Raw genomic sequence first — 144,179 nt, forward strand, 5'->3', positions numbered from 1 at the left:
CACCGTGATTTTCACCTAATTGTCCTAAGGAGTCTGGTTGTCTGCATTTTACAAGGTCGCCTGCTAAGCTTTCTTATCACTGTAAGCATATTTCAGTACCACGTTCCCTCCTTCTAAACAATATAACTCTGCAAAAACAACATTTATATTCCCACACTGGACTCTTTCCAGGAGATCCTTGTCTTTTTTGTACCAGGGAGCCCAGAACTGGACACAGTACTCCAGGGGAGGCCTGACCAGGGCAGAGTAGAGGGGGAGGATCACCTCCCTTGACCTGCTGGCCACACTCCTTTTAATACACGCCAGGATCCCATTGGCCTTCATGGACACCAGGGTACACTGCTAGCTCATGACCAACGTGTTGTCCACCAGGATCCCCAGGTCCTCCTCCACAGAGCTCCTCTCCAGCAGGTCATCCCCCAGCCTGTATCTGATGCATGCGGTTGTTCCTTCCCAGGTGCAGGACTCTCCACTTGATTTTGTTAAACTTCATTTGGTTTCTTCCTGCCCAGCTCTCCAGCCTATCCAGGTCTTGTTGAACGGCAACATGGCCTTCTGGCATGTTGGCCACTCCTCCCAACTTTGTATCGTCGTCATACTTGCTTAGGATTCCCTCATCAAGGTCGTCGATGAAGATGTTGAACAAGACCAGACCCAGCACCGACCCTTGGGGAACACCGCTTGTCACAGGTCTCCAGCTGGACTCTGTGCCACCGATCACCACCCTCTGGGCTTGGCCAGTCAGCCAGTTCTCAACCCACCTTACTGTCTACTCCTCTATCCCACACTTTATCAGCTTTGCTATCAGGATGTCATGGGAGACAGTATCAAAAGCCTTGCTAAAGTCACAGTAGATGACATACACTGCTTTCCCCTAATCTACCCAGCTGGTGATGCCATCATAGAAGGCAACGAGGTTGGTTGAGCAGGACTTCCCCTTGGTGAATCCATGCTGACTACTCATAACATTCTTCTCTTCCAATTGCTTGGAGATGGCTTCCAGAACAAGCTGTTCCAACACTTTTCCAGCGACAGAGGTGAGACTGACTGGCCTGTAGTTTTCCAGATCCTCCTTCTTGCCCCTTTTGAAGACCAGAGTGACATTGGTTATCTCCAGTCTTCAGGCACCTCTCCTGTTCTCCACGACCTGTCAAAGATGATAAGAGAGTGGTTTGGCAATCACCTCTTGCAGCTCCCTCAGCACACATGAATACATCCCATCAGGGCCCATGGATTTGTGTGCATTAATCCCACTCAGACACTCCCAAACCATTCCCTCCTCAACCAGAGGAGAGCTCTCCATTTCCCAGACTCTTTCTCCTCACTCCAGAGTCCAGGAGTCCTGCGGGGGGAGTGTTTGAAGCAAAGACTGAAGCAAAGAAGATATTCAGTATCTCCGCCTTCTCAGAGTTCCCTGTTACCAGGACACCCCCCTTATTCATCAGGGGACCCGCATTATCCCTAGTCTTCCTTTTACTGTTTGCATCCTTAAATAAACCTTTCTTATTATTCTTTAACTACTTTGCAAGGTTCATCTCCCAGAGGGCTTTAGCCTTTCTTGTCACATCCCTGCAGGCCCTGACAACACTCCTATACTCCTCCCAAGGACACAAGCCCTTTTTCCACATTTTATAGACCTTCTCCCTTTTGATCTTGTCGATGAGCTCTTTGTTCATCCATGCAGGTCTCCTGCCCCCTTCCCTGATTTCCTCCTCTTAGGGATTCACTGATCCTGAGCTTGGAAGAAGTGCTATTTAAATGTTGCCCAGCTCTCAGAAGCACCTTTGCTTTCTAGCAAATTAGCCCATGAGATACCCCCAAGTAGATCCCAGAAGAGATCGAAGTTGGGGGGGTAGCAATCCTTCTTGCCTTACTTCTACCAAATTCCATCTTGAACTCCACCATCTCATGGTCGCTGCATCCCAAGCTCATCCCAACTTTCACATCCCTAACAAGACCATCCCTGTTGGTAAGGACAAGGTCCAGAAGCACCCCCCACCTCGTCAGCTCCTCTACCACTTGCGTCAGAAAATTATCTTCAGTCATTGTAGGAACCGTTTGGACTCTGTGTGCCTGGCCGAGTTGCTTACCCAACAGATGTCTGGATGATTAAAATCCCTCATGAGAACCAGCATCCAGGATCCTGAGGCAACTTCCAGCTGCTTGTAGAAGGCCTCATCCACCTCCTCCATGTGATCTGGTGACCTGTAGTACAACCCCACAACAGTGTCACCCATACCAGCCTGCCCCTTAAGTCTCACCCATAAGCTCTCCACTCATTCTTCTTCCTCCCCCAGGTGGAGCTGGGTACACTTTAAGAGCTCTCTCACATAGACGGCAACTCCCCCCCTTCATTTCCCGAGCCTGCATTTCCTAAAGAGGACATAGCCCTCCATGACAACATTCCAGTTATGTGAGATCATGGCCCCGTGACCATACACAGATCTCCAGCTCATCCTGTTTATTTCACATGCTTCACACATTGGTATACAGGCACTTTAGGGAAGCAGCAGGCACAGTTACCTCTAGAAGGATGCAAGAAAATTCCCGAAGGGCTATCAGGAGCATTGCCTTCTTTGTGGAACACTCAGATGATCCTATGGGACAACTCAGAGGTTTTTCCCTGCTGTCTTCAACAGTGACAGCAGAGACAACATCCCCCAGCCCTCTTCAGTCACATCTAACTCCCCTCTCTTCCCCCACTGAACCTAGTTTAGAGCCCTGCTAATCAGTCCAGAGAGCTTGCTCCCCAATACACTTGTGCCCCACCTGCTGAGTCGGAGTCTGTCAGCAGCCCACATACCCTGCTTCTCAAAGGCCTGCCCAAGATCAAAATACCCAAGCCTTGGTCTAGACACCACCCTCTCAGCCATTTACCTGTCTCATTCTCTTCCTTCTTTCAGGGTCCCGGTCACCCATCGGAAGGATAGAGGAGAACACTACCTGCACCCCCGATCCCTTCAACATCCTTCACAGGGATGCAAAGTCTTTTTTAATATTACTCATTTTCCTTGTTGCAGCTTCCCGGGACCCTGCCTGAATGACTGTTGTGGTTTAACCTGGCTGGCAGTTAAACACCACACAGCCATTCTCTTACCCTCCCCACTCCCTCTCTGGGATGAGGGAGAGAAATGGGAAAGTGAAGCCTGTGAGTTGAGATAAAGACAGTTTATTAAAACAGGAAAATAACAACAACAACAACAATAATAATAGTACTACTACTAATAATAATGTGTATGAAACAAGTGATGCACAATGCAATTGCTCACCACCCAATGACTGATGCCCAGCCTATCCCTGAGCAGCCAGCCATCCCACACCAGCTAGCCACCCCTATATACTGTTTATCATGACCCCAGATGGTATGCAATACCCCTTTGGCAGTTTGGGTCAGCTGTCCTGGGTCTGTCCCCTCCCAGCTCTTGCTGCACCCCCAGCCTGCCCACTGGCAGGACAGCGAGAAGCCGAGACGTCCTTGGCTTGGTGTAAGCACTGCTCTGCAACAATTAAAACATCAGGGTGTAGAAGCTGAGAGGTCCTTGGCTTGGTGTAAGCACTGCTCTGCAACAATTAAAACATCAGGGTGTTATCAACACTCTTCTTATCCTAATCCAAAATGTAGCACCCTACCAGCTACTAGGAGGAAAATTAACCCTATCCTAACTGAAACCAGGACAATGACGGTAAGAGGATAGTAGCCCTCTGGTTTAATGAGTTGCGACAGAGCCTTCCTAATGTCTGACACACACTCCAGGAAGACAACACACCTCCCTGGAGAGGTTATCTGAATGGCAAATGGGAATTTGCTCTCTTAGAATCTTAGTTATGTGCAAGTGTGTAAGCGCTGAACTCATTGTACATGTGTTTGAGAGACCTTGATGATACACACACATACACACACACACTTTATCTCACAACCATTATGTGTTATCACAACAGCTGTGCCTTGTCTGACAAAAAGCAACTGACCTGATTATGATGGCATACATACATGTACAGCTTTCAGCAGTTTTCTCTAACACTGCCATTGCTAGATGGAAAGAACTAGATTTGAACCAAAAAAAAAAACAACACTTTTTTTTTTTTTTATTTTATTTTCAGAAAATACAATCCAATCTATGCCCCTGTTGGAACACAGATACAAATAGTACAGAGCTTTCATGTACAACAATGAATTTTATTCAAATTTTACTTTTCTTTCTAATGTTTAGTGTTAATTTTTTTTTTTGTTAGTTTCTGACATTTTTTCCTCTGCTATTTTTATTCTTCTAGCTTGTTCTGCTTTCCCATCTACCTTTCTGATATTTGTAGTGGCTTATGTTCTGTAGGTAAACTTTCTCAGTGAAAAATCCTTCAGCAGGTTTTTAGTCCTGGGATTGTCCATTTCCTGAAACAATTACAAACTTCAGCTTTTCAGGACTTTACATCTACTAGTAGACAGGTCCAAATGTAAACACTACCTTCATACATATTTTACCTTCTCTTTCGAAGTCTGTTACTACAATTTCACTTTGGTTGTGTACAAACATCAGACCTGACGACAGAAAGGCTTTGTACATAACAGAGTCACTATAAATCACTTTCAGTCACTCAAAGTATATTTCTTGAACAGGTCCCCAAAGCAATCCTCATTTCACTGTTCAGATAATGACGTGGTCAGATTTTCTTTAGATATGCCTGGTCCTACTTCTCAACTTGAAGAATGGCTTTACTTGCACAGAGAGCTGCTCTCTCACCAAAGGCTTATACAAATGTTTGCTTCTGCATCATGTCTTCTCTTTATTGTAAAGGATATTATTGTGGAAATGACTTTTTCATTATAAGAAAGAGGATTTCTGGTCATAGAAATCATTTTCATATAGCATAAGATATGAGAACCAGAGACACTGGTTGGAAGATAAAGAAGCCATCTTAGAAGTATGAATGTTTGCAACAGCAATGGTACAGAGCATTGGAATGAATTGTTCAGCTTTTAGTTTCAGTCTTTTTTTCTATCATCTGTTCCAGCTCACCTAAAGCATCTTGTTGGGATGCAGGTATTCTCTGGCTAGTACTCAGCAGGTTTGACTGATGCTCAGAACAATCCCTCTGGCTGTAAGATCACTACAGATTTACTTCCTAAGCCATCAAAACTGTTATATTCTGTCATCTGATCTGGGAGAGTATTCCAATTAGCAGTGAAAAGCCCATTCTAGAATTAGTGTCACATGAACATATTCTGTATTAAAACTAGATGAATCTCAACTTGAGAGGACATTTTTCTCTGTCTGCTGCCAAAAAGTCTAGGATGAAGACCTTAGTCTTAGATATCAAACTTTTAAACAAACCTTAGTGTCACTAAAATGTTGCCTGTGAATGGGAAAAAGCTAACTTCATATAATGCTGCAGAGAACCTCAATTATAGTCATCTAGTCAGAGATGAATTAATCCTTCTTGGCTTGATTTTACAGATTGTATCTGGAGCTTAAAGTGACACCACTAAAGCCCTGTACAGATGTGGAGATTCCCTGAAGAGGGGCCTAAGAACATTATAGGAGTAATCGAAAGTCCACATCTGACAGCAGTAGAAACAGCATGGTCCATATTTAGTGCAACACCTAACAATCTCTTTAGCCCATGGCAAAAAAAAAATAATAAAATAAATAAATAAAAAAAAAAGATAGTGCAGATCTCCAAAAGAGGAGCTAGCATAGGTGCATGGGAGAGCTTTTTTTAGTTATGACAGACTGCTGTAGGTTCACTTGAAAAATTGATTGGCCACACCTATTTGCAAGACACAGAAACACCAGATATCATGAGGCCAAGAATTAGCCAAGAAACAGACTAAAAAGAAACCACATGTAGTAGTAGATCTTTAAATGATCTTTGCAGTCTAACTGCCTAGAATAAATTAGTTCTGTTGTTGGAGAGGAAATCTTAATGGCGCAGGAACAGTCTGTCCCCACGTGCCCAAAGACGAGCTGGCGGGGAAGAAGACCAGCCTGGCTCAACAGAGAATTGTGGCTTGATCTTAGGAGAAAAAAGAGGGTTTATAATCTTTGGAAAAGTGGGCAGGCCACTAGGAGGACTATAAGGATGTAGCGAGGCTGTGCAGGGACAAAATTAGGAAGGCCAAAGCTCATCTGGAGCTCAATCTGGCTACTGCCATTAAAGATAACAAAAAACATTTTTATAAATACATTAACACAAAAAGGAGGACTAAGGAGAATCTCCACCCTTTACTGGATGCGGGGGGAAACTTAGTTACAAGAGATGAGGAAAAGGCGGAGGTGCTTAATGCCTTCTTTGCCTCAGTCTTTAGCGGCAATACCGGTTGTTCTCTGGATACCCAGTACCCTGAGCTGGTGGAAGGGGATGGGGAGCAGGATGTGGCCCTCACTATCCACGAAGAAATGGTTGGCGACCTGCTACGGCACTTGGATGTGTGCAAGTCGATGGGGCCAGATGGGATCCACCCAAGGGTACTGAGAGAACTGGCAGAGGAGCTGGCCAAGCCACTGTCCATCATTTATCAGCAGTCTTGGCTATCGGGGGAGGTCCCAGTTGACTGGCGGCTAGCAAACGTGACGCCCATCTACAAGAAGGGCCGGAGGGCAGACCCGGGAAACTACAGGCCTGTCAGTTTGACCTCAGCACCAGGGAAGCTCATGGAGCAGATCCTCTTGAGAGTCATCACGCAGCACTTGCAGGGCAAGCAGGCGATCAGGCCCAGTCAGCATGGGTTTATGAAAGGCAGGTCCTGCTTGATGAACCTGATCTTCTATGACAGAGTGACGCGCTGGGTGGATGAGGGAAAGGCTGTGGATGTGGTCTACCTTGACTTCAGCAAGGCTTTTGACACCGTCTCCCACAGCATTCTCCTCAAGAAAATGGCTGCTCTTAGCTTGGACTGGCGCACACTTCATTGGGTTAGAAACTGGCTGGATAGCCGGGCCCAAAGAGTTGTGGTGAATGGAGTCAAGTCCAGTTGGAGGCCAGTCACTAGTGGCGTCCCCCAGGGCTCGGTGCTGGGGCCGGTCCTCTTTAATATCTTCATCGATGATCTGGACGAGGGCATTGAGTGCACCCTCAGTAAGTTTGCAGATGACACCAAGCTATGCGCGTTTGTTGATCTGCTTGAGGGTAGGAAGGCTCTGCAGGAGGATCTGGATAGGCTGCACCGATGGGCTGAGGTCAACTGCATGAAGTTCAACAAAGCCAAGTGCCGGGTCCTGCACCTGGGGCGCAATAACCCCAAGCAGAGCTACAGGCTGGGAGATGAGTGGTTGGAGAGCTGCCAGGCAGAGAAGGACCTGGGACTGATGGTTGATAGTCGGCTGAATATGAGCCAGCAGTGTGCTCAGGTGGCCAAGAAGGCCAACGGCAACCTGGCTTGCATAAGAAACAGTGTGACCAGCAGGGCTAGGGAAGTGATTGTCCCCCTGTACTCGGCTCTGGTGAGGCCGCACCTCGAGTACTGTGTTCAGTTTTGGGCCCCTCGCTACAAGAAGGACATTGAGGTGCTTGAGCGGGTGCAGAGAAGGGCGACGAAGCTGGTGAGGGGCCTGGAGAACAAGTCCTACGAGGAGTGGCTGAGGGAGCTGGGCTTGTTCAGCCTGGAGAAAAGGAGGCTCAGGGGTGACTTTATTGCTCTTTACATGAACATAGATGAACATAGTTTTTGTATAACGTTTATATTCATTAAAACCTTAAAGGAGGCTGTAGCGAGGTGGGGGTTGGTCTATTCTCCCACGTGCCTGGTGACAGGACGAGGGGGAATGGGCTTAAGTTGCGCCAGGGGAGTTTTAGGCTGGATGTTAGGAAGAACTTCTTTACCGAAAGGGTTGTTAGACATTGGAACAGGCTGCCCAGGGAAGTGGTGGAGTCACCATCCCTGGAAGTCTTCAAAAGACGTTTAGATGTAGAGCTTAGGGATATGGTTTAGTGGGGACTGTTAGCGTTAGGTCAGAGGTTGGACTCGATGATCTTGAGGTCTCTTCCAACCTAGAAATTCTGTGATTCTGTGATTCTGTGATATTCCAAGCCTGTACATAAAAGAAATTACCAGTTTTTAAAATGTTTAAATGCTATAGTTTTTGATGGGAAAGGACTATTTCCAATGCTTTGAACAGCCAAAACATAAGAACAGATACAGAAGCTCAGAACAAAACTTAATCTAGACTACAGCAACTCAAAGAGAATGCATGGGGTAGAGTGAAAGAACAAGAAAACATATAGAAGTTTTTCCCTTGAATATTATCCCATCATCAATCAAGGACTCAGAATTATGACTCATGTTCATATGACCAAATATGTGTTTCAAGCACAATACAAAAATGCATTTGATGATGGAGAACAGATTTACCTTTGATTTCTGCCTGTTTCAGAGCCCTGTTCAGGTGGCTCTGCTGACATTGGAACTCTCCTTGTACAAGATCCATTATGAAAATAAGATCAGATCAGATGTTCAGTTCATTGCCTGACTGTGGCCACTGTAAAACTTAGTGATGTTCTAGGGCAGGTTTAGTCATCTGTACCTGTGTCATCTGCCAATGTCCAGAATTGTACCTACTATTTTAGAGCCAGACTTAAACAAACACAGTCTCTGTCTATAAAGGGACAGTGATATGACATGAACGAACAGCTTATGGTGATTCACCTGAGACTAAACTGGATTTGCCTGCCAGGATAATTCACCTGTAGAGCTTACTGCTTCCATTCACCCCCTTTCTTGGAAACAAGCTGAGAATAACAAACTGTTCTGATAACATCATCCTCCTTACAGTCAACATACTCTCTGTGGAGAGGCAGGGCAGGTCACACCCTATTACATGACAGGCACATATATGGTCATATAAATGTGATTCATAACTCTGACTCTTCAGCTTAAGAGTTAGGTGTCACCAACACCCTGTGGTCACAAACCACCTTGATTGAAATGTTGATGCCATGACTTCTCTACAGCAGTTCAGTGTTCAGTTCTCTCTGCCTGGGAGTCAGGAAAGTCTAAGTCACAAAAACGTACTCTAATCAGCTGGCTACAGACTTCCAGGAGAGAAGTGCTATCAGTCCATCTTGCTGCGGCTCCTGTTGGTGCAAGCTAAATATGCTTTGGGTAAGAGACCAGGGCATTCAATAGTGACAAGAACATTCACAAATGAGGGCACACCTCTAGATCAACTCAATGACTCCCAAGCGTTTATATTCATTAAAACAAATACCATAACCTTGTCTTATCTTCTCCCAGGTGAATTCTATAGCCAGAACTTAAAGCATCTAACACAATTTTAAGCATTTCTTTATTGAAAGTTTAGCTATTTCATGCAAAAGAGAAAAATCCTTAGGAGAAAGATAGGCGTTATCTATAAATCATGTTGTCTCAGTATCAGTAACCAACAAGCTGTGGACATTTGTTTTTCAGTTTCTAGAGCTATACAAGAACATAAGACAAATAGCTCTGGGTTAGAACACAGGTCTGTCTCGTTTATTAGCCTCTTGCCAGCAATGTTTAACAGCAGAAGTCTAGGAAAAAGGACAGGTGCAGAGACTTATTTCTGAAGAATATCCTCTGGATTTCCTGCTAATGATAGCTCGGATCCTCCCCAGTGAGAAATGGTATCTTGTATTTAGAAGAGCTCATTTCCATTATTTTGGGCAGTTATTTTTTGAGCCCATGAAAACTTTTGGTATCCATAAGATCCTGTAGCCAGGTTTTCCAGTTCAGGCACTGTATTTTGGAACTTGCCTCTTGCCTGTTTTGTCTGAGGCAATGTTGGCCCACTGTCATAAGCACAATTCACCTACACTGACCTTTATGTTATAGCTGCACTGATGCCCAAACTTGAATGGTTGAACTGAAAGTTACCTGCATGTAAAGACATGGACATGCACATACATGAATCACCTACTTTAAGCATCGTAAGGACTTTGTCCAAGATCAAATGAAGAGGCATCGGAAAAGCAGGAAAACATCCCAAGATGTCTCTGACAAAAGCCCATAAACCTTCCTTCAAATATCTTTCTCTCTGGTTTAGCATCAGTCTCAGTGGTGTGATTTGGTCTTGCTAGATCATCTACAACAGGTTGCTGGGTCCCAGAGCATCTGAACTTTTGATCCCAGAGAGAATTAGACTTTTAGCCAGCTAAAAAGAGCAATCCAGCTAGGTAGTCCTCCAGCCAAACTTCCCCTGGGTGTGCTCATTTGGACATTAATATTTCACTGATACTAAACTTTGCTCTTCATCATGAACTGCTCATTACTTGAATGCCATCAGGGATTTCTTATGTCACGAAAGAGCAGAGATTCTGCATGAGCACACTGAGCAGGACTGACTGTCTGCTTTCTGTGGATAAAGTCATTGATCTGTGTATATGTGTGTGCCTGTATCTGCAGAACATAGATGTCTTAGTGTTTTCCTCTCAATGGTGTCTCTGTTCTGCAACCATCTGTGTATAAAGCTGCTATTATCTCATGAACAATGAGTCATACAGGAAAGTCTCTAAGAATTAGGCAAAAACTATGTTCATCTCTATTACTGAAGATGAGGATTCAGTCCCACAAGCTCTCTGGAAACTCAGCATTAGTTTTCCCTTGACAGTTTTAATCTTTAAAATCTGCTATTGCTGGCACAAACTTACAAACAACAGGTTGGCAGTAAGCTGTCTGCAAACTGGCATTTCAAGTCCACTGCTTGTCCTCCTCTTGGAACTTTCTAACAAAGACCCAGTACAGCATTGCTTACTGTGACCAGCCTTTTCCTCATTCCATTTTCCAGTGGGGATCTACTAAAAATAATTCCCCAACTCTTTCTCAGCCCTCGCAGATGACTCTCTCCGGCTCTTTCATTTCCAAACTACTCTGCAGCTCTGCAAATTGCAGTGGGAGAGTTGGAAAAAGTTAGGGTCACTGCTCCTTGTGTCCAACAAGCTATACTTAGACCTGGAGCTGACCAAAAGATTGCGAAGTTGGCCATATGAACGGAGACAGTTATCCATACTGGTATCAAATAATAAGATCAAGAGCAAAGGTCTTGCACCTGAGTCAGGGCAATCCCAAACATGAATATAGGCTTGATAATGAGTGGACAGAAAACAGTCCTGCAGAGAGGGACCTGGGGGTAGTGGTGGATGAAAAACTCAACATGAGTTAGCAATGTGCACTTCCAGCCCACAAAGTCAACTGTATCCTGGGCTGCATCAAAAGAAGTGTGACCAGCAAAGCAAGGAAAGTGATTATCTCCTTCTACTCTGCTCTTGTAAGACCCCCCCCCCCCCCGGAGCACTGCATTCAGCTCTGGAGCCCCCAACACAAGTAGGACATGGACATTTTACAATGAGTCCAGAGGAGGGCTGGAGCACCAGTTCTGTGAAGAAAGGCTGAGAAAACTGAATTTATTTAGCTTAGAGAAGAGAAGGCTCTAGTGAGAACTTATAGTGGGCCTACAAAGAAAGATGGGGAGAGACTTTTTATCAGGAAATGTAGTGATAGGACAAGGTTTAACAATTTAAAACTAAAAAAGGGTATGTCTAGATTAGATATAAGGAAGAAATTCTTCATAATGAAGGTGGCGAGGCACTGGACCAGGTTGCCCAGATACACTGTGGATGCTTGATCCCTAGAAGTGTTGAAGGCCAGGTTGGATGGAGCTTTGGGCAACCTGGTCTAGTGGAAATGTCGTGGTTTAACTCGGCTGGCAGCTAAACACCACACAGCCGTTAGCTCACCCTCCCCCCTCCCTCTCTGGGACAGGGGAGAGAAATGGAAAGTGAAGCCTGTGAGTTGAGATAAAGACAGATTAATAAGACAGGAAAATAATAATAACAATAATAATAGTAACAATAATAATAATAGTACAATAATGATAATAGTACTACTAATAATAATGTGTACAAACAAGTGATGCACAATGCAATTGCTCACCACCCGCTGACTGATGCCCAGCCTAACCCCGAGCAGTCCAGCCCCCTCCCCCCGGCTAGCCACCCCTATATATTGTTTAGCATGACGTCAGATGGGATGGAATACCCCTTTGGCTAGTTTGGATCAGCTGTCCTGGGTCTGTCCCCTCCCAGCTCTTGCTGCACCTCCAGCCTGCCCGTTGGCAGGACAGAGCAAGAAGCTGAAACGTCCTTGGCTCAGTATAAGCACTGCTCTGCAACAATTAAAACATCAGGGTGTTATCAGCACTCTTCTCATCCTAAGCCAAAACATAGCATTCTCCCAGCTACTAGGAAGAAAATTAACTCTGTTCTAACTGAAACCAGGACAGGAAAGTATCCCTGTCCATGGTAGGGGGCTGGAACTAGATGATCTTCAATATCTCTTCCAACCCAAACTATTCTATGATTCTAATAACAACAGCCTTAATTTCACATATCCAATGAGATTTGGGTACTTAGGAAATAATTGAAAGAAAGAAAATACCCAGAAGATTTTCTTAGAAAGTCTCCCGTGGCCAGAAAGGGTACAGAAAGAAGAATATCTGAAAATCAAGTGAGCTTCTCTGGCTAGTGGGGAAGTTTCTGTTTTGGGTCATGTTGTCAGACACAGTGGATAGAAAAGGTTACAGGGTTTTCATGGTCTCCATTGCCCCAGAGAGGTAACTAAGATGATTAAGAAGGTTTGAAATAAACAGTCACATATCCTAATAATGTAATGTACTCTAAATAAGTAGATCATACCCAGGAAACATGCACATGATAAATTCAGATTTACAGTTAGTTTAGATTTTTAATTGGAAATTTTAATCTTAGATTTTAAAAGTTCTCTAATATTTTGTGTGATAAATAAGGGTTAGAGATACTGATACATGAAAGGAAACATGCTCCTGTGGGCATGAGTGAAACTGGGTGGCTGGAGTTAGACCAGATGTTAAGATCAACATATTAAATGACAATAACTGAATCACAGAATGTTTGAAGCTGGAAGTGATCTCTGGAGGTGATCTAGTCCACAAGCAGGGCCACCTAGGTCTGCTTTCCCAGGACTATGTCCAGATGGCTTTTAAATATCTTCAAGGATGGAGATTAAAATCCTATGCTATATAATGGGAAAAAGATATTGCACTTTATACCTGGAGTCATCACTTTGGGCACCTAAGGAAGTGATTGGGTAGCTCACTTGGATGGTGTCTGAGAGACCATCCATGCTATCCTTCCTCAGCCACCACCCTTCCTGTTAGCTGCATCCTTCTGACTCTCCTGTGGCTGGTATTAGTTTTGTGTTCTCCAGCCTTTTCACTGAACTGATCAGTCTTCAACCAGAAGAAAGCCACTGCTAGGTGGGTTCACTGAATCATTGAAAAATGTGTCTTGGAAGGGCTATTGGAGGTCTTCAGTACAATTTTCTACTCCAAGCAGACCTAACTTAAAAGGTAGATAAAGTTGCTCAGGGCCTTGCTCATGGGAATTCTGTAAATCCCTAAGGACACAGATTCTCTGCAGAGTCTCTGGTCAGCATGTCACAGGGCATCACCACTCTCATGGCAAACAATGTATTTGTCAAAAAACATCTTTCTGGTTTGCAACATGAGACCATTGCCTTTTGGGCTTCCACTTTGCACTTGCAGGAAAAGCCTGGATGCATCTAATTTGCATACCCCCCTTTTCAGCTGTGTTAGTTTTAGTTACATAGTCCCTAAGCCTCCTCTTCTCCAGGCCAAACAAATCTAATTCTCTTTGCATCGTCATATGGCATGTTACAGCTGACCAGTCATAGTAGGGGCTTTTGCTGGATTCTCTCCAGTATGTCGACACCTCTAATATAATCGGGGGGCGGGGTGTGTGGGGCATGGCAGAGAACTGTACAAAGTATTACAGAAGCAGTCTCATCAGTGTCAAATAAAGTGAATAATTACATCCCCTTACCTGCTGGGTCCATTACTAGCTACTTACTAATGCAATGCAATCCAATGACTGGTTAGTATTATCACTACAGGAGTGCATTGCTGACCTATGTTTAGCTTGTTTTCCATGGGGATCCCTAAGTCTTTTCTGCAGAGCTGCACCCTAACCAGTCAATTCCTAGTCTGCACTGATGCAGGGAGTTGTTCTATCCCAGGTAGAAAATATAAAAGGATTTATTATTTCATAGAATTAGAACAAACATATGAGGTCAATTAGACCAAAATTTACCAGTTGAAAAGGTACCTCAGTCTTCTTGTGCTTTGTCTGGTAATACATGTGATGAGCAATGGTGACATATAGGAGCAAGGTTTCATCCCTGAAAAATCCTAATTTTCTGCAAAATATTTTTAGAGCCGCATAAGGTCCAATGTTGGTCACAGACGTACGCAAATGGCCTGTAATTCTCAGCACAATTTACTCTTTTTCTCACAAAAGGCCCTGCAGGCTTGAAAGCGAATCCTGTAGGCCCCTGGAATGAATCCCACTTCCATCTCTTTCCCCAGGACCTCAAAGGAGCAGCAGGCACCATGCCTAGAAAGGATAAATTTTGTGTGTGCATGGTATGTTTTTAAATCAGCATTTTAATCCTCCTTCTGACTTCACAGATAGACAAACTACTAGGAGTTCTTAGTACACCGTGACGTATACTAACATTCCACTACATTCTTAGTACACCTTGAGGTATGACAAAGCTCCAGCTCTCCTATTAAGCTTATTTGTTACTGTCATAAAATAAAGAGTATGTCCTTTTTATTTCCCCAGTATAACTTAAACTACTCATAGGTCAACTAAATGAACAGTAGTATGTTTCTTGGTCTTAAAGAAATAAACAAAATTTATTTAGAAACCCTAGCAGCTGTCCTATTTCAATTTTCTTCCAGCTTTCTGTTTGGTTGGTTTTGTCCACTTTACTCCCTGTCCTGTTTTCTAGAAACTGTCTGCTTCTGTTCAGAATGCTAATGCTAATACACCTGCAGTTCTTATACATTCAGAAGCAAAAGCTAAGTACAGGGATACAGAAATAAAGAAATACAAAAAACTCCGAAGCTGGGCAGAGCTTAGAGCTGCTTCCTGGAATTGCTAGGCACAGACCTGTGTTCACATTCTTCCCAGTCTATGGAGGCTCAGTGCCACTGTCCTGTCTTCTCAGATCCTCTCTGTGTAAAGATACTTAGTTGAACAGTGTGCAGTTTCTGAAGAACAGATAACACGAATTTTTGCTTTTATTTTGACATTTATAGCTAATTTAAAGGTGTGGCCTGTTATTTATTTATTTGTTTGTTTGTTTGTTTATTTATTTTTCCCTCAACTTAAGAGAAGTTCAAGCCTTTGGCCTGAGCTCTGTGCCCACCATCAGCTTGGACAGTGCACTCTGCCTCTGTACAGTGGTGACAAGTAGTAGTATAGAGTTGGACTAAGTCTTTAACATTTACCTTGTCCATTCTATGTCTCTCCCAAAACTGTCTTAAATGAGCATGGTGACATGATCAGAGGTCACGAAAGGAAGCCACTGAAGCTCTTTTAACTGCTGATGCTAATGTATGACCTGAACACCTAACAGGCTGATTTACTGAAATACAGCTGCAGAGAAACAGCTGATCACACAGAATGATCCTTCTTACTGCTGACTGGCATGCCCAGAATAAGCCAGTGCTGGCTCATCGGTAATACATGTGTCTGGTCATTCCATTACCTCTACTTTCCTGGCATACTGCGACAAAGCAAAGGACACAGAGGGTTCTACATGACATCTCACCTTATGACAGCTATCGTGCACATCTAGAAACTTCTGGGAGTTCAAAGAAATTTTCAGACGAAGGCTCTGCTTTCAGCTTTATAAATGTGCTTTTAGTTTTCATCATGTTAAAGAAAAATGGTGTTAAAAAACACACCTGCAGAACAAAACTTCAATGCAGATGTTATTTCTTCTCTTTGCATATTTCTTCCTTTATATACAAATAAAATTATAAGAACTGGTTTGTACTTAACAAAAGGATAAACCCTGCTAATCTACTTTATGTGCTAGCATTGTGCTTACCACAGCACCGTTTGTTGGCTGAGGCAGACCACTGTGGTCCTAATGTGCACAGCTGTCCAATGAAAACCGTATCATGTCATGTGAGTGTGGGCAGGACTTGCCAGTTTAGAGGGGGTTGGACACAATGACAATTCAAGTCAGACTGCTGTGTTTGTGACGTTGCTAACCATACATATCTCTAACAATTGAAAATGCCATGCTGAGGAACGTACAAGCTAGAGCCAATCACAGCAGGTAGCCATGGAGCAAAAGAAGAGAAACAATAAGATGATTTTGACCAGCTTGACAGGCAGTGATCACAGACCATCATGTGATGGGGCATTAGTAGACAAAACACCAGAGAGCTATGACTGGCACAAAGAACCCTGAATACAAGTAGGATGATGACCAGTCAGGAGGCAAATGGGTTACAGCCAGCAGTGATGACAGGGTACAAAACACGGAAGGATGACAGAAGCCCAAACTGAACACAACATACAAGAACAACTGCCACAATTGTTTCCCAAAACAATTTTTGAATTCTCCAAATGAGAAAGGAATGAGATGGAAGGAATAAGGAATGAGATAAAGGAGATAAGAATAGTGTGCCACTAAGTACTGAATGTAAATGAGGGGAGGCAGGAAACCTGACAGGTGTGACCAGCTGATGTACATTGATGGCACCTGTGTCCAAATACAAAAATGAAACAAAATAATGATCAGAGCCACTGACACTCAGAACCACCTGGCTGAACATGATTACCCCACATGGCTCCTATTGACATGAAACACAGAGACGTTTTAAAATGAAAAATTTGAAGCTACAGCCAATTAATTGGCCCCTTATCTTTGCTTTTGAGAAATTATATAATTCTATTAAATGATCCTTTTTTTTTTTTTTTTTTTAATTTTAATTTTTATTTTTCACTTAGGTCTGATCCTTAGAAAATGACAAGCAGCTTGATAAAGACCTGGGCAATGGAGGCCTGGAACGGCCCTTTCTTTTTCAATGTGTGGACCGTACTCACCACAGAGGGTGCCAAAACACAGTGTATCAGAGTGGCACTTTGAGGTGAGAGTACAATCCCACCATGTTACAGAAGCCTGAAATTGGTGGAGGGAAACCAAGACCGTGGCAAGGGACGGGGCTACTTCGGAAGGCTCCTAGGTCAGGCTGAGAACTCAGATGTGGCCCTGCTCCAGCACCACCCTGGGAAGAGGTTTCTGGCTGATGTTTCTAAACCTTGAACATGGAGACTCCGACTAGAGTTCAGTGGGTGACGCCCCTCAGGCTCTGGGCCTGCACCTCGGGACACACGAGCTTGCTCGTCTTTGGAAGAGAAACCAGGGCTGAGGAGCTGCGACACTGCGTACGGTGAAAGCACTTCTCCCCCTAAGGGCGGAAAGAGAAGGAACGTTCCCTGCCGCAAGGCCTCCGTCAGCAGCGAACAGGGTGGGACGGCCCCCACCCGCCACCGGCCCCGGCGCGGCGAGGAAGCGCCCTCTGCAGGCGCCGCCAGCCCCCGCAGGCTGGGTTTCCGCGACCGGGCGGCGGCACGGCCCCCCCGACCCTGGCCTCCTGGGAGCTCCTGCTGCGGCCCCACGGCGCGCCGGGGCTTCCCAGCGCTGCGGGAGAGCGCTGGCGCCGGGCTACCCCGCTCCGCGGTCTGGGTGGGTGGGCTCGGCGGGGTTCTCGTGGAAGCTGCGCCAGCCATGCGGCTTCCTACCCCCACGGCGCTCCGTGCGGCGTAGCCCCCCTTCCCTCCCTCCTTGGACGCTCACGGCACGGCCTTCCTGCCCCACGCAGGCAGCATGGAGCAGACCGCCTTATTTTCCCTTTCTTCCCACAAGTAGGTCTCTACACCACAGGAAACAGCGTATGCAGCAAATCGCCACACATCCCTTAGACACCGCAGATCCTCACACATGCACTGTAATGGAGCAGAGGCTCTACCCTTTCCTACAGGACTGTGTCAGGGACTGCTAAGGCAGACAGAAGAATGGAGCAGTTCATAAGTGCTTGTGATATATGGAGTTATAATTTGTGCCAAGAAGATAGTTGATATTAATAAAGAAGGGGGAGATGTAGGAGTGTTGCCATGGGGGTCAACAAGCCCCATGGTTGATGATAACATCAGACTCTTAACGATGAGGCCATCAGGAATGTAGAGTTTAGAGGGAACAAAGAAGGATGATTCAGGAGACTCCATGCAGTCTCAGGTTGCTGTTCTCCAGCTGTTAAGGCATGGAAGTTGCTGGGTGTTTGCTAGTTGCTGGGCAAAGTTGTTTGACCAATGAGAAGTTGCTTTGAAAAGGACTGCTGCGGGGCAAAAGGTATGAGAGGGGAACCTGTCCTCAAGATGAAAAGGCAACACAATATAATGAAGTTATGTCATCAATAAAGAAGTAGAAAAAAAAGGAACGAATTGAGATGGGGAAGATGCTAAAACTTATCTGAATTAATATTTAGCTACATATATGGTAAAATATCCTAATTATCTGGGATGTAGATGAGAACCTTATGAGAAGCATATGTAAAAAGGAAGATATCGTTCAAGACCAATGGATTAGGGAAGGACGAACAACTCATTAGGGAAGAATGAACAACTTGTTGGCAGGAAACAAGGCAAAGATAAACAAAAAACTTCTAAATACTGTCCAACAGAAGGTCAACGTCCAGAAAGGTAAAAAGTTTAACCTCCTCTTCCTTGTTGCCTTCATCCTGAAAGACCCCTGCCCACAACCACCAGGCTACATTGCGCAGGCGCAACCAGGAGGAGCTAAGGGCGGGGAGTATAGAAATGAGTACTTGGAAGAGGTCTGCCTTTTCGGGGGAAATAATGAATATGCATTACAGCTCATGTAATATGTAACAGTATTCATGTATAAAGTTGTGAGAGATGACCAGGCAGGCGTGCACCTTTTTGAGGGAAGCTATTCCCAGTGTGCCCGGTGCACCACAATAAAGTATACCTACTTTACAACCCTATGGTTGTGGAGTTTTCCGCACGTCAGGATAGGGACAGGCTAATAGGACAGGGACCAGGACAGGAACATTGATCCCCTAAATAAGATAAGTTCAGCCAAACTCAGCAAACCACTCAAAGAAGCTTGTATAGAAAGTCGCTGGAAATAGGCGTGTGGAGGAATGGTTAAGTGAAGTAGGTCATGTGAATGTTGAGCAACTAGGAGGTCGCGAGCTAACAAAGTATCGAACGCAGCTCATATGAGTCTGAGAAAGTACGTAAAATCTGGGAGGTTTCTGGGAGGTTTTAGGGAGGTTTCAGGGAGGTTTCAGGTACAAGAACATGATATCTGTTGGTATGCTGGGAAAGTACTGTGTTATTTTGGTGGGAAACTAGCTGATAGAATAGAGAAATGCACTAACCAATCATGAGCTTAGCTTTTGCAATATGTATGAGCTAATTATATTGAATTAGATAAAAGACGACTGAGCTATCCAATAAATCGAAGTTCACTGATCACTCATATTGAGCGTCTGTGTCTTCCTTCCGTCGACAACAAATGTCCTCGCAACAAATGGCGCCCGAACAGGGACTAATCTGAACGGGAACAGGGACATGCAATACAGGAACAGGGACTTCGCTGGAGTTGAACCTGCGCTGGAATTGTACCTGCGAGCCACGGTTGGACGGAATACGAGGACCGGTCCTGCAACGCAGCTCAGGAGGTGAAAAGGATTATAAATTGCTGAATCCCTGCATCCGAGGTCTGAAAGGTGAATGGACAAGAAACCTGGAATCCCCACACCCGCAGCTCGGAAAGGGAGTCCTCGCACCCGGGATGAGCCTATAGAGGGTCCCGCCGGAAAGCGTCGCCGAGGTCTTTGCAAAGGCTGCAACGGTACCGACGTATATAAAGGTATGGAGAGACAAGCGGCGTATGATTTGCTCAAATGCTTTTTAGAAAAGCAGAGCATGCAGCTTATAGACTGCAAAAAGAATTTACCAGGATTATTAGCATATGGGGTAGCTAAGGGTTGTTTTATCAATCCTGATACAGTTTTTGAACAAACAGAGTGGCGTAAATTTGGGGACAAATTGTTTGATGAAAATAAGACTGCTAAAAAATTATTGAAGCCTTGGAGAGCAGTCACTAACGCCTTAGTTATACATCAGGCTGAGCAGAGAGTTGCTGCTACCGCTACAGAGCGACTGGGATTGCCGGGAAGTGCTGGAGCCCACTGCCGCCTTCAGTGAGAACGATAACGCTGCCTCAGGGGGCTACGGGGCAATGGGAGCCTCCCCCCCCCTCAGTCACCGCCACGAGCAGCGCTGCACTCGGAGTTCCGCGGAATCGAACGGCAGCCGACCCTCACCGTGTGGCGAGTCGGCACAGAGCAGAGGGACGGACATCAGGACCCTGCAGCCTGTCTGACGTAACCATGGAAGCAGCGGCGGCTGTGCTGCTTCTCTCTGGCATTCTTTTTATAAGAGGTTTACCTTGCAATGAAAAAGGGATACTAACTGGAGTGTTAATAATTGTATGTGTTATTCTTAAATGTCCAGGTATTTTGTGTTGAAAGTATTTGTGTAAGGGTAAGGTTTTAAAACAAAGTGTTGCAAGTCACTTCAGGAGGAACACAATGAGAGGCAATACTTGTTTGTTTGCTTATCATTCTAAATTATATTCTTGTGGTATGATTGAGGTTGTGGTATGATTGAGAGTGAGATGTGCAAGAGGCCTCTGAGTGTGCAAGTGTGCTCTGGGTGTGCAAGTGTGCTCTGGGTGTGAGTGTGCTGTGTACTGTGTTAGTGAGAGCTCATTTATTGCCATAGTACAGGCTGAAATCATAGGACATTACTGTGGATGGAACAACACCGGGAATATTAGTGTACCATTTGGGGCGTATGGAATAGGTGATACCAATTCAATCTGGTTTCAAAGTCAGGCCAAAGCTTTGCCACCTGGCATGTTTTTAATCTGTGGGGACCGTGCATGGCAAGGAATACCAGCTAGTGCTTTTGGGGGTCCGTGTTACCTAGGACGACTTACACTTTTCGCTCCAGATTTGCACTCGTGGCAGAACTCGACAGGGAGCAGAAGAATTAAACGAGAATTAAAAACTTTGGGTTCTGACTGTAATGATGGTGTAGAATTGTGGGGTCCAGCAGAAAGGTTCTTTGCTTCTTTGGTACCTGGTGTGGGAACTGCACATGCTTTGACTAACATTAATAAGCTTGCTTGTTGGGCTGTTAAACAATCAAATGTAACAACACAAGTTCTTTCTGAAATGTCGCAAGATATGGAGAGCATAAGACATGCTGTATTACAAAATAGGGCCGCTATTGATTTCTTGTTATTAGCTCAAGGACATGGGTGTGAAGATGTAGAAGGAATGTGTTGCTTTAATCTCTCTGATCATGGGCAATCAATTCACAATCAATTAAAATGGTTAATGGATCATACACAAAAAATTACGATACAGAATAATTGGTTTGATGATTGGCTTAAATCTGTCTTTGGAAACGTAGGGGGATGGGTTTTTAACTTAATCAAAGAGGGACTTCGCTTTTTGCTTATAATTGTATTGATTATAATTGCTGCGCGGGTAGTCTTTAGCTGCTTATCTAGGAAACTAGAACAACTCACAGAGAAGGTGTTTATAGCCCAAAATAAAAACGGGGGAATTGTGGAGGAATGGTTAAGTGAAGTAGGTCATGTGAATGTTGAGCAACTAGGAGGTCGCGAGCTAACAAAGTATCGAACGCAGCTCATATGAGTCTGAGAAAGTACGTAAAATCTGGGAGGTTTCTGGGAGGTTTTAGGGAGGTTTCAGGGAGGTTTCAGGTACAAGAACATGATATCTGTTGGTATGCTGGGAAAGTACTAACTGTGTTATTTTGGTGGGAAACTAGCTGATAGAATAGAGAAATGCACTAACCAATCATGAGCTTAGCTTTTGCAATATGTATGAGCTAATTATATTGAATTAGATAAAAGACGACTGAGCTATCCAATAAATCGAAGTTCACTGATCACTCATATTGAGCGTCTGTGTCTTCCTTCCGTCGACAACAAATGTCCTCGCAACATAGGCGCACCGGAGCTGGAAAGAAGCTCAAGCTGAGAGAAGCGAACCTGCGCACACAACTGCCCCTTGGTGGTAAGCAGTTACGCATTATGGAGAATCATATGTCCTTAGAAACAAAGACTGTCATGGTAACCTTACAGCTTATTCCCTTTATTAACTGTGATAAATTAGTAGGGGTTTGTTCATTGTCCTTGAGAATTTAAAGAATCTACTGAGGAGATAAGGTTTCACAAAACACGGCATTGAAACATGGGGACAAAGCAAGACATCCTGTTTTGCCCCCACCTGAACACAAGCACAACGCATGATCACCGGAGGAAGAATAACGACCCCCAACAACAGACTGTGCAATCTCAGGACAGGTCTCGACAAGCCAACAGGTCTCGACAAGTCTCGACAAGCCGGAACTTCAATGCTATAAAACAGCGACACTGGAAAGGGGAAGTTGCGTGCCATGGTGGAGCGGAGACTCCCCAGCCTCCCAGAGCTGTTTTGCTTGTGTCTGCTTACTTGATTAATAAAATAATTTCAATAGACCAGTAAATTGTGTGGTCTAACTTATAACATTAACAATCAGACAGTTTATGATTGTGAAACATGGGACCAAATTGAGGTCAAGGTGTGGGACTCTGCTACTAAAAATGACAAGGTTGCAGTGGGATTGCTCGGCACCTGGCGAGCAGTCTCTGAGGCCTTACAGAGCCATGTGGGACCACAGTCAGATACGTGGGGTTTGCCGGATAGTGAGGGAGCTGCGGGCTCATCCACCCATCCTTCTACACCATTGCCCCCCCCCCCCGCCACTACTGCCATCACAGGCCTTTGCTGTTATGCCCCCTGGTGACCTGGATGTGCCTTTTTACCCAGGCCGTATTGGCCTTGAAAAGGAGATGGATATGTTTCCCTTCAATCCGGAAAGAATGGGATACATAAGACTTGAAGGCTGAGTTGCTTAACAACTTGAAGCGAGACATATTGTTCCCATGACTAGCCCTGGAATTCTCCAGTGTTTGTAATCAAGAAAAGGAATGGAAAATTGAGACTGCTATATGATCTGAGAGAAATTAATGAAGTCATGGAAGACATGGGAGCACTTCAACCAGGATTACCAACTCCAACTATGCTCCCCCAGTCATAGACATTAATAGTAATAGAATTAAAGGATTGTTTGTTAAACACTTGCCTTTTAAAACTTTGCCATGTTTATGTTTCAATTGATACCTTTTCTGATTGTACATATGTATAGGCGTACTTGGGTTTAATATGTAAAAGCAATGATATGTATATTTAGAAAGTTCGATGTTAGTGTATGCGTGTTGGTAGAGTGTAGACTCCCTGCGCACCCAGCACCCCAGCACTGTTTACTTGCCCTTTAAATATTACTAAATTCAGATTGATAACATGCTGATATTGTTCCAACCTTATGGAGAGATGTTTGCTGACTTCCCTCCCTCCTTCCTCCCCCCTCCCCCCCTTCTTTTTTCTTCTGTTCTTCTGTTTAATTGTTATCTAAGCATGAAAGTTGAAAACATGGAGGACAAATGAGGTTTCTGTGCCCATTACCTTGGGAATCCTTTTCCCTGCATCGGATGTAATCCATACTTGGGTAACTGCTGCCCTACTTGCTGTAAGCGTTTACACTCAATCTCATTACAAATGAGATAGCCCTTACAGTCACCAGTGTGCCATGCAGGTTTGTTTTTATTTCTCACATCTACTTAGGGTTGACTAAGAATGTAGAGGCCAAACAGCAGTTACATGCATACCTACTGATTAGAAGCAGGTAATGAATATTTGTTATATGCATAGAAGTCTCTAGTGTCAGGAAGCCTGCAGCAGCTCTGGTCATGGACCTCATTCTTCTGATTTCTAAATGTTAAATAAATAAATAAATATGCAGGTTATTGGGGGTAATTGAATTATTTGTGGGGTTGTTACAGGTCTGTGGCTATTGCACATGTTATGCCATATTACTGGCAAAGAAATATTATCTCCCAATTCTGCTGAAAGACCTGGGTTCTTACAGTAGATTATATGTGATATATACATGTATCTTGGGAGGCACCAACAGGATTTTCAAAAAACACTGATTTTGAATAAGTGCCAACTCTGTCCTTCCTTCATGATGACAATCCAGTGCAAAAGTGTGAAAAAGACCGCTGCCAGGTGTTTGAGCAGAGATCTTTGTGGCACTTAGTGAATAAAAAGGGTCCTTCTCTGCAGCCCTTGAACTTACCTGTCTTCCAATATCACAGCTTTTGGCTCGCAGTTTGTTAACTAGAATTTCAGCAATATCAGCTTGTTCTTCAGCCTCTTCCAACTTGTGCTGGGTCTTGCGGCATTGACAGAGATTAGCGTTTGCCTGTGCTTCCTGAAATCATGGTGCCATCAGTGACATGCACACAATCTGTCATCACCCTGTTCCACTTAACACCCTGCACCTGCTCCATAGTAATGTAACCTAGTACAGTTAGCCTCACAGCTCTATCCTTGCAGTGCCAGAACTCAGTGCATTTGTACTACTTACAGGAACATGAGTACTGGGAAAACTGGCTGGTGTGACTCCAAAAGTGTAACAACTCCACGATAATTACAGCTGTGCCTGCTCTGTTGTAAGCCAAAACTCTTTAAAATATAGGGAATATTCAAAGGTAATGGCCACCACTGTCCCATCAAACTGAGTATTCACTTATTTTAATGAACCTGGGAGACCAGACTTTTCAGAAATATCCACCCAGAACCCACAAAGATTTAAAGAGTCCTGCACTCACAGCTTCCTCAGCCTGTTTCTTGTATACTTTCACTTTTAACTGCAGCTTGTCCACCAGTTCCTGAAGCTGGGAAATATTTTTCTTATCCTCTTCAGACTGTGAGAAGTGAAAATAAAGTCATCCTGGAAAGATGGACCAACGTGATGCACTTAGAATACAAGAAAGATACAGAATAGAGCAGAGGATTTGAAATACCTGGTAAGTGAGCTCCTTCAGTCTTCGTTCATACTTGCGAGCAACTTTCACTGACTCTATTCCTCGTTTCTGCTCAATATCAAGCTCATTTTCTAGCTCATGAATCTGAAACAGAGTATCATGATAAAGACAGCAAGCTGTCAAGAAGGGCTGCTGACATCATTGTAGGATCCAGGGTTTTGCAGACTAAGGGCTGCAGAGCAAGTGGCAGTGCAGAGCAGCTTCCTGCAGCTCCTTCTTGGACTAGCTAAAACCCATTCACCATGCTACATTAGTAGTGACATGGTGTGTGACGCCACAGTTACTTATACAAAGAACTTTGCTGTGTGTAGCTGGGGCAACTTTAACAAAAATCAGGCTTAAATCTGTCAGGGAGGAGGAAACTGAAACAGTGAAGGGAGGGTTGTTCTGCAGTGTATGCAAGTCAAATTTGGACACCAATTGTTTTATTTTTTCAGTGGATATTTCCTTCCATGACCAAAAGCACCTAACTCCCAGTCAATTGTGCTATATCTTGTAACAGGAATAGATTGAGTGCAGTAAGTGGATCAGGCAAATGTTCCATCTAGCCTAGTGCTCTGTCTCTGGGAGTGGCAATAGCAGATGCTATCTAGGGATGGCATGGAAACCTGGCCACTGTCTACTTCCCTCACACTTGTCTAGCTTTCACTGTCATTAGATTAGGAGTTTCAGTTGACATATCTGTGCCTGTTCCCTTAAGTGTCTGTTTATAAACAGCTGATTCCTAATCCCTTTTTGAACCTTCCACCACTGCCTCTACAGTCTTCTGTGACAGCAGTTTCCAGAATTTCACTGCCCAGTCTGTATAGTACTTTCTTGTATCTGCTTTAATGTGACCTCCAGGCAAAGATCTCTGTATGATTTGTCCTTCTAATATTGTGCATTTTGATGACTAACCATCACGAATGCATCTAGTTTACTACTTTCATGATTCTGTAAACTTTGATCACATCCTTCTCATCCATCTCTACTCCAAACTGAAGAGTCCTAGCCTGGTTTGTCCCTCATCATAAGGCTTCACCCCCTCATCTGCCATTTCCTGGAAGGTTCTCTAACTGGTGGGTTCTTCTTGAGATGCAGAGACCAAACTACCTGTAGTACATATAATATAGTGGCAAGTAATGCTCTCTCTCTATCTCTGGTCTCAGTGCCCTTCCTAATAAAGGCTAACTATTTTTTTTTTTTTTTGGCTTTTTGCTTCTACTGCACATTGAGCAGTTTCTGAGACCTGTCATGGATTGAGATCTCTTCTTACTGTAACTGCCAGTTCCAAACTTGTCCCCATGTAAGTATGTTTTAAATTATTTTTCCCTAGGAGTATGCCTACACTGGTGTTCATCTGCCACCATCTTTGCCCACTTATTCAGGTTTTATGAGATTGTTCTCAAGTTCCTTACATGCAGTGCAGCATTTGACTATTCAATGTCAAATTCATCAAACCTGCTGGAAATCCCTACTGTAACATTCCCAAGGGATTCCAGCAGCCAAAGATCAACTCAGGACCCTGAAACTGTGTACCCCAGTTTCTCCCATACCTTTGCCTCTAGTTTCTGAAGTTGCTTCTTTCCACCCTTCAGTGCCAGCTGCTCAGCCTCATCCAGACGGTGCTGCAGGTCCTTCACCATTTGTTCCAGATTCTTCTTCATCCTCTCCAGGTGAGCGCTGGTGTCCTGCTCCTTCTTCAGCTCTTCTGCCATCATGGCTGCCTGGTTATAGTACAGAGTTATATCTTCACATCACTAGCAGTTCCGTGCTCCCGTTGGGAGCAATGAACAATGACCAGCTTCATATTGGTGTTTGGATCTCTACATTCTCAGTCAGTGTCTATGGCTGTGCTAAGGGTCTGTCATATAAGAATGATCACCATTTGTTGGTATTTCTACAGGTACTCTGCCTTGGAGTATGGGCAGGGTTGATGACAACAACAACAACAACATCCAAATGACTCAGGATCCAAAGTTTAAAAGCATCTCTGCTAAACTAAATGATTTTAAATATCTGGTTGTTTGGTGCTTAAGTTTCAGAGTCAGACTCCTTAGCAGTGTTTATCAATTAAATGGCTCTGAATGTCTCCTAGTAACAATGAAAAGCTTGTGCCTGTTGAACTCTTCAGAATCCTGAATAGCTATCACCACGGTTTCATAAAAAGGACAGAGAAGCTATAGGGGAACCTGCAGCATGGCTGCTGAGGGGGAACCAGAACTAAACACAGTACTTCAGACCCAAGCGTGTCATGATGTGTTGCAATAGTGTAACAATTTTCTGTTTCATCTTCATACACCATTTCTGGATAGTTCTAACATTTGTTTCTTCTGATACTGTGGAACAATTTCCTTGTTTAAATAAAGCATTTCTATTCTCCCTTTTTATTTTCTGTATCTCTTGCATAGAGAAGCACATATGATTTTAGTCTCAGTTCCTGTTTTCTGCTGTATCTAAATAGGACTTGGTTTGGGCTATTCTTCCCATTTCAATTTTGCCATCATTTGTTTTTTGCTTTCTATCTACCCTGGAAGTCAAAGTGAGTACCCACAAAGTAGGTATTAAAAAGAGGAGACACGGTTCTTTTTCAAAACAGACTGGTAACAGAACATGAGTACATGACCTAGACTGAATGGTTCTTCCATGACAAGCAGTAGAGCAGAGGCTGTGCAAGGCCCAAGTAGGAGGGATTGTGTGTCACTGATATTTTCTGTTCCTAAGTTGAATAATCAATTCTCCCCCGCCTAATGGCTATCTTTCTAAAGTATAAATGTGACTGGAGTAGTATAAAATGGAAGAAAGGGAAGCAGGAGAACTCACATCTATAATTGCTTTTTTTGCTTTCTCCTCTGCATTTCTGGCTTCCTGAATGATCTGTTCAACTTCATTCTGTAAATAAGTAATGTCTGCTTCCAGTCTCTTCTTGGTGTTGAGGAGGCTTGTGTTCTGTTGGGACAGTCCAAAGACAGCTCGTTTCCATACCATTTCATGCCAGACCAACATGCCTATTACAAAGGAGATACCAAATACCTGAGAGTGGAGAATCTGCACTCGCTCACTGGCATCTATCAGCTCCTGCTCAGAAACTTTCCAGACTCGCTCTGTCTGCTCCAGGGCAGCTCTCATCTCCTCAAGTTCTGTTGTCATCAGGTTGTTCCTACGCTCTACCATAGCAAGCTGCTCCTTCAGGTCATTATTCTCTCTCAAAGCATCATCCAAATGGAGCTGGGAATCCTTTGAAATTGAAAGCACCATGAGATTCAGAGGCAAGCAGAGTGTCAAAGTCTTTATAGGACAGCTGCCCTTCTGATCTCTACCTGGAGTTGCCCTTGCATGCCTTTGATGTGCTTCCGTGTCTCTGCCACCTGACAGTTGGCATGGCTCAGCTGTATCTCCATGTCATTTAGATCTCCCTCCATCTTCTTTCTCAGCCTCAAAGCATCATTTCTGCTTCTAATCTCAGCATCCACCGCAGTTTGTATAGAATCTAATACCATCTGGTGATTCCTCTTCAGCTGTTGAATTTCCTCATCTTTCTCTGCATTCCTTCTATCAACATCTGACTTCACTTGGTTCAGCTCCAGCTGAACATGCAAGATTTTTACTTCTTCGTGTTCTAAAGAACCCTAAAAGTGTTGAAACAATATTATTTGTCTATGTAGTGTCTATTCTAGGAAACGCCCACGCAGAATTTTGACACTTCACAGTCAGTAACACAGACGTATTTGCATTACTGTGGACCTTCAGAAAGGGCCTAACTCTGCAAATGCAGACTGCTTTTCCCATACACAGGAATTATTATACCTTAGTGGGATAGTAATCAATAACTTAATAATAAGATTTCTTAGAACAGTGACTCCAATACCACAAATTCTGGGCACCGAGAGCTATGTTGACACTGCAGAGATAACAAAACATGTGAAAACATTAAATTTCCAGGAAAGCCAAGCCTCATACTGAGAAGAAGCTTGCTGTCATTTGTGTCTCAATGCTGAATTCTGTTTAGAGACTCTGCATGTAGTTCCTCCCAAGGTGCGAAGCCCCAGCAACTGTGTGAGCATTCCCCCCTTCCATACAGCCGTTTCCCTGTGATATTCATATCATCTAGCTTACAATGTTTGGGAATTAGAGTTTGAGGCTGGGTCTTTAGAACAAATGGACAGAAATAAGCGCATCCAGAGGATTAAGCATTTGATGTAGCCCTGGCATTCCTTTTTAGAATAGACCCTCCAGAGATACATAGTTCTTCTTGTTTCTACAAAGAGCCTGTGGTGACTAATTCAGGATTAGACTGCTGACATTTAGATACAGAAATGGGACCAGATGGATTCTCATGGCCACTATAACTCTTGTTCCTACTGGTGTCCCATCTAGTGTGATCTAAAGATCAGAGATGTCAATTGTTTTTATTCCATTTTATTCTATCTAAGGAGAGCTATTGCGAAAATGAAATGAAGCTCTTCATGGAAGTGGACATCACAAAAGAGTAAAAAGTTGATACTATGGAAGTCCTGACTGAACTAAGCATAAAAATATTCCCCCACAAGAATGAAGCAGCAAGGGTAAAGGTTGTCCAGCAATACTATGAAATCTCCATCCTTGAAAATTACAAAAAACAATTAGAATAGGCTCTGCGTAATGTAATGTATTTTGACTAGGGAACAAAAACCGTCAGAGTTTTGAAACAAATGACCTTTCTGTAGCCTTTCAGAGGAGCAAAATCAAACTGGTGGTGCAAAATGAGCTTAGTTTTAGCCTGGGACTGATTTATTTTGTGTGTGTGTGTGTGTGTGTGTGTGTGTGTGTGTGCAAGGTGGCACAACAAGCTATGCTACATTAGGAGAGGGGCAGCGTCTATGTTATTTGTTCTGCTTTCTCCATTTATGGTCTCTCCCAAAACAAGACCCCTTATTGAGGACACTTGCCTCTGCTTCTTCTAGTGCTGCCTGAAGGTCACATTTTTCTTGTTCAGTTTGCTTCTTTGCTTTCTCCAGTCCATGATTAGTTTTTCCAGCTTCAGCAATCTGTTCAGTAAGATCAGAAATTTCCTCTGTAACACAGAAAATACACAGAAAATAGCTCATCTTGTTGCCAATGGCACCTGCAATTGCTGTTTGACAGTGGGAGTGACAGAAGAGATAATGGTGTATTACGAAATGGCAGTGAGAGGAAATAACAGATCCTGTCTCATGTGCAGTATTTATTTCTGATTACCTGCTATTTCCAGTTCAATGTACAAGTTTAAAAATGAGGGGGACCAACTGGAGGGAGCTCAGAGAGTAGTATCAGTTACCTCTGGATAGTGATATCATATCTCCAGAGACAGTTCTGTTTGATTCCCAAAATCCCAAATTCATTCCCAAATTCTCCCTCCCCAGGGATCACTAAACTTCACAAAACAGAATTGAATTCCTTTACACAATTAGTTAGCTGATTAAATGCCAATCTGTTGTGCCACATCTGCATGGTGCTCCAACCAGAAGGCAGACAACAGCCTACCAGGTCTTTTCTAACGGTAATGACTGAAGTGGTCTGAAAAACATGAGTATCTGTTTTCATCAACATTTCTGTCTGTTCGGTTAATGTGTTCCCTTTCCATCAAGGGGATTATGATGGTGTGAAGGAGGAGAAATATAATGATGGTGTTAGAAACCATGAGGAAGTAGGATATTATCATAAGCTGTACTCATGTGCTTGTAGGTGAGCTTGTGATGAGCTGAACAGGAAGGAAAGTCACCTAACCTGAGTTTTGTGGGAAAAGCATAAGAAACAAAAGCTTGGGAAGAGGCAGAGTTCTGGTACCCCAGAAACACAGAAGCATCTTAGCATGATGGATCCTAGCTGACAGAGATCTGAGAACTTACGCTGGAGGTTCTTATTCTCCCGTCTGACAGTCTCTGCCTGGTCAAGAATTTCTTCATAGGCATTCTTCATCCTGAATATCTCAGTGCTAAGGGAGCAAGACTCCTTCTGGGCAGCTTCCAGGTCAGCCTGACTCTCCTGGTACTTCTGCTTCCACTCAGCCACAACCTGGAGTGACAGAAACCATCAGAGCATAAGAATGGCCCGTTCTTCAACACTCCTGTCCCTGCACATATATGTAACAAGAACATCAGAGGCATGTCGTTGGGTCACAAAATCTTCTTCATTGCACATTCACTGCCTGTGACAATCCATTCACTGGGATACATACTTTGTCTGTTTCAAGGGCAGCTACTTATATTATCCTCTTCAGACAATAGGAGTGTATGCCCCCAAGCTCACAGGTAGGTGTTTGGTTTCACAGCAACTTGGACACAATGTCGTTAGTCTGAATGAGGCTGTGTGAGCCTGTTTATTATTTCAGGACCCAGTGCTCTTGCACTCAGCTCACCAACAAAGATCGTGCTATTTTCTCCTATTGTCTTCTGCACAACCCTGCAGGCCATCTTTAGCTCATCTACCCATTTCAACCACATACACAGGGCTATGCAACATCACTTGGGCAAACAGTGTTGAGCCTTTTAGTAACGTTATTAAAGGCAGTGAAGGTTGGAACTGATTAAGGAGGTTGAAGCTATGCCTAATCTGAATAAAAGGCTGGAAGACTAGCACCAGCCAAAAGTAGGGGCTTGTTAGAATTTATATGAAAACTTTCAGTCTACTTGATCAAAGACTTGATACAGATCTTCCAATTCTCCCTTGTGAAAACGTCATGCTTTTTAAAACTATCAGAAATCTATGTTATTATATGATGTGGTTACCTTAGATTATTCACACGGTGACATTATTATTACTACATGTCCTGTTTGGTGCTCCTTACCCCCAGTTTTGCTTTGGATAAAATATAATTTATCTTATTGTGAGTGCAGAACTTTCATGCTTTCAGAATTTGGCCTGGCCTATCAGATTTTTATGATATTCGTATCTGGTAGGCTTTCTGAATGAACCTTGTCAAAATTCTTCTGCTTTTTATCAAATGCTGCACGGGCTGCGTTCAACCTCTCCATTTCAATCATGAGGTCATCCACTTCCCCCTGCAGCCTCTGCTTTGTCTTCTCCAGTGAAGCACACTTTGAATTGACAGCCTCAGTCTGCTCCTCTGAATCCTGCAGCCGCTGAGCAAGCTTCTTTCTGCAGGACAAGACAATCAGTACTGAGAGAAGGAAAATTCTGACATTCTGAGAAAATGGACAGGAAAGAAGTGTGGCATAGGAGAAAGAAGAAGAGAGAGCAGCATACAAAGCTGTGATAGTGTGATCAGATAACATCAATAAGAGCCTAGGATAACAAAGAATGCTTGGAGTGGTGTGTAGGCTGGGAGAATACACAGAGGAGATATGGACATGTGAGTGATCATAACTTGGAAGGGGGACTCCCTAGAAATCTGGGAGAGAGGTGAAATATGAGATGGAACCAGTGAAGAAACAAGAGTATCCAAGGGGTAGCCTACACCAATGTGGAGAGGAACCAGAAACACACTTTCAGTATCATCAGTGTCAAGAGTGCAATTTTTCAACTACTATGTTTAACTCTATAGTTAATACACTAGAATTGTCCATTCTGTAGAAACTTTAACAAACCTCCACCTCTCCTCCTTTAAACCTTTACTCCCTCCCTTTTTCAGTCCCAACACATTACAAAGTACATTGCTCTGCATATTCCCACTACGAACATATTCTGGTTTCCTCCAGTTCCTTCTCACATTTTTACATAAATATCCTTCTACTTGTTCAAGATCATCCCTCCACATACTTTGCTTCTTCCAGCTCTTCCATGCGCTGAATAGCATCTGTCTCATATTTCGTTCTCCACTGGGCCACTTCGCTGTTGGCTTTGGACAGGGCACGCTGCAGCTCACCCTTGGCTTCCTGCTCCTCCTCATATTGTTCCCGGAGCAAGTCACAGTCGTGGCGAGCAGACTGCGAGGCGTGGGCTAGGGCATTCTTGGCCTGTGTAGTTAGAATGATACAAATTGTCAGAACACTAACCGTTTGTGACTGGACATTTTTACTACATTTTGATAAAAAAAAAAAAAAAAAAAAAAAAAAAACAAACTCCACATCTCACAGCCTATGTACAGCAGTTGCTAGAGTAACTGGAGGAGAAAAGTGAATAGCATTTGGAACTCTGTATTTCAGACTCGACATTGTTCATCAGGATCAGTTCTTTTTGCCCAATTTGTCTGGGATACTGCCTCTTAAACACATCAGCATGAAGTGCTTCAGGCAAAGATGCAATAAATTCAGCAACAGGAAATGTGTGAATAATTGCTCCAGAAGATGTTTTCCTGTAAGCTTTTTAGGTAGAATTTAGTGTTTATCTGAAGGTGGAAGAGACTTTAAACTGTATTGCCATTCCTAGTCCTGAGTACTCCCGGTACTACCTGGGTACTCCACTACTGTCTTTTTTTCACTGCTGCTGTACCCTTTGCCTGAATGATTTCCTGTAGGAGTAAGGTATGTACACAGAGCTATTTTTATTCAGTTCCTTCATGTTTTTGAACTTCAGAAAGAATGGCAAGAAGGGCTTAAACTGTCTTATTTAATTTCTATGTCACTTCTGTGTATTATATTCCAAGGCAAAGCTCAAAAGTTTCACTGTTCTAATGTCTCTGCCTTCATTTTACAGTTTTCTGGGCCAAATTAAAACAACTCACCTTATTTTCTTCCTCTAGTTGCCTCTTCAGCTCTTCTGTCTGCTGTGTGAAAGACTGTTTGCTTCTAGTCAACTGAGAAATCAATGAGTCCTTCTCCTCTAGTTGCTGCGTTAGTTCATCTAATGAGAAAACACTTTTTTTTTTTAGACGGAAAAATATGAACAGACAGACATAAAAAATTCATATGAATGAGAAAAGAGATTACATGGAAAAAGATTACAAAATACAATGTGGTACAAAGAAGGGAGAGTAACAATTTAATTTCCACCAGGTAGGAAAAAGCTATCAAAGATGAACACTATGCTAGCATCAAAAGAAAGGGGATGAGCTGACTGCAAAAACCGCACACTGGTTTTGGTTCTTTTGGGTTATCTTTGTTTCTTTGGGTGGAGTATCCATGACGGCCACAAGGAGGAAATTCTACAGTCTGAGTTTTGCTCAGATCACTCAGTGATGAACATATAAGAAAATACACAGGCATTCAGGCAACATATTTAAGTGCTTGGCACAGGACAATTATATTTTGTCTAGGGACACACCATTCTTAGTCTGTAGACATGTTTTCTCTGTGTTCAGGTCATTAATTAGCCGCATATGTTCATCATCTTTGATTCTGACTTCACTGAACTGGTCTTCAAGAGCTCTGCACATCTTTTCCAAATTGCTCTGTTAAGAAATAGAAAGCACATCTGTCAGCTCATCCCGTTGTTCAGAAGAACAATAATAGCGATGAGAAATGTTTTTTCCTATGCAGCAACCTTGGCTTTGGAGACAGACTCCATGTTACTGGCCAAGTCATCTATCTCCATCTTCAGCTCACTCTTCTCCTTCTCCAGCTTCTGCTTGACTCGTTGCAGGTTGTCGATCTGCTCCCCAAGCTCAGCTGTGCTGTCTGCGTGCTTCTTCCGCAGGGCGGCAGCTGTGGCTTCGTGCTGCAGCGTGGCCTCTTCGAGGTCGCAGCGCATCTTCTGAAATTCTGCCTCACGCTTCTTGTTCATCTCAATCTGAGCTGCCGTAGCTCCTCCTGCTTCTTCTAGGCGCTCGCTGATTTCTTCCAGCTCCCTGGAAAGTTCAGCTCGCCGCTTTTCAGTCTTTGCATAGACTGCACGTTCAGCTTCAACTTCCTCCTCCAATTCCTCGATTCGAGCCTATGAAAATTAATTGGTTAAATGAAGATTTCTGAATAGAAGTACTTGAAATTACCTTTCAGGAACAAAGAACGTACATTCACTTCCATTTATATCAGCATAGATAGTGAAACACCACTAGAAATTTCACTGAACTGTGTCCTAGGACTTAAAATACTCAGTTTTGGAGCAGCAGTGAATGTAAAATCTGATACTTCATTTTATGTTGTATTTTAGAATGGATTCATTATGTAATGACAGACGTAGTACTGTACTTTTCTAAAGGCATGAGGGATGTGCCACTGACAAATATAAAATAATATGAGTTTCTTATAAATTTGCAGAAGGTCAGGCAGGCCATCTCCAGCAGCAAACAAGATGGAAGGAACCTTGGGATGATCAACCATGGAATAATGTCACTTAAGGGAGTTGTCTTCCTGTGTCTCCATTTGGAAGGTGATTTCTGCCCCGATGATGAGAAAATATCAGTCTTTTGTTTTCTCTGAAAGGTAATTCTCAGTAGCTTCACTACTGTTACAAGTCAGCATTGGATCCATTTTTGAAGTCTGCCACAAGGTTCACTTAAGTGATTTCTTATATAGTCAGCTATGAGTATAGACCAGAGCCTCTTTAAAAGTGCCCTGAGATTGGAATAGCACCCATGTTCATTGTTTTATTCATGTGTAGATAAATATTTTTGTAGAACAGTCTAAGAAAACATAAATTCTTAATTGATTATCAAATATTAATTCTAATGAACCTTGTGGTAGTTTTAGTTTGCTGGGCAGCCAATTTCCACCACAACTGCTCTCTCACTCTCCCTCCTCAAAGGGAAAGGGGAAAAAATATGATGAGAAAGGCTCAAGGGTTGAGATAAGGACAGGGAGATCACTCAACAGTAATTGTCACAAGCAAAACAGACTCAACATAGGGAGATTAATGAAATTTATTACCTTTTGCTAACAAGCTAGAGCAGTGAGAAACTAAAAACAAACTACGAACACCTTTCCCCCATCCATCCTCTTCCACCTCCTTCCTTCCAAGAGGCACAGTGAAATGGGTGTTGTGCTCAGTCCTTAATGCTTCATCTCCACCACTCCTCAGTCACTCTGACCCTGCTCCATGTGGCGTCCCTCCCACACGATGCCCCTCCTTCACATACTGATCCTGTGGGGCTGCCCACAGGCTGCAGCTCTTCAAGAACTGCTCCCATACGGACCATATGACTCCGTACCATGGCGTACATACCCCAGGAGCAAACTGCTCCAGCATGGGTCCCCCAAGGGCAATAGCTCCCCTCAGGCCCGCTGCTCCTGCATGGGCGTCTCTTCACAGGCGGCAGCTCTGGCTCGGGGCCTGCTCCTGCAGGGGCTCTCTATAGGCTACAGACTCCTGCAGGGCAGATCCACCTGTTCCACTATGGGCTGCAGCGTGGAGATCTTATTTTCCCTTTCTTAAATATGTTCTCCCAGAGGCACAACCAATATTGCTTAATCACTCAGTTCTGGGCAGTGGCAGGTCCCTTTTGTAGCCAGCTGAAACTGGCCTTTATCTAATATGGGGCAGCTTCTGAACTCTTCTCACCTGAACTCTTCTCAGGCCACCCCTGCAGCCCCCTGCTACCAAAACCTTGCCATGTAAACCCAATACAAAGCTGTACTCAGCTACTAAAAATATCAATATCCCTTAGACTTTACCTGAAGCTCCTTGATTTTCTTTTGCAGCTGAGAACTTCGAGCCTGCTCATCCTCAATTTTACTTTGCAGCTGGTTAATTTCAAAATCTTTTCTGTTAAAGAACAAAAATGCAAATTCAATATGGTGAAGATAAAATATGAATTCTAGAATTCAAATGTCAGTGCAATACTTTTTTAGCCTGTCATCCATCTGTTTCCTATCATTTTCCAGATCCATGATGGAAACCTGAGACATTTTCAGATCCCCTTCCAGTTTTCTCTTTGCTCTTTCAAGGTCCATTTTCAATTTCTTCTCTTGTTCCAGAGACCCTTCAAGCTAAAACACATAAGACATAGTTTGAAACACATAAAACATACCTCAGTGGTAAATATTCCTGATTTAAAAATCTTAAATTGAATATTGAAAACTACAGAAAACAATCGTACTGTAAATGCTTCTCATCTCTACTTTTGATACGCTCACTACAGAGTCAGGTTTTCTCTTCAGATATTAATCTGGCCACAACTTGGCCATTCACAGTTGAAATGAAAGTTTTTGAAAAATACCCAAATTATTTTTTTTCAGTTAGTGCAGTTCTTAGCATGCAGACTGCAAAACATTGACAAATTCCCAGTGTCTGCAGTGTCTTGGTGTATATACATAAATTTTATAAGTTCACAGCAAGCTTCAGAATGTCACAGATACACTGCTGTAGCTAATTGGTTAAAATGGGGCACAAAGGCCTACAATGCTGGAATATCCACTGATAAACATAGATTAAACAGGCAAGGAAATATGGAAGAAACACTGGATTCCACAATACCCTCTCAACTACCCATGAGTTATTAAGTGAAATTACTAGAGCTGGCTTGGCTGCTTTAGATATTGTTTACATACCTAGCTGCAGATTTCTACCCTCTCCTAATCTGTCAGAGCATCCACCTACAAAACTCCATTTTTTTTTTTTTTTTTTTTTCTTACAACATCTACTTGCTGCTCCAGTTTGGTCTTTGTTTTGGTGAGTGTGCTGACTTTGTCTTCCTCAGCTTGCAGGTCATCCAGTGTCTGCTGGTGTACCTCCTGTAAGGCCTTTTTCTCCTTGGTGAGTTTGGAAATATTTTCATCCAGAGCTGTCATCTCTTCAGTTAGATTCTTTACCTGTTAGGCAGCAAGCATCCATACTATGAGGGGGTGCCATGGGAAATAGACTAAGAAGGAGCAGTGAGTGTAGCCTTGCAAAATATTGTATGGGTTACGTCAAAGTGCTCTCCACTAAGGTATATACTATTAATGATGGGAGTAACCAGCATCATGGCTGGCACACCTGTCTGACCCTGCAATGGTAAGAATTCCTGCTTGAGTTGGTCTTGACTACCAGTTCTATCCTGCTAGTTTTAGTAGTGGAATGTGTGCTAGATTTTCACAGCCTCTGCAAGCTTTACTTTATTGGGATTTACTAAAGGCCTCTGGGTTGTTCCTGCACAAAAAATGCATTTCCTAAATACGATACATTTCCTAGGCACACAGATGTAATTTCTCAGAAAATGAGGCTTATTAAGTTATTACGAAACACAGTAAGTGAGTGAACAGCTGTGTGGTGTTTAGCTGCCGGCCAGGTTAAACCACAACAAAGAGAAATATAAGAAAACATTTGGCATCTGCAAGATCAGTTCTCTTTGATGCACATGAGAAAGGCTCAAAACAGCCATTTTGTACTGAGCCACCCACAAGCATACTAGTTCTCCATCCACAAGAGACACAAATATACTGGCTCTTTATGTGTAAAAATAGTGGAAGATAGAAGTTCTCCATCAAACACCTTAACACCTAAAAAAAGTTAACTCATTTGAACTGCAACAGGAAAATAATAATATTTTTTTTTCCTAAGAGGAAGTTATAATTTTAGCAAAATCTTTTATGCCACAGGCACTTAGGTGTTACCTTTCCTATACTTTGGGAACATATCACTTCCATTCAAACCACTTAGGAAATTCTGTAACTTGCCACAGAACTGAAAACATTCTGGGGAAGAATAATTTCATGATCCCTGTCACCTTATTCTCTGTTGCATGCTTGTCCTTTTCCATTCTGGCCAGAGTCTGTTCAAGATCATCAATATCTTTCTTCAGCTCAGAGCACTCATCCTCAAGTTTCCTCTTCTTTGCTGTCAGTTCAGCGTTCGTCTCCTCTTCATCCTCCATTCTTTCACTAAGTTCTTTAATTTTAGCTTCCAGCTGAATTTTACTTTTGATGAGACCTTCACATCTCTCTTCAGCATCAGCTAGATTTTCACTATCCTGTTAGAACATATTGGAGGCATGTTATATTTTCATAAAAATTATGAAAGGTAACATGTTGCTCAAACACCACCTCCAGGAAATGAATTGTATAAGTCAGGGCAAAAGTTCACATGCAAACCACAGTAATGCACAAGATCTAATCATGGGGAGATTGAACTGCTTTGTCATGGCTTAGGAAAGTGGAGCATAATCCCACAACAGAGACACTTCCTTTCATCTGGTCAGATATTTTGACTGTAATAACGCCATAAAAACTGATCGGTTTGTGTCATTTATCAACAGTCCTGGCTATCGGGGGAGGTCCCAATCGACTGGCGGCTAGCAAACGTGACGCCCATCTACAAGAAGGGCCGGAGGGCAGACCCAGGAAACTACAGGCCTGTCAGTTTGACCTCAGTGCCAGGAAAGCTCATGGAGCAGATCCTCCTGAGAGTCATCATGCAGCACTTGAAGGGGAAGCAGGCGATCAGGCCCAGTCAGCATGGCTTTATGAAAGGCAGGTCATGCCTGACGAACCTGATCTCCTTCTATGACAGAGTGACGCGCTGGGTGGATGAGGGAAAGGCTGTGGATGTGGTCTACCTTGACTTCAGCAAGGCTTTTGACACCGTCTCCCACAGCATTCTCCTCAAGAAACTGGCTGCTCTTGGCTTGGACTGGCGCACGCTTCGTTGGGTTAGAAACTGGCTGGATAGCCGGGCCCAAAGAGTCGTGGTGAATGGAGCCAAGTCCAGTTGGAGGCCAGTCACTAGTGGCGTCCCCCAGGGCTCGGTGCTGGGGCCGGTCCTCTTTAATATCTTCATCGATGATCTGGACGAGGGCATCGAGTGCACCCTCAGTAAGTTCGCAGATGACACCAAGTTAGGTGCGTGTGTCGATCTGCTTGAGGGTAGGGAAGCTCTGCAGGAGGATCTGGATAGGCTGCACCGATGGGCTGAGGTCAACTGCATGAAGTTTAACAAGGCCAAGTGCCGGGTCCTGCACCTGGGGCGCAATAACCCCAAGCAGAGCTACAGGCTGGGAGAGGAATGGTTGGAAAGCTGCCAGGCAGAGAAGGACCTGGGAGTGATGGTGGATAGTCGGCTGAATATGAGCCAGCAGTGTGCTCAGGTGGCCAAGAAGGCCAACAGCATCCTGCCTTGTATCAGGAACAGCGTGACCAGCAGGGCTAGGGAGGTGATCGTCCCCCTGTACTCAGCTCTGGTGAGGCCGCACCTCGAGTACTGTGTTCAGTTTTGGGCCCCTCGCTACAAGAAGGACATCGAGGTGCTTGAGCGGGTGCAGAGAAGGGCGACGAAGCTGGTGAGGGGCCTGGAGAACAAGTCCTACGAGGAGCGGCTGAGGGAGCTGGGCTTGTTCAGCCTGGAGAAGAGGAGGCTCAGGGGCGACCTTATCGCTCTTTTTAGGTACCTCAAGGGAGGCTGTAACGAGGTGGGGGTTGGCCTGTTCTCCCACGTGCCTGGTGACAGGACGAGGGGGAATGGGCTCAAGTTGAGCCAGGGGAGTTTTAGGTTAGATGTTAGGAAGAACTTCTTCACTGAAAGGGTTGTTAGGCATTGGAACAGGCTGCCCAGGGAAGTGGTGGAGTCACCATCCCTGGAAGCGTTCAAAAGACGCTTAGATGTAGAGCTTAGGGATATGGTTTAGTGGAGGGCTGTTAGCGTTAGGTTGGAGGTTGGACTCGATGATCTTGAGGTCTCTTCCAACCTAGAAAATTCTGTGATTCTGTGATAACAAGGAGCCTATTGTATCAGCAATATAAATAGGTGGGTCAGCAAACTGGATGTCATGGAAGCGTGAGCTTAGATGTGGATTTATAAAACACAGTATTTCATAGTCATCTTTCAGAGTGTTGGGGATGATTCTGTCTGTAATAAGCTCTTCCAATTAATGACACAAGTCTGATAGTCTCTCTCCCAGCTTCTGCCACTTAATTCACATGATGCTTCCTTGCTCCCATCGTTCTCTAAACTCTCTCTCAGCCAAGACAGGCTCAGGCTCATGGCTAAACAGGATTGCTCAACCTAAATTTTAGCCTGCAACTTATCTATCATTTTGAGCAACGTGACTGACAGATAAAATGTTACCCAAATTAATGCTACTGTGAGGTATTCTAGGCAGAATACCAGAAAAGGTATATGTTGCTTCCCATAAGAGTTGTGGCCAAAAGACATCACTGCAGTAACATAGTATGTTGCGTATAATTCTCTCTCAGATTCCTACTGAAACTCATGGGGCACTGAAAATAATGGTTATCAAGTGTGCATTTTCTGATAACAAACATGGACAAGATGGCTCTTGAGGAACCCTTCAAGCAGAGTTGATTGAAATTCACACAGCAATGGGACTTAAAGAGCAGACAGGAAGGGCTGTTCTAGTGATGAAACAGTAAGAAACTGTGATTCAAGAAAGAACCAGACAACACTCTGAGGGCAACGATCATACCTTAGGACTTCTTTTATGCCCATAAATTTGAAACTATTGAATGCTTCAAATGGTATCCTAACGTTGAAGTTAGTTAGCTAAATATGGTCTTCTTGCCTTTTTTGGATTACCATACATGAAGCCTGAAATGCTTATAGACTAGGTTGGCTCTGGAGGACAGGGCATTAAGTACCAAAAAGGGTACAAAGAAACTCAGAAAAATATGTTAAACTGAAGTGCTGAAGGAGGATTCGGGTAAGGAATCTTGTTTTCAACATGCATGGTTACATCCTTGGGGCCTAAAACAATACAGGACTGTCCAAAGAAGGCTGGTTTGGGAGCACATAGAATCAAGTGACAGGTCCACTTGCACCAGACTGCCCTTGGCCACAGAGAATCTTTATTATATTTCAACACCTTCTTGCCTTGTGCAATTTCAGTCTCTGCTCAGCACTGTTGTAGCTGAAAAGCATGTCTTTGTTCCACAGTTTCAGTCCTGTCTCTGACAGGAAAGCAGCCCCATCCCTGGCTCCACATTTTAGTGGTCAGTAAATGAGGAAATAATCTGTATTTAATCCAGATTTGGAGACCACAGGTAGTGCACATTGTATATAGAGTGTAACATCTAAAGCACTGAAAAATCTGGCCCTGTTACCTGTCTGTTTATGTAGGACAACAGAAAAGAGAATTGAAGAGGCAGTAGGGTGAATCTGAAAATGGAGGCTACTCACAGACTGAACCTGCAGCTGCAGGTCATTTTTCTCTTGCAACAGGGACACCATTTTCTCCTCCAGCTCCTTCCTCTTTGCCTCAGACTTTGCAAGCTCTTCCTTGTTTTTTTCAAACTCTTCCTTCATATTTGCCATCTCCTTCTCAGATTCTACGGTCTTCAACATGGGCTTCATCTTGAAGTACAGCTTCATCCAGGGCCAGTGCTTGACATTCATGAATGCTCTAACATTGCATTGGATGATGTAAATGGATTCTCTGAAAACACATGAAAACACATGATATAGATTATCAGACTAGTGAGACTTGTGTTAGAAACAGACTCTGGTTATTGGTCACACAGCATCAGCATTCTGCTCAGGGAAGTTTTGTGTGAAACTTTTTATCTCACCTTGCTCCTTTCTATTAAAAGTCATTTCTAGGCCCTGGATTGCTGCATGACTAGTTCAGTAGCATGAACAATAGCTATGTATGGACATGGAAAGAAATACTTAAAAACAGACAAACTTCTCTGGAATGTTGCCTGGAAATCTCTGAGACTTTCCCAAATCTCAAAGAAAGTGCAAGTGCTCTGGTAAAGACCAGAATGAAAACTAATTTCCATGAACTACTGCTGTTGCGATTATAAATATGGGAGTTACTGTAAATCGTGGAAGCAGTATCTTGATGCTTTTGGGTCACAAAAAATAGCAACTATAGAAATTATTAAGACAGAACATGAAAACAAAAATTAAATCTTTTTTATGGTATTGAACGCCAAAGGATTTTCGTTTATGCCCATAGTTCAAGGGGACCTTCAACAGTTCATTGTAGAGAAATCCAATAAGAGTTATTGAATTCTTAGAAACTATGCCTGGGTCAGGAAGTCGCTGAACTAAATATATGCTGTAGAATATTATAGATAAAAGCAACTGGTTAGCAAAGAGCTTCCTAGTGATCCTAGCTTTCCCTAAAGCTTTCACTTGTCAACAATGTTTGAGACAGTTTGCTTGGCTGCTGCCATCCCTACATTCCAAATGTTGCATGACTCATTCCACCTTAAAGGGACAGAATAGAATTTGGAAGGGTATGTGGGAAGGTCAAAAGTATAGAATATTATATACAGTATAGAGAAAAGTATTCTCTGTACAAGCTAGAATTCTTCATCTTAGATGATGAAGTCATGAAAGAAAATTGAAGAGAAGGAGAGCAGAATGTGATTTTGTTCCTTTCCTTACACAACTGGATTAATGAGATTCAATAAAATTATCAGACAGCACAAGCCAAACAGCCTACTGAACAAATGGAAAGGTTTGTCTGTCTCCATCACAGGGAGAGGTTGAAAATGGTTCTAAAAGTTAGTGCATTCCTGGAGGAAAGGTTCACTGTTAAATATTAAATATCATGGTCCAGATGCACAGTCCAATTGCTAAACAGCCATTGCAAGGATTTGGAAGGCTATAACAAGGAAAGTATTAGTTTCTGCTTTTTCTGTTTCCCCTGGTCTTTCTAAGGGTCTTCACTGGGGACAGATTTTTTCCCGAGAGAGGGTAGTGCATTGCCAGACTTTTGGTCTGTCACAATAAGTTACTTAGTGTGTCCTTGTATTACCTTCTTTCATTCATCTTTTTAAATTCAGTTCTCATGAGGTACCCTCTGCACATAGCTTGTGTATGAGTGATGAGGCTCACAAGCTTCTCATCTCTCATCTCTTCTAGGAGTCCTAAGAGACCCGCTTTGAAGAACACCTAAAACATAAAAGAGGTTTGAATAGTTTGAGGGCTAGGCAGATACACAACCATTGGAAGCTGATGCAGTATAGTTTAAAGAAGTTTTGGAAGAACACCTGCAGAGTAAACATTGAACAGCTAGAGAAATTTGGGGTTCATATCCTCAGTGTTTCTGTGATTGATGACAAGTCACGTTATATGTGAACTAATCACACTATTGCAATGTTATTTGAGGCACACTCTAGAATAGGTTGTGGAAGATCTAGCTCATCAATAGTTATTAAAACAGAGTTAACTTGCAACTTAGTATGATATCTTATCCCGTCGCTTCACTGTATCCTTCTGTGTCTTAGTGGTCAGGCTCTGTAAACTGACATACAGATGGCTTGAGAGCCATACACAATGATGTCCATATAATAGTATATACAGTTGGGTTTGTGTCCAGAGATAGTACTACTTTGATTGTGTTGGTCAGAGAATCAGTGTACCACCTAATGCTGCTTTGGATATGGAAGAGAGACATGTGTGTACCTAAATCCCCTGAAAAGTCTGTCTTCCTAAACTTATCTTAGCTTGCCTAACGTGCACTGATGTCAGGGAGTTCATCTGGCAGGAGAAAGGGGCAGCACTAGTTCTAGTTACAGCCATGCAGGGTCATTCTGGTAGCATGGTGTTGCCTGGACTGACAGGCCTATCCTAACACATACCCCAAGAACCAGACAAGTTTTGTGTGCTCCTTCTTGCTTGTACTGTACTTTGTTTCCTAGTCATCATGAAGGCTGATTTGATCTGGAAGAAATTCTTTAAACAAATGGTATTTTTTTTTTTTTGCCACTGATTGTACCCACTCTTCCACAAGGACTTTACCTTGGTATGGCCAAATCTGTATAGGTTGTGGTCCACATCAATAGAGGAAAGAAGCTTTTCCGAAGCACTTTTGCTGTCAGTGAATTGGCCTTCTGGAATGGCTGAGGCATTAAGAATCTTGTACCTGTGGTAAGACAAGTTGCAAGGCACTGGTTGCAAATAGTGTGAGGAGAATAGGAGTCATCATATATCATAAGATAATGTGATTGGAAGCTGAGCTGTCTGAAAGCAGCTGAATATGCTATCTGAAATTTAGACAGTCTTGGCTGAACAGAACATGATGACAAGAGGATATGTCTGCTTTTCAAAGGAATCTGCTGGCTGTGTAACAACATAGTATGCTGTTACATACAAAATTAATGTGCATACTTAACAGTGTTTGCAGGTCCAGGAATTAGGAAGAACATAGTGAGAACATGTCAACCTTCTCTTCCCATCTTGTTTCATTGACCAGAAAAAGGCTATTTAAATTAAAGTAGAAGGTAAATTAAAACTGCTGACAAAAAAAATCTATATTCCAAAAGGAATACAGATCTTGCAGAAGTCACTGTCTGTATAAATTTTAACAATGAAGCCTTGAGTTTGTGCTAAAAATGGCACAATATTATTTTTTAGCTAACAGAAGTCTTAGTGTTTTGTAAGGTAGCTTAATGATTAAGGTAATCCTGTGTCATGGACAGGATCACCTCACTCTTCTAAAGTGTTTTCCTCAGATACAGGAATGAGGACGGGTGACTGCACTCTGGCGCACTTCTTGTTCTCAAGTATATCTTGAAAGAAAATATATAAAATCAAGATAGTGGAAGTGGCACAAGAACTTTATTCTGTATTTTAGGCTTCTGTTGTAGTTCTTCTTAAACTTTGGCATGTTTCTTTTGTACTGTATAGCACTTTTTGGTTCTGGACCATGGCCATTATGGAGAGATCCCTTCACCTTGTCACTTCAAATTATGATTTGACAGTTGAGACCAGCTAATGCCATAGTGAATTAAACAGCAGGTTGCAGCACATATTCAGAGAGGTCCTGCATCCTAGACTGCATTTCCTCAAAGTCTGAATACTCTTGTCGCAAAAAGATTAAAAAATAATATTGATTTCTTGGGAAAGGGGAAGGAAGGGAAGGGGAAGGAAGGGAAACAGAGGGGAGAAACAGACAGGCTATGCCCTCTTGAGGGGAAGAGCTTTTTACACCAGGTCAGCATGTAAGATGCTACTGATACATTTATTAATAATAACAACCAATTCAGATTCAGCACTTTATAGTAATTGAACTCACTTGAGCCAGTTTCATTATCTCAATTTTAAAGAAGAGAAAGCAAGACACAGGATGCAGGCAACTGACCGAGCACCAACAAAGCCTTGGAGTTGGGAATGCTTAGGTACCGCACTCTAAGGAGACTGTGCTGACATTTATTATTCTTGTATTGTTTTGTAAGCCTATAGGAGACTTACAAAGAGCAATCTATTATGCCATTTAATTCATTGCCCTAAAAACATTTTGCATCTTTTTGAATCACCAGGCAATGACTACAGTTCAGAAACAATATGGGTTCTGATGAATCAACAAATCTCTGATCAAAGAGGGAGAAGACTGGAGAGACCTAAGACAGTATTTATGATGACATTCCCTCAAATTCCACTGCAGTAGTCTGTTTCAGAGGATGTGTCTCCATGATATCACCAGATTTTTCACCTGAGTTTTGGGTTTACTGAATCCTTAAATTAACAGACAATAACTGAAGACCTACCGTTGCTTAAAGTCTGCATAAAGGATTCTGCTTGGAAACCCCTTCCTGCAAATTCGGATGCCTTCTAGAACCCCATTGCACCGCAGCTGATGCATCACCAAGTAATGGTCCATTTCACCTTAAACAAGATACATACATCATGACTGTTTTTATTTTTTAATTTTATCCCCCCCCCCCCCCCCCCCCTCCAGGAGTCTCCATATTTACTAGCATGACAGTGCAACTTCTCCTTTTGCTAAAATTCAATCAGTTCTTGGTTAAGGATGAAGGAAATGAAGACAGAACATGTTTTCAATTCATAGAAGTGAAAAATATCATCACTCACTGGATGCATGTAGAAGTGGCACAATGTAGAATGTAATACAATCTGTATAATCAGCTCTTCATGTTATGTAAGATTTTACCTTGGATTTTCTGTAGAAGTATTGACTATACTTAACCTTGATTAGATTTGATAGATAGATTCCTACACAGTAGAGGATAAGGAAAATGCTTAAAGTTTTTATCAATCCTTTTAACTGCCTGTAAAGGACAGCTGGAATAATAAATTGGAATAATTATCCTTCTTCTATAACATCTATCAGGTATAACAATTGTGAGGAATGTTTTAACAATTCGTGTCCATAAAGAACAATTCTGTTTGAATCCTGTCTGCCTCTGGGCCCTGCACTGGCAATTTAATTCTTGAACCACAGCTGCAGTGTGTCCCAGTCTCCCCCTCATTCTAGTCAATTTATCACTCCTTAAATTTATGAACCTGTTTGCTTTTGTTATTCCGGACTTCTATTTCTAACACTGCTATAGATGTGTCTGTGAATGGCTGGGGAAGAATGTTTTAATTACTCGTGTGTCTGGGAGTTTCAGAACAACTGATAACAACTAGTGACTGTTATGGGATACTATGTGGATCTTTGGTATCTGGTTAGGGGGGGCCAAGAGATAAAGAGGAAGGAGAAAGAAGCTGAAGGGCGGCTGGGAGACAAGACTTGAAGAAGATGTTCCGTAAACTTGGTATGGTGCCCAGTAAGTACAAAGGTGGAGAGGAAGACTACGAGCCTTCAGCATGAAAGACCCCTAGAGACCCCCAGAAGAGACCCCAGAGGAGACTGCGCATGCTCCAGTAGGAGGGACTGCACCCTGGAAGCTAATTTTAATAATCTATTTTTTTTAGAAGTAGTAATGAATATGTATTAGTCTAGGAGCATAAAAATCAGCTGCTTGATGTAACTAGTGTGCGTCCTGGTGGAGCGGAGACTCCCGGTGCACCCAGCGCTGTTTGCTTACCTCTATTCCTTTATATTCTTTCAATAAATCCTATTTTTTTATTTAATCCTAATTTGAATCCTGAGCCATTTATAACACAATCAACTATATTCCTTAATCTTATTCAAAGTATTGCAAACAAAGTACAATTGAATAAAATAGTCTTGGAATCACTTGGTCATGAAGAAATTTCTCAGCTCCTAGAGGCATTAATTAATGCAGAATGGTACATATTGCTAACCCTTACCTTTTCAGTGTAATTAATAAAGGTGTACCCAAAGAAATGGTTAGAAAAATCAAGCATAAGCAGCCTAAAAACAACTAAAATCAGAAAATGACCAGTTTCTCTTCACTTTACAATCCTTAATTTTGTTCACACATTACTACTTTTCTTTTTCTTAGAAGGCAAAAGTCTAATTTCCTCTGAGTCATCTCTGAATATTAAAATGACAGTCATATTTGGCAAAATCATTCATTCATGTATATTTCAGTAGATTTCCTTAATTCCCTTACATCTTCTATTCCTGTCAAGATCCCAGTGGGATTCCTCTCTCTTCACTTTACGGATATGAAGTGTGGGACATTCCATATGGGCTTCATTTATAGTCAGTGGAGTGAAGCAGAAGCATTTTTTTCTAGGATGTGATTCATCTCATCCTAAGACATATAAAAGCAGCCAAATGAGTCATACCTTAAAATGCCAGCTTCTCTCCATTGAATATATAAATTTAGATGAATAGCTGAAATCTGAGTGTCATACATATGTGTGCTGCTGAAACCATGCTTGTGGTCTTCAGGGTTATACAAAGAGACATAAACAAGAAAGGTAAGAAATGCTTTGAAATTCTGGAGCAGATTAAATAGGTGCTAAGTTCCTGTTTCCTTGTATTCTTATTATATCCATTACAACTTATTATTCCACCAGTATCAAACCTCCTATAGATTAGACTCCTAAAACCCACACAAGCAACTCTCCCCAGGTACTTAACGGCCACATGAAATACCCCCCAAACTTGACTGTTCTTTGAGACTAAACTCTGCGTGAGTTAAATATTTAATTCAATAAATGAACAAAAATAATTTTATATCAAAATGCTCATCAGGTGCAAAGAGTACCCAGCAGCCTATACAGGGAATTCTACAAAGGATGCATGATTCCTTTGTCAGTCCTCCAGCTCAGTGAATCAGTTTCTAACACGAAATATTTTGAGTTGTTAAATTGTCTTGAACTGAACCCAACAGTATTGAATGACATAGTGGTCCTTAAAAATATGCATTTATTAGAAATTTGCTACTGTTGTTACTTGTGACATGCCATTTCATCAGCTCTAATACATGCCATCTTTATCATCAGCTCTGTACACACATTAAGCAAAGATGAGTAAGTGTGGTGGACCATATAATGCTCAAAATTTTACAGTCATGAAAAAATACAAGAAGGCTTACTTGAGCACTGTTCCATAGGCCACCCCCCACAGGAATTTTACATGCATGGGGAGCTGTTCTAGAAGAAGTTGGTGTGGAAGCTTAGCAGCACAATTCTGGTCAGTCTAGTGTATAATAACAGACTTACCAGGTGTCTTGGTCTCATTAGGAATCAAGCAACGTACAAAGTGAGGATGGGTGCTTCTCAGGTTAGTCATCAGCTTGTTTAGATTTTCCTGTGAATAGAACAAAACATGGGGTTTGAACTCTGAGCTACAAAGCTTTTGCATTTTTATTCAGATGTCGAAGAGCTGTGACTCAGTTTTAAGAGGAAATTCACATACCCTGAACACAGCAGACACTGTCTGGAAAGAGCCCCCCTTCTTCTTAGCACCTTTCTTGCCACCACTACTATCACCTTGGAAGAAATACATAAGAGCTGAATGGTTAGAGTAGGCAGTGTGTTATGGACTAATATAAACATTATATTTTGATGTGAAAGTGATTCAGCGCTGCATGGGAGTTTTATGTGAACTGCTGCCAGCTGGTTATATATTAATCAGTGTTTGGTATATTTTGGTCTCAGATGCACAACTTAAGTTGCGTCATAATGTGATGTGGCTGTGGTAGTATGTAACACTACGGTCTGACATAAACTCCATAGCAGTTTACTGTGTACCACTGGAAATTGGTTTTACTTGAAGATATACTCTCAAATTATTTTTATTTTGTTGTAATGTGGTGAAAGGCCACATGAATGGTTCAGCGGTGGACATTTGTTCATGAGTGCAGTGAAGCCTTTAGGAAAAATTTGTTCTAATGTTCCAGTTGAAGAATAGGGACCTATTCTGAGTTACGGCATCCCCAAGGCAATAAATGAAATACAGCCTCATGAATACAAACCCAAAAAGCTCAGTACCTTTTCAGAATTGCTGTATTGTTGAAGTCATTTAAATGGAGAATTAAATGGAGTCTTCTCTTCTCACCTTCCTTGTATTGATGATACTAGTAAGGACCACAACTGCTTCATCCCCACTGTTTTCTAGGAGTATGTGGTACCCTCTTGAGCCTCAAACCCAGCTGCCCACATGCCTGTTGACATGTTACTCTATACTAACACTTCTTTATGCCTAGCATCCAAGTTTCCTTTTTTTTTTTTTTTTTTTTGTGGCAATCTGTATGGCTGTTTTTGGTAAAACAGACCCATTGACCGTCTTACTTGACAGCCTTAAGTCACAAAAAAAAGGCAAGAGGTTGAACTGCTCTCTGATGCCCTTAAAGAACTTCTAAATTAATTTGTCTCTCTCTCTTTTTTTTTTTTTTTCCCCTGTTGCACCAGGACTGCTCAGCTGGATATGAAATAGTTCTGTGATCTCCTTGAAGATGTAAGGCTGTGAACCTCTCCATTACTTTTAGCTCTTCCTGTTCACCTAAAGAAATAAAACTCTGTCTCCTAAGGCTATAAAGTGCTTACACTTTGCACATACATGTATATTTGGCACCTGTCTGGATGATGGCTGACCATGCATATGATTCACAACTCAGTAAGCCAGGAAACATCCAACTCCTATCATTTTGTTTTGAACTTGCTGAGCATTGCTTCTGTGCACCACACCACATAAACATGGTGCTTTCTGCAGTTATTCATGATGGTATCTTAGTTTGGCATACCTGTGCATGTGAATAGGATGAGATTAGGGATGATGAGAGGCTAGAGAATACAACAAGGAGGAGACAAAGACTTAATTTTTTTTCTTGCCTTATCAATCATCACTGAAAAATGCACTTACTTGTTTCTGCACCAGCATAGTTAGAGTAAAGGAAGGACAGGAGCTTCAAAGATGATTTCTGGTACAGCCCAACAACAGTTTCATTCAGGGGATCCTTGTTCTTGTCAAGCCAGCCAGAGATGTTGTAGTCCACTGTGCCAGCATAGTGCACCAGGGAGAAGTGGGCCTCAGCCTTGCCTTTGGCAGGCTTGGGCTTCTGGAAGTTGTTGGACTTGCCCAGATGCTGGTCATAGAGCTTGTTCTTGAAAGAGGTGTCAGTTGCCTTGGGGAACATGCACTCCTCTTCCAGGATGGAGAAGATGCCCATGGGCTGGGAGAAATATGAATATATGAAGAAAGAAAGTGTCAGGGAGAGAGAAAGTAAATAAAATTTCACTTTGCATGTGTTTTGTAGTTTGTTACAGTGACTGTTATTTCTACTGCACAGGTTCTTAATACATCACTAGTTACTATAATAATCACACATACTATAATTAGACTTTGCTGCTCAAGCCACTACTATGAAAACGGCAACTTGGCAGTAGAGTTTAAACACATCTTTGAGTGAGAGGCTTGTGATGCACATTATATTCAACAGCTTCAATCATCTTTGCCCTAAACTCTTTGGAATGTAAACCAGTGAAATCAAAATAGGAATTCAGAAGACAGGTTTCAGTGCCCTGTTCATGGGACTGATGATATTTTGTAGTTCTGTTACAAGTCATCAATTGCCAATGTTGAACTTAGTTTGATGGCTTCTCAGGAATGTGAATAGATAATATCTAACAAGTCCTGTGCGGTCTCCAATGGATGTGCATGATGAATTAGATTTTCTTCATCTTATATGGGGGAAAAATGGCAGCAATCTGGTGCTTTAGAATACCCACTGACTTCTAATTTGTCACAGAATGTATTTTAAAATTGAAATACTTCAATACAGAGGCATATACTTAGCTACATGAGGGCCTTCATCTGAGCTACATTAGGAATCTTCTGATAGTGCAGATATTTCCTCTAATTTTGCTGAAGACACTGATTTGACTTGCACTTCATTGGCCTAGATAGTATTCTAGGAGTTCCTTCTTTTAATGTACCTACTATATATAGTATGGTAAGACTCTATCTAGTGACGTTCTCAGATCAGATGCTTACATCTGATGTCAGCTAGATAGCTGCCAAAGCTAGAATTAGGGATCCTACAGAACATCAGCAAACACAGGAATTGGGTGTTGGGAAGGAATACCAAATTTTGAATTAAACTTTTGCCCACTAGGTATGAGGACTCTGGGGTTAGGATTAATTTTGCCCAGCTGTAGGTGTCTCTAAAATAGAATGTAGATCTGAGATAGATGTCTGTATTGTTCTAGAATCAGTGGAAGCATTATGCAGACATTTCACAGTATCAATAACAGGATGTATTTTATGAGATGAATTGCATCCTAGAAGCATCATCTTCTTTCCTGCTGTTCCAAAAGTGACTACAGTGCTAGATTAATGCAGGTGATGTAATTCCTCTGTCTCTAACCACTCTACATTTCATAGACATGAGGCACAAAATATGTGGACACTGAGCAGTAAGTGTGGATTTTGAGTGTTAAGTATAGCAATAGACACCAGCTGTGAATGATAGTGTTGTTTGTAGATGCTACTGTGTGGTGAGAACAGTGGGAGGTTATCAAGAAATGTGAAGCTTTTATGTGCAAATACATCATCCATGGGTATGAATATTAAGTTGTGAATGCGCTCATGAGATAGCTGAATGGGCACCAGGCTGGGAATAGGTACTTGTATTCTCCTGAGAAGGAAGATATTTGGGTGTGTGTACAGTAGATTTGCACATAATATTTAAGTGCTGTGCACAAGTAACCACTGGACACTTACTCCTAATGCTGTAGTTGGGGGTTAATTCACATTAAGACCACCAGCGCAGTGGCAGTGGGCAGTGACAAAGGAGCCAGAAAGAAGAAGATTGCTACAACCAGGAACTCTGAATTCTGTCAACTACTACAAGGACTAAGACTTGAAGTTTAACCTTACTGTCTACTGTTGAAAGCAAAATTAACATTGTGCTTCTCTCCCTTCCATCGCAGCCATGTTGTCCAGATTTTTATTTTTTTTTTTGTGGAGAGGCAGTGTACCTCTCCAAAATGTCAAAATGTTTGATTTTATAAACTGCTTCTTCTGATGGGAGAATCATTCAACAGTAATTATTCAATTTATAAAGAACATAAGGACTAAAATAAATTACCAGGAAATAAATGTGCTTTTCTAAAATTAGATTTCCTCTACCTTTTCAATGAGTTCAATGCAGGCAGCCAGGTCCATTCCAAAGTCAATGAACTCCCAGTCAATTCCTTCCTTTTTGTACTCCTCCTGCTCCAGCACAAACATGTGGTGGTTGAAGAACTGCTGTAGTTTCTCATTGGTGAAATTGATGCACAGCTGCTCCAGGCTGTTGAACTGCAAATTCAAATATAATAACGCCAGTTAGTTTGGAAAAATAATCAATTGGCAAACATACTAACTGTAACTCACATCAAAAATCTCAAAGCCAGCAATATCCAGGACACCAATGAAATGTTGTCTGGGCTGCTTTGTATCCAGTTGCTGGTTGATTCGAGTAACCATCCACAAAAACATCTTCTCATAGACTGATTTAGCCAGAGCCCCCACTGAATTGTATACCTGTAAGAAACAGCCACAGCAGTAAAGAAAGTTAGATTAGCATTAGTTGAAATAATTGTCTGAACAAAATGAAAACCAACCAGCTCTCTAGATACCTGTTGGACATTTTGTCCTTTAGTCACGTATTCATTCCCAACTTTCACCCTGGGATAGCATAAAGCCTTGAGCAAATCAGCAGAATTCAGACCCATCAGGTAGCCAGCTTTGTCAGCCACTAGGAAGAGATACAGCAAAGGAGTTCAACATAGACAAAGATGTCATAGTCCTCTAGAATATTTCTGTTACAAGGAGCCTACTTCAGACACTACTCAGATACTCAGATGTGCCTGTTGTCAAGGGAAGCTTGTCTCAGCTGCACCACACTCCTGTGTTTCATGCCTAGGGAGCTGTAGCAGTGCTTCATCTATGTGTTTCATCTAGTGCTTCATCTATCAGTTTCCACGTGGTGCATAAATTAAATCAGTGACTTTGTGGCACTTGCACAAGTTCGTAAAATTTACTTTCTAGAAGGGCAGAAACAGTCTTGAACTGATGGGCACTTTATTGGATGAGGTTCCTCTCTTGCCTCCTAGTGCAGTTCACAAATGAAGTCTGCAGTCAACCCCTACCTTCTGTGCTGTCTGGCTCTGCCTGCTCCTCCCGCTGCTTCTGCTTGAACTTCATGTTCCCGTAGTGCATGACAGCCCCTGTTAGCTTGTATATCCCCACCTTCTCATCAGGGCTGAAGCCCAGGATGTCCACGGCACTCTCCAGAGGGAATAGACAAGTTGCGAAAGGTCAGAAAAACACAAGTTGGGGCTTCTGCTTCTGCCTGCATGCCTGCCCACCGCCAAGTGCGTGCAATAGCGGCTGGGAGTGGCCGCGGCTGCTGCAGAATGACAGAGGCCACCTCTGCACCCAGAGCAGAACCTGGCTCTGACAAGGAGTGCCATTGCCATTCTCATATCCATTGCCATACTCACATCCGTTGCCAGCAGCTCCTCACTGTCATCAATGCTGGCAACAGTGATTTCTCCTTGGCTCACGTAGGCAAAGTCGTAGGGATTGGTTGAGATAAGGAGGAGATCTGCAGGCATACAGTGCACCTTTGATGGTACGGGGAAAAAGTGCAAAGAGAACGCACTGAACCAAACCCAGAAATGCTGGCACTCACCAATGAGCTCTGGCTTCTTATTGGACATTAGCTGGTAAAAAATATGATAGCTCCTTTCACTGGGTAGCTGGAAAGTCACTCTGGATTTCTCCAAAAGATCTAAGAAAAAGAGAGATGCCACTGGTCTCCTGGGAAACTTGAGATCACAAATGCACAAATTCTGCATGTGCTGACTAGCTCCAACTCACAGGTTTCGATATCTGCAGAGGCCAGCTTGCCATTTTTTCCAAAGTGAATACGGATGAATTTTCCCTGTTGAGTAGTAGAGATCAAACAGTTGGTTAGAGCGATCAATGAACGAGACATATATAGCAGAAATCTGAATTCCAACAAAAAAGAAGTGAACTCACAAAACGTGAGGAATTATCATTCCTGACAGTCTTAGCATTTCCAAAGGCCTCCAGCAGTGGGTTGGCCTGGATGATCTGATCCTCCAGGGTTCCCTAGTTACATGGAAAAAAAGGTTCTTAGCAAACCTCACTGCTATTTAATAACAAATATGGAAAAGGATACATCACAAACAGGTCATTATTACATCTCACACATGATTTTAACTTTTAGTTAGCAAATGTTTTAAGCACTCATCAGCCATCACTAAGGAATTGGTTTCACAGGGAAGAGTGCTGAAAAACTAATTTGTACTTCATTTTCTTTTTGTCCATGCTATCATATATCGTATATAATATACAGGGTAATTTCGGTGGAGCTCAGAATGTTTGAAATCTGTATGAGAGAGGCACTTCTGCATTCCCATTCACTGCTCACAAAGGCTATAACAGCTAAAGAAAACGTGAAAAATCTGGGATTCTTTTCTTGAAGTTACTCAAGCACAAGACAGAGGGAGTGGTACAGCCTCAAAGCTGAAAGTAGGAAGCACCTAAAAAGGGATAATGTAAAGTTTTGCAGTTATGTTCAAACAACCAGTAACCTTTCAGAATGCAGAAAAAAATCTCCAGAGATGCTTTGAAAAGACAAGTAGGACATGGGTGAAGCGTGATACTCAAATGCCAAATGTAAAACAGTACAAAGCAAAAAACAAAAACAAAGTACCTCTTGGATGCTGTGATGGTTGTTCCTCCCCCCCCCCCCCCCCCCCCCTTTTTTCTTTTCTTTTTGTACATGGCTACAGTAGAAAAGAAGATCATCAAGCAAATATACAGTTTCAATTCTGCATTGTATCACTCCTGTTAACTGAAAAAAAAATGGGAGGAAAGAAGCTTCCATGACATTATGTCTCTTCTGTGCAAGGCAGTGTCACAGAGTGCTGTTTTGAAATCACAGGGCAAAGCTTTTCTCAAGGCACCTACCGAACTCATGATTGAACCTTAAGTAGTTAGGAAATAATTGTTTGCAGGGATGGTTTCCAATACAGAGCAGGAGAACAAAGAACGAGGGGGAAAAAAAAAAAAAAAAAAAAAAGCAGTTTTTATTCACATGAAAGATCAGTGGCAGAGCTCAAGTTGCTGCATACTACTTAGTGTACAATGGTGCGTGCAGCCTTCAAGATCTTGCAGTGGAGAGGCAGCGCCATGCCCAATACGGTCTGAAGGTGGCGCAAAGGATTTAAGTTAGTTTGAACACGAAGCTACACCTTGCAGAACTAAGGCCACGCAGTAGCATAACTCTCTCTCTAAATATACACACATATTTTTAATAAAAAAAATCTCGAATATATAGACTAATGTCCTCTCACGTACAGCTTCCTAAATAAACTTCCTCCTTTTAGAGACATTTGTGTCAGTGCTGCTGACTTCACCACAAAACAAAACAACAAAAAACACAAACAAAAAAACTCTGTTGCACAGCTGTGAGTCATGAACAGACGAGTGCACGGTGAATGGAGAACAGCATAGAATATCTGGCAATTCTTTACACAAATTCAATCTGGAGTACAGTCTGGGTTACAAATTGCTTGAACTGAGAAAGCAGTCTTGGGAAATGTTACATACTTCCCTTATTTTATGCTCTTACCTGGCATCTGATTTCAGTCTATGCCTGAGATTGGATGTTGGGAGAGACATAATTTAATGGTGTTTTATTTTGTGGTCTTATGAAGAGAAAGATACTTCTTAGAGATTGTAAACACCAAAGAAATAGAGTATTCTGTGAATAAACTCAAGAAGAGACCAGAACAGCTTGTTGCCCATCTGAGAACCTGGTGAGTTTTCTTATATCAAATACAGCCAGTACAGCTGTCTCAATGTTTTTGTGAGATCAGTCCCAGCATAGTGAGCAGCTGGTGAAAATTGAACCCAAGTTATACAGAAATGGTGCTAATGGAAAGAGAGCTTGTGATGAACTTGTCTTTGCCATAACAACCCATCAATCACAGACACCTGCCTCTGAGTGAGAAAAGAATATTCAGCCTTGGAATCTCCTTAGATTCTGCTGTGCCCTTGGGTACTCAAATAACGCACTGACAGGCATCACCCTCTTTGATGCACATACCTTCTCGCATACTGTGATGACACACTTGTGCCACAAGGATGTTTGTTGCTTGCTCTGTGCTAGCCCATGCCTTGCAAATGCACTAGTGGGCTCAGATTGCAGCAGCTGTGCTTGTACTTTCCTCCCTGGAAGGATCTGTTCTGAGGTTACTTTCTAATTGTCTGGCAAGTGGTCCCAGCTGTCCCAAGTCTGACACTTTTTTCACACTGCCCCTCAGGGCTGTTACATAGACCACAGGCAGTAATTTCTACTGGCTTGTTCTTCTGTGTGATGCAATTGAAATATCTTTAACTTCAGTGCAACCTCTCTGGAGTCCAAAGTTACTGTAATTCCCTTGTTAATAGGAATGAAACAGGGAGTTGTAACACAATCACATGCCAGTGGGAACCAACGGGTCTCTTTCAGGCACTTGGGTGGAGATAGCAGATCTCAGGTACACAGACATGTAGGCATCCATCACAGAGAGAACTTCTGCTGTCTTATATCATTTTCCTCTGGTCAAACTTTCCCTTGTGTAATCATTTACACTGGACTGGAGAGGAACTGAAACTTGGGGCTTTCCTACATTAAAAAGATGGCCTCTTCAAGGATCTACTTGGTAGAGTACCATGGGATAAAGCCCTGGAGGGGAAAGTGGGTCCAGGAATGTTGTTTAATATTCAAGGATCACCTCCTCCATGCTCGGTATCAATGCATCCTAACAAAGAGAAGTCAAGCAAAAATGCCAGGAGGCCTGCATAGATGAACAAGGAGTTCCTGGCCAAACTCAAACACAAAAAGGAAGCCTCCTGAGGATGGATGCAAAGACAGGTAATGTGGGAGGGATACAGAGACATTGTCCAAGCATCTCGGGATCAGGATAGGAAAGCTAAGGCCGAGACAATTGAATCTCGCCAGGGACATCAGTGATAAAAGAACGAGTAGTGAAGACTTTGCCCCACTGCTGAAGGAAATGGGAGACCTGGTTACCTGGAATATGGAGGAAACTGAGACACTCAATGACTTTTTTGCCTCTTTTGTCTTCCCCAGTAAGTGCTCTAGCCACATCTCCCAACTCACAGAATCCAAAGACAAAGACTAGGAGAATGAGGTACCATCCACTGCAAGAAAAGATCAGGGTAGAGACCATCTAAGGAACTTGAATGTGCATAAGTCCATGGGACCTGATGAGCTGCATCCAAGGGTCCTGAAGCAAGTAGCAGATGAAGTTTCTAAGCCATCATCCATCGTATTTGAGAAGCCATGGCAGTGAGGTGAAGTTCCCAGTGACCAGAAAAAGGGGAAACATAACCCTGATTTTAAAAAGGGAAAGAGAGGGAGACCTGAGGAACTGCAGGCCAGCCAGTCTCACATCTGTGCCTGGCAAAGAGATCACAATCATGGAGCAGATCCTCCTGGAAACTATGCACATAGAAAATAGAGAGGTGACTGTGAAGCCAACACCACTTCATTAAGGACAAATCATGCCTGACCAATTTGGTGGCCTTCTATGATGGGGCTACAGTATTGGTGGATAAAGGAAAAGCAACAGATGTCATCTACCTGGACTTGTGCAAAGCTTTTGATACTGTCTCACACAACATTCTTGTCTTCAAATTGGAGAGACATGGCTTTGACATGCGGACCACTTGGTGGATATGGAATTAGTTGGATGGTCTCACTCAGAGGCATGGTCAGCAGCTGGAATTTCAGGAAGAGACCAGTAACAAGTGATGTCGCTCAGGGGTTTGTGTTGGGACTGGCATTATTTAACATCATTGTTGGTGATATGGACAGTAGGATTGAGTGCACCCTCAGAAAGTTTGAGGTTGACACCAAGCTGTGTGGTGCAGTTAGCACGCTGGAGTGACAGACTTGAGAGGTGGGTCTGTGCAAACCTCATGCAGTTCAACAAGATCAAATGCAAGGTCTTGCATATGGGCTGGGGTAACCCCAAATATGAATATAGGCTTGGTGATGAGTGGATAAAGAACGGCCTTATAGAAATGGACTTTGGGATACAGGTGGATGAAAAACTGTATAAGAGCCATCAATGTGTGCAATTGCAGTCCAGAAAACCAATTGTATCCTGAGCTGCATTAAAAGAAGTGTGGCCAGCAGGCTGAGGGAGGTGATTCTTCTCCTCTACTCTGCTCGTGAGACCCCACCTGGAGCACTACACCCAGCTCTGGGGTCCCCAGCACAAGAAGGATATGGACATAGCTTATGGACATAGTAGAATGAGTCCACAAAGATGATCGAGGGGCTGGAGAACCTCTCCTGTGAAGACAGGCTGAGAGAGCTGGGGTTGTTCAGCCTGGAGAAGAGAGAGCTCCAGGGAGACCTGAAAGTGGCCTAAAGGGGGCCTATAGGAAAGCTGGAGAAGGACTCTTTGTTAGGGAGTGTAATAATAGGGCAAGGAGCAATGTTTTTAAACTAAAAGGGGGTACATTTAGATTAGATATTAGGAAGAAATTATTATGAGAGTCATGAGGCAGTAGAACAGGTTGCCCAGAGAAGATGTGGATGCCCCATCCCTGGAAGTGTTTAAGGCCGGATTTGGTGGGGCTTTGAGTAACCTGGTGTCCCTGCCCATGGCAAGAGTGTTGGAACTAGATGATCTTTAGTGTCCCTTCCAACCCAAGCCATGCTATGATTATGACTTTTTTAGGTGGACTTTCAGTATTTATAAGAGGGATGGGAGTTGGTTAGCAGGGGTAACAGAGCATAGGTGTGCTCAGACTGTGTATCCTGCTTGTCACCTCAGAGGCATTACACTTTCATTTAATGGTATTGCAACGCAGATATATGTACTGATTTTGTCTGCAGAGCAGAAACTTTCTCAGCAAAACACTGAAAGAGTGTGCCTATCACATACCTGCATTTTACCAGGCTGATGGTCTTTCTTCTTCTCACCAGTAACTGCAATTGTTGCAAAGTACTGGATGACACGCTTTGTGTTCACAGTCTTCCCTGCACCAGATTCTCCACTGTTAGAATGAAACTACTGTTATAGGAAATAGGACACATTTTTACTTTGGTCAGTGTTGTCACACATATCAAAATATACTCACGTGATAAGGATCGACTGATTATCATGATCTGAAAACAAAGCCACAGAAAGAGCTCTTCAAATGAGATGTGGAGGGCTTTTATTCCTCAGAGGTAGCTAACTGACTTCAAGGGAAAGAATTATATTGAAACTGTATCACTTTGTAAGGTGAATTCTGCATTAGTCTGTAAGTGGTTTTTTGCACTCCCGACTAGATGGAGCTGTCCAAACTATAATGTTAAGCAGTGGTTCTTTATAAGGCTTCCCCACTTATTAATTGCTTTTGGTTACGTACAGACCTTGGATTGAGTATTGTTTATTTGGAGTCAGATTCTCTGCTATGATCATTCTATATTGTTTCTTCAAATTCCTTACTTTGGCACAATGCCAAAGAGCTAGCTACTGCCTTTCTTTCATTATCCAATGCTACAGGGTTCTTTAAGATGCCATAGTCAGTTTAACTTGAATTTTGCCAAAGGACTATGGGAGCTATTTCCATCATGCCTTGAGTACAAAAGGATGCAAGATGCCTGAACTGTTACGTGTTCCTTGACCAAGCAGCCAGCTTCTGTTCTTGCCAAATGACTCACCAGTCAGCATGAACTGATAGGCATTGTCAGAGATGGAGAAGATGTGTGGAGGGGCCTCCTGGCGCTTTTTGCCTCGGTAGCCAGCCACCACCTTGGGGCTGTACACGGGCAGCCACTTGTAGGGGTTGACAGTGACACAGAAGAGACCCGAGTAGGTCTGCAAGGAAGAAAACAGGCACGTTGGCTTCTGCTCAGCCTGGAACAGCAGGCCTTCCAGCTACCCCAAGGAAGACTGCTGCAGAGAACTCAGAAGGCAGAGGTCAACAAAACTCTGCAAAGACCAGGGCAGTGGAAGAAATTAAATTGGAGGAATGACCTATCACAGAATGGATGAAATTCACCGTATGACAAGGAAAGACAAAGGGAAGAAGGAAGAAGAGGAAATGATACATAGAGTACAAATGGAGAACACATGCAAGAGAAAAAAACAGAAATGAGGAAAGGAGGTGAAAAGTCAGGAATATCTTCAGAGAGATTGAAAAGTGTCTTCAACCCCTCAAAAGCACAAATCTCCTTCTGCTTGTACTTACATAGATCATCCAGACTGCATAACGCTCTTTGAGGTTATACAGCACCGCAGGCTCGTGGAGGTGGGTCATCATAGCCATGTCCTCAATTTTATCAAATTTGGGAGGGTTCATGGGAAAGACTTCATCATCCTTTACTGTTACAGTCTGACAAAACCAGAGAGAAACAAAAGGAGAAGAAATATTAGCCAGGGAACTTTTAGAACTGGATGAGTTATGTATGACGAGTGACGGTTAATGACACTTACTATATCATCACATGTTTTAACTGTGACTTTACCACCTTCTCTACTCTGTATGGTACCTTTCACATACATTTGCTTTTCATCCACTACAAAACAGGCTGCCTTAGCATCAAATGGGCGATTCTGGTCTTCAATTCGCTCCTTCTCAGATTTCCGTAAATAGGGAGCAGCTTCTCCAAAGATTGCCATCTCTGCATCTGATGTCATGACTGGAGTTATTCTGGAGGAATTTAGAAGAGTTTCAGATATCTTGTGCATTCGTAATTTATATTTATCCAGATCATATCCATTGATCATACTCAATGACTAAAATGAAGAAGAGGACTAATCAACCTCAGGCACCTGTCCTCCATGTCAATTTTATGTATTCACTGAAGAAATTTTAATAAAGAAAGTTTCTTGTAGACAGGAGTCTTCAAGACTCTCACAGATTAGTGAGTTAAGATTTGTTCTCATACATAATTTTTAAGTGGAGGCATTCTTCATGCATTTCTATGTTTTAATGACAAACAGGGCAAGTTCAAATAGTTTCTTTCTGTATCGAGCACAGAAACTAATTGTAAGCAACAATCATCGTCCATCTAGAGCTAAACCCATTTATCCTGCCTATGAAATATAAAACGTATTTACATACCACTGACAAAGTTAGCAATAATGGAATATAACATGTAGTAAAGGAAATAATTCAAAGCATAGTGTTACCCAGATATGTAAGTACTTGATATTACCTTTCAAGAAACATCAGTGTCAAAGTACCTTTTAGCTTGATTATATTATGTAGGGGGACATCAGTTACAAATCATTAAAAGATGGTTTGTAAGTACCAATACATACCAGACATTCTGTTAGGGATTCTTCTAGCAGAAAAATTTCATAGAAAGGTTTTTGTGTTCAGTTTTATTTTACATTTTCAGCAACATCTATTAAAAATTCTTTAATACAAATAGATGTTATTGGTTGCTACAGTTGAAAGGACTGATGTGGATAATTCAAGACTATCTGGAAACAACACAGGTAGAAATAATGTAGGCAGCAATTAACAAACAGAAAGTTCTGCAAGCTAGCATTAAAGTAAGGTACTGAAGTAATCAACACAGAGTGTTTTTATGTGGTGCCAAGAAGTAAATGAAAACAATTAGAATGCATTTGCAATGTTTTGATTTTGGACACATTGATGTAGAAGTGCTGAACTCTCAACAAAACCTATCTGCAATAGAATCTGTACCTTGCAGGACTTTGCGAGGCTGCATCTCTCAAGAGACTTTAACAGTCATGAACTTCAAAGCACAAAGTCTAGAACCATTAACATACTTTGAAATTATTATTCTGTGTATATAGAGCCCAACTTTTTTTTTTTTTTAAACCTATACGATCCTTCCTCTGAATGGCTCAAGTGAAGCAACATGAAAGAAAGAGAGAAACTATCTCACTGTAGCCATGAAAAGGCTAAGCAGAGCATCAGAAAATGCTGATAGGTTGTTCAAAACTTTCTTGAGAGGCACAGTCTGTTATACTACTGAATCATCTTTGATTTATGCCTTCATGAAAAGACAGAAAGGCATTCTCTGAATGGATAGTTTGCATTTCTACCCCTTTCAGCACCTCAACTCTATCAGTGGACCTTTTGTGGTATTAGGTATCCACAGGTGTGGATGGCTCCTTTTGTTACTCTTGTGAGCTCTTCCAGTCACTAACCTTCCCTAGAAAACTTAGAAGAGAATCATTCATATATAAGTTCTTTATGAAGGTGTCTCTTTATTCGTGAACAGTTCTGTCTATCAGATAGGAGACAAGACCATATTGAACTTTGTTCTGTATTCAGGACCTCATGGATAAGCCATGCGTACATAAGTCAGCATACAATGCTTGAGACCTTACCCCAGAGGAAACTAAAGGCAGGATAAAGTCGAACCCTTCCTAAATTGTACTGTGAGCATCCTCTCTGAGCACAGCCCTCAGTTTCAGATTTCCAGCAGTTGTACAGATGGTAGGGGATGAATTGTAATTGTCTACAAGTCCCAGAATACCAGTTTACATGACAAAAAGACATTACCATCTCTGTGATTCATGCCTTCTTGGCTAAGCTTGAGTATCAGTAACTTTTCTTTCCCCATAACTGGAGTATTTCCTACCAAGATCTATGGATGTGCTCCTACTGATTAAAACATATCCTTTGCAGTTAACCGAGTTCTACAACATAATCCTTTGCCACCTCCCCCTACCATTGTCTAGGTGAGCTACACTTACGGCTCAGGATCAAACAACAGAACAACCTTATTTGTTAAACCCTTACCTTCAGAGAGCCCAGGAGGAAATCTGCTTTCAGTATCTGTGTGGAACGGTTAAAGAAAGGACAGAGAGAGTTAAATCAAGAAGAATTAATTGCCTTGGTTAGCTCTCACTACATATGCCTTGAGCATATGCTCTATTAAACATGCACACATTCTTTGAGTAGTCTTTCCTAGTAGATGAACTGTACACAGAGCCTTACAACTCTTAAACTGGAGTCAAATCCCACAGAAAATCTTGTGTTCCTCCCCACATTGCTGTGATCTGCTGGAAAAAATATACGTCATCCAGGAAAGGATGTGCTACATTATTAACCCAATAAATTTCAGTTGCTTTCAGAGTTAGTTCTCTGTGCCTTTCATAGGGCTTGAAGGGAGCAAAATTTGTAGAGGGCCCTACAGTATGACTCTACTACTTCCGCTACTACACTGAACTGGGTTGGGTCATTTAACCTTAGCATCATGTGCAAAACACGAACAAGAATGTTAGAAGTGTGGATTGAGAAGAACATGCCCCTAGATGTTGAATCAAGCAAAGTGGACTTACCGTGAGATGCTGAAGTAACAAAGAATAAGATTGCTTTCAGCTGTAGCTCTTTATAAGTAACCTTCTGCCCACACAGCATTCAAGTGCTCTATTTTTGGTCAATAATAATTTGCTCTTTAGTTGCAAATGTGTTGAAGCTGTGATCTGTCTCCTAATTACTTATAGACAGGATTGATTCAAGGTTGTATGGAGTCAGCTGCACTGACCTTTTTTTTTTTTTTTTTCCTCTTCTCATGCTCCTCTGTGCCACGATAGAAGATTGAGGGACCCAAAGACAACTCTAATAATGCCAAATAAGGCAACCCTTGGCTCTTGACTTCAGGAGCTTTAAAAAGACTTTTTTTTTTTTTTCCTAATTGTACCCAATTATTTCTTTACAACCCATGTTTTTAATGGATCCCATCCATCCTCTCTGTCTATCTGCACATACTGATAGAGAAGGAGAAAGACCTAGTGAGACTGATTTTTTCTCTCATTATGTTTGCTTATATCATTCTACAGGGTGCTGACAAGTCTAAGGTTAACATAAAGCTTGGGTAAGGCAACTGTCAGTTTATAGATCACAAGAAAGATTTGAAGTCCTGGCCTGTAGGACCATTCAGAGGGTTGTGCTTAGTAGTGCAAAGTCTAGTTGGAGGTCTGTAGCTAGCAGTGTCCCCCAAGGGTCAGTACTGGGTCCGGTGTTTGCCAACTTATTCATCAACAACATGGACAATGGAACAGAGTGCACCCTCAGCAAGTTTGCTGACAACCCAAAGCCTAGAGGAGTGGCTGATATCCCAGGGGGCTGTGCACCATTCAGAGGGATCTGGAGAGTTGGGCCTAGAGGAACCTCATGAAGTTCAACAAGAGCAAGTACAGGGTCCTGCACCTAGAGATCAATAACTCCAAGCACCAGTACAGACTGTGAATGACCTGCTGGAGAGCAGCTCTGCAGAGAGGGACCAGCAGGCTGACCACAAGTCAGCAATGTGCCCTTGTGGCCAAGAAGGCCAATGGTATTCAGGGGTGCATTTGGAAGAGTGTTGCCAGCAGATGAAGGGAGGTGATCTTCACCTTCTGCTCAGCCCTGGTGAGGCCACACGTGGAGTACTGTGCCCAGTTCAGGGCTACCCAGTACCAGAGGGACATAGAAGTATCAGAGTGAGCTCAGAGGAGGGCTATGAAAATGATTTGTACATTGTACTGGATACAGAATATAGAGTCCCTGAAAGGTAAAGAAAGTATGTTTTATACTTTTGAATGTATATTACAAAATTAACTTATATATATAAATATGTATAATATTTTTCAAAATTCTGTTTGTATGTCAGCCATTATTTTTTCTCCTTTTTTTTAAAGCAAGGTATTTTTATTTTCAAAGCAGTTTCATAATGATGTTTCAAGTTAGAACTCCTTATCATAAGAGTTTATTTATTTTATTTTTTGATTTATTATTTTTTATACCATTTATTTTGGAATGCCTCCAGCCCTGAAGACAGGTGCTATGTAATAGTATAGTAATAAAAGATGAATAGTATATAAAAATAAAAGATGAAATATGAATAGTATAGTATAGTAATAGGTGCTAAGGATATATATATATATGTATATATATAAATTTTATTAGTGTTACATTGCACTGGATCTATGAATGGAATAGAGTTCTGAAGTCATTAGAGTACCATGTAGGCAGATTTCTCATCATCCAGCATTTAAAACTCAAATGCTAAGCACTCCAGCATTCTGCTGAGAAATACTTATTATAAATCTCACAAAATAATTTACTTAGCATAAATTCATCTTTAATACAAATTTTTTAGTTTGGGGAAAATTTTGTGTTAAGATCACTGTTCCAAAGGCATCAACTGCATCAGACATATGTGTAGCCGTTGTGGTCAGGAAGAACAGTTTGGAAAGGAGACTGGTGTTTAGCCAGTACAAATTGCCTGAGTTTGCCGGCATTCTAACATGGAAACTTCAAAGTCCTTGGAGAAGTAACCTTTATTTTCTTTGTACTCCATGTTCTTTTCCTTATGGTTCTAACAAAGAGCAGAGATGCCATCCAGGCAGAAGGCTTCCTATGGCTCAGCAAGATGGCTAGTCTGGGTTTTATCTCACCTAGATTTATTTATCTGATATGTAACTTCCTGTAATTGAGAAAATCAAGATGCAGTTGATTTTCACTACTTTCTTCTCCCCGCCTTTCCGTGGAGAAAGTATTAGCTTTCCCCACTTTCATCACTGTTTTTCCTGAAGAGGCAGGAATGAGAAATGCTGTAGAAATACCTTCCACTCCAGCTCCTCTTACTTACTCCAATAGAATCCATTTGTAATTCCCCAAATCAGGGTATCAGTTGGACATCCAGACTAACTTCATTCATCAGATGATAACATATCAAAATTATATAGTAAATAAGGTTACATAAAGACATAATAATTGCTGCTCTAAGTTGTCATATATGATTTAAAACAATATACTATAGCAGTAAGGTTTACTAACTGGAAATGGATTAGCTCTCTCTTGATTTAAAAGTGCATGGCACAAGCTGCAATAACGACTTGAAAATTTCTTAATATGTATTTATTCCAGCTTAGCTTTTCTATGTTTTTCCTTCCTATTTTATTCTTTATATGTTGTTCAAAATAATACTGGTTTGGAATAATGTGTCTGTTACCAAGATATATGGATTATTTTACATGGGGCATGATGAGCCAAAAGAATTAGCAACACTCACGGCCTGCACTTGGAGCTGTAGATCATTTTTCTCCTGAAGCAGGGAAACCATTTTCTCCTCCAGCTCCTTTCTCTTTGCCTCAGACTTTGCAAGCTCTTCCTTGGTTTTCTCAAACTCTTCCTTCATGTTTGCCATCTCCTTCTCTGATTCTGCACTCTTCAGCAAGGGCTTGATCTTGAAGAACAGCTTCATCCAGGGCCAGTGCTTGACATTCATGAATGCACGTACATTGTACTGGATACAGAATATAGAGTCCCTGAAAGGTAAGGGAAGTATGTTTTATACTTTTGAATATATATTACAGAATTAACTTATATATACAAATATGTATAATATGTAGTGACTGTTCTATATGTAATACTTTATAGTGATAATTCTCTATATAATGAATTACGTACATACAGGCATATATATATATATTATATTTTATGTATATAGGAAGCAAATATCCTATTGTGATGTAGTGATGGCCAACCTATATGGACAGTTTTGAAGTCCAGATTTTGGACATGAGCAGCTTACATGGCCTATATATCTGAATTCTGGACATTTACAGAATTTAGCCACTTATAGAAATTAGCAAAAATTACTACAAAGAGTGACATACTTTAAAGAAGGTCTTTTCTTCTTCTTCTTTTTTTTTCTTTCTTTTTTTTTTTTTTTTTTTTTTTTCCTCTCCATTCATAGTGGTAAAATGAACTAATAACAAATAAATGAGTTTCATCGAGAAGGAGCTCGTTTTCAGTTTTGTTCACACCATTGGTATGTTAGGAGGATTGGCCCAGCAAGCCAAATAACTGTATGTATCTACCTCCTCTCCATCATTTTCTGGAACTCCACTCTCATCAGGAAGCCTCTGCACCTAGCCTGTGTGCGAGTGATGAGCTGTGCCAGCTTCTCATCCCTCATCTCCTCCAGCAGTCCCAGCTTTGAAGAACACCTTGAGAAAGGAAATGGTCGCAGCACATAATTGTCAGGTACTGCAAAGTACAGATACACACTATTTAAGTCAATAAGTATTTATACCTTGGTGTGACCAAATTTGTATTGGGTGTGATCCACATCAATAGATCCGAGGAGCTTCTCAGAAGCCTTCTTGCTATCAATGAATTGTCCCTCTGGGATAGCACTGGCATTAAGCACCTTGTACCTATGAGAGGAAGTAGAATATGAAGAACAGCTTCCTGAAAGCTCATTCAAGCCTGTACAAACTGATTCCATTGTTAAGATTCTCTGCAGAGTGGCCATGAGTGGATGAGAAGTGAGTAAGCCTGAACTTTACTCTTTTGCTTAGAAATGATATTTCCATGGGTAAATGTTTTTAGAGTAAAACTTGCACTTTCCTTAGTCTCGAAATCCTTGACAAAGAATGAATACAGATTTCCATGGGTAACTACTGGCATATTTCCCATGTCTTTTTATTTAAAGAGTTATCTTCAAATGAGAACGCTACGTGCAAGAAAAAATGTGTGGGTATGAGAAACAATTCTTCACTAATAAAAAGTGTCAGTACATACTCTTGGAGCGTTTTCCAGCTGATACAGAGCAAGAATCACAGAATCGTCGTCTTGGTTGGAAGAGACCTTCAAGATCACCTAGTTCAACCTCTGACCTAACACTAACTAGTTCTCCACTAAACCATATCACTAAGCACTCCATCTAAACATCTTTTAAAGACCTCCAGGGATGGTGACTCCACCACTTCCCTGGGCAGCCCATTCCAATGCTTAACAACTTTTTTGGTAAAGAAGTTTTTCCTAATATACAACCTAAACCTCCCCTGGCACAACTTTAGCCCATTCCCCCTCGTCCTGTCGGCAGGCACATGGGAGAATAGACCAACCCCCACAAGCCCAGCTCCCTCAGCCGCTCCTCGTAGAACTTGTTCTCCAGACCCCTCACCAGCTTTGTTGCCCTTCTCTGGACTCTCTCGAGCACCTCCATGTTCTTCTTGTAGTGAGGGACCCAAAACTGAACACAGCACTCGAGGTGCTGCCTCACCAGAGCCGAGTACAGGGGGACGATCACTTCCCTAGCCCTGCTGGCCACACTGCTTCTTATGCAAGCCAGGATGCTGTTGGCCTTCTTGGCCACCTGAGCACACTGCTGGCTCATATTCAGCCGACTAGCATCCAATACGCCCAGGTCCTTCTCTGCCAGGCAGCTTTCCAGTCACTCATCTCCCAGCCTGTAGCGCTGCTTGGGGTTGTTGTGCCCCAAGTGCAGGACCCAGCACTTGGCCTTGTTGAACTTCATACGGTTGGCCTCAGCCCATCGGTGCAGCCTATCCAGATCCTCCTGCAGAGCCTTCCTACCCTCAAGCAGATTGACACATGCACCTAACTTGGTGTCATCTTCAGACTTACTGAGGCCACTTCCTAGAGGATTATGAGGGCCATGTTCTGCTCCCCATCCCCTTCCACCAGCTCAGGGTGCTGGGTATCCAGACAACAACTGCTCTTGCCGCTAAAGACTGCGGCAAAGAAGGCATTAAACACCTCTGCCTTTTCCTCATCCAGATCATCAATAAAGATATTAAAGAGGACTGACCCCAGTACTGAGCCCTGGGGGACACTACTAGTGACTGGCCTCCATCTGGATTTGACTCCATTCACCACAACTCTTTGGGCCCGGCTATCCAGCCAGTTTTTAACCCAACAAAGCGTACACCAGTCCAAGCTGTGAGCAGCCAGTTTCTTGAGGAGAATGTTGTGTTGAGGGGAATGTTGTGGGGAATGGTGTCAAAGGGTTTACTGAAGTCAAGGTGGACCATATCCACAGACTTTCCCTCATCTACCCAGTGCGTTACTTTATCATAGAAGGAGATCAGGTTCGTCAAGCAAGACCTGCCTTTCATAAATCCATGCCTGGTTGCCCTGCAAGTGCCGTGTGATGACTCTCAAGATAATCTGCTCCATGAGCTTCCCTGGCACTGAGGTCAAATTGACAGGCCTATAGTTCCCTGGGTCTACCCTCTGGCCCTTCTTGTATATTGGTGTAACGTTTGCTAGCCGCCAGTCTACTGGGACATCCCCCTATAGCCAGGACTGCTGATAAATGATGGAAAGCATCTTGGCCAGCTCCTCCACCAGTTCTCTCAGTACCCTTGGGTGGATCCCATCCAGCCCCATCGACTTGCGCACATCCAAGTGCCGTAGCAGGTCGCCAACCATTTCTTTGTGGATAGTGAGGGCCACATTCTGCTCCCCATCCCCTTTCGCCAGCTCAGGATGCTGGGTATCCAGAGAACAACTGCTCTTGCTGCTAAAGACTGAGGCAAAGAAGGCATTAAGCACCTCTGCCTTTTCCTCATCTTTTGTAACGAGGTTTCCCCCTGCATCCAGTAAAGGATGGAGATTCTCCTTAGTCCTCCGTTTTGCACTGATGTATTTGTAAAAACATTTTTTGTTGTCTTTAACGGCAGTAGCCAGACTGAGCTCCAGATGAGCTTTGGCCTTTCTAATTTTGTCCCTGCACAGCCTCATAACATTCTTGTAGTCCTCCTCAGTGGCCCGCCCTTTTTTCCAAAGATTATAAACCCTCTTTTTTCTCCTAAGCTCAAGCTGCAACACTCTGTTGACCCATGTGGGTAGTTAAGGTCTGGTGGCCAGAAGGTATCGCGCTGTACGGAAAGGTGGAGCCCCTCCCTTGATGGGCAGTAGCATGTGGTCTGTGACATAAGCAAGCAGAAGTGACGTTGTGGGCCTTGGCTATATAACGCCATGTGACTGGACAATAAACACCATTTGCCATCCTCCACATTGGTGTCTGTGAGCCGATGGACCGAGTGGCCTGGGGTTGGTCGCTGTGCCGTTCCTGAACCAGGTCACCACTGCACCCTGAAGGCAACAGAGCCAGGCCGGTCTTCTTCCACGTCGGCTCATCTTTGGGCACGTGGGGACAGACCGCTCCTGAGCCATTAAGATTTCCTTCTTGAAGAGCGCCCAGCCTGCCTGGACTCCTCTGCCCTTCAGAACCACCTCCCAAGGGACTCTACCAACCAGTATCCTGAGCAGCTCAAAGTCAGCCCTCCAGAAGTCCAATACAGCAGTTTTGCTGGTCCCCTTCCTGGCCTCGCCAAGAATAGAGAACTCTACCATATCATGGTCACTCTGCCCAAGACAGCTTCCAACCACCACATCTCTCACCAGTCCTTCTCTGTTTGTGAGGAGAAGGTCTAGTGGGGCACCACCCATAGTAGGCTCACTAATAAGCTGTGTCAGGAAGTTATCTTCCACGCTGTCCAGAAACCTCCTAGACTGCTTTCTCTGGGCTGTGTTGTGCTTTCAGGATATGTCAGGGAAGTTGAAGTCCCCCACGAGAACAAGCGCTGACAATTTTGCAACTTCTGTCAGCTGCCTGTAGAACTCCTCATCCATCTACTCGTCCTGGTTTGGCAGTCTATAACAGACCCCCACAAGGACGCTAGCCTTGTTGGCCTTCCCGCCGATCCTAACCCAAAGGGACTCAACCTTGTCATTCCCAGTCTCGAGTTCCACAACATCGAAAGATTCTCTAATATAGAGAGCCACACCACCACCCCTTCTCTGCTGCCTGTCCCTTCTGAAGAGCTTATAGCCAGTCATTGCAGCACTCCAGCCATGAGAGTGGTCCCACCACGTCTCCATGATGGCAACCAATGCATAGCCTGCCTGCTGCACAATGGCTTCCAGCTCTTCCTGTTTGTTGCCCATGATGCGTGCATTAGTGTAGATGCACTTCAGCTGTGCCATTGCCTTATCCCCCTCTCTGTTCCCTTCAGAAGGGAGTCCCCCATGACAACAACCCTTCTTTTCTTCTTGTTGGAGGTTGTTGTGTTGTGGGGGGTAGGCTGACTTGCCCCCAGCAATGCCCCCAGTGGGGATGGACCTTTGTCCACACTGTCTTCTGCTTGCCCATCAAGTTTCAGAACCTCATACCTGTTTTGTAGCAGCACCTGGAAAGGTGAGGTAGGCAGTGGGGAGGTTCACCTGCTGCACTGAACGGGAACCTGCTTCCACTTCACCCTGTCTCTTAGGTCCCCTCCCTCTGCCTGGTGGTGAGGGGGTAGGGGAACCTTCATTTCATGTGTACTAGCTGGCTGAGGAGCCTGTCTCAAGGATGGCAGAGCTCTACCACACCAGATCCCCTTCTCTGACTCCCTGATACTCCTCAGCCTGCCCATCTCCTCCTGAAGCCCTGTCACCAGGTGAAGCAGTTCTTCAGTGTGGGCACACCTCCCACAGCTGTGCTCACTCCTGCCATCCTGTGTTGGCCTAAGAGTAGTGCACACCTGGCAGCCTGACACACCTGGGTGGCAGCACGTTCTCTCTAGAGGTCTGTCTGGGAGGCTGCGTTGGTTGTGGTGGGGGTTGAGCTCTGTGAGGCCATGGCCATCTGCTGGGTGGATACCACTGCTCCCTGGTCAAGCAGGCCAAGCTTTAGTGTCTTCCCTGTGTGCCCTGCCTTGGATATAGGGATATGGATATAGGGATAATAGATTGAAGATTGTTCTCTGTCAGAGACTATTTATTTTTTAAATCATTTTCTCCTTGGTCACTTTTAATTAAGCAAAGTCTTGTGGCTTTTTTTTTTTTTTTTTAATTTAAAGTTGGTTGGAAACAGAAGTGCTGAGATACTAGCAGGCCAACTCCTGTTCTTACCCCTGCCATCAGAGTGGTTCCAAAGGGTGTTTATCAATATGGTGATAGGTACTTTATACATGTATATCTTTACTTTTATAAATATATACATAATATATTTTTTAATTAAAAGTGACTAAGTGTTGTTATATGGTGAAGAACCAATCCTTTCTGAAGGCACGCCCATCTATTGGTGATTCTACGCATATGGAACCATTTTAAGACCTGTCAGTCAAGCAATTTTCAATATGCATAGTGTGTGCTGTGATTTTATGGTGTTCTAGCTTATCAAAACACTACAAAGAAATGAAAGCCAGTAAAAAATCTGTGTACTCTGAGAATCATTACTTTTAACAAGAAAGTGTATAGCCTTATAAACATCAACACAGTTAAAGCTATCTGAAAAAGACAGTACAAATGACAGTAAGTGTATCAAGTTTAGCATATCAAGTATTTCAAAGTTTGCCTCAAATCTATATCAGTATGATTAGACTGCTATTTACAATAGGTGTTACAAACGTTTATAATATTGATTTAATTTTAAGCTACTAGCTGCCCTCTGGATGTTCCCTAGTATCTCAAGAACCTCTAGTATCTCTAGAATCTCAGCAAAATCATTATTAATGATGCATTTGAAATAAAATACCTTCTTGTCAGATTGTCAGAACAAGTTACTTTTTTAGAAGTGTGTAGAAAGAAAGAACAGCTGTTATGGAAAAACCTCCACTTGAGGAATGTCTAAGTAGACTTGGATTCTCCAGTTCAAAAAAGATTAATTGCAGAAGGTAAAATGCAGAGGTCTGAAAAACCCTGAGTGTCATAACATTCAATGTCTTTTTAATGCAATAACTATAAACCAACACAAGAATGTAGCAGAATGATAATTAAAAACAAAAGAGATGTGATTCATTGCCACAGGTCATAGTGGATGCCACCTGTGCAGGGTAGCTTACTCCAAGAGTCAATAGCAATGATTACCTCAAAGGCACACATCTAGAATGAAAGAGAAGTGATAAAGATCATCCTCCACCATGGCTGGGAATTCGTAAGTTATTAGAGGAGGGTCTGGGTTCATGAAAAACAAGGGTATGCAAGACATGTAGATGATGAGCTTCAGGAAGACTAGCAAACCATGTCCTGGGCTGTGCATATGTAATACAGCCAAAAGGAACTAGCTTTATAGGTGATGGCAGTCCTAGATTTGTGCTTGCTGCCAGTAGATAAAAGGACCTTTTAACTAGAACCTCTTGGGTTTTAACATTCATTCATTTACTTTTCTTCACAGAGTGTGAATATATGTAAAGCAGCCCTGTATACCCCTGTACACCACTTATTCAGCAAAGGAACAGCATGGTGTGTATGCCATAACTGCTTCTTCTTTTTGTTTTACAGAGCACAAAGTTGTTCTTTAAGAGGGTTCTCCATCTCCTGGTTATATGCTGATACCAGTGTTATTTACAAAAGGGAGTGTCCCCTGTCGATAACTGTCAAACAGGCAACTGTGGAGCCATTGCACTGAAGGAACAAGAGTATATGAAGACATGGAAAGGTTGCATGTCTGTGCTTTGAGCATGACGACTTTCTGAGGCATCCCAGTAAGGCACCAATGAGCTAAATAATTCAGGAGTATAGATGTCTACCTTGCTTCCTATTGTATGAGTAGGGGAATAATGTTTCCATTAAACTAATGAGATATAGAAGACATTTCTTGTGGCTAAGTAAAAAATTCCATCTTTAATCAGATATGCTGAACCTTCAAAGCTTACTTAGGTTCAAAAACCAGTTAGACAAACCATTGTATGTAGAGACTTGGAAAGCATAATGTACCAGGAAAATTAGTTGAAATAACATTTTAATACAATTCAGGTAAAAATACCAGGTACATTCTATAAACACTTTATATATCTGTGCAGGTATAGGTGTGATATTGATGTGATTAATCTATTGTCCATCTTGTTTGATGGGTTGTGGTTCATATTACTTATTTTCACGTGTTATATGCAGATATGAATTTATCCAAAGGATAAGTATGGCTGGAGTCTTTTACAGCAATTTATCTGTCAAGAAAAATGTTACACATTTATTGTGCCAGTTCTTGAACACATGTTGATTCATCTGAATGGTTTCTGTAAAATTCTTCTGTTTACAAGGGGTTGATAAATCCATCAAGGAAACAGCATCTTCATGAGTTCTCATAATTCTGGCTTTGTTAAGCAATATGTAAAATGTAACTGCAGGCCTGTCTTGGTAGCTGACAGGTTAGATATGCAAACCACAACCTGTACAATTTGTGCATTTTGTTATCTTAGATTTTTTTTTGCTCTTTATGGATAGGAGTGTTTGTTTTCTGTATTCATGTGCTCCCAGCAAGACTCCTCAGTTAACTGCAGTTAGTCAGTTGCAACACACCTGTTCACAGAACTAAATACATTTGATCATATTACACTTACCCAGTATCTTTTCCACCAGGTGTTCATTAAAAGATACTTTTCCTAGAACAAGTTGTCCTGTGAAGTAAACCTGCCCATGCTAAGTCCCCCAGACAGTTGATAACATGGTATATCTGTAACTGACACCAATTGGTTGGATGGACATTTTTGGTCTCATCCAGTGTAGCTATTCTCAGTGCTCCACAGTTAGTTGAAAGTTAGTTTGCTATATCTGCAGATATATATTTGTTCATCATGCAATGTTATCATCTACCTTTCTGACTTTTATTATTCTGTCAATGTTATTGCAGTACACCTGGAAGAATGAAGGGGGAAGAGAGTTTATCCCATAATTGTTCATTAGGGGATAAACCCTGTTCCCTGTGCTGTAAATCATGTTGCAAAGTTATGTGGGACTGGTGCTGGAGAAAAGCAAGAGTAGCTTCCACAGAATAGAATCATAGAATCATTAAGGTTGGGAAAGACCTTCAAGATCATCTAGTCCAATCATCCCCCAACCACCAATATTACCCACTAAACCATGTTCCTAAGTACATCCAACCTTTCTTTAAACACTCCCAGGGACGGTGACTCTATCACTTCCCTGGGCAACCCTAGGAGTGCCTAACCACTCTTTCTGAGAAGAAATGTCTCCTAATTTCCAACTTGAAACTCCCCTGGTGCCACTTGAGGCAATTCCTTCTAGTCCTATCACTAGTTAACTGTGAGAAGAGGCTGGCCCCCAGCTTCCCACACCTTCCGTTCAGGGAGTTGTAGAGAGCAATGAGGTTTCCCCTTTCCTCTTCTCCAGACTAAACAACCTCAGTTCCCTCAGCTGCTCCTCATAGGACTTGTGTTCCACAAAATGGTAGAGTTCTCTATTTTTGGTGAAGTCAGGAGGGGGTTCAGTAAAACTGAGACCTTGGACTTCCTGAGGGCAGACATTGAACTGTTCAGGACACTGGTTGGGAGGGTCCCTTGTGAGTCAGTCCTCAAGGGCAAAGGCATCCAGGAAGGCTGGATGCTGCTCAGAAAGGAAGCCTTCAAGGTGGAGGAGCAGGCTGTCCCAGTCTGCCGTAAGTTGAGTTGTTGGGGAAAAGACCGGCATGGCTGAACAGGGAAGTTTTGGTGAGTCTCCAGGAGAAGAGTTTATGTCCAGTGGAAGAAGGGACAGGCAACTCAGTGAGAGCTCAAGGAAGTTGCTAGCATATGCAGGGAGAAAATCAGAAAGGCTAAAGCCCAGCACGAGCAAAACCTGGCTGTGATTCTTACTGTAATTTAAAGCCACAGTAACCCACCAGTTTCATTTCATAATGTCCTGATCATTGAAGCCTTTTAGCCAATTGCCTCCTATTCCATGGGCAAAAGAGTGAAGATTCCTCCATAGCTTTTCTCAGATTTTTTACATATTGGGCATTTATTTTTAGGCTCAAATGAAAAATGGTGACAGAATACATGCATATTCATGGAAAGATGCATCTTATATGTTTCTGAACTCAGCAAGTGTTTCTGCACTTAAGAGAAACACATGTATTGAGGTTTGGAAATGAGTCAGCATGACTTTAAATGACAGTTTTTAAATAAATGTTGAAAGTTAATTTACATAAAGAGAAAAGAATATTAATCTAAACTTGTGAAAACTGTATGATACTGCAATGATTCTGTTTTAATAACAGAGGATAGGCACTGAGGATGTCTTTCAACTAACAGTGGAGCACTGCAAAATAGTCAATGATATATATTATTTGGGCTCAAAGGTGATCTCTATCCTAAATTTATCACTTTTTCCATCATAAAGCAGTAATACATACCTTCAGATTTTTTCAACAGTTGTGAGGTTGGCAGCAATCCATATTCTGTGTAAATTACTGGCAGAAATTGCTTATCACCTGTTGGACTGTGGGGCTATTTCACCTTGAATGCCTTATTTCACCTTCTGCCTTTCCTGAGGCAGCCTAATTAGAAAGCACTTCATTACTAGACTATTGTTTATACCTTGGCATTTTGAGGGCAACAAACTACCTTCTTCCTTCTTTCTGGCAACAAAAGGAGAAGCAAAGGCAGAAGAAATTTGAACAACACACTTGGCTTGCTCCCAGTTACAACTGTCCTCATATTTCTACTGTCTCTGTGTACAAGACCAGTTCATATTGCTAACTTGGAATGTTATCTAGTAGCAGCAGAGAATCAAAATGGTGTTGGGAAGAACTGGCTTGGTTTCCATGCCAGAATTGTTAAGCTAATAAAATGATGGTGATTGTACATTCTGCATGTTGCCAAATAGACAAAATGAATAGTAACAAGTGACCAAGACCAGATGGGATGAAATAGCTGATCTGTTGACTGTGATGTGTGAGCTTTTACTAAAACTACATTGTTATTGGAAGTATAGAAATTTTCTAGCAGAATGACAGTTTTAAAAAAGCATTTCAAGGAAAGTTGGCTCAGTAAACCTGGTGGTTGCACTGGGAAAACAGTAGGAGCTAATAGTGAATATAATTTGAGGACATACTTGGAAATCATAGAAATCATTGAATCATTAAGATTGGAAAAGACCTTTGAGATCATCCAACCATCACCGTACTACAAACGTTGCCAACTAAACCATGTCCCTAAACACCAGGTCCAACCTTTCCTTGAACACCCCCAGGGATGGCAATGCCACCACTTCCCTGGCAACCTGTTCCAATGCCTGAATAGTCTTTTGGAAAAGAAATGTCTCCTAATTTCCAACCTGAAACTCCCCTGGCACAACCTGAGGCCATTCTCTGTAGTCCTATCGCTAGTTACCTACAAGAAGAGACTGATCCCCAGTTCCCAACAACTTTCGGAGGGCTGACTTTGAGCTGCTCAGGACATTGGTTGGTGGAGTCCCTTGGGAGGCGGTTCTGAAGGGCAGAGGGGTCCAGGAAGGCTGGGCGCTCTTCAAGAGGGAAGTCTTAATGGCGCAGGAACGGTCTGTTCCCACGTGCCCAAAGACGAGCTGGCGGGGAAGAAGACCGGCCTGGCTCAACAGAGAATTGTGGCTTGATCTTAGGAGGAAAAAGAGGGTTTATAAGCTTTGGAAAAGTGGGCAGGCCACTAAGGAGGACTTTAAAGAAGTAGCGAGGCTGTGCAGGGACAAAATTAGGAAGGCCAAAGCTCATCTGGAGCTCAATCTGGCTACTGCCGTTAAAGATAACAAAAAACGTTTCTATAAATACATCAACACAAAAAGGAGGACTAAGGAGAATCTCCATCCTTTACTGGATGCGGGGGGAAACTTAGTTACAAGAGATGAGGAAAAGGCGGAGGTGCTCAATGCCTTCTTTGCCTCAGTCTTTAGCGGCAATACCGGATGTCCTCTGGATACCCAGTACCCTGAGCTGGTGGAAGGGGATGGGGAGCAGGATGTGGCCCTCATTATCCATGAAGAACTGGTTGGTGACCTACTACGGCACTTAGATGTGCACAAGTCGATGGGGCCAGATGGGATCCACCCAAGGGTACTGAGGGAACTGGCAGAGGAGCTGGCCAAGCCACTGTCCATCATTTATCAACAGTCCTGGCTATCGGGGGAGGTCCCAATCGACTGGCGGCTAGCAAACGTGACGCCCATCTACAAGAAGGGCCGGAGGGCAGACCCAGGAAACTACAGGCCTGTCAGTTTGACCTCAGTGCCAGGAAAGCTCATGGAGCAGATCCTCCTGAGAGTCATCATGCAGCACTTGCAGGGGAAGCAGGCGATCAGGCCCAGTCAGCATGGCTTTATGAAAGGCAGGTCATGCCTGACGAACCTGATCTCCTTCTATGACAGAGTGACGCGCTGGGTGGATGAGGGAAAGGCTGTGGATGTGGTCTACCTTGACTTCAGCAAGGCTTTTGACACCGTCTCCCACAGCATTCTCCTCAAGAAACTGGCTGCTCTTGGCTTGGACTGGCGCACGCTTCGTTGGGTTAGAAACTGGCTGGATAGCCGGGCCCAAAGAGTCGTGGTGAATGGAGCCAAGTCCAGTTGGAGGCCAGTCACTAGTGGCGTCCCCCAGGGCTCGGTGCTGGGGCCGGTCCTCTTTAATATCTTCATCGATGATCTGGACGAGGGCATCGAGTGCACCCTCAGTAAGTTCGCAGATGACACCAAGTTAGGTGCGTGTGTCGATCTGCTTGAGGGTAGGAAAGCTCTGCAGGAGGATCTGGATAGGCTGGACCGATGGGCTGAGGTCAACTGCATGAAGTTTAACAAGGCCAAGTGCCGGGTCCTGCACCTGGGGCGCAATAACCCCAAGCAGAGCTACAGGCTGGGAGAGGAATGGTTGGAAAGCTGCCAGGCAGAGAAGGACCTGGGAGTGATGGTGGACAGTCGGCTGTATATGAGCCAGCAGTGTGCTCAGGTGGCCAAGAAGGCCAACGGCATCCTGGCTTGTATTAGGAACAGCGTGACCAGCAGGGCTAGGGAGGTGATCGTCCCCCTGTACTCAGCTCTGGTGAGGCCGCACCTCGAGTACTGTGTTCAGTTTTGGGCCCCTCGCTACAAGAAGGACATCGAGGTGCTTGAGCGGGTGCAGAGAAGGGCGACGAAGCTGGTGAGGGGCCTGGAGAACAAGTCCTACGAGGAGCGGCTGAGGGAGCTGGGCTTGTTCAGCCTGGAGAAGAGGAGGCTCAGGGGTGACCTTATTGCTCTTTACAGATACCTTAAAGGAGGCTGTAGAGAGGTGGGGGTTGGCCTGTTCTCCCACGTGCCTGGTGACAGGACGAGGGGGAATGGGCTTAAGTTGAGCCAGGGGAGTTTTAGGTTAGATGTTAGGAAGAACTTCTTTACAGAAAGGGTTGTGAGGCATTGGAACAGGCTGCCCAGGGAAGTGGTGGAGTCACCATCCCTGGAAGTCTTCAAAAGACGCTTAGATGTACAGCTTAGGGATATGGTTTAGTGGAGGGCTGTTAGCGTTAGGTTGGAGGTTGGACTCGATGACCTTGAGGTCTCTTCCAACCTAGAAATTCTGTGATTCTGTGATTCTGTGATTCCTTTCAGGGAGTTGTAGAGAGCAACGAGGTCTCCCCTGAGCCTCCTCTTCTCCAGACCAAACAACCTCAGTTCCCTCAGCCGCTCCTCATAGGACTTGTGTTCCAGGCCCTTCACCAGCGTTGTAGCTCTTCTCTGAATTTGTTTCAGGGCCTTGATTTCCTTCTTGTGGTAAGGGGCCCCAAACTGTACACAGTATTCAAGGTGTTGCCTCACCAGAGGGACAAGGTACAGGGGAACAACCACCTCCCTGGTCCTGCTGGCTACACTATTCCTGATACAAGCCAGGATGTCATTGGCCTTCTTGGCCACCTGGGCACACTGCCGGCTCACGTTCAGGCAAGCATCAATCAGCACCCCCAACATCCTTTTCCTCCACATAGCTTTCCAGCCACTCTCTCCCCAAGCCTGTAGCATTGCATGGGATTGTTGTGGCCAAAGTGCAGGACCTGGCACTTAGCCATGCTGAACCTCATCCTACTGGCCTCTACCTGTCTTGTCCATGTCTCTCTGCAGGGCCTTCCTACCCTCCAGCAAATCAACGCTTCCCCCCAGCTTGGTGCCATCTGCAAACTTACTGAGGATGCAGTCAGTTCCCTCATCCAAATCATCAATAAAGATATTAAGAGGATGAGCCCCAACGCTCCCTGGGGAACAGCACTGGTGACCAATGTCCATCTGGATTTCACTCTGTTCACCACCACTCTCTGGGCCTGGCCATCAAGCCATTTTTTAACCCAGCAAAGAGCATACCTGTCCAATCCCTGGGCTGCCAGATTCTCCAGGAGAATACTGTAGGAGACTGTGTCAAAGGTCTTGCTGAAGTCTATGTACACATAGTAGTACACATAGTAGTGTTAATGTAGTCTATGACTACATCAACAATGTTTCCCTCATCCACCAGGCAGGTCACCCGGTCATAGAAGGGGATGAGATTGGTCAGGCAGGACTTGCCATTCATGAACCCATGCTGACTGGGCCTGATCCCCTGGCTGTCCCGCACACATTGTGTGATTGCATTCAAGATGACCTGTTCCAGAAATACATACCAAGAAAAAAGGCTTTTGTAATGGAAAGTCATATCCCACCAATGTAGCGGAGAATTAAAAATACATGTATGGGGGAGAAGCAGCTGGTATTTTCTTAATGAATAGTTAAAAGCTGTGTGAGCTAGTATATATTTTTTCTTAATGGAGGTAAATGTGTGTGTGTTGTTATATAAGATCGTTCTGAGAAGTGACCCTGGAAGAGGATAGCTAGGTAATCATCACTGAAGATACATGATAGTCCCTGAGCATGGTCTCTGAGTGTCCAAAGTGGCTTGATCTGAAGGAAATCCCAGGAACAGGTTGGGGGAAAGATCACTGTAGCAGCTCTATTTATAGGCTGTATGGATAAGGCTGCATTACAGCCCAGAACAATCCTCCCATACTATCTCAACAGGCCTTGTGGCTTCACACTCCTTATATAACTTCACACCACTCCTAAGTTATGTCCCATATACCCTTGCTATCATTTCCTGCAGAGCCTGCTAGATTATGAAACAGCTATCATTATTTTAAGACATTAATGCACTGCTGAGGGGCAGGCGCTGATCTCCTCTTTCTGGTAAGCAGTGATAAGACCTGATGGAACAGCATGAAACTCTATCAGAGGAGGGTCATGCATGGTGTTAGGAAAAGGTTCTTCACCAAGAGGGTGGTCAGTAACTGTAACAGGCTCTCCAGGGCAGTGGTCACAGTACTTTGAGCCTGCCAGAGTTCAAGAAGGATTTGAACAATGCTTTCAGACAGAGGAGTTGATTTTTTTGGATGGTCCTGTGTGGAGCCATGAATTAGACTCAGTGATCCTTGTGGGTTCCTTGCAGCTCGTGATATTATTTGTAAATGTCCAAGTGACTCAGAAGTGATAGAAGAGTGTCAGAAGTATCTTGCCTAGTGCTGACTCCACTGCTTTTGTAAAAAATCTTTTATGTCTGGGACATTAACACTGTGCTTTCCTTGAGATGTTTTCTATTCAAAGCAGTAAAGACATATCGGAGAAATGACATTCTGACAGCCCACAAACACAAGACTGCTTTTCTCTGTTGTCTTTGTGTTGCCCATACATGCCTCACTTTTCTCCTCTGACCTTGACAGTATTCAGCTGAAGAGGTGCACAGGTCACTGGGCAAATCCCAGGGCTCTGCTCTTCTGGTGATCATTCAGAACTACCTGGCCAGACATCCAGCCCTGTCAAGCTACTCTCCTTCCTATGAAAATATCTTGGAGGATGGGTATAGGAAATAGTGGCATTTGTCAAATAAACTGTATTCCTCTAGTTATTAAAAAGGACAAAGCTCTTTATGGGCCTTTTATTCCGTATTTGACAGGAAAGATTGTGAAGCAATTGCCTAAAGTATAGTGCAGACCCTGAAAGCTGGTATGGTGATATTTGGTTTGACAGTGATGATTTGGTCAAAGAGATTGCTGATTCTGAACATTAATTGATTTCCTTGAGAACTTTGGTTAAAACTGAAACTACTCTTGATGATGAAGATGAGATCCGTACTACTGTGTGAACGATTCTATGGTCATCAGCAGAATTGGTTAAAATGCAGGAGAAATTCTCAAGGTGGTCAGGAGAACTGTAAATTGAGTGTGTCGAATTTCTCTTGAAGGAGGAGATTGAATTATGCTGAGTGAGGAAGAAGCAAGAGGCTTTTGGGGACCATAAGTGTTTTTAACCACCACACCAGGAGACCATAATTACTCTATAACTGCACAAACTGCATGCTGGGCAAGTGGTATAGATCCCCAGGAGAGAGAAGAATGACTGGAAATTAGAGCCACAAGCTATTCTGACCTGGCTGTAGCAGTAGAGAAAGAAGCCTGCATTCAGGCTATATATGAAAGAGATGAATTCAGGAAATCCTCAGTGTTAGCTCCTATTGACCCAGCTTGATTAACCCTTCTCATCTGTGGACTCATTGATAGTCTTAAAATATTTGTAGCAAATACCCAGAATTGCATACAAACTGCTCATAGGGATGGTGACTATGGTCGTAGACAAAATCCGCACTCCCCCATTCCCACCTGGAGTGATTTTGAACAAGACATAGATAAGTATGGATACTGAGTGGGCTGGATTAGTTCATCCAGTACTAAGTCCCCAGACTCGTCCAGTCCTGGCGAGTTTGCCAAACACATACTCAAAAATCCAGATACCCCAAACTCAAAGAGAGGTTCAAACCTAATAAGGAACGGGGTGAGTTGTGGCATAAGGCCCTAGCTTTGGGCGCACCCTTACCAATCTTACATGGTGCCTCTATGAAGGACCTCCATACCTTAGGCCAGTCTCTGGGTAAGAAAATTATTCCAGCTGGAGAGAATTGCGTAACTGAAAAACTCCCAACCTATAAGGAAACTACACCTTCTGCACTGAGTGATATTGTATAGACTCACTTTAAAATAGAATAAATCTCATGGTTAAAAAATTAATGAGAACAAAATAAATGACATCTTGTTATCTGTTGACCTTCTGTTATGTTGAAGCACCTTGTTATTTGAAAACATCCCGTTATCTGTCAACCCTCAGTTAGGCTGAGACTTGAGATAACTTGAGTCAACCGTCTGTTATGTCTTGTTAACTGAGACATCCTGTTATCTGCCAACCCTCAGTTAGGCGGAAAGCCAACTCAGCATTTTTACAGCTTGGAAAACAACTGATTAAGCAAAAGATGAAAAGTGCATCACGAGGAAGACCTATGGTCTTCCTCCCAAAGACCACTGCCCACATCTTGAAGACCCCGGCCCACAATTCTTGGAAGGCTTTGCACAAGCGCAAGGACTGATAAGCTAATTAGCATATGAAGTGAGAGCAGGCGGGGTTAGGTAATGAATATGTATAGGCGTTAATAGAATATTCATTGTTTCGCTGTATAAATATGAGATAGTTTGTCACTTCAAACATGCATGATAGGTGCAAAGATTCCCCGTGCATCCAGCGCTGCAATAAAGAATATACCACTTAAGGAAATTTTGGCTTCGATCTTTAAATCATGAGCCTAACTGACGAGTCAGAAGCTTGGCAAAAAAACTCCTATCCCAGCAGAGGACAGTGAGCCACTCTGCTTGGTGAGTATTAACAATTCAATGGCTCTCTAATGAACACTCTGACCTTATCTTTGCCATTCTGTTGGACCCCGAAAAATATGGGTCTGGTTGTATTCGGTGTACTGAACTATCACAGTCACAGATTTACCAATAACGCATTAACTGAAATGGGTCCAGTCAGATTCAGGGTACTGGACTATCACGGTAACAGATTCACCAATAACACAGCATGCCCCTACTCTAGTCGCGTTCAGTGTGAACTATAATGGCTAGGAACAATGCAGTTAAGTTCAATTTGTTACAGCAACAGGTACACAGGCTCTTTGGATTTGTTATATATGGAGTGGTAATTCGTGTCGAGAAGATGGTTGATATTAATAAAGAAGGGGGAGATGTGGGAGTGTGGCCATGGGGGTCGACAAGCCCCACGGTTGATGATAACATCAGACTCTTAACGATGAGGCCATCAGGAATGTAGAGTTCAGAGTGAACAAAGAAGAGTGATTCAGGAGACTCCATGCAGTCTTGGGTTGCTTGTTCTCCAGCCATTAAGGCGTGGAAGTTTCTGGGTGTGTGCTGTTGCTGTTATATGCAAAGTTGTTTGACCAATGAAAAGTTGTATGCAAAGTTGTTTGACCAATGAAAAGTTGTTTTGAAAAGAACTGCTGTGGGGTGAAGGGTATGAGAGGGGAGCCTCTCCTTAAGATAAAAAAAAAAAAAAAAAAAAAAAAAAAAAAAAAGGAAGGCAACATGATATAATGAAGTTATGTCATCAATAAAGAATTAGAAAGAAGGAATGAAAAGGAACGGGCTAGCAGAACTGAGACCAGGATGGGAACAGGCACATTGATCACCTTGTTATATATGGAGTGGTAATTTGTGTCGAGAAAATGGTTGATATTAATAAAGAAGGGGGAGATTTGGGAATGTGGCCATGGGGGTTGGAAAGACCCATGGTTGAGATAACATTAGACTCTTCACGACGAGGTCATCAGGAATATAAAAGAGTTTAGAGGGAACAAAGAAGGGTGATTCAGGAGACTCCATGCAGTCTCAGGGTTTCTTGTTCCCCAGCTGGTTCTCTTGTTCTCCAGCCCTTAAGGCATGGATGTTTCTGGGTGTTTGCTGTTGTTGTTACATTCAAAGTTGTTTGACTAATGAAAAGTTGTTTTGAAAAGAACTGCTGTGGAGAGAAGGGTATAAGAGGGGAGCCTGCCCTCAAGATAAAAAAAGGCAACATGATGAAGTTACATCAATAAAGAAGCAGGAAAAAGAAGTGAAGAGAAACAGGCTGCCAGAATGGAGACCAGGATGGGAACAGGCATTTTGATTGCCTCATGAAGATCAGTTTGGCCAGACTCAGCAAACTGCTCAGAGAAGCTTGTACAGAAAGTTGCTGGAAATAGGCGCACTGGAGCTGGAGAGAAGCTCCAGCTGAGAGAAGCGGACCTGTGCACACAGCTGCCTCTCGCTGGTAAGCAGTTGTGCATTATGGGGAATCATACGTCCTTAGGAACAAAGACTGTCCTGGTAACCTTACTGCTTATTCTCCTTATTAACAATCAGACAGTTTATGAGCCTGAAATATGGGACCAAACTGAGGTCAAGGTGTGGGACTCTGCTACTAAAAATGGCAAGGTTGCAGTGGGATTGCTCGGCACCTGGCGAGCAGTCTCTGAGGCCTTAAAGAGCCATGTGGGACCACAGTCAGAAGCATGTGGTTTGCCAGATAGTGAGGGAGCTGCGGGCTCCTTTACTGATCTGACTGCTACACCATGGGCCCCTCTGCTGCTACAGCCATCGAAGGCCTTTGCTGTTCCGCCCCCTGTTGACCTGAACGTGCCTTTTGACTCAGGCCTATTGGCCTTGAAAAGGAGATGGATATGTTTTTCTTCGATATGGGAAGAACGACATACATAAGGCTTGAAGACCGAGTTGCTTGACAACTTAAAGTGAGACATATTGTTCAAAAGGAATGGAAAATGGAGACTTGTTAGTAATCAAGAAAAGGAATGGAAAATGGAGACTGTTAAGTCATGGAACTTAAGGGATTGTTTGTTACCTTTCCTGATTGTACGTATGTATAGGAATACTTGGGTATATTATGTAAAGCAATGTTCTGTATATTTAGAATGTTTGATGTTTGTGTATGTGTGTTGGTGGAGCGTAGACTCCCCGCACACCCAGCGCTGTTTACTTGCCTTTTATACCTTTTATAAATATTCCTTTTATAAATATTACTAAATTCAGATTGAGTTGAGACTTCATTTATAACAGATTGATGGCAATAAATTCCCTGTCTTCTCCCTCCTCCTCCCTCCTCCCCCCCCCCCCCCCCCCCCATTGGGACACCATGGGGTAAGATTTGAACACTTGGTTATACCAGGTATCTCCATGGAAACTGAGAAATCTCTAGAGCCTTTGTGCCTTTTAACACATTAATAGCCAGGCGGCGCACCTGTGTATTTCATGCATGCTAGCTTTTTTTTTGCAGACAGTGAATTTATCGCCGTCAATGCAAAGAACCTGTGTACCTGTTGCTGTAACAAATTGCACTTAACTGCATTGTTCCTAGCCATGATAGTTCACACTGAACATGACTGTGCGCATTATTGGCAATATTTACACATGTACTTACCCAAGTTTACAGTACTTACTGCAACAAATTCCATTTCAGAGAAAGAATTTAAAGGGAGGTAGGGAATGGGTAAAAAGCACAAAATACTTAAAAGAAAGGAAGGAAGGCAAGGCTGACATTCATGCCTTTTATCCCTTCCAAAGGGCTATGTTGTTCCTTTACTGGGGCCCTGTTACCAGATTTGGTAAAGTTAGAAACTGTAAATCGAGGACATCCTTCTGCAGTTGGTAATACCTCTTTGAAACTCAACTTCCAACAGGCAGTTTGCAGAAAACCTGGCCTTAGTTTTCCAGTCTCTACCTGCTTCATGGTCAATAGTTAGGTCTCGATTTGTGGTGGGCTGCCATTTTTTTCAAGAGAAACCAACTGTATTCACAAAAGTCAATTCATATACCAGTCTTCTCATACATACTATTGTGTTCTCAATCCATCACCCTAGTTAGCCGAGGAGTTTCCCTCGCAAGCAACATTTCAAAAGTTTGGTAAATATTTCTAGCAGATAAGACACATTTGCAAAAGGATCAGTTTCTTCCCTTCTTACATTGGGAGCCCTAGAGCTGAACACAGTACTCAAGGTGGGGTCTCGTGAGAGCAGAGTAGAGCAGAGAATCACGTCCCTCGATTTTCTGGCCACGCTGCTTTTGATGCAGCTCAGGATATGTATGTACAAGGTGGTTTCCTGCAGCACCTAGGCACACTCAGTCTGCTCTGTAGCTGCCCTGGATAGGCAGGCACTCATGTACCCAGAGGTTGGAAGACAGGACAGTCTGTGCTGACCAGTCACAGGGCGTAGACAGATGAGCATACTGACAGTTTACTGTATACACTTTTACATATTTATTTATACACTATTAACACTTAATTGGCCCTTTTTAACTTATATATTTTCCTACATTTTTCATGCTCAAAACCCTCCTTTTCCCCACTTCTGAGTCCTCTCCTCATCCCCTAAATCCTGTCTGCCCCCAAACTGCTCTTGCTCTGTATTGCACGTCCCACACCCTGGACAATCCAAAGGATGTTCTGGAAAGCTTCTCCTCGTAACTTGGGGCAGTAGATTTCATGTCTAGACACTGGGGCTGAGCCTATTCTGGAATGGCCCTGGAAGGACCCAGGGTAAGTATTCAACCCTCAGGGTCCTTGATTCGGGTTCCCATCTGCCACCTGTGTTCCTCTGAGCTGATGAAGGAGTGCCTTTGATGGGCTGATGGGCCTGCGAGTGGCAGAAAACCTGCCTATTTGGGCTATTTGTTCTCCACATTCTGCCGTTGTCTCTCTGTACTCCTTTGTGGGTGTGCAGACAAGTTATTATCACATAACCTAACACAGGCCACTCATGTTGTTTACATGCTAGTTCAGCTTTCTCTGGGGGAGTAAGTTGGTATCTGAAATAGAAGGTAGAAGAGAGGTCTTAAGAAGCACACACACACACCTTTCAGGATGTTTTTGTTTTAATTCCTGATTGTCCTGCTCCAAGATGCTTTTGGTGTTACCTATACCAGGAATGGGATCAGATCCTCCTTTTATTCCAGTCTGTGAAGCCCATGGTGCCAGATGGGGAAGAAAAATAGCTGTAGCCTCACATTTGAAGATGTTCAGCAGATGTCAGCAAGGCAGAGACAGTATCATGGCTGAAACAGATCGATGCCTTATTTTCTTCTTTCTGCAGAAGTGTGTGTAGGAACTAATTCTTTTCCTTCAGACTCAGCTGAGGTATGATGGCTTTAAGTGAATGGTTTTAGCTGGAATACAAGCTACACGTATTTAATGTTTGTATATTATATTTGTTGCTGGAAATGTTTGACCAGACCAGAGGTGTTTTTCCTTACTGCCATTGTAAGTCTTGGCTGCAGCAATGCCATGGCTTTGTAATAGGCATGGCATAAGACTGAAACGGTCTCTTCAGAGGACATTAGACTATCTATCAGATTACCTCTGTTACACGGAAGGCAGAAACTGGCTGATGTGGGTGTAGAGTCTCAACACTTTCAGGGTGTTTTCAAGGTGGGGCAGGCAAATGAAGGGAGGAAGAACTTTTTACCCAGCCTTTAATTTTATGGTGTGCCTACTTTTAGGAAGTCTGTTAGGCACAGTTAAGTGTACATATGACCTGTGGCAGGTCAGAGGAAGTTTGGTGTAAATGCCACAGCATTGCACACTGCTTGGACCACACCATGGTGTTGAGGTGGTATCTGTCCCATATCTGCTGCTGTCAGTGGGCTTACAAACTCATGTCTGAGCTGCCATCATGAGTTGATGCAATGGACCTGGCCTGTCAGCGCTGGTTTCTGTAGTGAACTGATAGAGATCCCAGAGTCTGAGGAGGAGGTCTATCATACATTCAGACCCATGTTGTTGGTAGGAATATGACCGGTCCTACTCTGGACTGAAAAAAAAAGTAAGGAAGGCATCAATACAGCAGTATGGCATTGATACAAGAGTAGCATCATCTAGATCAGTGAGAACAGCAAAGTGAGGTGCAGCAGAAGGCGTTGTTGTTGCAATGAATATTTCATATAGGTAAAAATTCCAGTAGAAGAAGCAGTTCAGTAATAGAATCCTACAAATATTTGTGCTAGGTCTGTATTTTTCAACATGTTCACAATGTGTAAAAGAAGGCAAATGGGGAGGTGACAAAATAGTAGTATGCCAAACAGGAGTTTTTGGCCTGAGGGGAAACACTTTAGAAATTTATAAATGTAGAAATGTCTTGAAGGGAGTGATCAGGGTCTGCTTCTCCACAGTCTCTGCCTGGTCAGCTTAGAATATGTAGGTGACTTTAGGGAACAGAAGAGAGAGGATGAACAACTATATGAGACAGTTGTTTTTGCTGCCCTTGGAATATTTGCTTGCATATCACATTGATGAACAAAAATTAAAAACAGATCTCATTTTGGGTTTAAATGTCCTCTAAATTCTGTTTCAAAAAGTCTTGAAGAATTAGAGGTTTAACCTGAAAAAAAAAGTCTTCTTGTAACTAAGCTACATGACTTAATAGAATAATCAGTTACTAGACTGGATTACCAGAAAATTCAATTATTTTTTGTTTTCTGGAAAGAAACTTTTAGTTAAAATCTAGTGTCTTCCTAAAGCAAAATTTAGAAGGCATAGTTACATGCAATTGCAAAGAAATAATCATTTTCTCCCTTGAGAATATAATCATTTTCTTGGGTGAAATCCATGATGAGGATGAAGCAGGATGTCAGAACACAACACTTTAACAGTGGCTGAAACACTTTGAAAATACCCAAAGTCAGGTTTTTTCACTGACTGAAGATAAATGAGTAAGGAAAAAAATTAAACCTTATAAAATTTCAGGATAGTGATTAAAATACAGCTTTGAACTTCTTTCATGAGAAAACCTCTACAATTTTTATTATCTAGACATTAATGATCTATAGATTCTTGAAGAACTACACAGTAATTACAAATCAAAGTGATAGAATTTCACATTTTGTGCAATTATCTTTCACTTTAAACCACAGGAAGCATTTACTCTTCACTTTCTGCCTTGCCAATTTCACGGCTCTTTGCTCGGAGCTTGTTGACCTGTGACTCTGCAATGTCAGCCCGCTCCTCTGCTTCCTCCAGCTCATGTTGGATTTTGCGAAACTTTGTGAGATTGACATTGGACAGCTCCTCCTGTGGACAGGAAAAAAGTTATGAAAATTTTTAAAATGTCATTTCCAATTTTCCTTAAGTGTGTTGATGTGAGATTCAATAAGGAAATGGGAAGATTCAGAAATCATTGAATCAGAGTTGGAAAAGACCTTCAAGATCATCTAGTCCAACCATCACCGTACTACAAATGTTGCCAACTAAACCATGTCCCTAAACACCAGGTCCAACTTTCCTTGAACACCCCCAGGGATGGCAATGCCACCACTTCCCTGGCAACCTGTTCCAATGCCTGAATAGTCTTTTGGAAAAGAAATGTCTCCTAATTTCCAACCTGAAACTCCCCTGGCACAACCTGAGGCCATTCTCTGTAGTCCTATCGCTAGTTACCTACAAGAAGAGACTGATCCCCAGTTCCCAACAACTTCCTTTCAGGGAGTTGTAGAGAGCAACGAGGCCTCCCCTGAGCCTCCTCTTCTCCAGACCAAACAACCTCAGTTCCCTCAGCCGCTCCTCATAGGACTTGTGTTCCAGGCCCTTCACCAGCGTTGTAGCTCTTCTCTGAATTTGTTTCAGGGCCTTGATTTCCTTCTTGTGGTAAGGGGCCCCAAACTGTACACAGTATTCAAGGTGTTGCCTCACCAGAGGGACAAGGTACAGGGGAACAACCACCTCCCTGGTCCTGCTGGCTACACTATTCCTGATACAAGCCAGGATGTCATTGGCCTTCTTGGCCACCTGGGCACACTGCCGGCTCACGTTCAGGCAAGCATCAATCAGCTCCCCCAACATCCTTTTCCTCCACATAGCTTTCCAGCCACTCTCTCCCCAAGCCTGTAGCATTGCATGGGATTGTTGTGGCCAAAGTGCAGGACCTGGCACTTAGCCATGCTGAACCTCATCCTACTGGCCTCTACCCATTGACCCATCCTGTCTACGTCCTGGAAAGCCTTGTAGAGGATAGGTTGATGGGCAGAGGCCAATGGAATGAGGTTCAGAATGTCACTTGTCAGACACAATTTCTTATCCAGAAATTACATTAAGTTTATCAAATTCATGCTGATTTCTTTAGAAAAGTCAATGAAACTAATTTGAAATAGTTTTTAAATGTTTAAAAATAATTTGTTCTTATTGTAACACTATGCTGGATATACTGTGGTATTTTGCCTTTACATAATGAAAAAAATCAAAGACTGGATTTGTATGTAATTCTTTCCAATATTTCTGGGGGAAAAACAAAGAAATAGCTTAAATGCTAAATATTTAGATGGTTAATAATATATGACAAGAATATATGACTCTCTGAATATGAAGTGAATGTATGATTCTCTGAATATGGACTTTGAAATTTCTGAATAATTATATATAGAATGATAGAATCATCAAGGTTGGAAAAGACCTTCAAGATCATCAAGTAAAACTGTCAACCTGACATACTGATTTACATCACTAAACCACATCCCTCAGAGTACCATGTCCATACATCTCTTAAATACCTCCAGATATAGTGAGGGTCTCCAGCATTCCTCTGGAGTTCCAAGCCCGTTCCAGTTCTTGAATACCCTCTCTGTAAAGAAATTCTTTCTGATATCCAATCTAAACCTCCTCTGGTGCAACTTGAGGACAGGTCCTTGCATCTTATCATTTCTCACCTGATAAAAGAGACACCAACACCTTCCTCACTGCAACCCCATTTCAGGTAGTTGTAGCGAGTGCTGAGGTCCACTCTCAGCCTCCTCTTCTCCAGACTAAACCTCTGTTCCCTCAGTTGTTCCTCAGATGTCTTGTGTTTTAGGCACTTCAACAGCTTTCTTCCTCTTCTCTGCACATGCTTGAACAGCTTAATATCCTTGTAGTAAGGAGGCCCCAAACTGAACACAGTATTTGAGGTGTGCTCTCACCAGTGCTGTGCACAATGGGATACTCACTTCCCTAGCCCTATTGGCTATGCTATTTTATATGCAGGCCAGGATGCCATTGGCCTTCTTGTCCACCTGGCACACTACTGGCTCATGTTCAGCCAACTGTCAACCAGCAGCACCCCAAGTCATTTTCTGCTGGGCAGTGTTCCAGCAACTCTTGTCCAAGCCTATACCACTGAACAGGATTGTAATGACCCAAATGTGGGACCGGGCATTTAGCCTTCTTCAATGTCATGTGAGTGAACTTGGCCAATCTGTCTAGCCTATCCAAATCCCTCTGCAGAGCCTTCCTACCCTCAAGCAGATCAACAGTCCCGCCTAACTTGGTACCATGTACAAGCTTACCAAGGGTGCACTTAATGCCCACATCCAGGTCATTGAAAAAACTGTTAAACAAAATGCTCCCCAATACTAAGCCCTGGAGAATGCCACTGGTGACCAGATACCTGGCTGGTCACCTGACAAATCTGGTGACCTTGGTGGTTACAGCATTAGTGGATATGGGAAGAATAACTGACATCACCTACCTAGATTTGAGACATTTTACACGGTCTCCCATGATATTCTTGCCTCTAAATTGGAGAGACATGGATTTAATGGATGGATCACTCAGTGAGTAAGGAATTGGCTGGATGGTTGCACTCAAAGAGTTGCAGTCAACAGCTCAATGTCCAGGCAGAGACCAGTAACAAGTGGTATTCCTCGGGGGTCAATATTGGGACCAGCACTATTTAACATCTTTGATGGTGACAGGGACAGATTGAATGCTTCCTCAGCAAGTTTGCTGATGACACTAAGCCATGTGGTGTGGTCGACATGCTGGAGAGAAGGGATGCCATCCAGAGGGACCTGGACTTGCTTGAGAGGTTGGCCTGTGCAAATCTCATGAAGTTCAACAAGGCCAAGTGCAAGGTTCTGCATCTGGGCTGGGACAATCCCAAATATGAATATAGGCTGTGTAATGAGTGGATAGAGAAGGCTCTGGGGAGACCTTATACCTTCCAATACCTAAAGGGGACCTACAAGAAAGCTGGAGAGGGACTCCTTACCAGGCTGTGTAGCAATATAGGACAAGAAGTAATGACTTTAAACTGAAAGAGCGTAGATAGGTTTAGATTATACATAAGCAAGGAATTCCTCATGATGAGTGTGGCGAGGCACTGGAACAAGTTGCCCAGATTCATTGTGGATGCCCATCCCTGGAAATGTTTAAGGCCAGGTTGGATGGGGCTTTAAAGGACTTGGTCTAGTGGGAGGTGTCCCTACCCATGGCAGGGGGGTTGGAATTAGATGATCTTTGACATCCCTTCCAACCCAAGCCATTCTATGTTTCTATGATTCTACCAAATGAACTGAACTCCATTTACTAGGACTCTTAGAGCCTAGCCGTTCATCCAGTTCTTCACCCAGCAAACTGTACACCTGTCCAAGCCATGAGCAGCCAGTTTCTCCAGGAGAAGGCTGTGTCAAATGCTTTACTAAAATCCAGGTAAAAAACATTCACAGCCTTTCCCTCATCTAATAAGCAGGTCATGTTTTCATAGAAGAAGATCAGGTTAATCAGGCAGGACCTGCCTTTCATAAACTAATGCTGGCTACTTCTGATCACCTGATTGTCCTGTGTGAGCCATGTGATGGCATTCAAAATGACCTGTTCCATAACCTTCTCTGGTAGTAAAGTTGGACTGACAGGCCTGTAATTCCTGTGATCCTCCTTCCTTTGCTTCTTAAGAGTAAGGTGTATTGAGGTTCCCCTCCTGTGGCAACTTTAGTCTAAACGTCCTTTCAGCAGCTTGGCAAGCCTATAAACAAAGATGGTCTTCCCCTCCTCCAACAGATGGACCCCGTCAGTTCCCAGTACCCTAGTTATCTCAGAGAGTCACATCATCTAAAAAGCCAGATCCCAGGCTATAAGACCAGTAGTACCGCAAGCATGCATTGATCTGCCACCTTCAACGGATGCCTTTAAAATCTCTTTGGCTGGAAGGATCAAAAAGAAGATCACCTGTGCTCCAGAGCCTCATAAAGCTGCTCCAATGGCTTAGAGCTGCTCTAAGGAACTTTTAATTCCATTAAATCATTTTTTCACTTATTTACTGCTATTAAATTATGTATTGCAACTTCTTTGAAGGTAATTCCGTTTTCTGCATGAGGGAATGATGAAATATGAAATAAAGAAAGTTAAAGAAAGAAGCATTACTCTTGACCTTCAACATTCTTTCCAGTGATGCAACAATGCTCAGAACAAAAGATATTCTACACCTCTGTACATTCCTGATCTTTTCTGTACTGCACAGCCAGAAAATGACAAAAAATGTTACAGTCTTGAACAGAGCTAGGCAGAGGAAATTATCAACACAAATTTCCACCTCTGCCATGAGGTAGACTGACACTTCTCACAGAAATACTTACAGCTTCCTCAGCTTGCCTCTTGTAGGATTTCACTTTCATTTGCAGCTTGTCCACCAGATCCTGGAGCCTGAGAACATTCTTCCGGTCTTCCTCAGACTACAGACAATGTTAAACAATGGCAAGAAAATGGTAAATAATAGCAACGCTTCTTTTCCTATCTCCCTAAGTTTCTTCTAAATGAAACAGAGACAGTTACATGCCTTACAGAGCACTGCTGTTCAGTTATACAGAGCTAAAAAACTTGCTAACTGTGTCAATGACTAACTGAGAAGGATGGAAAGAAAACCCTCATGAGTCACTATGCTAACATATTCAACTCCAGAGAGAAGGGTGTGTAACCACAAAAAAAAACACCTCTTCTCCCTTACCTGGTAGGTCAGCTCCTTCACCCTCCTCTCGTACTTGCGCACACCCTTCACAGCTTCAGCGCTGCGCTTCTGCTCAGCATCAACCTCCCCTTCCAGCTCCCGCACCTGCAATGAAAAATCTGTCTTTGGAGCTTCTCCGGTACCTCTCCAAGGGACATGCTCACTTGTGCACAAATACCAGCCCCACGCACCCTGGCCTCCAGCTTCTGGATTTGCTTCTTGCCTCCTTTCAGGGCCAGCTGCTCAGCCTCATCCAGACGGTGCTGCAGGTCCTTCACTGTCTGGTCCAGGTTCTTCTTCATTCTTTCCAGGTGAGCACTGGTGTCCTGCTCCTTCTTCAGCTCTTCTGCCATCATGGCCGCCTGGAGAAGAAAGAATCAAAGGCGTCTTGCAGCTGAAGACATTTTTTTTTTTTTTTTTTTTGGGGGGGGAGGGGGCGGGGATAAATCCACCATCATCAGTGAAAGGAGACCCCAACTCACATCTGTGATGGCCTTCTTGGCCTTCTCTTCAGCATTGCGGGCTTCCTGGATGGTGTCTTCCATTTCACCCTGAATTTGGGCAATGTCTGTTTCCAGCTTCTTCTTGGTGTTGATTAAGCTGGTGTTCTGTTTGAGAAAAAAACATAGTGTTTTCTCCAGCAGCTTTAGTATACCATCCCTGGCAATAAATAATTTCCCTACTTTTATTTAGAGTTCTGTTAATGTGTTATATGAAGAATATATACTGCTGTTTAATAGTTGTGCTAGAAGACTGCCATTGAGATATTTTTTGAGTCATTGAGTCATTGAGTCATTGAGATACCCTTGTTAAAAAATTAAAATAGATTTAATGATTATGTCAGTTCTCTAAGAACTGTTTCTTACATTTCCCTCTGAATTTGGGATATAACCGTTTCCGGCTTCATCTTGGTGTTGCTCAAGTTGGTGTGCTGCTTAAGAGCAAGAACATCACAATTTTGTTTCCATTACCTTGTAATATCAAATCAAGAACACTGCAAAATGTTGGTCTTTAATGTAAATTGTGCCGTCAGGTCCCATGGAATTCTGTTCTAAAGGAGTTGTGGTGGTAGCTACTAGTTTCTTAGCTGTTTAGCTGTTTAAGTAGCTGTTAGCTAGTTTCTTAGTGACGAGCTCCAATATTTCAAGAATGTCTTCCATAAAATTTCCACACAGTTTGTGGGTCAACACAGAAGGAATTTATACTTGCAAAGAAAAACAACATAATCTTTCCTTATCATTTTCAGTCTAGTGGCAGTTCTACAGAATACTTACACTAACTTTGCTAAAAGATGTTAAGGACAGTATTAGTGTATTCCTGTTTGAACATAATTCCTGTGATAAGCATAATCATCAACCTAAGTCTGACTTTACAATCTCAGATGTAGGAAAGGTAGTGAACTTACAGAAGCAATAGGGCATGAACCTCCAATTCTCCTCTTAATTTATTACTTTTAAAATAAATCTCTACTATAGTCTAATGAATTCCATCTTGTTTCTGAGGCTGAAAACTCACTTTTAGTATTTCTTATCCATACTGTGACCTTTGCAACATATAACTTACTAAATGCTGTTACTTATAACTACTAACTACACTTACTTATAACTACTAAATGTTGTTACACAGCTAGTCTCCAGGTACTTCCTTTGTATGGAGCAGAAATATAAATATTAAATATATTTGTTCACTGACTTGGGTATGGAGGAGCTGCACACGCTCGCTTGCATCCAGAAGCTCCTGCTCAGCCACTTTCCGTGACCGCTCTGTCTGCTCCAGGGCTGCCCGCAGCTCCTCAATCTCAGCCTGCAAGAGGTTTGCTCTGCGCTCCACCATGGCCACCTGCTCCTTCAGGTCCTCCTGTGTTCTGAGAGCATCATCCAAGTGTATCTGGGTATCCTGCAGTACAAGTGAAAGAAATTATAAGCAGACCAGAGTCCTTTGGAACAGAAAATTTTAGCTAAGACTTGTCTATGAGCATCTTTAATTCAATAGACCTTGAGCACTCCCTGTGTGTTTCTCAGGTTTTTTTGTGCCTCTGCAGCCTGGCGGTTGGCATGGCTCAGCTGGATCTCCATTTCATTCAGGTCTCCCTCCATCTTCTTCTTCAGCCGCAGGGCTTCGTTCCTGCTCCTGATCTCAGCATCCAGGGTGCTTTGCATGGACTCCACAACTCGGAGGTGATTTCTCTTCAGCTGGTCGATTTCCTCATCTTTCTCTGCTATCTTCCTGTCAATCTCAGACTTGACCTGGTTGAGCTCAAGTTGGATGCGAAGGATCTTTCCTTCTTCATGTTCCAGGGAGGCCTGTACAGGAATGAATGCAAATTAAATACTTATGTGAAAAATATTGAACCTCAAGCTCTGAGTAAAGCAAAGTGCAGTGTTTCTGATGATATCTCTACAGTTTTATAGAAGCATTCTTATCCTCTTGTATCTGGAATGACTTCACGCTGCTTATAATGAGATCGAGATCCAAGACCTGTAAGACAGAAATAAATAATGCCAGCTACCTCTGCTTCCTCCAGAGCAGCCTGAAGTTCTGATTTCTCCTGCTCAATCTGCTTCTTGACTTTCTCCAGCTCATGAATTGCCTTTCCTCCCTCCGCAATCTGCTCTGTGAGGTCAGAAATCTCCTCTGTGGAAACAAAGATGAACAGCATTTTCATACACAGGGCAAAAGGGGAAGTGTCCTGCCACACTGAGGCAACAGGCATCTTTGCAGACCTGGAGGCAAAAAAACATGTGGAAAGTCAGACACGGTTGTGAGAAAGCTCTACCAGGAGTAGAGGACCAGCAACTTACGCTGCAAGTTCTTGTTCTCACGCTTCAGTGTTTCCAGGTGGTCCAGGGACTCCTCATAGGCATTCTTCATCTTAAACAGCTCCGTGCTGAGAGAGCGAGACTCCTTCTGGGAAGCTTCCAGCTCAGCCTGTGTTTCCTCGTACTTCTGCTTCCACTCTGCCAGGATCTGAGGAGCAACAGGGCGTGAGTATGGATGTGGCAATTGTGAGGGGATGCCCTGCCCAGGAAGCACAGGGCCAGAGGCCAGAATACCTTGTCAAAGTTCTTCTGCTTCTTGTCCAGAGCTGCGCAGGCAGCATTTGACCGCTCCACGTCAATCATCAGGTCTTCCACCTCGTTCTGCAGCCTCTGCTTTGTCTTTTCCAGGGAAGCACATTTGGCGTTGACGGCTTCAACATGTTCCTCTGCATCCTGCAGGCGCTGTGCCAGTTTCTTCCTGGGAGGTGGTAAGCACAGTTGCCAGTAAGAAAGCAAGTTCTCATTAAAAAAACAAAAACAAAGCAAAAACAAAACATACAGCCACTTGGCCACTTTGTGCTCACAGAGCACACTTGGCCACTTTGCACTGTGTGATCCCCGTTTACACAGAGATTAAGATCTCTTCTAGACAGTCATAGTATTTCCGTGTCTGAATGCTGGGCTCTAGCAAGTCACTCTCTGCTGTTCACTCTGGTATTCACTCTAGCACTGGTCACTCTTCTATTCTGCGTCTGAAGAGCTTTGGTGCTTCTGCTTTGCTCAGTGCATATTCTCTCTTGGTTATATTTTCCTTCTTCCTGCCACCCCACCCCAAAGTGCAGCATTGGATTCTTTCTGACACTATTATAGTGGTCTCCTGAAATTTCCATTGTTACTTTCTCTCAACCTTCCCCACTTTCCCCACGCACTTGGCCTCCTCCAGCTCCTCCGTGCGCTGAATAGCGTCTGTCTCATATTTGGTTCTCCACTGGGACACTTCACTGTTGGCTTTGGACAGGGCACGCTGCAGCTCTCCCTTTGCTTCCTGCTCCTCCTCATATTGTTCCCGGAGCAAGTCACAGTCGTGGCGAGCAGACTGCAAGGCGTGGGCCAAGGCATTCTTGGCCTGGGGGAAAAATAGTAGTGGGTCAAGGAATAGAAATCTCCTTGGAAATGTGTAAATGTCCTGACTGAAATATTATTCTCCCATGAGAATGATGGCAATGTATTGAATGAGGACGGGAGAGTTGGGAATCTGCAAAATGGAAATCTAATGGATAGATGGTAGGTATCAGGGAGCAAAGGTAAATTGCACTAAATGAACTAAGAGTTTGTGTTTTTTTCCCTCTCAGCATGGTGTCTCTGTAATCTCATGTGTGTCTGAAGCACATTTTGGTGAGGAAAAATCCAGTGGACAAGATAGAATTTGGAAGCCTACCCACCTTTATCTCTTCTTCTAAGTGCCTCTTGAGTTCCTCAATCTGTTGGGTGAATGCCTGCTTGCCTCTTGATAGCTGAGAAATCAGAGCATCTTTCTCCTCCACCTGGCGTGAATATTCACCTGGGAAAGTTTGTAGATACATAGGCCTTTCATTCTCATTGATGCCTGTGTTCTGCATAGTTAGAGCTTTGACAGTGTATTTAGGAGAGCTCACAAAAGCTAATGATCTTATTACATACATTTCTCCTTATTACATTTTGATCTTAGTCCGTAATTTTTGTATCAATTTATTACATTCATTTTATTACATACATTTATGTATATTATTTATTATTACATACACTTATTGATCTTATTACATTACATGATCTTATTACATATATTTTCTTCTTACATTTCTCACATCTGTGTTGGACTGGCCAGGTGCCCAGAAGGATCATTTCTATACTGAGTAAGAGAACCTCTATATGACATTTAAAACCTTATTAACCGTGATAATCAAATGAGTATGAAAGTTATTTTGTTAAACAAAATTTTATTCTATTCATTGAATATTAGTCACTGATCCTCATATATATATCTGAATTAAATATTCATTTAAGAGGCAGTACATGAGATACATCATTTCCCCTTTGTTGATATCTGAGCATTTTTGCTTTACATTTGCACTAAGATTGGTGGTCACTTCAAGCTTACAACATGAATACTAAATGGTGCATGTGACAAGGTATATATTCCCAGCATCTCCTGATTTTCTCCTGTGAAGCAGAGGGATGAAGTCTAGCTTATGAGAGAGATGAATTCTTCCTTCAATCTAGAATGCCTTAACTATATAATTGGTTCTGTACTAGGCTTACTTGTGAATATGTACAATTCTCTGGCACTGGGGAGCTTAGCATTGGACACAGCATGCCAGGTATGACCTTACCAGTGCTGCAGAACAGGGAAGGATCACCTTCCATTCATCTGCTGGCAACACTCCTAATGCAGCTCAGGATTTTGTTGGCCTTCTTTGCCACAAGAACACATTTCTGGCTTTTGTTTATCTTGGTTTCCACCAAGACTCCAGGTCTCTGTGATCCCTTTTAAACCCCCCCTTTATAAGTCCTTATTTATTTATTTATTTATTTACAATGTTCTCTTAAAAAATATAAATGTCTTACCAGATTCTGTTTGTAGACGAGCTTTCTGAGCACTGATGTCATTAATTGTGCGTTGTTGCTCCTCCTCCTTTGTTTTAATCTCACTGAGTTGATCTTCTAGAGAACGACACATCTTCTCCAAATTTGCCTATTTTCATGATGAACAGAATGAAGGAAAATTGGTGGTTCAACACAATTACTGGGAATCTGAATTCTCATGAAGAGAGTTCAAAGAGAGTCAAAATGTCTCAGTTCTATAAAACTTGCACCTCCAGCTCCAATATCTGTACAATTAATTTACATGCACTCAGTTTCTGAAATACAAGATGATGGCACACTGTAACGGGGCATTTCTGTTTGTCACTTACAGATTACATAATTGAAGTATTTACAGGAGTGGAAGAAAAATAGGAAGAAAAAAGAAATGTAGGGTAAGAGCAATTTCTAGTTGAAAAAAAAAAGCTAAAAAACTGTTAATGTCAGCATCATTCAGTATAATATTGTGAACCAAACAGTGAGAACCAAGAATTGTGAACCAAGCAAACATATAGTGACACATCCAACGACAGTCTATATATCCTTAGGTTAGGTGCTTCAGCTAAAGATATATGTCTTTCAGAAAAAGGAACAATTATTATACTACTATTAAAGAATGTAAACACAATATCAAGTGGTAAAGAACTACTGTGTATTTTAAAATATGATTAACTTAAATAATAAAATATGAATACTTGATTAAGTTTGAACTACTGTGAAGATGTATTTCAGCACCTTGGCTTTGGAGACAGACTCCATGTTACTGGCCAAGTCATCTATCTCCATCTTCAGCTCACTCTTCTCCTTCTCCAGCTTCTGCTTGACTCGTTGCAGGTTGTCGATCTGCTCCCCAAGCTCAGCTGTGCTGTCTGCGTGCTTCTTCCGCAGGGCGGCAGCTGTGGCTTCGTGCTGCAGCGTGGCCTCTTCGAGGTCGCGGCGCATCTTCTGAAATTCTGCCTCACGCTTCTTGTTCATCTCAATCTGAGCTGCCGTAGCCCCTCCAGCTTCTTCCAGGCGCTCGCTGATCTCCTCCAGCTCTCTGGAGAGGTCAGCACGGTGCTTCTCTGCTTTTGCCCGAGAGGTTCGCTCTGCCTCAATTTCCTCCTCCAGTTCCTCGATACGGGCCTGGGGAAAATGCAAGACCCTTCACACCCATGCCCTACTTGTATTGATGTCCTTCTGAAGGGCTGAAGGGAAGGACCAGAGACTTGCCTGCAGCTCCTTGATCTTCTTCTGTAATTGCATGCCCAGGGCTTGCTCATCCTCAATTTTGCTCTGGATCTGGCTGATTTCAAAGTCTTTCCTTTGCACAAAGCATACACTGTTAACACCTGAATAAAAGTACATAGTAAATCCATGTTATTTGTCCCACAACCACACTTACTTCTTCAGTTTCTCATCCAGCTGCTGCTTATCATTTTCCAAATCCATTGTGGATTCCTGGGCCATCTTTAGGTCTCCCTCAAGTTTCCTCTTAGCCCTTTCAAGGTCCATGCGCAGTTTCTTCTCTTGCTCCAGGGACCCTTCCAGCTAAACACAACAACACCATTAATGCCAGGCAGGTTGAACTCCATACCTGTCCTGTCTCACTGGAGGCACATGTGCTTACATCATCCACTTGCTGCTCCAGCTTGGTTTTAGCTTTGGTCAATGTATTGACTTTGTCCTCTTCGGCCTGCAGGTCATCCAGTGTCTGCTGGTGGGCCTCTTGGAGGGCTTTCTTCTCTTTTGTCAGCTTCGCAATGGTCTCATCCAGGGATGCCATCTCCTCTGTGAGATTTTTCACCTTTGATGAAAAGGGAGCAAGTGTAATTAAAGCAAGTAGGTACAAGACTCCCATAATAGCACAGTATGACTGATGTCTTCTGCCTCATACCTTGTTTTCGGTGGCATGTTTTTCCTTTTCAACCTTGGCCAAGGTTAGCTCCAGGTCATCAATGTCTTTCTTCAGCTCTGAACATTCATCCTCCAGTTTCCTCTTCTTGGCAGTCAGCTCAGCATTCATCTCTTCTTCATCTTCTGCTCTCTCTGTCAGCTCCTTAATTTTGGCTTCCAGCTGGATTTTAGTTTTGATGAGCTGATCACATCTTTCCTCAGCATCAGCTAAACCATCAGCTTCCTGCAATGATTCATTAGAATGAAATATTTTTCAAAATTCTGTTTGTATGTCAGCCATTATTTTTTCTCCTTTTTTTAAAGCAAGGTATTTTTATTTTCAAAGCGGTTTCATAATGATGTTTCAAATTAGAACTCCTTATCATAAGAGTTTATTTATTTTATTTTTTGATTTATTATTTTTTATACCATTTATTTTGGAATGCCTCCAGCCCTGAAGACAGGTGCTATGTAATAGTATAGTAATAAAAGATGAATAGTATATAAAAATAAAAGATGAAATATGAATAGTATAGTATAGTAATAGGTGCTAAGGATATATATATATATGTATATATATAAATTTTATTAGTGTTACATTGCACTGGATCTATGAATGGAATAGAGTTCTGAAGTCATTAGAGTACCATGTAGGCAGATTTCTCATCATCCAGCATTTAAAACTCAAATGCTAAGCACTCCAGCATTCTGCTGAGAAATACTTATTATAAATCTCACAAAATAATTTACTTAGCATAAATTCATCTTTAATACAAATTTTTTAGTTTGGGGAAAATTTTGTGTTAAGATCACTGTTCCAAAGGCATCAACTGCATCAGACATATGTGTAGCCGTTGTGGTCAGGAAGAACAGTTTGGAAAGGAGACTGGTGTTTAGCCAGTACAAATTGCCTGAGTTTGCCGGCATTCTAACATGGAAACTTCAAAGTCCTTGGAGAAGTAACCTTTATTTTCTTTGTACTCCATGTTCTTTTCCTTATGGTTCTAACAAAGAGCAGAGATGCCATCCAGGCAGAAGGCTTCCTATGGCTCAGCAAGATGGCTAGTCTGGGTTTTATCTCACCTAGATTTATTTATCTGATATGTAACTTCCTGTAATTGAGAAAATCAAGATGCAGTTGATTTTCACTACTTTCTTCTCCCCGCCTTTCCGTGGAGAAAGTATTAGCTTTCCCCACTTTCATCACTGTTTTTCCTGAAGAGGCAGGAATGAGAAATGCTGTAGAAATACCTTCCACTCCAGCTCCTCTTACTTACTCCAATAGAATCCATTTGTAATTCCCCAAATCAGGGTATCAGTTGGACATCCAGACTAACTTCATTCATCAGATGATAACATATCAAAATTATATAGTAAATAAGGTTACATAAAGACATAATAATTGCTGCTCTAAGTTGTCATATATGATTTAAAACAATATACTATAGCAGTAAGGTTTACTAACTGGAAATGGATTAGCTCTCTCTTGATTTAAAAGTGCATGGCACAAGCTGCAATAACGACTTGAAAATTTCTTAATATGTATTTATTCCAGCTTAGCTTTTCTATGTTTTTCCTTCCTATTTTATTCTTTATATGTTGTTCAAAATAATACTGGTTTGGAATAATGTGTCTGTTACCAAGATATATGGATTATTTTACATGGGGCATGATGAGCCAAAAGAATTAGCAACACTCACGGCCTGCACTTGGAGCTGTAGATCATTTTTCTCCTGAAGCAGGGAAACCATTTTCTCCTCCAGCTCCTTTCTCTTTGCCTCAGACTTTGCAAGCTCTTCCTTGGTTTTCTCAAACTCTTCCTTCATGTTTGCCATCTCCTTCTCTGATTCTGCACTCTTCAGCAAGGGCTTGATCTTGAAGAACAGCTTCATCCAGGGCCAGTGCTTGACATTCATGAATGCACGTACATTGTACTGGATACAGAATATAGAGTCCCTGAAAGGTAAGGGAAGTATGTTTTATACTTTTGAATATATATTACAGAATTAACTTATATATACAAATATGTATAATATGTAGTGACTGTTCTATATGTAATACTTTATAGTGATAATTCTCTATATAATGAATTACGTACATACAGGCATATATATATATATTATATTTTATGTATATAGGAAGCAAATATCCTATTGTGATGTAGTGATGGCCAACCTATATGGACAGTTTTGAAGTCCAGATTTTGGACATGAGCAGCTTACATGGCCTATATATCTGAATTCTGGACATTTACAGAATTTAGCCACTTATAGAAATTAGCAAAAATTACTACAAAGAGTGACATACTTTAAAGAAGGTCTTTTCTTCTTCTTCTTTTTTTTTCTTTCTTTTTTTTTTTTTTTTTTTTTCCTCTCCATTCATAGTGGTAAAATGAACTAATAACAAATAAATGAGTTTCATCGAGAAGGAACTCGTTTTCAGTTTTGTTCACACCATTGGTATGTTAGGAGGATTGGCCCAGCAAGCCAAATAACTGTATGTATCTACCTCCTCTCCATCATTTTCTGGAACTCCACTCTCATCAGGAAGCCTCTGCACCTAGCCTGTGTGCGAGTGATGAGCTGTGCCAGCTTCTCATCCCTCATCTCCTCCAGCAGTCCCAGCAGCCCAGCTTTGAAGAACACCTTGAGAAAGGAAATGGTCGCAGCACATAATTGTCAGGTACTGCAAAGTACAGATACACACTATTTAAGTCAATAAGTATTTATACCTTGGTGTGACCAAATTTGTATTGGGTGTGATCCACATCAATAGATCCGAGGAGCTTCTCAGAAGCCTTCTTGCTATCAATGAATTGTCCCTCTGGGATAGCACTGGCATTAAGCACCTTGTACCTATGAGAGGAAGTAGAATATGAAGAACAGCTTCCTGAAAGCTCATTCAAGCCTGTACAAACTGATTCCATTGTTAAGATTCTCTGCAGAGTGGCCATGAGTGGATGAGAAGTGAGTAAGCCTGAACTTTACTCTTTTGCTTAGAAATGATATTTCCATGGGTAAATGTTTTTAGAGTAAAACTTGCACTTTCCTTAGTCTCGAAATCCTTGACAAAGAATGAATACAGATTTCCATGGGTAACTACTGGCATATTTCCCATGTCTTTTTATTTAAAGAGTTATCTTCAAATGAGAACGCTACGTGCAAGAAAAAATGTGTGGGTATGAGAAACAATTCTTCACTAATAAAAAGTGTCAGTACATACTCTTGGAGCGTTTTCCAGCTGATACAGAGCAAGAATCACAGAATCGTCGTCTTGGTTGGAAGAGACCTTCAAGATCACCTAGTTCAACCTCTGACCTAACACTAACTAGTTCTCCACTAAACCATATCACTAAGCACTCCATCTAAACATCTTTTAAAGACCTCCAGGGATGGTGACTCCACCACTTCCCTGGGCAGCCCATTCCAATGCTTAACAACTTTTTTGGTAAAGAAGTTTTTCCTAATATACAACCTAAACCTCCCCTGGCACAACTTTAGCCCATTCCCCCTCGTCCTGTCGGCAGGCACATGGGAGAATAGACCAACCCCCACAAGCCCAGCTCCCTCAGCCGCTCCTCGTAGAACTTGTTCTCCAGACCCCTCACCAGCTTTGTTGCCCTTCTCTGGACTCTCTCGAGCACCTCCATGTTCTTCTTGTAGTGAGGGACCCAAAACTGAACACAGCACTCGAGGTGCTGCCTCACCAGAGCCGAGTACAGGGGGACGATCACTTCCCTAGCCCTGCTGGCCACACTGCTTCTTATGCAAGCCAGGATGCTGTTGGCCTTCTTGGCCACCTGAGCACACTGCTGGCTCATATTCAGCCGACTAGCATCCAATACGCCCAGGTCCTTCTCTGCCAGGCAGCTTTCCAGTCACTCATCTCCCAGCCTGTAGCGCTGCTTGGGGTTGTTGTGCCCCAAGTGCAGGACCCAGCACTTGGCCTTGTTGAACTTCATACGGTTGGCCTCAGCCCATCGGTGCAGCCTATCCAGATCCTCCTGCAGAGCCTTCCTACCCTCAAGCAGATTGACACATGCACCTAACTTGGTGTCATCTTCAGACTTACTGAGGCCACTTCCTAGAGGATTATGAGGGCCACGTTCTGCTCCCCATCCCCTTCCACCAGCTCAGGGTGCTGGGTATCCGGACAACAACTGCTCTTGCCCCTAAAGACTGCGGCAAAGAAGGCATTAAACACCTCTGCCTTTTCCTCATCCAGATCATCAATAAAGATATTAAAGAGGACTGACCCCAGTACTGAGCCCTGGGGGACACTACTAGTGACTGGCCTCCATCTGGATTTGACTCCATTTACCACAACTCTTTGGGCCCGGCTATCCAGCCAGTTTTTAACCCAGCAAAGAAGCAAGACCTTTTGATATTATTTGGTTTTCCAACAATTTAGTCTAAAATATTTTGTTGCTGCTTGATTCACAGCTGTGTGCTGATGGCTGCAAATCATCCTACTTTGCTCTCTAGAAGTTAAAGAAGTCCAAGCTAGTCAACATTCTTTACGGATAATTAATTAAAAATGTTTTATAATAGAAGAAAAGAAAAAAAAATAAGAGAAGAGAAGAGAAGAGAAGAGAAGAGAAGAGAAGAGAAGAGAAGAGAAGAGAAGAGAAGAGAAGAGAAGAGAAGAGAAGAGAAGAGAAGAGAAGAGAAGAGAAGAGAAGAGAAGAGAAGAGAGAAGAGAAGAGAAGAGAAGAGAAGAGAAGAGAAGAGAAGAGAAGAGAAGAGAAGAGAAGAGAAGAGAAGAGAAGAGAAGAGAAGAGAAGAGAAGAGAAGAGAAGAGAAGAGAAGAGAAGAGAAGAGAAGAGAAGAGAAGAGAAGAGAAGAGAAGAGAAGAGAAGAGAAGAGAAGAGAAGAGGAAATGGAAGGCAAGGCAAGGCAAGGCAAGGCAAGGCAAGGCAAGGCAAGGCAAGGCAAGGAACTAATTGCCCTTTGGAAATGTCTTTTCTTCTAGCTAGCTATTGAAAGAAACTGGATGATCAACTCAGACAACAGACTTTTATATGCCAAAAGTAGTTACTGTGAACCTTCCCATAACTCCCACAGAACTTAAAACGGTTAGTAAATGCAAACTGTTTGGCAAGGATATGATGGAGGGTGGCTTAAGTGAAGACTGACCTCTGTTTAAAGTCTGCGTAGAGTATTCTGCTGGGAAATCCTTTCCTGCAAATTCTGATCCCTTCCAGCACACCGTTACATCGTAGCTGGTGAAGCACCAGCTCATGTTCCATGGCACCTAACAAATGATATCATGAATTGGTACTTCATTGTATTGCACAGAGATGGTCAGATTCCTTACATCATGTAACCTTAACAACTTACCAGGTGTTTTTGTTTCATTGGGAATGAGGCACCGCACAAAATGTGGATGTGTGCTTCGCAGATTGCTCATCAGTTTGTTTAAATTTTCCTTAAGAGCAAGAGCAAAGATTATGCTTAAAAATGGTACTTATACAATACAATCTCATTACTAGATGGATTAAAACCACTATAATAAGATCATGATCAGAACAACCTTTTGGGCACGTCTAAAGTAATTCTTCCAATAATTCAATGAGAATCCTTCTTTGTTATGAAATGCATACCTTTACCCTTTCTTAACATAGAGAATTTATATCCTAGATTGATCTAAAACTTTTTATGTGCAGAATTTTATGTATCTTTGATCACAATGCTGTAGAATTTATAATGATTATTCTAAGGTACCCGGAAAAGAGCCGAGACAGTTTGGAAAGAAGAACCCTTCTTCTTGCCACCTTTCTTGCCACCGCCACCACTCTCTGAAAAATAATACATTAAAAAAAAAAAAAAAAAAAAAAAAGAATTGAACAAAAACATGTGATTAGAATTTGAAAAACGTTGTGTGTCAATCTTAATAAATAGAAAATGTAATAATACGAGCAAAATTCATAAATGCCTAGAGTGTTTATAGTTTCAAAGATTTTGTTTAGATAATAGCAGAATAAAATCTAATGACTTTCTTATATAAAGAAAATTAAAATGGGAAATACAATGCAACATCCTGTAGAGTAGGAAAATTAAGGAATTAAATAACTCATGAATGAATACATGAAATACATCAACAAAAGTGTCTTTCCATAACTTTATATCTAAAACTATGCATAAATCTAATGTAATGGCAACGGGTTTGATAGTATTTCTTGAAGTATTTGGGAATGTTTTATTGTAGAAATTATCTCCTGTGTCAAAGATCCTGTGCAAATTTTCTGTCTTATCTCCACTCTGACAACACATCTATAAAGGTCTCTAGAAAAATCTAATATCTTTTATTAATCTGAGTGACTGAGTGCCAAAAAGTAGAGAAGGTTTCGGGCACACAAACCTTTCAATATATTAAGAAACGTTTTGTGTACAAACCATATTTTCCATATATTTTAAACTACTGTGGTTAAAGTAATACTAGCTACACTGACTTGTGAAAACAAGTCTCACATTTATAAAATTTAAATATTGTTGCAAAATATTATTGCAAGTTTTTTTTTGTTTGTTTGTTTTGTTTTTTCCCCATAAAGTATAGGAGAATTGATTTAAAAGAAATCACCTGCTTCTGCCCCACCAACAGAGGCAAAGAGTAAGGCCAGTGTCTTCAGAGAGGACTTCTGGTACAGGCCCACAACAGTTTCATTCAGGGGATCCTTGTTCTTCTCAAGCCAACCAGTGATGTTGTAGTCCACTGTGCCAGCATAGTGCACAAGTGAAAAGTGGGCCTCGGCCTTGCCTTTACCAGGCTTGGGCTTCTGGAAGTTGTTGGACTTGCCCAGATGCTGGTCATAGAGCTTGTTCTTGAAAGAGGTGTCAGTTGCCTTGGGGAACATGCACTCCTCTTCCAGGATGGAAAAGATGCCCATGGGCTGGAAGATGCAGAAAGAAGACATGAAAAGGCAGAAAGAATCACAGATAAAGAAGTATTTTCCCAAGTGGGAGGATATTAAAACTCCCATGCACTTTTAAAGTGGAATTCTTCTGCACAGCAGAGCAAGCTATGGAATAATATAAAACTGTGTATTTACAATATCGTAAATTTCAATTTAAATTTGTATATGTAAGAAATTGATGCGTTTCTGAAAACATTAGGCATTGTGGTTACAAAGATACCTTCTCAATGAGTTCAATGCAGGCAGCCAGGTCCATCCCAAAATCAATGAACTCCCAGTCAATTCCTTCCTTTTTGTACTCCTCCTGCTCCAGCACAAACATGTGGTGGTTGAAGAACTGCTGCAGTTTCTCGTTGGTGAAATTGATGCACAGCTGCTCCAGGCTGTTGAACTGCGGAATACAGACAGAGATTATTATTATGGTAAAATCAGAAAGGTAAGGATAATGAACTTTTAAAGCAAATTTTCTGTCTTTATGATTTTCAATTGGCATATGTGCAACACAAAACTATTCTCAATGAAAAGCTTGTAGCAATCATGGTGCTTTAGATGTAACTGAAAGTATCAAACACATTTCTGTAAAAAGAAAGGCAACATTTCTTAAATTCTTCAGCAGAGTTACTTCTAAAATTACGTGAATAAAACATTGCTCTTACATCAAATATCTCAAAGCCAGCAATGTCCAGGACACCAATGAAGTACTGTCTGGGTTGCTTCGTATCCAGCTGTTGGTTGATGCGAACAACCATCCATAAGAACATCTTCTCAAAAACAGCCTTTGCCAAAGCACCTACTGAATTGTATACCTAAATCAAAACCAGAAAGTATGCAGTTATCATATGGAGCAAAAATGGAAGTCCAGTGTTTTTGTTATCAAAACACTTCTTTCCAGACACCAAATTTTTCTTACCTGCTGCACAGTTTGACCCTTGGTTACATACTCATTCCCAACTTTGACTCGGGGGTAGCACAGGGCCTTGAGCAGGTCTGCTGAGTTCAGACCCATCAGGTAGGCAGCCTTGTCAGCAACTATACAAACACATGGCAGCAGCATGTATTAGCTTACCAGCAGGTATATCTTGCAGAAATTCAGAATGGCTTCTGCAGAAATCATAAGTAGTTTAAGACACATACATACAGATACAGAACCTTCTCTTGATTTGATAGGAGATATTGATATGTCTCTTGATAGGAGACACTACTGTGTTTGTTGTTGTTTTGCATTTAAAACAACAACAACAACAAAACAACTAGTAGCGAAAGGCAATTGTAGTCAAGATAAGAAGGCCAATTAAGATAAAAATGTAACATATTTTTATTTCATCATAAGCAACATTCCCCAGAAGCTGGGGAGCATTTGTGTTGGGTGTATTTTCTTCACCATTGGCTTATTTTGAATTTTATTGAATGAAAATTTAACTTAGAGGCATTTAGGTAGACAAAGCTCAAGAAATGTTTTAAAAGACAAAAGGGAAAACTAAGTCCGGGATGATAGTGAAGTTGTAGACAATCACAGATGTTCTCAGAACCAGACAGTGCAATCTCTTTCAGTGACTGCTGATGAAGTAACCTTAAAAACATAATAGTCAAGAGATGACCATGCTTAAGTGTCAATTATGCTTTAAAGAACCTACACCTGAAATGAATACCAGTTTTTAGAAGTGCATGCTCAAGCAGAATTCAAAAAGTTTGTCATACTTTCTACTATTACTTGTAACAATGAATTCAGATGTGGACCCTGTTAACAGGCATGGTATGCAAAACGCTTTGCCCAAGAATGCCTATATATATCATGTGAAAACATAGGAAAAAAACATAGCAGATTGCTGCATTAATATTTGAAATGACCAAACATCCTTAAATTGCATCAAAAGATATTGAGGTTAGAAACAGAAAAGAAAATCCAATGAGTAAAGATAGTGTAATACCAGAATAAATTGCTTGTTTTCCTCGGGGTCTTCAAAAGAATGCAAAGTAGGAAAAAATGCACACTAAATGAAGTAAGCGGAGGGCAGAGAAGATAAACTGCCACAGTCTTCTCCCAAGTTTAAGGGCAAACAGAACTGGCACAATAATAGATGATTTTGCCACACTGAGAAATTTGCAATGGCCAAACTTTACGTTGACCTGAGACTCGGAAAAAAAATCAGTTTTTGATTTCAGTAGAATCGGTGTTGCATCCACGGCTCCAAATGGTTATGTGCCAGACCTGGGAAGCTGCCATTCAGTAGAGCAGCAAAGCCCGACTTCCTTCTGCCTGACTACTACTTGGTCAGCAGATGGAAGTGCGGTTTGGGATTTACTGATCCTTATACTTTGCGTAGTCCAAAGTAACCTGCATCTTTCGCTCAGCTGTGCTCTTCCAGGGAAGACCTCATGTTAGGACACACTAATGTGCTGCAGTACTAGCATCGGGGGAAAAAATGCAGATGGAGTCCATGATTCTGACCCTGAATCATGGATTCATGACGTGAATCATGATCCTGAATCATGGACCCTGAACTCTGCCTGTAGCAGTGAGTGTTTCAGTATTTATTGTAGTAATAATACCTTCGGTGCCGTCTGGCTCTGCCTGCTCTTCACGCTGCTTCTGCTTAAACTTCAGGTTCCCATAGTGCATGACAGCCCCCGTCAACTTGTAAATGGCTGTTTTTTCATCAGGAGTGAAGCCCAGGATGTCAATGGCACTCTAATGAAGGAAAAATTAAAGAATACTTAAAAGCAAGGACCATGCCTGTTTATAGATCAGAGTCCACCTAAGAAACTTTCTGTGCATTGCTTACATCTGTGGCCATCAGCTCTTCCTGGTCATTAATGCTGGCAACCGTGATCTCCCCTTGACTCACATACTGGTAGTCGTATGGGTTGGTGGTGATCAGTAGCATCTCTGAGAAGGACAAAACATATACAGATCCAAAGACAATAGGCATGGAAAGGAATGAAAAATGTTGCTCAGTGAACTCTATCTGGAGAAGTTACTGGTATTTCCTACCAATTAGCTCTGGCTTCTTGTTGGACATGATCTGATAAAATATGTGGTAGCTTCTTTCAGCCTTGAGCTGGAAAGTGACCCTGGACTTCTCCAGCAGATCTGGGAAGGACGGTAGGAGAGAGTTAGCACAGGAACTGAGCACCAAAGTCAGAAGGAATGTGATCAGGCCTGGAGGCCTGGTCTTACATGTTTCAATGTCAGCAGAAGCCAGTTTTCCCGTGGCACCAAAATGGATCCTGATAAATTTACCCTGAAAAAAAAAATTAAAAAAAATTTTAAAAAATCTAGATCCCCCTCACCAACTCTGACTGCATTGTGTTGATAAGAAAAAAGTCATTTTTTTCTTATGCCAAGCGGCAACTTACAAAGCGTGAGGAGTTGTCATTCCTCACAGTCTTGGCATTACCAAAGGCCTCCAACAGGGGATTGGCACTGATGATTTGATCCTCAAGTGTCCCCTAAAATAGAAACCTCATTGTCATGTTATAGCTCAGAAATCAATCAGACACTTGCAGGGTCCTACTTCTAGGAGCCCACCTGCATTTTGCCAGACTGCTCCTCCTTCTTCTTATCCCCACTAGCTGCAATTGTTGCAAAGTACTGGATGACACGCTTTGTGTTCACAGTCTTCCCTGCACCGGATTCTCCACTGTCAAATCAAACATGGACCCAGAGAGTGTGTGGTTCCTGGGCATGGGGCAGCCCCTCAGGGACTCGAGTAGGGAGTGAGTGTACTTACGTGATCAGGATTGACTGATTCTCACGGTCTGTAAAAAAGGCAGAATGAAAGTTTTAACCATTGTTCTGAATAGCACTGAGCTGACTGAAAAGTAAATCTGTAAATGTAAGCTGGGGCTTCTTTGGAAAGTCTAAGCACTGACTCCTAGAAGACAGTACTGGATTTCCTTCCACATTCCTCAGTAGTAAGTATAAGCTCTGCTGGACCCACGCAACTGCCAGAGGCATGCGGTCCTCAGGCAAGCTGTGTATGCACTTGCCCTTCACACAGTTCTCATCAAGGAATCGAATCAAACTGCCTACCCATGATTAGATAAAGGACTGTATGGAATAATAATATTTTCTATTCCCTCAATGTAAAAAAGTAGCAAACTGTGAGTCCAGTGTTTCTTTCTGCGATGGGAGAGTGTGGAATTTGGTACAATAATACACAGTGCAGAATCTATGCATGTTTCTGGTACAGTTTGGCTTGCAATTGTCAATTTCTGTCACACAGCTCCATGGTGTTTGAAGCTGTCTTGTTACCTGCTCCAGTACGAGCCATGAGGCTTTTTGGTTTAGATTGCTTTGAATGAGATCAAGCACTCACCAGTCAGCATGAACTGATAGGCGTTGTCAGAGATGGAGAAGATGTGTGGAGGGGCCTCCTGGCGCTTTTTGCCTCGGTAGGCCAACACCACCTCCGGGTTGTACACCGGCAGCCACTTGTAGGGGTTGACAGTGACACAGAAGAGACCCGAGTAGGTCTGAGAGGAAGGGAGACAGCACGTTGGTTTCTGCTCAGCTTGGCACAGCAGGCCTTCCAGCTACCCAAGGGAAGAGAGCTGCTGGTACTTACGTAGATCATCCAGGCTGCATAACGCTCTTTGAGGTTGTACAGCACAGCAGGTTCATGGAGGTGGGTCATCATGGCCATGTCCTCAATTTTATCATACTTGGGAGGGTTCATGGAGAAGATTTGGTCATCCTTCACTGTCAGAGTCTGCCAAAGAAAAGAAAGAACCATATTTGTCATCTAAGAGTCTAGCGTAAGATTAAATCGTATTCTTAAGCCTTAATTTTTTTACTCACTTCTCCTGCTTCAGTCTTGACAGTGACCTTTCCTGCTTCTTTGCTCTGGATTGTGCTTTTCACATAGGATTCTTTAGCATGCACCACAAAGACTGATGACTTGGCATCAAAGGGCTTGTTCTGGGCCTCGATTCTCTCTTTTTCTGACTTTCGGAGGTAGGGGGCTGCCTCCCCAAAGATGGCCATCTCAGAGTCTGATGACATGGCTGGTGATTACTGGGAGTAATGCAGGAAGTATCTGTGATGGTATAAAATATGTTTTTTGGTCTTGCTGAAACTCACAAGGTTCGCACAGACCCACCCCTCAAGCCTGTCTAGGTCCTTCTGGATGGCATCCCTTCCCTCCATTGTGTCAGTCACACTACACAGCTTGGTGTTGTGAGTAAACTTTCTGAGGGTGCACTCAACCCCACTGTCCATGTCACCACTAAAAATATTAAATGTTCACGTTACTATGTGTATCATCTAATTTAATTGATTCTTTCTTTCATTGTTCTGCTAATTTAGAGCTTTATTCTTTCCTTTATATCGTTTTTATATAGTGAGAACGCTAGGCCTACTATACTACTGCATTTTCAGAGAAATGTAGGAATGTTTATGGAGAACATGTTCATTGAATGCTCGTGGTTCTGTCATCTGTTGTATTAACAGTATAAACAGATATTTGGTGAGATGCTGAGATTCCAAATGCTGCTCTCAGTAAATATTCCAGATTTTAGAATTGCAAAACCTTTTTTTTTTTTTTTTTTTTTTTTTCTTTTTTCTTTTCTATTTATCTGTTTCAGACTATATGTCCACACGAAAAGACTGGAGGAGTACTCTTGCAGAGAGTGTACATATGCAGAGAGATAACACTATTAGCACTTCTCATTACAGACATTCCCTTGGGATAAAATAGTCCAAGGTGTCAAATCTTCCAAATATTCCACAGATATATCTGCTAACAGTGTTGATATTCTCTGTGTTGATCTGTTTCATAATAGAAACCAAGTAATCTCTTACATCCATTCACTATTTTTATTTTTGAATTACCCTGTTTATTATTGCTTAACAGTTATCTTGACTGAAAACCTACATGCAATTGTTAAGATAGAATTCAGGTATATTGTTCCAAAATTAATAGTGTTTCAAATCAATGCTTTGTTTTTAGCCTAATTTTATCTAGATCCATCACCTTCAATTTGGAATTTGAAAAGTTTTTCCTAATAAATTAAGAAGCTCATTTATATCAGATATTTTCACCTACGGAGGACCTTTAGGTGACAATAAAATAAAATGTTTGCTTTTTCTTGAGAAGCTATTTTGCTTTGGTTGCAGGGAAGATATTCTGAACTTTGAATAATTTTAAAACTATTTTATGAACCCTTTACTATTTAACAACCTCCTTATTGAAATATGTCTAGCCTCACTGAAGTAATATTTTAATAATATTCACAGTACCTTTGTAAATTATAAAATTAACTCCACTCAGCATTCTGCTGTTCACATGTGACAAAAATTGTTTTGTCTTCTTAGCCAACAGAGTTCATGACACAATTTATTTGTTATCAATTCAAAGGCATCAACACAACCTGCTGCTACAAGCCACTGTTTTGTTTCTCACTACATAATTTCTATATTGTTGACTTAAAATGTTATTAAATATTATTAAACAAATGAGACCACTTCACATACATATATTCAAAATATATAAGGTTTTAAAATGGATCCAATTTTTCAACAGCAGTTTTAGCATTGCATAACATTATTCAAATATGTATATGTTTTTTCCCATTCCTTCAAAGCTATTACCAGTGACTTCATGTTTGAGGCAAAGGCAAAGGATGATTGTTGGCTTCAAGAAAATATTTAATTTCTGAGTAAGTAATTGGAAACTGCTATGTAATGTTTTTTTCTTCTTAGGACCATTCTTCCTAAGCTTACAACTTAACGTCTGTAAATGTAGGATTCTTCCACTTCCTGTAGGCAATAAAGCACCTTTAAGACTACTGTTTTTGTGAATCCTGTATGTTATAAGCAACCCAGCCCAAGTATACTGTACTTATAAAATGCAAATAAATATAAAGGATGCAGAGGTGGCCAGTACAGCTGCATAGAAGTCCTATCTTAAAGCATCTCCCTCTGCCCCTAAAGAGCAAATAAATCAGTATCTTACCTTTTGAGAGACCAGATGAATGGCTTGCAAAGCTGGAAGCTGGTCAGTACTGTAAAATAGAATTAGCAACTTCCTTCTTACTGCTGCACAGAATTCCAGAGAAAATTTATAGACAGAAAATTTACAGATGCCTTGAAAGCAGATTGAAAATCCCAGCTGACATTGGCCGTTCCTGTGGAATGAATGTAAGTGCCTGCAGGAATGCGGTGGTGGTGTTTGCGGAATGCAGGGCCAATTTCCTTCATCCCCCACCTCCCCAGACCAAAGCCTCTAACACTCTTACCTTAGAGATTTCTGAAGAAGGACAAGATACACTGATCCCAGGATACATTTATAGGGTCTGATCTACATACGTAGCAGTCACCTCCTCTTTCTTAGGTCAAAACATTTTTGGCAATCTTAACTGCTAGCAGAATTCTCATTCATTAAAAGTGAATGGATATACTTGGACATAACAGGTCTGTGAATATATCTCCTATAAATAATTTAACAAGAGAGTATGAGATGGGGGGGGGGGGTGCAAGACGTAGATGAAAAGGGCTGCATGAGTACTGTAATCAGGTAGATGTTGACTTGAGTAGAGAAACGGAAGAGCCAACGTATTTATTGTAAGGAAACAAATAGGGATGGAGAGGTGAAGGTGCAGATTACTGCATTTTGCAAATGCTCTGAGTCTGCAGTGTGGATAAGTTCAAAGGCTCCCACTGACATGCAGAATTATTGTTAGGGGAAAGGAATCCCAGTACAGGAGGAAGCATCTGAATAGGAGCTGAGGTTTCAGGAGTGTAAATCTAGGGATTTTATTAATGACAAAGTAGCAAAATGCACTGAAGACAAAGCAAGGGAAGGGGAGAAGGATGAGTCTAAAGTTAGCGTTAAGGAAGGAAGGGTTAAGGAAAAGCAAATAAATAGGAGCGTGAGTAGAAGGTGATAACAGCAGGTCACCACAGATACAAGGACCATGAAAGGGCAAAACAAGTATAAACAAGTCTAGAGTTGAGGACAAAACTCTTTAAGACTGAAGTCACTGACAGATCCCTGATGAAAGGTACAGAAATCCAACTCTGTTGTTTCTGGGGCTGAAGGATTTCAAGGATCATGCGAAAAAGGCTTTTGAGCTGCTGTACTGAACTTAATACATGTTATCTCACTGGAAGCAGCTGTCAACATAAGGGACTGGTTCAGTACTACTTCTACAGGATAAGTATGCTAGATGGAGGAAAGGATGAATAAATCTAGTTTCTCTGAAAGAGAAACTGTCACATCCAATGATAGCCTGGAAGGGAGGCAGTAATGGTTAGAAGGAGTTGATCCCCATACTATTATATTAAAAAGTCTCTCTACTGTGCTGATCCCCAGGACATCTTCAACGCAGATTACAGAGGGTGTTACGCATGTTTTGCAACAGCACAAGGAGGTGAAAGTAAGGGGGGGCAGCGCAACCCTTTGCCTTGCTGAGAAAAACTTTCACACCCATGCAGTGTACCTTGATTTCTTTCCATATATTGTTCTTCACTTTCCAAATTCCAGTTCCTATGACAGGCAAGGAAATCTGAAACAAATTAAACCCTAGCAGCTTCACCTGATCCCATAACATACTGCCAGCCCACTTAGCAACACCTGTTGTGTTTCACTCCCTTTTAGCATCACCTACGCGGAGGTCTGGATAAGAAAGCGAGGAAATTCCTTCTTCCTCTTCTTTCAGCTGATGGCACTGTGATGGCACTGTAATCTTGGGGCTGGGGAGGAAGTTGGCAGAGGTCAGCTTCACATTTGGAGTAAATAAATCCACACTGAAGAATATAACAGACCTATGGTTTAACCCTAACAGCTAGTTCCTTAACTGAGTAGAAAACAGGACTTCTTTCATGTCTTTAACGCAGTTATACTGCTTGAGAACTGCAATCTGATGTGAATTTCAGATATTTCAGTGACTTTGTGTTGTCTCATTTCAATGATGATCACTTTAGGTCTGAATTAATACTGGGTACAAACAAAAGAAAAACACATGTTTTAGGATATAAGGTTTTCTCAGAGTTACATATAATACTGGTATTAATATGACAGCTGGCTAAAAGTCTTCATTTGCAATATTTTTTTTTCAAATAGAAAAAAATATGTACATAACTTTTGGAAGACTAAAAAATTTATGAATAATTTTTCAAATTATATTTCAAAATATTGAAATTGAAATTCTTCATAACCCATAAAATTTTGGTTGGTCTGTTTTTTTTTTTTTTCCCCTTCATTCTTTTTCTTTACTTTTGCTTGCATTTCATTTTGCTTGACAATGAGATTACTGGTTTTCTCTCTGTATTTATTCTTGCTTTTGTTTTTTCCTTTTTGTCATTTTAAGAGCAGTTTTCTTAATTTGAAGAAAATCTGTAGTCATCAAATAAAAATTTAAACCTTTTGAAAAATTGAAGCCTGAGGTGGAGAAATCTCAGAAAAAAAATACAGGCTGGTAAAAGCTTGAGGCCAAGAGAGAGAGAAAGAGAAACTGGGGGGATTATGCTCTGTATATAATTTATTGTGTTTCCTTTGAGGGTAAATGGAAAAAAAAAAATCACCCACAAAATTAAATACTGTGGCAGCTCATAAATAAATTCACTTTTTTGCCTCCTCTATAATGTCAGGAAATCTTTTGTTTTAAATGAACAATAGTTACTTTTCAATCAAGTGGAACAAAGTCAGCCACAAGTTTTCACAGCTTTTCACAACAGGCATTCATTGTCCTCCATTAACAACAATCCTTCACCATACAACAATCTACATGTAGACATGCATGACATCCACCTGTGAGCCAGGTATCTGAGATCCCATTCGCTAGCCTATGTCACTGCACACTTGACCTGGAAGGGCCCAACTGAGAGCCAGTCAGCAGTGGCCATCACCCCACAGGAGAGGGCAGTGTGGGGTGCTGCCAGAGGCTTCCTGCCTCTGGGGCTGCACTCAGGCAGTGGCTGCCTGCCTCACACACCCAGTTACTGTGGTGCGGGAGCTAGAGGTGAATGGCTGCAGGAAGAAATAAAAAAATCTTTTGGCTGGTGTAATGCCAAACAAGTAACTGCATTACCTTGCACATCTCCTGCCATCCTTTCTGAGAAGTGCTGGTGCCAAAAAACGTGATCTTTTACAGTTCTGTGATGGAACTTTTGGAATAACAGGGCATATATTAGTATACGTACAAATTCTGCTGTGGGTGACACATCTTCTCACTGCCACTGTGGTTGTGTTCAGCATTACAAGTGTCACAGAGAAGACAGGTGCTGCTTATATAAAGGGTGCTGCAATAACCTAACAGGTTCAAAGGGCACTAAGTGCACCAGAGCTGCTCAGCTATGGTGGATCCTGAACTGTGATTTCTAAAATGGACTGACACAAGTGCCCTTTCCTATCTCTAGCTGTCTTCTGGTGCTCAAATGTTATTTGCATGTTGTATTAAAAAGCCCTTAGCATTTTCAGCCAGTGTTTTTTTTTTTTTTTTTTTTTTTTTTTTTTTTTTACAGCACTTGAGGGGTGGCTGGAAGATTAGAAAAGATATCCAAAAAGGACACTTGAAGGTCATCTAGGGACTGACAATTCTGGAGAGACAGCCAAAGATGTTTAGCACTTACTTTAAATAAACAGCCAGTTTGAGGTAGCTGCTAAAGCTTGTCATGTATGCCAGAAATACCAGCCAAGTCAAACTCATACTCTTACCCTGTGGCTTGGTAAAGACAAATTTATTTACCAGTAACAGGAGTCCTTGTAGTCCTTGAAAAACAACTTCACTTCTAATTTACCAGAGCCCTTAGACACACTGAATGCATTCCTAAACCATCTAATTTACTTACCAGACTGTAAGTGATGGACAGTAGTTAGAGCTTATACAAAAAATATTGTACTCTATGTATGTTGCATTTGCAATCAACATGTAAGTGTTGAATGTCTAGTTCAGCACAATACAAAAACATAGAATCATCACAGAATGGCTCAGGTTAGAAGGGACCTTAAAGATCATCTAGTTCCAACCCCCTTGCCATAGGCATGATCACCACCCACTAGATGAGGTTGCTCAGGGTCTCATCTAACTTGGTCTTGAATACCTCCACAGTGCATCCACAACACAGCCATCCGCATGTGGCATCCACAACCTTTCTGCGCAACCTGTTCCAGTGCCTCACCACCCTTTAAGTGAAGAATTTTCTCTTAACCTCTAATCTAAGTCTTCCCCTCTGTTAGTGTAAAACTATTCCACCTCTTGCTGTCATCTGATTGAGCAAAGAGTCTCTTTCCACCTTTTTTTAGAAGTCCCTTTTAAGTACTGAAAAGCCACAGTGTGGTCACCCTGGAACCTTCTCTTCTTTAGGCTGAACATCCACAGCTCTCTCAGCCTTTCTTCATAGGAAGCATTCTCCAGCCTCTTGATCATTTTCATGGCCCTCCTCTGGACCTGTTCTAACAGATCAACATCCTTTTTGTGCTGGAGGCTCCACACCTAGACACTGTACTCCAAGTGGGACCTCACAAGAGCAGAGCAGAGGGAGACAATCACTTCCCTCCCCTGCTGGCCACACCTTTGTTGATGCAGCCCAGGATGCAGTTGGCCTTCTGGGCTGCAAAAAGGCACTGCTGTCTCATGACAAGCTTTTCATCCACCAGAATCCCCAAGTCCTTCTCTGCAGGGCTGATCTCATTCTTATGAGTTCTTCTCCTGGTCTGTACTCATGTCTGGGATTGCCCTGGCCCAGGTGCAACACCTTACACTTTGACTTGTTGAACCTCATTACATTCATGTGGGCGCAATTCTCAAGCGTTTCCAGGTCCCTTTGGATGGTGTCCCTTTTGATTGCATCCCTTCCTTCTATTGTATCAACCTCACCACTCAGCTTGGTGTCATCTTCAAACTTGCTGAGGGTGCAGTTGATCCCACTGTTTATGTCACTGATGAAGATATTAAACAGTACCGCTCCCAGTGCAGACCCCTGTGGTACACCACTCATCACTGGCCTCCACTTGGACATAGAACCATTGACCACCACTTTCTGGGTGTGACCTTCAAGCCAACTCCTTATCCACTGAATGGCTGACCCATAAAATCCATCTCTCTCTAATTTGGAGATCAGTATGTCATGTGGGACTGTGTCAAAAGCCTTACAGAAGTCCAGGCAGATGACATTGATCAGTCTTCCCTTGTCAACTGATGCAGCCACTCCATCATAGAAGGCTACCAAATTGGTTAGGCATGCTTTACCCTTGGTGAAGTTATGCTGGCTGTCTCAGACAGCCTTACATATGCATTGGCATTGCTTCCATGATCTTGCCAGACACAGAGGTGAGGCTTACCGGTCTGTAGTTCCCCAGGTCCTCCTTTCTACCCTTGTTAAAAAGGGGAATGATGTTTTCCTTTTTCCAGTCACCAGGGACTTCTGTGGTAGTTTTACTTTGCTAGGCAGCTGAACTTCACCACAACCACTCTCTCACTCCCCCTCATCAGAAGAGGAGGGGAAGAAGAAAAGGAAAGAAACAACTCATGGGTTGATAATTTAATTAAGGATAATAGGATAACTTAAGGATAATTTAATTAAAGGAAAAATAAGTATTAAGGGAAAATTATTATTAATTAAATAATATAGCTAAAGGGGAAAGGGAAAGGGGAAAACAAAACAAAACAAACCAACAACAACAAAAAAGACCACCACCACCACCAACAACAACAACAAAAAACACCACAAAAAAAAAAAAAAAAAAAAAAAAAACACAAACAAACGAGCAATGGACATGTGGAAGCATGGAGGAAAGAATTGCTCTCTACTTCCCACCACCGAGTGATGCTTGACCATGTCCTTGAAGCTTGGCCTCAACGCATGTAGCCATTGTTTGTGAGGACAGATGTTTTCAAAATGAGAGCCCACCCCTCCTTTCTTCTTCCTTTTTCCACCTTTTATTGCTGAGTGTGACATCATATAGTAGGGAATATCCCTTTGGTTGGTGATGTTCCTTCCTCACCTCTTGCCCGCCCCCAGCTTGTTGGCTCTTGGGGGCTGGAGGGAGTCCTGGTGCTGTGTGAACATTTCTCATCAGACACAACACTAGTGTGATACCAATGCTGTTTGAGCTACACATGCAGAGCACAGCCCTGCATGGGCTGCTGCAAAGAAAGTTAACACCACCCCAGTCAGACCCAGTACAACTTTGCCTGACTTCCAGGACTTTTCAAATAGGTTGGAGAGAGGCTTGGCAACTAAATCAGCCAATTCCTTCAGGACCCTGGAATGCATGCCATCAGGCCCCGTAGACTCATATGTGTTTATTTTCATCGGGTGGTCTTGAACCTGCTATTCACTTACAGTGGGAGGGACTTTGCTCCCCCAGCCTTCCTCTACGGCTTTAGGGAAATGAAAGACATGGGAAGCCTGACTATCAGTGAAGACTGAGGCAAAGAAGTTGTTGAGTACTTCAGCCTTCTCCAAGTCTGTCAGTGCCAATTCACGCTTCTCATCCATCAGAGGGGGTACACTCTCATTGGCCTTTCTTCTTCTGAGCAATGTACCTAGAATCCCTTCCTGTTATTCTTTGCATCCCTTGCCAAGCTCTGTTCCGTCTGTGCCTTGGCTTTTCTTATCCCATCCCTGTACATCTGAACTACATCCCTGTAATCTTCGCAGGCCACATGACCCTGCTTCCACTGCCTGTGCATTTCTTTCTTGCACCTCAGTTTGACCAGCAGGTTCTTGCTCAGCCATCCTGGTTGTCTGTCCTCTTTGCCTGCTTTTTTATGTAGAGGGATGGAGCATTCTTGTACTCTAAGGAAAACATGCTTAAAGAGTCTCCAGCTCTGCTCAGCTCCTTTGTCCCTAAGGACAGTGTTCCAGGGGATCTCAGCTACTAGGTCTTTAAACAGCTTGAACTTTCTTCTTCAGAAGTTCAGGGCCCGGACTTTGCTCTTTGCCAGGTCTGTATTCCTTGAGATCTCAAACTCAACCAGAGTGTGGTCACTGTGGCCCAGACTGCCTCCAATCTTGACGTTTTTAATGAGCTCTTCCATGTTGGTGAGCACCAGGTAAAGTAAAGCTTCTGCTCTGGTTGGTTTGTCTAGTACCTGGACCTGGAAGTTATCCTCAGTGTACTCTAGGAATCTTCTGGATTGCTCACAACCTGCTGTGTAGTTTTCTCAGTAGACATCCAGGTAGTTGAAGTCCCCTATCAGGATAAGAGCGTGTGAGTGTGATGCTTCTTGTAGCTGAAGCAAGAATGCCTCATCTACAGGTTGCCCTTGATCAGGCGGCCTGTAGTAGACCCTGAACACAAGCTGTTCTTTATTGGTGCGGTCCTTAACTCTCACCCATAAACTCTCAACCTGTCTGTGGTTGTTTCTCAGAGACATTTCTTCACAATTTCTTCACAGACAATCTCTTCCCTAGTGTAGAGGGCAATACCCCCTCTATTCCTTGTCTGTCTATCTCTTCTGAAGAGCTTATAGCCATCTATTCCAATGTTCCAGTTATATGATCCACCCCACCACGTGTCTGTGATAGCAATCAGATCATATTTATCTAATTGCACCATGGTTTTGGGCTAATAAACTGTTGTTAGGAAAATGAAAAAGCCTAGTATGCTGAGAATGGCAATAAACAGGCAAGATAGTCTGTGAACAGACGAAGGGGAACTTAGGGTTATTAAGTGATGAGGGGAAGGAGGAGGCAGAACTGGTGGGCCTGAGTAGGACAGACAGAGCCACTGGTCCTGATGCTTGAAATGGACCTATGGACAGAGTAAAAGGTTGATTAATTTTGTTCACAGAGGATCTTGGCATAGTGTAACAGCCTCTTCCTCTTGTTATGAGGATGAGGCATGCATCACCCCCTTCTCACTGTGATATTTCTTCAGAATTGCCGGAGACTAACTCTTCTTACAGCATGGCACACCTGCCACAGCACTGGCCTTAGCTTGTGAGTTGTGGAGAAGAGTGCAGACTTCTTCCATCCAGTGCTAAAGCTTCGCTTTAGGCATTTGAGGAAGGGAACTAAATTTTTTAAGAAACTGCCCAGACTGAAGATTTGTCTGCCATGGAGTTAGTTGCATAGGCAGGAAGAAGATAGTGGGCTTGTTTGGCATTCTCATTCAGAACATGCAATTCACTATGAAATGATGCTTGGTTTCTATAGAAGTCACTTTTTATATATGTACATTAACAGATATAAAAGATCTCCATCCACTGTTGATAGCTGCTATACCTCTTGCATTCTTAACTTTTGTTTAAGTCCATGAATGGTTGTGTTAAAGATTTTCCTTACTGTGTAAAAACCTTAAATTAAACTTGGAGTAGCTTCTGTATATCCTTTCTCTTAATCTTATTGAATGAGTCATCATCACTTAATATGAGATGATTATCTTGCACCAACACTTACTTATAATACTTAGTTAGCAAAATAAAGAGTTGATTGCAGTCTTCTTTTGTTTCACAGACTAGAAACTAGATAACTGTTTTTTTAGAGAAACTGCAGGATTTTTTTTTCCAATATAGAAATACCCATCTGTATTCAAGTCCAGTGTTTTGTAAGTGAGTAAGCAAACTTTCCAATACCATACTAACACTTTACAAAAATCTCTAATCATTCTACTTGAAAGTGCTTTTCACATAGACTTTATCTTATTTATCTCTGATATTATTTTTTATATTAAATTGTAACTCAAAAAAAACAAACAAACAAAAAAAACAACAAACACAAACCAAACCAACCAACCAAACAAAAACACTCCATCACCTTTGTCTGTCTTCTTAATATATGTTCAATTACGTTTCTCTTGTCCATAAAACACTAAGCTCTGCCTACACCTTGGAGTCTGCAGCCCAGCTCTTTTTCTCTCCATGTTCTTTAAACTGTAGATTCTTTCTACTCTCCACATCTGTGAAATGGTGACTGTTTTGTGGTAGTCATCATTATTTCCCATGCATTTTAAAAAAAGTTAATGTAAAAATGTATTCTTGTTTAAAATATTCTTAAATGTAAACATAAGCAGTACACACACACTCTAAAAGTAATGAATACTGGAATAAATAATTACAACATGCTAATCACTGTTCATATACAAAGGTTTCTACTGTCTTTATTACCTAGATATAAACGATAATTATATAAAAAAGCAACACAGAAGTTTACATTTTATGCATGCCTCAGGTCACTTTTTAGCCTTATGAGACTTATTCCTCCTCTTCTGACTTCTTATGAAACTCCCGGCTCTTTGCTCGGAGCTTGTTGACCTGCGACTCTGCAATGTCAGCCCGCTCCTCGGCTTCCTCCAGCTCATGCTGGATCTTGCGGAATTTGGAGAGGTTGACATTGGACAGCTCCTCCTGTTCAGGGAAAGAGAGTCATGAAAACAACAGGCTTTTTGTGCTGTCAGAATACCCAATGGGGAAAGTTTTTCTAAGGCATTTAATATCTTAGAACTGGCCAGACAAAAATTCAAATGCTGGGCAAGCAGGGCAGCTTCCAAACAAAAGGAAAGAAGCTGTTTAAGATGTTGTGTGTGCCAGAAGAGAAAAGGACATTAGGTTGTGAAAAAGGCCATGGCCAGTTTAGACAGAGCACAGTCCCAGCTGAGTCCATGGCAGAGATAAAGTTTGGCAGCTGCTTAAAATAGTCTTGGTAAAAGTGAAGAGATAGAGGGGGAAATTGAGGCGTAGGGCAAAACTAGAGAAGAAGCCGTTTAGTCACTTCCAAATGTTCTTACTCTTGCATAACCAATTGTGTTGGGGTTGTGGGAGAAGAAACATCAAAAAAGTAAAAAAATTTAAAACCTAGACAGAAGGAAACACCAAAACTGAGTTCCAGCTTCACCAGAAGGAAGTCTGGCCCTTTTCAGAATGATACTTACAGCCTCCTCGGCTTGCCTCTTGTAGGATTTCACTTTCATTTGCAGCTTGTCCACCAGATCCTGGAGCCTGAGAACATTCTTCCGGTCTTCCTCAGACTACAGACAATGTTAAACAATGGCAAGAAAATGGTAAATAATAGCAACGCTTCTTTTCCTATCTCCCTAAGTTTCTTCTAAATGAAACAGAGACAGTTACATGCCTTACAGAGCACTGCTGTTCAGTTATACAGAGCTAAAAAACTTGCTAACTGTGTCAATGACTAACTGAGAAGGATGGAAAGAAAACCCTCATGAGTCACTATGCTAACATATTCAACTCCAGAGAGAAGGGTGTGTAACCACAAAAAAAAACACCTCTTCTCCCTTACCTGGTAGGTCAGCTCCTTCACCCTCCTCTCGTACTTGCGCACACCCTTCACAGCTTCAGCGCTGTGCTTCTGCTCAGCATCAACCTCCCCTTCCAGCTCCCGCACCTGCAATGAAAAATCTGTCTTTGGAGCTTCTCCGGTACCTCTCCAAGGGACATGCTCACTTGTGCACAAATACCAGCCCCACGCACCCTGGCCTCCAGCTTCTGGATTTGCTTCTTGCCTCCTTTCAGGGCCAGCTGCTCAGCCTCATCCAGACGGTGCTGCAGGTCCTTCACTGTCTGGTCCAGGTTCTTCTTCATTCTTTCCAGGTGAGCACTGGTGTCCTGCTCCTTCTTCAGCTCTTCTGCCATCATGGCCGCCTGGAGAAGAAAGAATCAAAGGCGTCTTGCAGCTGAAGACATTTTTTTTTTTTTTTTTTTTGGGGGGGGAGGAGGCGGGGATAAATCCACCATCATCAGTGAAAGGAGACCCCAACTCACATCTGTGATGGCCTTCTTGGCCTTCTCTTCAGCATTGCGGGCTTCCTGGATGGTGTCTTCCATTTCACCCTGAATTTGGGCAATGTCTGTTTCCAGCTTCTTCTTGGTGTTGATTAAGCTGGTGTTCTGTTTGAGAAAAAAACATAGTGTTTTCTCCAGCAGCTTTAGTATACCATCCCTGGCAATAAATAATTTCCCTACTTTTATTTAGAGTTCTGTTAATGTGTTATATGAAGAATATATACTGCTGTTTAATAGTTGTGCTAGAAGACTGCCATTGAGATATTTTTTGAGTCATTGAGTCATTGAGTCATTGAGATACCCTTGTTAAAAAATTAAAATAGATTTAATGATTATGTCAGTTCTCTAAGAACTGTTTCTTACATTTCCCTCTGAATTTGGGATATAACCGTTTCCGGCTTCATCTTGGTGTTGCTCAAGTTGGTGTGCTGCTTAAGAGCAAGAACATCACAATTTTGTTTCCATTACCTTGTAATATCAAATCAAGAACACTGCAAAATGTTGGTCTTTAATGTAAATTGTGCCGTCAGGTCCCATGGAATTCTGTTCTAAAGGAGTTGTGGTGGTAGCTACTAGTTTCTTAGCTGTTTAGCTGTTTAAGTAGCTGTTAGCTAGTTTCTTAGTGACGAGCTCCAATATTTCAAGAATGTCTTCCATAAAATTTCCACACAGTTTGTGGGTCAACACAGAAGGAATTTATACTTGCAAAGAAAAACAACATAATCTTTCCTTATCATTTTCAGTCTAGTGGCAGTTCTACAGAATACTTACACTAACTTTGCTAAAAGATGTTAAGGACAGTATTAGTGTATTCCTGTTTGAACATAATTCCTGTGATAAGCATAATCATCAACCTAAGTCTGACTTTACAATCTCAGATGTAGGAAAGGTAGTGAACTTACAGAAGCAATAGGGCATGAACCTCCAATTCTCCTCTTAATTTATTACTTTTAAAATAAATCTCTACTATAGTCTAATGAATTCCATCTTGTTTCTGAGGCTGAAAACTCACTTTTAGTATTTCTTATCCATACTGTGACCTTTGCAACATATAACTTACTAAATGCTGTTACTTATAACTACTAACTACACTTACTTATAACTACTAAATGTTGTTACACAGCTAGTCTCCAGGTACTTCCTTTGTATGGAGCAGAAATATAAATATTAAATATATTTGTTCACTGACTTGGGTATGGAGGAGCTGCACACGCTCGCTTGCATCCAGAAGCTCCTGCTCAGCCACTTTCCGTGACCGCTCTGTCTGCTCCAGGGCTGCCCGCAGCTCCTCAATCTCAGCCTGCAAGAGGTTTGCTCTGCGCTCCACCATGGCCACCTGCTCCTTCAGGTCCTCCTGTGTTCTGAGAGCATCATCCAAGTGTATCTGGGTATCCTGCAGTACAAGTGAAAGAAATTATAAGCAGACCAGAGTCCTTTGGAACAGAAAATTTTAGCTAAGACTTGTCTATGAGCATCTTTAATTCAATAGACCTTGAGCACTCCCTGTGTGTTTCTCAGGTTTTTTTGTGCCTCTGCAGCCTGGCGGTTGGCATGGCTCAGCTGGATCTCCATTTCATTCAGGTCTCCCTCCATCTTCTTCTTCAGCCGCAGGGCTTCGTTCCTGCTCCTGATCTCAGCATCCAGGGTGCTTTGCATGGACTCCACAACTCGGAGGTGATTTCTCTTCAGCTGGTCGATTTCCTCATCTTTCTCTGCTATCTTCCTGTCAATCTCAGACTTGACCTGGTTGAGCTCAAGTTGGATGCGAAGGATCTTTCCTTCTTCATGTTCCAGGGAGGCCTGTACAGGAATGAATGCAAATTAAATACTTATGTGAAAAATATTGAACCTCAAGCTCTGAGTAAAGCAAAGTGCAGTGTTTCTGATGATATCTCTACAGTTTTATAGAAGCATTCTTATCCTCTTGTATCTGGAATGACTTCACGCTGCTTATAATGAGATCGAGATCCAAGACCTGTAAGACAGAAATAAATAATGCCAGCTACCTCTGCTTCCTCCAGAGCAGCCTGAAGTTCTGATTTCTCCTGCTCAATCTGCTTCTTGACTTTCTCCAGCTCATGAATTGCCTTTCCTCCCTCCGCAATCTGCTCTGTGAGGTCAGAAATCTCCTCTGTGGAAACAAAGATGAACAGCATTTTCATACACAGGGCAAAAGGGGAAGTGTCCTGCCACACTGAGGCAACAGGCATCTTTGCAGACCTGGAGGCAAAAAAACATGTGGAAAGTCAGACACGGTTGTGAGAAAGCTCTACCAGGAGTAGAGGACCAGCAACTTACGCTGCAAGTTCTTGTTCTCACGCTTCAGTGTTTCCAGGTGGTCCAGGGACTCCTCATAGGCATTCTTCATCTTAAACAGCTCCGTGCTGAGAGAGCGAGACTCCTTCTGGGAAGCTTCCAGCTCAGCCTGTGTTTCCTCGTACTTCTGCTTCCACTCTGCCAGGATCTGAGGAGCAACAGGGCGTGAGTATGGATGTGGCAATTGTGAGGGGATGCCCTGCCCAGGAAGCACAGGGCCAGAGGCCAGAATACCTTGTCAAAGTTCTTCTGCTTCTTGTCCAGAGCTGCGCAGGCAGCATTTGACCGCTCCACGTCAATCATCAGGTCTTCCACCTCGTTCTGCAGCCTCTGCTTTGTCTTTTCCAGGGAAGCACATTTGGCGTTGACGGCTTCAACATGTTCCTCTGCATCCTGCAGGCGCTGTGCCAGTTTCTTCCTGGGAGGTGGTAAGCACAGTTGCCAGTAAGAAAGCAAGTTCTCATTAAAAAAACAAAAACAAAGCAAAAACAAAACATACAGCCACTTGGCCACTTTGTGCTCACAGAGCACACTTGGCCACTTTGCACTGTGTGATCCCCGTTTACACAGAGATTAAGATCTCTTCTAGACAGTCATAGTATTTCCGTGTCTGAATGCTGGGCTCTAGCAAGTCACTCTCTGCTGTTCACTCTGGTATTCACTCTAGCACTGGTCACTCTTCTATTCTGCGTCTGAAGAGCTTTGGTGCTTCTGCTTTGCTCAGTGCATATTCTCTCTTGGTTATATTTTCCTTCTTCCTGCCACCCCACCCCAAAGTGCAGCATTGGATTCTTTCTGACACTATTATAGTGGTCTCCTGAAATTTCCATTGTTACTTTCTCTCAACCTTCCCCACTTTCCCCACGCACTTGGCCTCCTCCAGCTCCTCCGTGCGCTGAATAGCGTCTGTCTCATATTTGGTTCTCCACTGGGACACTTCACTGTTGGCTTTGGACAGGGCACGCTGCAGCTCTCCCTTTGCTTCCTGCTCCTCCTCATATTGTTCCCGGAGCAAGTCACAGTCGTGGCGAGCAGACTGCAAGGCGTGGGCCAAGGCATTCTTGGCCTGGGGGAAAAATAGTAGTGGGTCAAGGAATAGAAATCTCCTTGGAAATGTGTAAATGTCCTGACTGAAATATTATTCTCCCATGAGAATGATGGCAATGTATTGAATGAGGACGGGAGAGTTGGGAATCTGCAAAATGGAAATCTAATGGATAGATGGTAGGTATCAGGGAGCAAAGGTAAATTGCACTAAATGAACTAAGAGTTTGTGTTTTTTTCCCTCTCAGCATGGTGTCTCTGTAATCTCATGTGTGTCTGAAGCACATTTTGGTGAGGAAAAATCCAGTGGACAAGATAGAATTTGGAAGCCTACCCACCTTTATCTCTTCTTCTAAGTGCCTCTTGAGTTCCTCAATCTGTTGGGTGAATGCCTGCTTGCCTCTTGATAGCTGAGAAATCAGAGCATCTTTCTCCTCCACCTGGCGTGAATATTCACCTGGGAAAGTTTGTAGATACATAGGCCTTTCATTCTCATTGATGCCTGTGTTCTGCATAGTTAGAGCTTTGACAGTGTATTTAGGAGAGCTCACAAAAGCTAATGATCTTATTACATACATTTCTCCTTATTACATTTTGATCTTAGTCCGTAATTTTTGTATCAATTTATTACATTCATTTTATTACATACATTTATGTATATTATTTATTATTACATACACTTATTGATCTTATTACATTACATGATCTTATTACATATATTTTCTTCTTACATTTCTCACATCTGTGTTGGACTGGCCAGGTGCCCAGAAGGATCATTTCTATACTGAGTAAGAGAACCTCTATATGACATTTAAAACCTTATTAACCGTGATAATCAAATGAGTATGAAAGTTATTTTGTTAAACAAAATTTTATTCTATTCATTGAATATTAGTCACTGATCCTCATATATATATCTGAATTAAATATTCATTTAAGAGGCAGTACATGAGATACATCATTTCCCCTTTGTTGATATCTGAGCATTTTTGCTTTACATTTGCACTAAGATTGGTGGTCACTTCAAGCTTACAACATGAATACTAAATGGTGCATGTGACAAGGTATATATTCCCAGCATCTCCTGATTTTCTCCTGTGAAGCAGAGGGATGAAGTCTAGCTTATGAGAGAGATGAATTCTTCCTTCAATCTAGAATGCCTTAACTATATAATTGGTTCTGTACTAGGCTTACTTGTGAATATGTACAATTCTCTGGCACTGGGGAGCTTAGCATTGGACACAGCATGCCAGGTATGACCTTACCAGTGCTGCAGAACAGGGAAGGATCACCTTCCATTCATCTGCTGGCAACACTCCTAATGCAGCTCAGGATTTTGTTGGCCTTCTTTGCCACAAGAACACATTTCTGGCTTTTGTTTATCTTGGTTTCCACCAAGACTCCAGGTCTCTGTGATCCCTTTTAAACCCCCCCTTTATAAGTCCTTATTTATTTATTTATTTATTTACAATGTTCTCTTAAAAAATATAAATGTCTTACCAGATTCTGTTTGTAGACGAGCTTTCTGAGCACTGATGTCATTAATTGTGCGTTGTTGCTCCTCCTCCTTTGTTTTAATCTCACTGAGTTGATCTTCTAGAGAACGACACATCTTCTCCAAATTTGCCTATTTTCATGATGAACAGAATGAAGGAAAATTGGTGGTTCAACACAATTACTGGGAATCTGAATTCTCATGAAGAGAGTTCAAAGAGAGTCAAAATGTCTCAGTTCTATAAAACTTGCACCTCCAGCTCCAATATCTGTACAATTAATTTACATGCACTCAGTTTCTGAAATACAAGATGATGGCACACTGTAACAGGGCATTTCTGTTTGTCACTTACAGATTACATAATTGAAGTATTTACAGGAGTGGAAGAAAAATAGGAAGAAAAAAGAAATGTAGGGTAAGAGCAATTTCTAGTTGAAAAAAAAAAGCTAAAAAACTGTTAATGTCAGCATCATTCAGTATAATATTGTGAACCAAACAGTGAGAACCAAGAATTGTGAACCAAGCAAACATATAGTGACACATCCAACGACAGTCTATATATCCTTAGGTTAGGTGCTTCAGCTAAAGATATATGTCTTTCAGAAAAAGGAACAATTATTATACTACTATTAAAGAATGTAAACACAATATCAAGTGGTAAAGAACTACTGTGTATTTTAAAATATGATTAACTTAAATAATAAAATATGAATACTTGATTAAGTTTGAACTACTGTGAAGATGTATTTCAGCACCTTGGCTTTGGAGACAGACTCCATGTTACTGGCCAAGTCATCTATCTCCATCTTCAGCTCACTCTTCTCCTTCTCCAGCTTCTGCTTGACTCGTTGCAGGTTGTCGATCTGCTCCCCAAGCTCAGCTGTGCTGTCTGCGTGCTTCTTCCGCAGGGCGGCAGCTGTGGCTTCGTGCTGCAGCGTGGCCTCTTCGAGGTCGCGGCGCATCTTCTGAAATTCTGCCTCACGCTTCTTGTTCATCTCAATCTGAGCTGCCGTAGCCCCTCCAGCTTCTTCCAGGCGCTCGCTGATCTCCTCCAGCTCTCTGGAGAGGTCAGCACGGTGCTTCTCTGCTTTTGCCCGAGAGGTTCGCTCTGCCTCAATTTCCTCCTCCAGTTCCTCGATACGGGCCTGGGGAAAATGCAAGACCCTTCACACCCATGCCCTACTTGTATTGATGTCCTTCTGAAGGGCTGAAGGGAAGGACCAGAGGCTTGCCTGCAGCTCCTTGATCTTCTTCTGTAATTGCATGCCCAGGGCTTGCTCATCCTCAATTTTGCTCTGGATCTGGCTGATTTCAAAGTCTTTCCTTTGCACAAAGCATACACTGTTAACACCTGAATAAAAGTACATAGTAAATCCATGTTATTTGTCCCACAACCACACTTACTTCTTCAGTTTCTCATCCAGCTGCTGTTTATCATTTTCCAAATCCATTATGCTATCATGGGCCAACTTCAGGTCTCCCTCAAGTTTCCTCTTAGCCCTTTCAAGGTCCATGCGCAGTTTCTTCTCTTGCTCCAGGGACCCTTCCAGCTAAACACAACGACACCATTAATGCCAGGCAGGTTGAACTCCATACCTGTCCTGTCTCGCTGGAGGCACATGTGCTTACATCATCCACTTGCTGCTCCAGCTTGGTTTTAGCTTTGGTCAATGTATTGACTTTGTCCTCTTCGGCCTGCAGGTCGTCCAGTGTCTGCTGGTGGGCCTCTTGGAGGGCTTTCTTCTCTTTTGTCAGCTTGGCAATGGTCTCATCCAGGGATGCCATCTCCTCTGTGAGGTTTTTCACCTTTGATGAGAAGGAGCAAGTGTAATTAAAGCAAGTAGGTACAAGACTCCCATAATAGCACAGTATGACTGATGTCTTCTGCCTCATACCTTGTTTTCGGTGGCATGTTTTTCCTTTTCAACCTTGGCCAAGGTTAGCTCCAGGTCATCAATGTCTTTCTTCAGCTCTGAACATTCATCCTCCAGTTTCCTCTTCTTGGCAGTCAGCTCAGCATTAATTTCTTCCTCATCCTCGGCCCGTTCTGTCACCTCCTTAATTTTGGCTTCCAGCTGGATTTTAGTTTTGATGAGCTGATCACATCTTTCCTCAGCATCAGCTAAGGCATCAGCTTCCTGATGTGGAGAAAGATAGTCATGTTTGCTAGTGTCAAGTTTAGGAAACTTGGAATAAAAAAAGGTTATTTCATACAGAAAAAACAAACAAACAAACAAATAAACAAACAAAAAGGTACGGAATTATGATTTTATCTTGTGGGAAATTATTTTTGCTATACCTGTTCTGAATCTTTTTTTTTTCCCCCTCATCTTTTAAGTGCTCTAATCAGGTATTATCTTGCATTATTTATAATTAAGGTATATAATATATAAAATTTCTTTTCTTCTTCGTCTTTTTTTCTTTTTTTTTTTTAATAACAGAATTGTACACAGATCTTTTTGTGTTTTTCTCTGTAATAGCTTTTCTTGGCATAACTAATTTTGAATTTGTTAAGTCAGTACATAATCTAATTGCAATTGGTAGTGTCTATTTGACAGTATTTCCAAGCTGTAAAGTAGACACTTAAAGGCATTTTGAGCAAAATATTCCCAAAACTTTTGATGTTCCAAAGGGCATTTTACACCTACATAGGGTGGGCAGTTGTGTTTGGTTGTAGAGGTTATTTTTGTCTTCCTGCAGTAGTAGCTGCAGGAGTACAGGTGAAATACCATATATGGTAAGAAATGCCACAAGGCCCTTTTGTTTAGGTAACCATTGAAAGACAGAATGTGTAGTCAACTGGGTCCCTCTCTTGACTCCATAAACTATATATACCAAATCTCTAGTGACTACACTTGGGCCACATACAGCGAGCTTACATGGAGTCACATACCAGTGGGTTCTGAGACAGAAAATCTTCCCAAGCTGGAACACCAACATTACAATGGTGACATTGAGGGGTCTCAATTTTATCTTTAGTGATACAAGTTACAATATTTTGTAAAGCAGTTTTGTGTGCAGTTTGAGAGTTCTGTACCATGCAAGAGCATAGACCTTGTTTATTTACCCCTGGAATAAATACATTAATAATACTCACTGCCTGTACTTGTAGCTGCAGATCATTTTTCTCCTGAAGCAGAGACACCATTTTCTCCTCCAGCTCCTTCCTCTTTGCCTCAGATTTTGCAAGCTCTTCCTTGGTTTTCTCAAATTCTTCCTTCATGTTGGCCATCTCCTTCTCAGATTCTGCACTCTTCAGCAAGGGCTTGATCTTAAAGAACAGCTTCATCCAGGGCCAGTGCTTGACATTCATGAATGCACGAACGTTGTACTGGATGCAGAAGATGGACTCCCTGAAGCATAATGAAATTATACATTGATTATTTTCAGTGTGATGAATGGTGACGCTTTCCCCCAGAGGAAAATGACTCTAACTGAAGATGAGCAATGTCTACCTCCTCTCCACCATTCTCTGGTACTCCACTCTCATCAGGAAGCCCCTGCACCTGGCCTGTGTGCGAGTGATGAGCTGTGCCAGCTTCTCATCCCTCATCTCCTCCAGGAGCCCTAGCAGCCCAGCTTTGAAGAACACCTTGAGAAAGGGAACGTTGCAACACATCACTGCCAGGTAGAACTAGGCACAGGCACATAGTGATTGAGTCAGGAAGAGTTTGTACCTTGGTGTGACCAAATTTGTACTGGGTGTGATCCACATCAATTGACCCCAGAAGCTTCTCAGAAGCCTTTTTGCTATCAATGAACTGTCCCTCTGGGATAGCGCTGGCATTAAGCACCTTGTACCTATTGAATGAAAGGAAATATGAATTAACGCAATCTCAAGTCATAAGGTTAGACTGTTTATTTAAATTAATTTTGTGCAGCAGAAGGAGGCTGTGAATGTTGGTATTACATACCTTGTTTAGAGATGACATTTGTAATCAAGTCAATAATACAAGGACAAAATTAAGGAAAATTTTACAGTTATTAGTTGAAAATGGGATGCTGATTGCTAGCTATTTTTTTTCCTTAAACTGTGCTGTTGTTATTGAATAGAAAATTTCTAGACAGGAACATTGCTACCATGTGTGTAGGAATAAATCATCTTCCACTGAAACTAGGAGCTGATACAACGTATAAAGCACTCTACCCAAGTTTGTAATTTTTGTATGAGAATTTGTTGTATCTACATATCAATCTTCATTTTCAAATCTTTCAAGCACAGGTTTGTGGAGCTCTATCTAGCTTCCATAATCAGAAACTTTAGCAAAGCTTGGTTGTGTTATGAGCAAAAATTAGTAAGGACACCTGAGGAGCCCTTCATTTCTCAACATTTTCTCCCTTGCCATACATGTTTTTGTCTATATATTCCAGGAACTTTGCCTTTCTTTCAGTTTTAGATAGTTATGAAATTCAAAAATAACCATGTTAATAATAACCATGTTAAAATAGTTAAGATATGCAGCTTATGCAGTAAGGACAAAGCGGAGAGAGAAGAAAGGAATCTGACCTCTGTTTGAAGTCTGCATAGAGGATTCTGCTGGGGAATCCCTTCCTGCAAATTCTGATCCCTTCCAGAACACCATTACAGCGCAGCTGGTGCAGCACCAGTTCATGTTCCATGGCACCTAAGCAATTGAGACAATTATTTGATATTTCATTATAAAGCATAGAGTGTAATGGTTGCATCACAGTCAGATTTCTCTCTACTTGAGGTTCTTACCAGGTGTTTTTGTTTCATTGGGGATGATACAGCGCACAAAATGGGGGTGAGTGCTCCGTAGATTGGTCATCAGCTTGTTTAGATTCTCCTGTAGAATCATGAGCAAATGTTTTTCATTAACAAATGTTAGCTCTTCAGTTATTACTGTCAGATACGATTATTGTTGGAAAGGAATAATGGATCTATTATTTGCACATAGAGCCATGCTAACTTGTGGGGTTTTTTTGTACATTTTAGTCTTGAGGTTCTGGTTTGGAGTAGTGGAAAAGCTGTTCAGAGATACACCTCTTCCACACAGTGTGAAAAACTGTTCAGGATACCAGATAGTAGCTAGTGCTAAAACAAGAGTGCCTTATGCTCTGTGCATTGGTGGAGTGGAAGCTGGACTTGGCATTTCCCTGTTGCCTTGTCTCCATATATATATTCATATGCAAATTTATGTGCATATCCAGATTATAGGTGCCTCAGGGAAGCAAATACATCCACCATTGTCCTCCCAAGACAGAGGAGAGGGGGAGGATCTTGGTCCTACTAACTGATATACTAACAAGTAAATGAAACTGTAGCCTGACCTAAGTACTTTTTCCAACATTCATAGAAAGACAAAATAGACGTGTATCTTCCCCCTGGCCTAAGCTGATTTGATGCTAGCTTTTTTATAAATAACTTACAAGATGTTTTTGACACAAAGAAAAACGTTAACAGGTACAGTAAAATGACCTTGTTGGATTTACTGTGAGGTGTCAGAATCTTCAAGGAAGAAAAGGAAAAAGGAGAAAAAAATAAAGAGAGACAATTACTTCTGTACATGTACTTACTCTGAAAAGAGCTGATACAGTCTGGAAAGAAGAACCCTTCTTCTTGCCTCCCTTCTTGCCACCACCACCACTCTCTGAAGAATAGCAAAAAAAAAGATGGTATTACAACTTTGAGTTGTAGAATTCTTCTCTATGAGACTGCAAGAATGTTGGTCATAAGTATTAATCATGCTAAAAAGGAAACTAATATGCAGTGGGAAATAAGACAACATTCAGTCTAAAGGAGTAGAGAATCAAAATAAGGTGATCACTGGAGTCTGCAGGATTAACATGGCAGAGTGGAGGCCTGAAATATATTTGATCTTTTCCTTTCTTAATAAATTAAAGCCATGGAAGACTCTGCACAAAATGCAGTTCCTGGAGTGCATTTTACTCACATTTATTTTTCTGGAAGAGTCAATAAAAAACAAATAAAAAAACCTAACCTGCTTCTCCACCAGCAGAGGCAAAGAGTAAGGCCAGTGTCTTCAAGGATGATTTCTGGTACAGCCCAACAACAGTTTCATTCAGGGGATCCTTGTTCTTGTCAAGCCAGCCAGAGATGTTGTAGTCCACTGTGCCAGCATAGTGCACAAGTGAAAAGTGGGCCTCGGCCTTGCCTTTACCAGGCTTGGGCTTCTGGAAGTTGTTGGACTTGCCCAGATGCTGGTCATAGAGCTTGTTCTTGAAAGAGGTGTCAGTTGCCTTGGGGAACATGCACTCCTCTTCCAGGATGGAAAAGATGCCCATGGGCTGGAAGATGCAGAAAGAAGACATGAAAAGGCAGAAAGAATCACAGATAAAGAAGTATTTTCCCAAGTGGGAGGATATTAAAACTCCCATGCACTTTTAAAGTGGAATTCTTCTGCACAGCAGAGCAAGCTATGGAATAATATAAAACTGTGTATTTACAATATCGTAAATTTCAATTTAAATTTGTATATGTAAGAAATTGATGCGTTTCTGAAAACATTAGGCATTGTGGTTACAAAGATACCTTCTCAATGAGTTCAATGCAGGCAGCCAGGTCCATCCCAAAATCAATGAACTCCCAGTCAATTCCTTCCTTTTTGTACTCCTCCTGCTCCAGCACAAACATGTGGTGGTTGAAGAACTGCTGCAGTTTCTCGTTGGTGAAATTGATGCACAGCTGCTCCAGGCTGTTGAACTGCGGAATACAGACAGAGATTATTATTATGGTAAAATCAGAAAGGTAAGGATAATGAACTTTTAAAGCAAATTTTCTGTCTTTATGATTTTCAATTGGCATATGTGCAACACAAAACTATTCTCAATGAAAAGCTTGTAGCAATCATGGTGCTTTAGATGTAACTGAAAGTATCAAACACATTTCTGTAAAAAGAAAGGCAACATTTCTTAAATTCTTCAGCAGAGTTACTTCTAAAATTACGTGAATAAAACATTGCTCTTACATCAAATATCTCAAAGCCAGCAATGTCCAGGACACCAATGAAGTACTGTCTGGGTTGCTTCGTATCCAGCTGTTGGTTGATGCGAACAACCATCCATAAGAACATCTTCTCAAAAACAGCCTTTGCCAAAGCACCTACTGAATTGTATACCTAAATCAAAACCAGAAAGTATGCAGTTATCATATGGAGCAAAAATGGAAGTCCAGTGTTTTTGTTATCAAAACACTTCTTTCCAGACACCAAATTTTTCTTACCTGCTGCACAGTTTGACCCTTGGTTACATACTCATTCCCAACTTTGACTCGGGGGTAGCACAGGGCCTTGAGCAGGTCTGCTGAGTTCAGACCCATCAGGTAGGCAGCCTTGTCAGCAACTATACAAACACATGGCAGCAGCATGTATTAGCTTACCAGCAGGTATATCTTGCAGAAATTCAGAATGGCTTCTGCAGAAATCATAAGTAGTTTAAGACACATACATACAGATACAGAACCTTCTCTTGATTTGATAGGAGATATTGATATGTCTCTTGATAGGAGACACTACTGTGTTTGTTGTTGTTTTGCATTTAAAACAACAACAACAACAAAACAACTAGTAGCGAAAGGCAATTGTAGTCAAGATAAGAAGGCCAATTAAGATAAAAATGTAACATATTTTTATTTCATCATAAGCAACATTCCCCAGAAGCTGGGGAGCATTTGTGTTGGGTGTATTTTCTTCACCATTGGCTTATTTTGAATTTTATTGAATGAAAATTTAACTTAGAGGCATTTAGGTAGACAAAGCTCAAGAAATGTTTTAAAAGACAAAAGGGAAAACTAAGTCCGGGATGATAGTGAAGTTGTAGACAATCACAGATGTTCTCAGAACCAGACAGTGCAATCTCTTTCAGTGACTGCTGATGAAGTAACCTTAAAAACATAATAGTCAAGAGATGACCATGCTTAAGTGTCAATTATGCTTTAAAGAACCTACACCTGAAATGAATACCAGTTTTTAGAAGTGCATGCTCAAGCAGAATTCAAAAAGTTTGTCATACTTTCTACTATTACTTGTAACAATGAATTCAGATGTGGACCCTGTTAACAGGCATGGTATGCAAAACGCTTTGCCCAAGAATGCCTATATATATCATGTGAAAACATAGGAAAAAAACATAGCAGATTGCTGCATTAATATTTGAAATGACCAAACATCCTTAAATTGCATCAAAAGATATTGAGGTTAGAAACAGAAAAGAAAATCCAATGAGTAAAGATAGTGTAATACCAGAATAAATTGCTTGTTTTCCTCGGGGTCTTCAAAAGAATGCAAAGTAGGAAAAAATGCACACTAAATGAAGTAAGCGGAGGGCAGAGAAGATAAACTGCCACAGTCTTCTCCCAAGTTTAAGGGCAAACAGAACTGGCACAATAATAGATGATTTTGCCACACTGAGAAATTTGCAATGGCCAAACTTTACGTTGACCTGAGACTCGGAAAAAAAATCAGTTTTTGATTTCAGTAGAATCGGTGTTGCATCCACGGCTCCAAATGGTTATGTGCCAGACCTGGGAAGCTGCCATTCAGTAGAGCAGCAAAGCCCGACTTCCTTCTGCCTGACTACTACTTGGTCAGCAGATGGAAGTGCGGTTTGGGATTTACTGATCCTTATACTTTGCGTAGTCCAAAGTAACCTGCATCTTTCGCTCAGCTGTGCTCTTCCAGGGAAGACCTCATGTTAGGACACACTAATGTGCTGCAGTACTAGCATCGGGGGAAAAAATGCAGATGGAGTCCATGATTCTGACCCTGAATCATGGATTCATGACGTGAATCATGATCCTGAATCATGGACCCTGAACTCTGCCTGTAGCAGTGAGTGTTTCAGTATTTATTGTAGTAATAATACCTTCGGTGCCGTCTGGCTCTGCCTGCTCTTCACGCTGCTTCTGCTTAAACTTCAGGTTCCCATAGTGCATGACAGCCCCCGTCAACTTGTAAATGGCTGTTTTTTCATCAGGAGTGAAGCCCAGGATGTCAATGGCACTCTAATGAAGGAAAAATTAAAGAATACTTAAAAGCAAGGACCATGCCTGTTTATAGATCAGAGTCCACCTAAGAAACTTTCTGTGCATTGCTTACATCTGTGGCCATCAGCTCTTCCTGGTCATTAATGCTGGCAACCGTGATCTCCCCTTGACTCACATACTGGTAGTCGTATGGGTTGGTGGTGATCAGTAGCATCTCTGAGAAGGACAAAACATATACAGATCCAAAGACAATAGGCATGGAAAGGAATGAAAAATGTTGCTCAGTGAACTCTATCTGGAGAAGTTACTGGTATTTCCTACCAATTAGCTCTGGCTTCTTGTTGGACATGATCTGATAAAATATGTGGTAGCTTCTTTCAGCCTTGAGCTGGAAAGTGACCCTGGACTTCTCCAGCAGATCTGGGAAGGACGGTAGGAGAGAGTTAGCACAGGAACTGAGCACCAAAGTCAGAAGGAATGTGATCAGGCCTGGAGGCCTGGTCTTACATGTTTCAATGTCAGCAGAAGCCAGTTTTCCCGTGGCACCAAAATGGATCCTGATAAATTTACCCTGAAAAAAAAAATTAAAAAAAATTTTAAAAAATCTAGATCCCCCTCACCAACTCTGACTGCATTGTGTTGATAAGAAAAAAGTCATTTTTTTCTTATGCCAAGCGGCAACTTACAAAGCGTGAGGAGTTGTCATTCCTCACAGTCTTGGCATTACCAAAGGCCTCCAACAGGGGATTGGCACTGATGATTTGATCCTCAAGTGTCCCCTAAAATAGAAACCTCATTGTCATGTTATAGCTCAGAAATCAATCAGACACTTGCAGGGTCCTACTTCTAGGAGCCCACCTGCATTTTGCCAGACTGCTCCTCCTTCTTCTTATCCCCACTAGCTGCAATTGTTGCAAAGTACTGGATGACACGCTTTGTGTTCACAGTCTTCCCTGCACCGGATTCTCCACTGTCAAATCAAACATGGACCCAGAGAGTGTGTGGTTCCTGGGCATGGGGCAGCCCCTCAGGGACTCGAGTAGGGAGTGAGTGTACTTACGTGATCAGGATTGACTGATTCTCACGGTCTGTAAAAAAGGCAGAATGAAAGTTTTAACCATTGTTCTGAATAGCACTGAGCTGACTGAAAAGTAAATCTGTAAATGTAAGCTGGGGCTTCTTTGGAAAGTCTAAGCACTGACTCCTAGAAGACAGTACTGGATTTCCTTCCACATTCCTCAGTAGTAAGTATAAGCTCTGCTGGACCCACGCAACTGCCAGAGGCATGCGGTCCTCAGGCAAGCTGTGTATGCACTTGCCCTTCACACAGTTCTCATCAAGGAATCGAATCAAACTGCCTACCCATGATTAGATAAAGGACTGTATGGAATAATAATATTTTCTATTCCCTCAATGTAAAAAAGTAGCAAACTGTGAGTCCAGTGTTTCTTTCTGCGATGGGAGAGTGTGGAATTTGGTACAATAATACACAGTGCAGAATCTATGCATGTTTCTGGTACAGTTTGGCTTGCAATTGTCAATTTCTGTCACACAGCTCCATGGTGTTTGAAGCTGTCTTGTTACCTGCTCCAGTACGAGCCATGAGGCTTTTTGGTTTAGATTGCTTTGAATGAGATCAAGCACTCACCAGTCAGCATGAACTGATAGGCGTTGTCAGAGATGGAGAAGATGTGTGGAGGGGCCTCCTGGCGCTTTTTGCCTCGGTAGGCCAACACCACCTCCGGGTTGTACACCGGCAGCCACTTGTAGGGGTTGACAGTGACACAGAAGAGACCCGAGTAGGTCTGAGAGGAAGGGAGACAGCACGTTGGTTTCTGCTCAGCTTGGCACAGCAGGCCTTCCAGCTACCCAAGGGAAGAGAGCTGCTGGTACTTACGTAGATCATCCAGGCTGCATAACGCTCTTTGAGGTTGTACAGCACAGCAGGTTCATGGAGGTGGGTCATCATGGCCATGTCCTCAATTTTATCATACTTGGGAGGGTTCATGGAGAAGATTTGGTCATCCTTCACTGTCAGAGTCTGCCAAAGAAAAGAAAGAACCATATTTGTCATCTAAGAGTCTAGCGTAAGATTAAATCGTATTCTTAAGCCTTAATTTTTTTACTCACTTCTCCTGCTTCAGTCTTGACAGTGACCTTTCCTGCTTCTTTGCTCTGGATTGTGCTTTTCACATAGGATTCTTTAGCATGCACCACAAAGACTGATGACTTGGCATCAAAGGGCTTGTTCTGGGCCTCGATTCTCTCTTTTTCTGACTTTCGGAGGTAGGGGGCTGCCTCCCCAAAGATGGCCATCTCAGAGTCTGATGACATGGCTGCAATTTCTTCAGCAAGGGGCTAAATGGAACAAACGTACTCAACTCTGAAAGAAGGAAGAAATGCCTTTGTACCCCACACATGACTTTGTAGTGTTCCATTCTGACTATTGTTAAGATTTCTCTCTCTGTAAAATCTGTTTTCCCCTAGATATCCTTTCATTGATTTAGATCTTAAGCATGACAGAGGTCTTTGAGTTAGACCATTTTTACTTTCATTCCCTTATTAAGTTTATATTTTCTGTTCTTTAGATTTAGATTCTTTAGCAGTATTTCTGTATCCTACTGTGAAAAAAAAAAAAAAGGATTGATTGTCACAGTAAACATACTCTATATCTAGTAACAAAGGTATTCCAATGAAAGTCATCTTACTAAAATTATGAAGGCACAAGTATATCCTGTATTTCTTCCATATTTTAAACTATGTAATTTATATTGACTATAGAAGTGGAGCAGCATAGTAAAACAATCTGTATTAAGGAGAAGCAGAAGTGTGAATTTTCTGTTCTTTAGCAACACATTCTCCTGAGCTAGAAATTGGAGTTTTAACGTCTCCAGTGGTTCTGTCTTCTCCAGCTCAAGCTGATCTGTTAAGGGTGAGCTGTACCAAAATAAGAAAACTTCTCATTAAAAAACACTGAGAGGGATTTGACAAAGTCTTCACTGTATCAGCTCAGTTAATACATCTTCTTTTTCATTAATTGCTATTTACACTCAATTTCCTATTAAATTTTCTGTGTAGAAAGAGTATATTTATTTCTCAGCAGGTATCTAACAAATGTGTGAAGCAGTCTTATGAAAGCAAATTTGCTGTTTTATATGTATTTGTTTTGCACACACCAAGTAGGAATGCACAGCATTAATATACACAGTTGTATGGGATTATAGGAAGTGTACATACAGCTGCATAAAACCCATCTTGAAGGGTCTATTCCTATGGAATAGGTAAATTAGAGTCTTACCTTTTTTAATACCAGCTGGCTTGCAGGGTGGAGGCTGGTGAATAGTGAAGAACAGAAAAGACAAGTTCCTTATTATTATTGCACAGAATGTCAAGGATAAACCACAGGGTGAAAATATGCAAGTGGCTTGAAAGCGGAAAAAAAAATCTCAATTGTTACAAAGAGTCCTTTGAGGAAAGCAGTTCCACAGGCAGCAGGAATTCAATGGGATTTTGCCAGCACTCAGACAACCATATTCTTACCTAGAAGATTTCTGTGAAGACAGGAAAGAC

General features: G+C 42.2%; 4 protein-coding genes across 4 annotated transcripts; all 4 read right to left on the reverse strand.

Annotated features, from left to right (window-relative positions):
- Positions 1-22,784: 22,784 nt before the first annotated feature.
- On the reverse strand, positions 22,785-63,974 carry LOC311421057 (myosin-4-like; the record flags this gene model as incomplete). The annotated part of the gene is made up of 42 exons (XM_084492583.1): positions 63,771-63,974; positions 63,573-63,608; positions 61,283-61,499; positions 61,038-61,181; positions 60,508-60,664; positions 59,940-59,967; positions 59,744-59,855; positions 54,789-54,881; positions 54,627-54,690; positions 54,439-54,537; positions 54,248-54,351; positions 53,894-54,032; positions 53,381-53,499; positions 53,136-53,285; positions 52,890-53,060; positions 50,622-50,931; positions 49,176-49,249; positions 48,980-49,067; positions 46,144-46,261; positions 44,396-44,519; positions 43,410-43,546; positions 41,822-42,077; positions 38,421-38,663; positions 37,348-37,524; positions 36,557-36,702; positions 36,388-36,478; positions 34,322-34,711; positions 34,103-34,229; positions 33,564-33,682; positions 32,660-32,856; positions 31,855-32,038; positions 30,790-30,955; positions 29,851-29,975; positions 28,243-28,551; positions 27,956-28,159; positions 27,746-27,871; positions 26,479-26,649; positions 24,923-25,027; positions 24,728-24,823; positions 24,004-24,327; positions 23,520-23,581; positions 22,785-22,860 (listed from the first exon to the last, which is right to left on the reverse strand). The coding sequence occupies exons 3-42, from the start codon at positions 61,484-61,486 to the stop codon at positions 22,785-22,787; spliced, it is 6,129 nt and encodes a 2,042-aa protein (XP_084348709.1). The 5' UTR covers positions 61,487-61,499; positions 63,573-63,608; positions 63,771-63,974.
- Positions 63,975-65,741: 1,767 nt separating this feature from the next.
- LOC311420942 (myosin-1B-like) lies at positions 65,742-71,995 on the reverse strand. Its single transcript, XM_084492362.1, has 4 exons — positions 71,751-71,995; positions 67,858-67,981; positions 67,643-67,771; positions 65,742-67,087 (listed from the first exon to the last, which is right to left on the reverse strand). The coding sequence occupies exons 2-4, from the start codon at positions 67,965-67,967 to the stop codon at positions 66,790-66,792; spliced, it is 537 nt and encodes a 178-aa protein (XP_084348488.1). The 5' UTR covers positions 67,968-67,981; positions 71,751-71,995; the 3' UTR covers positions 65,742-66,789.
- Positions 71,996-89,104: 17,109 nt separating this feature from the next.
- LOC311421039 (myosin-1B) lies at positions 89,105-116,245 on the reverse strand. The gene is made up of 39 exons (XM_084492562.1): positions 116,055-116,245; positions 113,900-114,137; positions 113,667-113,810; positions 113,418-113,574; positions 112,830-112,857; positions 112,628-112,739; positions 112,456-112,548; positions 112,277-112,340; positions 112,091-112,189; positions 111,882-111,985; positions 111,649-111,787; positions 110,009-110,127; positions 109,755-109,904; positions 109,319-109,489; positions 108,765-109,074; positions 107,909-107,982; positions 107,525-107,612; positions 107,321-107,438; positions 104,917-105,040; positions 104,694-104,830; positions 103,886-104,141; positions 102,187-102,429; positions 101,920-102,096; positions 101,695-101,840; positions 101,523-101,613; positions 101,046-101,435; positions 100,296-100,422; positions 99,134-99,252; positions 98,621-98,817; positions 97,986-98,169; positions 97,734-97,899; positions 97,442-97,566; positions 96,927-97,235; positions 96,625-96,828; positions 95,415-95,540; positions 95,124-95,294; positions 94,933-95,037; positions 94,565-94,660; positions 89,105-90,254 (listed from the first exon to the last, which is right to left on the reverse strand). The coding sequence occupies exons 2-39, from the start codon at positions 114,101-114,103 to the stop codon at positions 90,105-90,107; spliced, it is 5,817 nt and encodes a 1,938-aa protein (XP_084348688.1). The 5' UTR covers positions 114,104-114,137; positions 116,055-116,245; the 3' UTR covers positions 89,105-90,104.
- An 8,996-nt stretch (positions 116,246-125,241) lies between these two features.
- LOC311421041 (myosin-1B-like) lies at positions 125,242-142,943 on the reverse strand (the record flags this gene model as incomplete). Its single annotated transcript, XM_084492564.1, has 38 exons — positions 125,242-125,394; positions 125,919-126,014; positions 126,287-126,391; positions 126,478-126,648; positions 126,769-126,894; positions 127,979-128,182; positions 128,281-128,589; positions 128,796-128,920; positions 129,088-129,253; positions 129,340-129,523; positions 129,975-130,171; positions 130,488-130,606; positions 131,650-131,776; positions 132,400-132,789; positions 132,877-132,967; positions 133,049-133,194; positions 133,274-133,450; positions 133,540-133,782; positions 134,742-134,997; positions 135,100-135,236; positions 135,322-135,445; positions 136,152-136,269; positions 136,365-136,452; positions 137,183-137,256; positions 137,608-137,914; positions 138,159-138,329; positions 138,595-138,744; positions 138,849-138,967; positions 140,489-140,627; positions 140,722-140,825; positions 140,931-141,029; positions 141,117-141,180; positions 141,296-141,388; positions 141,468-141,579; positions 141,670-141,697; positions 142,258-142,414; positions 142,507-142,650; positions 142,740-142,943. 38 exons carry the CDS (start codon positions 142,941-142,943, stop codon positions 125,242-125,244), a joined length of 5,817 nt encoding a protein of 1,938 aa, XP_084348690.1.
- Between the last annotated feature and the right edge of the window lie 1,236 nt (positions 142,944-144,179).

This window comes from Aythya ferina, assembly GCF_964211825.1.
Source record: "Aythya ferina genome assembly, chromosome: 18".
Taxonomy (NCBI): domain Eukaryota; kingdom Metazoa; phylum Chordata; class Aves; order Anseriformes; family Anatidae; genus Aythya; species Aythya ferina.

Bases quoted from the DNA above. Each gene is read 5' to 3' on its own strand.
- LOC311420942 (XM_084492362.1), bottom strand. From the start codon at position 67,967: ATGCCAGTGCTATCCCAGAGGGACAATTCATTGATAGCAAGAAGGCTT. The intron at 67,772-67,857 runs GTATAAATACTT...TCCTTTCTCAAG, and splicing joins ACAAATTTGGTCACACCAAG to GTGTTCTTCAAAGCTGGGAC. The intron at 67,088-67,642 runs GTAGATACATAC...CTTACCTTTCAG, and splicing joins CAGAAAATGATGGAGAGGAG to GGACTCTATATTCTGTATCC.
- LOC311421039 (XM_084492562.1), bottom strand. From the start codon at position 114,103: ATGTCATCAGACTCTGAGATGGCCATCTTTGGGGAGGCAGCCCCCTAC. The intron at 104,831-104,916 runs GTATAAATACTT...TCCTTTCTCAAG, and splicing joins ACAAATTTGGTCACACCAAG to GTGTTCTTCAAAGCTGGGCT. The intron at 98,170-98,620 runs GTGCGTGGGGAA...ACCACCTCCCAG, and splicing joins GAGGAGCTGGAGGAGGCCAA to GAAGAAACTGGCACAGCGCC.